This window comes from Sander lucioperca, chromosome 13, assembly GCF_008315115.2.
Source record: "Sander lucioperca isolate FBNREF2018 chromosome 13, SLUC_FBN_1.2, whole genome shotgun sequence".
Lineage (NCBI taxonomy): Eukaryota > Metazoa > Chordata > Actinopteri > Perciformes > Percidae > Sander > Sander lucioperca.
In genome coordinates this window covers 14,090,169-14,222,548 of record NC_050185.1, presented here as the reverse complement: position 1 = coordinate 14,222,548, position 132,380 = coordinate 14,090,169, and the positions used below count along the sequence as shown (strand labels likewise).

Sequence of the window (132,380 nt, the reverse complement as noted above, 5' to 3'; positions counted from 1 at the left end):
CACGTATGATGAAAACGAATAAGCTTCACAATTAAGCTCTGCCAAGGTCTTTCAATTATACTGACACATTTTGAGGTCAGTCAGGTCACATCTGTAGGAGGGGTTTGTTCAAGTATAATCCCTAAAAAAGGTCAAAATCTTACATAATTTGCACATTGAGACTAATATAGCTGACATTCTGTTAGATTTAGGATATGGCTCCAAGAGGCTTTTTTGTAAGTTTGCACATGATATGCATACCAATTCTCATATGTCTAGGTGAAACGCAGTGCAGGGGCTACTTCTTTGACATTTTATAGGGGTTGCTATATTGAGCCAATTTACCATAATAAGGCCTGAGACCCATGTGGATCACTTCAGGCCTGGACTAGCGTCATGTATGAAAGATTTGGTCAGATCGGACAATTTACATTCAAGTTAGAACAACTTTCTGTTTCGTGATATAACATCGAAGTTTGATCCCTTCGACAAAAGATCACAATCTTCAAATGAAGCATCATCAAGGTCTTAAGGCTTTCTTGAACACTTTTGAGGTGGATCTGGTAAACCCATTAGGTAGAGGACATCTAAGTGTAACGACTTTAACTTCCTGTTGCTAGTAGGGGGAGCTATGATAATATCTCAATATTGACATGTAGATGTTCAGGCTATGACCCTTATACAGCCTGGGCAGTTTAGAGCAGAATGGACAATGTAAAGTCTATATACTAACCCCTTCCTGTTTAATGGCGAAACATGGGAAATCAACGCCATGCCCCGCCCACACTGTTTGGCCTGCACTAAAAAGCTTCGTAATTTAGCTTTGCCGATATCTAGATTATAATGACCAATTTTGAAGTCAATCGGATTAAATCTGTAGGAGGAGTTTGTGAAAGTACTATGGATGATATATTTATTAATAATTCAAATGAAAAGTCAAAGTACAACCCCTAATAAATTGTCAAAATCGTCCATATTTTGAAATTTTATTTCAATAGAGCGGGCCTCCCGTTGGGTTTAAGGGGTGGGTCCAAGAGGCTTTTCTGTATGTCTGGATAAGATACATATGCCTACCAAATGTCATGCCTCTATGTGATAGTTAAAGAAGGGGGCTTTCATTTTGAATACTGATAGGGGGCGCATCAAGAGCAACTTTGCCAAACCCAAGTCTGAGACCCATATATGTCAGATCGCAATTTTCACCAATTCTGATATGCGGCCCTAATAATCAACGTGAGAACACTGAGTGGTTGTAATCCCTGTACTCTGATACCACAGGAGGCGCCGTGGTCGCTCTTCGGCTGAATAGACCAACTGTTTTCCTTTGCAGAGTTTCACAAGTGCTCCCTGCAGCCTCAACGCACACTGTTAATAGGCGCTTGCATGGAAGAGTCAACGGAGGTCTCCACTTGTTCCTGTTTAACCAAAACCCGCTAACTCTCAGCCCTACATCTGACGGAGCGATCAGCTCAACATGGCAAGGGCTTTGGGGCTGTTTGCGAGTTGTTTGTTGTTTGTTCTCTCCTCCGGTGTGGAAGGGAAGCGCAGCAGTGAGAGAGTTTACTATGTGGGGATCATCGAGGACTTTTGGGATTACGCACCAAGTGGGAAAAACCTGCTTAACGGGCAAGACGTCGAAAATGATGAGTGAGTTGTGATACAGTCAAGTTATTTGGAAATTATGCTACTGTAAATGGTGAAGGGAAGCCATCACCTGTTTGATTAATCGCGTTAAAATTCAGACATGGCATGGGGTGTTGAGATTACTAATAGCCTAAATCTATAACTGATTATAATAATGCTTTTGTTTTAAGTTTTAGGTCAAACGTTATAGGCTACAGTAGTCTAGATGTGATTTCGTCAGGGTGTGAAAGTGTCTAGACCTCTGGACGCAGTGTTGTGTGATTTACCGGCAGTCTGGCAGATTCACAGGGAAGATGACAGTACTTGAGTGTAACATCACTGTTTTCTTTCCGGACACCGACCAAAAAATATAGTCAGTAAACACAGACAGCTCTCGATGTCTGTGTCATATAATACGTGACATATTGAGAGAATCGTTAGCATCACACCACCAATACTGTGTTAAACGTCGCTGTGCTTTAAGAATAAACAGAAAGAACTCTCAGAAGTTCTTCAGCACATGGAACCCAGTGCTGCAGCACATCAAGGACCATTGTGACCCCCCCCCCCCCCTCTATGTGTGTATTCTGCAGTTAAATTGTAGATATAATGGACAGGTACCTGATCTTTTCATGTAAGACAGCTTAATAACGTTGATGCATTATCACACACTTGCACAATGCTGGAATCACCTGACTTACTCAATCAGCGGTCAACTTCCCCAACAGTCAGTAACCATGGCAAAATACAAGTGCAGCAAAATCATTGTTTGTACTCAACCAAGCTATTTTAGCATAAATTGAACAACAATAATAATAATTTTGAGTTTTTAGTCCATAACTTCTATTAATAAAACTGCTTCCAGTTAGTGTATTAATTTCATACAGTTGTATAGTTGGCTACTGTCATACAGTCTTTATCTTGGCAATAATAAGGCTGCTGCACTGTTGTCATGGTGGTGTCATGGTGTTTGAATATAATAATAATAATAATAATAATAATAACTTTATTTATATAGCACCTTTTTTACAAAGTTTACTTTGTTTACTAGGAATCTTCAACAGGGGGTCCAGGACCCCAAGGGGGTCCTCAGAGTCAAGGCAGGGGGGCCTCCAAATTATTGTTCATTTTTGAAAGTTTTTTCCAAAATTAAAAAGTCTTAGCATGAATCCAACATATTATTAGCAAATATAAATCCCCTCTGCTTATTGGCCTATAGGTAAGGTAGTCACTAAGGTAGCCATCCACAGATACAGTATATCCTAAGGATTCACTGTACCACATATGTTTAACATAAAAACATGATTTATAAAACCTTGCAACAATTAATAGTTTGTTATTAATAGCTTAGTATTCTGTGCAAAAAAGGTTAGTCTTAGGCTGCCCTACATGTTATTGTATATGCAACTTTATTTTATACAATATATGTAGTAGGGGGTCCCTGTTCCGTCTCTCTTTCAGTTAAGGGGTCATTGGTTTAAAAAACGTTGAAGACCCCTGGGCTAGACCACAAGTATCTTTATTCTACTGCTCTGATTTGTTAAACCATTTATATTTTATTACACTTATTCATGCTTTTTATTTTTTCAAAATACCTATGTAACATAATAAGGATATAAAATTGCAAGTCACTGTGCAATCCTGTACTGTATAATACGACAATAACCTGACCGTGACCTTAAGAAATGGCAAATAGATCAGGTCTCTTTCTCTTCTGCCTCCTACACACTCTCGCTTCCTTCTGTTTCACCATTTCTCTGTCTCCACTCCTATCTCAGGCATGCATCTGTGTTCCTGGAAAGAGGACCCCACCGTATTGGCCGTGTTTATAAGAAGGCCATGTTCCGACAGTACACGGATGCTACGTACAGCCGCCTGGCCTCCCGACCCGTCTGGTTGGGCTTCCTGGGGCCCATACTGCGAGCTGAGGTTGATGAAACTATTGTGGTCCATCTGAAGAACTTTGCGACCAGAAACTACTCTATGCATCCTCATGGAGTTTTCTATGAGAAGAATACAGAGGGTATAGTGCTACATAATACATATATGTGTATGTAGAGACACACAGACTGTATATTCACGCACAGAAAGACGTGCAAAATCAATTATGATATCCCTCAGACAGAAAGGAACACTTGTTCATACAAAATCATACCTAGTTGCTGTAATAATAAGTAGACTGCTAATATTTTTTTAACTATAATGAATGCCTACATGGATTTTCTTCCACAATGAATAGCAGTTTGTGCAATAATGTGTTACAAAAACAACGTATCAGGGTTCAAGAATGAAATGAATGAGATATCCAAGGAGTAAGAAAAAATATAATATAGTTTTTTTTAAGAATGCAATGCTGTACGGGAGACATTATCAAGAGATCAGAGGCTCATTGATGGAACATTGACATTGTCTGCATATTCAGTCAAATAGATATAATCTGTGGCTTTGTGTAATACTACTCTGAAAGTATAGCATCTTGGCATGTTGTGCCCCTCTGCTTCAGTGCCAGACTGTCTCACACAACAAGATACTGATAGGCTGAAAAGTTCACTAGCAAATGTGGTACGGGCTAAATGAGTCCAATTTGGCCTGTGTGAGAGGAAAATGGACGCAGCACAATTGTAATAACTGAGTCACTATGTAAAATATGTCTCCTAAAGTATTCTGACCTTTGCAGCTCTTTGTTATGCAACATGCACCCCATCCCCCACATCTGGGGAGATGCATCCTGTCTCTGGAATTTCAAGAGGCGAGATGTACAGGAAGCGAAACTGAAACTAAAACTTAGTTTTCCTTCTTAAAACAGATTATGGCTGATGTCCTGCTTAATTTATTTAAGGGATTTACATCAATCTGTCAATTGGTATGATAGAACATTTCTGTTAAGTAACCAACTAGTTGTTTTTTTCATAAACAGCAGATTATGAACAGTAAGTGAGGGATATGTGGGGAGGAAGACGAAGTAGAGGGGAGTGGTGTCAACACATCAAGACATAAAACTGATAAAGTCAGCTAATTCTTTGTTACACCATGACATGTGACGAGTGTAGAGTGGTACAGAGGTCAGTGTACCCGTGATAACTATCACTAAGACTGAGATCATTTGTGTGTTTATAGATCACTTACACACATGCAGGCTAAAATCTTAACAGAGATAAGACCCATAGAGGAAATAGATATAACCTTGAGTTGGGAAACCTCAATTGAAGAATGTGCTTATTAAACCTATTGATGAATCAATGATTTCATCCATTTTGATTTCTACATCATTCTACTGCACTTATAAGTTCAAGACTATAGCATTGTTTTTTACTGACACAATGTGAAAGGCTCAACTGCTCTCTGAACTTAAGAAGAAACAGAATGATCTCAACATAAACATCTTGTATTTGTCTAACAGGGGCACTCTATCCAGATGGGACATCAAACAAGCTGAAGGGGGATGACTCTGTTCCTCCGGGAGGCAAATACACCTACCGCTGGGAGGTCAGACCAGAATATGCCCCCACGGATGACGATGCCAACTGCCTGACCTGGATCTACCACTCTCATTGGGAAGCCCCCAGGGACATCGCCTCAGGACTTATCGGAGCTCTGCTCACCTGCAAAAAAGGTATAAAGATATGTGACTACAAGCTATTTAATCTTACTGATTTTACATTAGAAGACATTTCTCACAATGTTTATTTATATGGTATGTTGGGTTACATCTCAGTATGCATTATTTGGATGCCAAATCAAATGTTTATGTCCCCTAATCATAGTTACAGTCACCAAGGGCTTCTTCACACCCATGCTTAAAAAGTCAATTACACCAACACTCCCTAGCATAAGCCCTTAATGACTACAATGAAAAACTGCCATGAAAGGAAGCTTCATAGTTAGAACAAATATGGTGGGAAACCACGGGGAGAATTACTCCACACTCCGACCTACTATGCATCCAACGAATGCTGACATGGTGGGAAAACAAAGATTAAATTATCCTTTATCTGTGCTTGACTACAGATATATACATAACATATTTCACCTCCATCCTGCATGTTTCTCTATGTTTCATCTTTCTCTGTGAGTGCAGGAATCTTAAAGGAGACAAACGATCCAGTCCAGGGTCAGACAGAGACAGTGTCTGTTGTAGAGTCAGTTCGAAATGATGTGGACCAGGATGTCTTCCTGATGTTCAACGTGGTGGATGAAAACGAGAGTTGGTACGTGGAGGACAACATTCAGAACTGCATTGATCCAGCTGGAGTCAACCAGGAAGACCCGGACTTTAAGGAGTCAAACCTAATGCATGGTGAGAGAGATTGTTTGGTGCTAAAATGACTGCACACGCATTAAGTTGGTTGAATTTTTGTTTTTTTACAACATCTAAAAATGTTGATCTCCCCTACATCCTGTTGCTCCTACATTCTTTAATTTACTTTGTTATGTGAGTTACTCGTCACTACAAATGACTTATTTCTTAAACAAAGTATATAAAAGAAGGTTTAAAAGCTACGTTTTTTTTCTCTTTGTCCTGTCCTCTAACCCCTGTCTGTGTTTTTCTACGTGTGACAGCTATTAATGGCTACATGTTTGGTAACCTGCCCGGAATTGAGTTATGCCAGCACCGTGCAGTATCCTGGCATTTGTTTGGCATTGGTAACGAGGTGGACATTCATACTGCCTTTTTCCATGGGAATACACTGCTGGACCGTGGCCACCGCACCGACGTCCTCAGCCTGTTCCCAGCCACGTTCGCTACAGCTAAGATGGTCCCGAAAGCATCAGGAAAGTGGTTGCTGACCTGCCAGGTTAATGACCACTTACAGGGTAGGCCACCTGATCTTTACGCCTCTGTGTGACCTCTGACCTCTCTGCTCTGGTTGTTCAGAGTTGCTGACAGGGGGAATGCATTTTTGTGAGGTACACCTCTGTTATTTTGTCAAAGCATGATGTTACAAGTCTTCGAACAGCAGAACAGCAGAGCACACCAGGATTTTTATGTTAAGGCTGTCCAAAGTCCTTTGAACATAGAACTGAATGAGCCATACTTGCTCAAAATATTATGAATATTGCTTACAGTTGTGAAATACCTTTCCTCTGTATCTTATCAGGCTTTCCATGATAGCTTATTTGTATCTCTGTGGTTTTCAAAGAAACATCCACAAATATTTACTGTACAAATCACACCGCTGGTACTTTTACAAGTCCTGTGTCTCTCAGGGTCTGGTGTGCAAAAGAAAGAGATAATGAAGTTGAAAGTGTTAACTGGAACCTGAAATATCTTCTTTTTTTTTTTTATTGGCTGAGATTAAATCTGACCCTTTCGACTTGTCAGGTTGATTTTCAGCCATTGAGATTTCCAGATGCTCTGAAGGTCCAGTTTCACCACAAGCTTTTACATTGTACATGTGAATTGTGGGCCACATAATGTTTGTGTGTGTCTCTATTTATCTTTTTCAGCTGGAATGCAGGCCTTTTATGAAGTGAAGTCATGCGACAGTGAGGCCGGCTCTACAGTGATGACCGGCGTTGTGAGGAATTACTACCTGGCAGCAAAGAAAGTCCTGTGGGGCTATGGTCCCTCAGGAAGGGATCTGATTAAAAATGTATCCCTCACTGAGCCTGACAGGTGGGCATACACCTTATCAAATTAGGAGTGACATACTGTTCCAACCTAATAATGGTAACAGCGATGGTAGGCCAATGTAATTTTAAACTCTACTGACGTTTGTACCAAACACACAGCAAACTGGACCCACCTGGCTTAATGCCAGCTTTCTCCCAGCTATTTAGGTTATTAGGGGTCATGTCCATTTAGCTTGTTTTATTGCTCAGAGTTGTTGAAACTTTTACTAGAGCCCCTGGTCATACTTCGAGCAAAGTTTCATGTTGTGTCGAGCCTTCTTAGTGTTTTAAAAACAGCTATTTTGAGGCTAGCATAACAGTGCCCCTATTACTCCCATTCAAAAGGCCATTTGACCGAAAAAACGAAAATACGGTACATCTTAAAAGTGGCGCTTCTGTCCTAAATATGCTTTTAAATCAAATTTTGACTCGGGTACATTCACAAAAAGACCCCAGGTTGCATTTTGGCGAGAGTTACGCTTTAAGATACCAATCAAATGTATCCAAACAAGGAATACAGAATGATCCCTGTGTTTTATAGTCAGGTGAAAATATATTAGATGGACATTTTTTTTGCATTTAAAAAGTACAACCTCAGTAGTTTTGGAGAAGGAAGTATGCCAGCTAACTGACTCTGTATCACTATTTTATCAAGGGGTAAACTATTCTTGAAGTCTTGCAAAACCTCTGAACAAAGTTGCCTGTCTGTGTGTATGGACCCTGGACAGGGCTGATTATTTCTGAGGTGGTCCGGCCTGTGGTGAGGAAGTTTTGTGGTGTCTAGACTAGACGGTGTGGATAGAGATGCAGTAATTCAGTTGTTATTGTTGCGTCTTTGTTATTGTTCCCTGACCTGACACATTAAACCCCTCTGACTGGCCAGCTTTTTGCTCTGTTCCCTTTTATTGTTAGTAAAAGAATTCTATCCAGGCCACATATTCATTGCAACCCCTTCCCTCACTTACAGTATCTTGCTTTTCCTATTCTTTCTCCCACCCCTTCCTCCCATAGTGCATCAGAGGTTTATTTTGGGAGAGATGGTGGAAGGATCGGAGGTGACTACATGAAAGTGATATACGAAGAGTACACAGATAATACCTTCACCACCACAAAGCCACCAACACCTGATACTCAACACTTAGGAATATTAGGTCAGGACTACCTTTTTTGCAAAGTTCCAGATTTGGCAAAAATGTCCCTCTTTTGTATCTTATTTACTGGTACACTGGTGTCTTGTCTTATACTTATGTTCTCTCAACACCTCTTGTCTGGTTACAATGTTCTCCTGTATTTGTCCAGGTCCAGTCCTGAGGGCAGAGGAGGGAGACACTCTCAGAGTGACATTCATGAATAAAGCTGATAGAAACTACAGCATCCAGCCTCATGGCCTGAACTATGATAAACACTTCCAAGGAAGCAGCTATGAAGATGGTGAGGAAGTAGACAGTTGCATTGCCACAGATAGTAACTGCACAGCCAAGAAAAACTTCAATAGTTATGACATCTTTAAAATTGATTGATTGATTTGAGTGGTAATAATGACAACAGATTTATACAAGGTCAGTGAGATGGTTTGTTTAGCAGTATTATGGCATAAGGCCGGTTACACACTGGATGCGTTGCGCGAGTGTCCGTTTATATTTCGACTCCCATGTTAACAGGTTAGAGCTTACACACTGCCTGCGTGAGACGCGTGCCTGCTAGAAATAGAACCGACGCCTTTTTTTCACGCGAGACGCGAACGTGTTGGAAGCGTTTCCATGCAAAATAGAATAGGAAAATATGTTTATGTAATTTAGACACAAATGCATATTAATAAATTACATCTTGATGTTTGAAAGTCTCTATGTTTTGACATCAATGTAGATATAAATTTCAGAGAAAAGATTTTCAAATATTGCACCTGTCATACAGAACGAAATACTCTGTAACATATTTTGCAGTCAATACTGCCGACGTTGTCTTACTTTAATCAAATCAGTAGGCTATATATTTATGTTTAGATCAGGCTCTTTACAGCTACACAAAGTTGTTATAAACAGACAGCCCACTTACCCATTTTTTAGAGTTTGAATCTGTTGGCGCTATGTCCCGAGATCAGCCCTCCCTGTACCTAGCAGCAGGAGCAGCGCTGCGTCAGACACGCTTCTGGTGTGTAGGACACAGAAAAATCCACGCAGCCGCCACGCTTCTGAGACACAACAGAAACGCCACGCTCGCGCGACGCAAAACACACAAAACTTCTGCCAAAGTGAGTTCTTCAGCATTGTAAAGTGTGGATAATATTTTCTTTTCTGTATGAATTCATGCTAAAAGGTTTAGCATGAAGGGATGAAAATATCTGCACACCTTCAAAAAAAAAAATCTAAGTAATTCATGGACTGTGTTGCAATGAAATTGTGTTTGATGTGTCATAGGCATAGAGTTTGACTGCAAAAGCCTATTTCAAACAAAAAGTTGTGTGTGTGCAAAACTGTAGGTGTTGACAAGCCAGGCTCTCACGTTGGTCCAGGAGAGAAGTTCACCTATACCTGGCAGGTGACAGAAGGTCCATCTTCATCTGATACTGCCTGTATCCCCTATTTATACTACTCCGCCACTGATCCCGCCAAGGACACTAACTCTGGGTTAGTGGGACCTCTGCTCGTGTGCAAGAAGGGAACGCTGGGAGAGAACGGAACCCAGGTGCTGCTTTATTATCCATTCACACACACTTTCTCTCACAGATAAATGCAGGAAATTCTCTCATTTAGGACACTTTAACCAGTAAATGTTTGTTTTACCCTTGCTAAATTACTTTATTAAATCATTGATACATTTTCTTCTGGTCGGTTAATCGAACAATGGTCTCAGCATTATTGGGATTTGATAAGATTAAATTATCGTTGTCAGGAAAATGGGCCATTGCAGGAAAGATGAGAACAAAACACACTGTGCTGAATACAATATAGCAAGTTAATTGTAACAACAAAACAGTTACATATTTGATAGGCAAGCTTTGGCATTTGTATTTAAAACAGTGTAATACATTTTTAGTTTTTATCCTGTTAACTGCAACTGCAAGGTACTGTGTGTGCATTGTTTTACAGAAGGGTCTGGATAAGGAGTTCTTCCTTCTGTTTTCTGTCATGGATGAAAACATGAGCTGGTATTTGGAGGAGAATATTGAGAAGTTCAGCAGCAACGAGACAGATCTAGAGAGCAATTTGATGCACGGTATCAATCATCATTGTGTAGTTCTACCTTACTGAGTGTGTTTAAATATTATTTGATAGATACTGATAGGAGCCCACATACCATCAGTATCATATTTTGAGGGCCATTTGTGGTATTTCTTTAGTATTTTCTTCTTCTCTCTCTGTTTAAATCTTTCCTTTCATTTCAGCTGTAAACGGACGCATGTATGGGAACCTTCAGGGAGTGGAGATGTGTGCCGGGGACAAAGTTATGTGGTACACCTTTGGGCTAGGTACAGAGGTGGACATCCATGGTATTTATTTCGAGGGGAACACCTTCAAGAAGCAGAGCACAACACGTGACACTCTTAGCCTGTTCCCTCACACCACTGCTACTGTCTTCATGGAGCCAAACACTCCTGGTTAGTCATATCACACACACACACACACACACACACACACACACACACACACACACACACACACACACACACACACACTCACTCACTCACTCACTCACTCACTCACTCACTCACTCACTCACTCACTCACTCACTCACTCACTCACTCACTCACTCACTCACTCACTCACACACACACACACACACTCACAAACACACACTGTGCTGCCACTCGAAAACCACATCCCTTTCCTCGCACACATTGTCAGCATTCATCCATCTTCAGATTTTGTTTGAAAGACATGTTTGTTCTTTACAAGCATGCTTAGATAACCTTGTGTGAATGCTTTCCTGTGACATGTACACTGATCCCAACACTTGACAACAGGAAACATCAATAACTATAATACAAACAGGAAATGTCAAAACGATCTACAGTATTGTGGTATTCAAGTCATTCAAATGTAGATCAGAAACAGTCAGATGTATCCTCTATACCACATCCTGTTATGTTAAACTGTATTTACATTATTTCTCTTGAACGTGACAGTAAAGTATGAGGTCAGTGATTTTTTTAAACTGACATTTTAGAAATTTATAAACCATACCTACGTGCATCTAATTAAAAACTTGGGTGGGAGGAACCCCTTGGACATATCTCATGTCAGGATACTGTCTGCACCTAGGGTAAAGCCACAAACATATCAAGTCACGTGTCCAAATCCGTAACCTCTTTTTATTTCCCTTGTCAGGTGTGTATGAGATAAGCTGCAGAGTAACAGACCACTACTCAGCTGGCATGAGGCAGCAGTACAGAGTGAACCTGTGCCCACAACACAAATTGAAGCCCACTAACACAGAACGGCCAACCAAGATTGTGCAGTATTTTATTAGTGCTGAAGAAATAGAGTGGGACTTCTCACCTGAGAGAGACTGGGAGCTGGAGAAACACCACACCACATTAGAGGACAGGTGTGTGAGCAAGATAATTGTAGGATGATGTCTTTCAGTGTTGGAGCCTGTGATTAGTGGCATAACTTATTACTGTTTGTTAATGGAAGCAAATTGATATATGTCTCCCAGTCCAGGTAATATATTTGTTGGGAAAGGAAAAAACAGAATTGGCTCGCGCTATAAGAAAGTGGTGTATAGAGAATACACCAATGACCACTTCAGAGTTCAGAAGAAACGACAGCCCAACCAACAACACTTGGAAATTATAGGTAAGCTTAGTTGCTCTTTATGCCGTTTATTTTTTACCAAGAAGCGACCGAAGAAGACACAGGTTTTCTTTTCTCCTGCAGGTCCAATAATCAAAGCAGAGGTAGGAGAGCAGATTGTGATCACATTCAAGAACAAAGCCAGCCGGCCATACTCAATTAGCGCACATGGAGTGAGGGCCAGCGGCGCACACATTCCTGTCAAACCTGGTGAGAATCAAATTTGAAAAAAAAATCCTAAATTGTATGCTGTTGCATTCTAACAAAAGGATCGAGCTACGAAATACTGGCCTTTTCTCCGAAGTAGTGGGATTGATATGCGTTTGTTTTCTGTTCTCTTGCCTCAAGGCCACATTATGGAGATGACGTGGGATGTTCTTGAAAGCTCTGGTCCAGGGGTCTCAGATCCTAACTGCATCTCTTACGCCTACTATTCCAATGTTGACTTCATTAAGGTGCATATTCCCTGTATACATAACAGTCACATGGACGCACATGAATCACAGTGTTTAGGATGAGTTGATGTGTAGATGTTTGTGACATGCTTGTGTTCATTTCTTTATGTTCAGGATCTGTACAGTGGTCTTCTGGGGCCTCTGGTGATATGCAGGCCCGGGACCCTGCAGCACGGCGAGGGGCCCGACAGACAGAGGAGTGACGTGGAAAAGGAGTTTGCTCTGCTCTTTATGGTGCATGATGAAAACCAGTCCTGGTACTTGGACGACAACATCAGAATATACCTTGGCGTCGACCCGCATTCCTTCATTCCAGATGAAGGCTTTAAGGAGAGTAACTTAATGCACGGTAAGAGATAAGAAGAGAGTGGAGCGTGAGGCACAGAGAGTAAAACTATCTCATTCATGAAAAAATGTAAGTCTTCTGAGATTTATTGATCCTCGAGAGAAAAGTGGTGTCATCCCATCAGGAAAAGCATTGGGATGGGATTGAACATAAAAATGGAAGATAGTAATGTATGCAGAATACAGTGTAGAACTGACAATAAAACCATTGATACTTTTATACTCTAACTTCATTGTCCACAAGGGGAAATATAGAACACACACAGACTCAAATGTAGGATAAGTAAAATGTAACAAAATACATGAAACATATAATGATAAAAAAGACAGTGCTAACAATAAACGCAAGCTCACATAAAATTATGCTGTTCCTCCTCATTGCACAGAAAGGGATATAATAGATAAAAGGTTAACTAAATTACCCGTCAATCCAAAATTACAATTGGCCTTTGATACGTGATTTTTTACGTTGTCATCAGAAGAAGTCCCACTGGTGTCTGCGTGCCTCTATCTGATTCTATGTATGATTGTTTTAGTGTGTGGTCATTTCTATGTGTGAATTTGTCTATTGAAGGGATCAATGGTAAACTGTACGGTAACCTCCATGGACTGGTGATGATGCAAGGCCAGAAAGTTGACTGGTATCTACTGGGCATGGGCAATGAAGTGGACATGCACACTGTTCATTTCCATGCTGAAACTTTTACCTACAAGGTAAGTCTCACCATCACAACCAAGGCTTATTATTATCATTCATAATTAAAACAGTACCAGGCAAATTATTTATGTACAAATAATACAGACCTTACAAATTCCCCATTCTTACATATTCACACAGTGTACTGTAGAACTGGTCTGTTTGAATTGAATCAAATAACGAAATTCAAATTGGGTGTTGTCCTTGGCATGAAAACTTCAACAATGCCTGCACAGAACGTTTCGCTGCTCAGTTTATGTACTTTGTGCTTATTTTCCCCTCTGTTGTATTGTGTGTGCTCTGTGTGTGTATCAGACGGACCTTGTGCACCGTGCAGATGTCTTTGATCTTTTCCCCGGGACTTTCCAGACTGTGGAGATGGTTGCCGGGAACCCAGGGACTTGGTTGCTCCACTGTCATGTGAATGACCACATTCATGCTGGCATGGAGACCACTTTCACCATCCAAGGTGTGTATGCATATGTTGTGTTCGTGCATGTCAATGATATGTGTGTCTGTCTCACACATGCATGTGCGTTAACATAATTTCAGTATGTACATATGAATATGAACATCTATTTGTCTGACATCCCACTTTTTTATATTTTTCAATTCCAGAAAAATCCTCAGATGGTAAGACCTGTTTGTTTGACCAAATGATTCAGTACGGCATTGATATTGGAATATTTTTGTCACTTTTTAGCACCTTATAAAATATATATATATATATATATAAATAAATTATATATATATATATATATATATATATATATATATATATATATATATATTATTTATATATTATATATATTATATATATATTAGTATATATACTAAGTTTTAGTCAGTGTTACATCTCTATAGCTTTGTACTGCAATTTAAGCGTAGATTTATTTTAAAGGTCAGCACTGCGTTACCCTTACCAAAATAATGTACCACTGTCGATTGATCAATGATTGTAGGCTTGGTGTTCACGGTGATAGATTACTAGTAACACTGTGTAGGTTGTAATAGATTATTAGTATAGAACTCAAGCATGTTTCAAGAGTGTGCAAATAGATTTTCAGGTCATATGGAAATAAAAAGAAATTAATTAATGGATGTATTAGTGCTTTAAGGTTAGTATAGGTGATGAGCCAATATTTTGGTGTAATCCTGTAACACTAAAAGCATAAAAAAAAGATTAGGTTTTGATTCCGGTTGTGCATTTAACAGATAATGTAGTAAAATTGAAGTGTAACAAGATGTCATGGTTGTAAAATGTTTTATCATTTACTTATAATGTCCCTCCCCTCCTGTCTTTAACTCTTCTTTTTCTCTCACTTTGTTGTCTTTCCAGCTGCAGCACCAGGAACTGAAGGCTCCATAAAGACGCTGCTGCTCTCGCTGGCACTTGGTCTTATGGCTGTAGGTGGACTGCACTAATGAAGGGACTGGGGTGTGTGTAACCATAACTGTTGTTATTAATGCACTTGAAAAAATCCAGGGACAGAATCACTGTTTCATGTATTTTTGACGTTATGTAGTAAAAACCAAGAAATGATCAGACACAATATATCAAGGGCTGTACGTATAAAGAGTTTTTTTTTTATTTATTAGGACTAAAAGAAGAATTGTATATATGTGGATTATTTCTATTTTCAGTCATGTGTTTAAAGTTTTGCAAATCATTGCTGTACCAAACATTTGATTCCATGTATTAATGTGCAATAAATACATTTATTCAACTGTGCTGTTGTACTATTTTTCTTTCATGTGCTAGCATCACTTACAACCACAAGGTGGCGTTTACATCTCAGACAACTAAATCCTGTCTTGAAAATCTGTGACATCCTATATGATTTAAAATATCAGAATATCACGAAATGTTTTTGATCTGGTGCAGGAAGTAAACACTGATCTAGTGGTGAGTTGTTTTTGATGTGTGTGTTTTGCAATGAGTCTGTCAATAAGAGGGTAGACACCATCATAGATATATATAAAGGCTAGATGTCTCGTCCGCGCTGCTGGCCAATGGAGGTCGACGTCCGCACCTGGCGGCCATCTTGCCACAGTCAGCTCGCTCACTCGTAACATTGTGTTTTAATGGTGCATGTACTTTTTAAATAACCATAACTTGCTCAATTTTCTACCGATTTTCAAACGGTTTGGTTTGATATAAACGTCAGAGATGTAGTTATGACACTGCATACTTATGAATAATTATAACCATGGATTTCCATATGAAAATAACATTAAACAGAAAATATAGGTGCAATGAATATACACAAGCACAAGGTATTTATGTTAAATCAATATATAGGCTACTAAAACTCATATATATATATATATATATATATATATATATATATATATATATATATATATATATACACTTTTATAATATGTATATTACTAATATAATAAAATAATTTGAATTATTACATGTTTATTTTAAACAAGTTTAAACTATTATAAAAGTGACATTTATTTGCAATAAAAAATAGGTACAAGATTTCATATATATCTATGGACACCATCGCTAACAGTCCATCAGATAGGCTAATGTTGATACTCAAACAGACGGATTGATTTGTTAATCTAAGATTGATAGCTCATGCCCCATCATCATGAATGGTTTAACAAACTGCAGATTGAGTGCGAATTTAAATTTCAAACCATTAATCTAAGATATTGATCACTGTAACAGCACAAATTACCAGTGTTTTGGATCACTGTTTGTCACTCACTGACTGATTTGCATATTGATTGCAGTTTCAGCATAGTGCACTGCAAGTGGGCAACCTAGAAAACAGGTTATGACTAATGATATAACCCCCCACTTTCAAACATATTTACTTCATAATCAGAAAGAGCTCCTATTGCGTTATGTAGCCCTACAGCCATTGTTAGCAGGCACATTTTCAGTCATGCAAATTTGTCATCACGTCAATGCAGCAACAGGGATTCAATCTGTGCAAAATGTTGAGAAATGACTGCAGCATGTTTAAATAATAATGTGTCACATCACTAACCATAAATGACCTAATTCAATCGTTTATGGACGCATTGTGGTAAATCAGCCAACGGCTTCCTTCAGGGTTTGTGTACAGACTTTAACCTCCTATCCCGGTAAACACCGGATTCAACACAGTAAACATGAGTAAACACTTTACGCAACAACTGAAACAGGGGAGTCGCCTCTCCAGTCTGACTCCTGCACTCTATCAATACCAGCTATCCAGACACCTGTTGATAGCTGCTACGCATCCTTATCTGCAGAAATCCATTATGTTTTTCAACCAGACTTTGTTTGGCTTGATTAATCCTTTCAGACCTCCCATTACACAATGACTTTGATAAAATCAAAGCATTGCCAATCTTACGTAATACAGAATTGCAGCTGTATCATTAAAACACCTTTTAAGGAAAATAGCACCTATATTCAATCCAATCCAACTTTATTTGTTAAGCACTTTAAAACAACCAAAGTTGACCAAAGTGCTGTACAGAAGAATAAATAAGACATCATAAATAAAAATAAAAAACATAACATTTTGACATGAATAAAATTAATAGCTGCGCAATGAAAAGCAATCAATCTAAATAATTAAAAGAAGTAAATTAAGTCAACATCTTACTAGGTTTCAAAGGCCACAGAGAAGAGATGGGTTTTAAGACGGGATTTAAAAACAGACAAGGAAGAGGACTGTTTCACGTGCAGTGGCAGATCATTCCATAATTTAAGAGCCGACACAGCAAAGGCACAGTCCCCTCTGAGCTTCTGCTTAGTTTTAGGCACACTCAGGAGCAGCTGATCTTCTGACCTGAGAGAGCGAGTGGGTATATAAGGGCTTAGAAGCTCCGAGAGGTAGGGCGGGGCAAGACCATTCAGGGCTTTAAAAGCAAATAAAAGAATTTTAAAATGGATCCTAAATTGAATAGGCAACCAGTGGAGTGAGGCTAAGATGGGGGAAATGTGCTCGTGTTTACGTGTGCCAGTTAAAAGACGTGCAGCAGCATTCTGTACCATCTGGAGACGGGCGATGGAGGACCCACTTACCCCCACATAAAGTGCATTACAGTAATCCAGCCGAGTGGTAACAAAGGCGTGGATTACCGTCTCAAAGTGCTGTCTTGACAGTATTGGCTTTATTTTGGCCAGCTACCTCAAGTGGAAGAAGTTTGACTTGACAACAGCCTTGATCTGACTGTTAAACTTTAGCTCTGGGTCCACTCTAACCCCTAGATTTTTGACGCTGGGTTTAATATACTGGGCCAAGGAACCCAGATCTACAGGGGGGGTCCCAGTGGTGCCACTAAAAACCATCACTTCCGTCTTTTCATCATTAAAATTTAAAAAGTTCAGAGCCATTCAGGCCTTTATGTCGTCGAGACACTTAAGTAGCAAACTGACAGAGCATGCATCTTTCTTTTTAAGAGGCACATAAATCTGACTGTCATCTGCATAACAGTGGAATGAGATGCCGTGCTTCCTAAGTATCGAACCAAGTGGAAGCAAATAAAGAGATAAAAGGAGAGGCCCAAGAACTGAGCCCTGTGGGACCCCACACGAGAGAGGAGCAGTGGAGGATACACAATCACCAAGGCTGACACAGAAAGTTCGATCAGCCAAGTATGACCTGAACCACTCCAGTGCTATGCCCCTGATGCCCACCCACTGCTTCAAACGTGAGATCAATATTTCATGATCCACAGTGTCAAATACAGCAGTTAAATCTAAAAGCACAAGGATAACACAGTCACCACAGTTAGTAGCTAAAAAGATATCATTAAAAACTCTTAAAAATGCTGATTCTGTGCTGTGCAGGGTTTTAAAACCTGATTAGAAAACCTCTAGAATATTTTGTTCTTCCAGAAAGGCCATTAATTGACTGTACACAATCTTCTCCAGGATTTTTGAAAGGAAAGGCAATTTGGAGATAGGCCTGAAATTCCCAAGGACTGCAGGATCTAGTGCAGGTTTTTTAATCAAAGGTTGTACTACTGTGTGTTTACAATTTTCAGGGACAACATCTGAGGACAGACCGGTATTAATGACTGTAATAACAGTTGGTCCTACAGTGGGGAAAACCTCCTTAAATAGTCGAGGAGGGACCGCATCATTTGGAGAACCTGAGGGCTTCAAATGACCAACAATCTCCTGTAAAAAGGAAAGAGTCACAGGCTCAAACTGGTCAAAAACAGCAGAGCAGGGGACAGAGATTGAGGGGTCATAAACTGAAGGTGAGATTTGATCCCTAATTGATGTGACCTTATCAATAAAAAAGTGAAGGAAGTTTTCACACACAGCAGTGAACACCTCCATACAGGCAGTCTGCGGGGCATTTAGAAGTGAGTCAATAGTGTTAAACAAAACACGAGGCTTGTGACAGTTTGACAGGATAATATCTGAGAAATGTTTTCTTTTAGCATCTTTCACAGTTTTCTGATAATGACGCCAGCAGTCCCTTAACATTTGAAAAGACACCTGCAGTTTGTCCTTCTTCCACTTGCGCTCAGCTCTACGGCACTCACATCTGACAGCATGAGTCGTGTCATTTAGCCAGGGCTCAGATTTAGTTTTAGGCTGCCTGGATTTTAATGGAGCCACAGTATCTAAAACAGTTTGGCAGGTGGAGTGAAACCATGAGCTAAGCTCCTCTGTAGTGCACAGTGTAGCAGCACGAGGTTTAACTGTATTACAGGCAAGAGCAGCCTCAAATAATACAGGCATATGGTCCGAAAACACTGCGTCACATATCTCTAGATTAAAAACGGGCAGACCATATGATAAGACAAGATCAAGTGTATGTCTGTGTTCTTGTGTTGGTCCAGACACAGATTGCACAAGATTAAAAGAATCAATGAGGTTTAAAAAACCCTTTGCCATTGGCTTGTCAGGACAACACACATGCACATTAAAATCCGCAACAATAAGAACACGGTCATATTTAGGCATGATTTCAGCCAGAAAATCTGAAAAATCATTTAAAAAGTCCTTATTGTATTTGGGAGGCTGATAGACCACAGCACACAACAACACTACAACACTGTGTAAGAGCGACCAAGCTCAAATAAGCTCAGTTCAAAGCTGGTGAAAGAGGATGACAGGTCTAGAAACTGGCTCCCCTATTATTATTATTATAGAAATATAAAAGCCTCTAGACAAGGTTGTTAAGTGCTGGTTGGCCGAGGTGCAGACATCAGACAGGCAATGGTCGATAGGGGACACCATGTGAAGACCGCCTGAGTAGGCTATATAAACGTGGCTTTTCACAGATAACTGCTCATTTGCTTGAAGCTGGATGGTGCTGCTTACAGCCTGGACAGGTAAGGAAGTTTGTCATTTGCCTGGACATGTTATATCTGGAATTTACCTTTTAACCTCATTGCATTGTAGATAAATGTAACTCAATTACTTTACAACAACATATGTACAGAAACAAGCCAACCCTGATTATATGGTCTCTTTCTTATGTTTTTGATGAGATCTACAGCTAACTCTGCAACTATATCTTACTGGTAGAGCAGATTGTGGGTGCATGTACAGTACACTATGTAGTATTGTATGTATTGTACGTGCTGTGAGTGTGAGGAGGGGAAAAGAGAGGGGGGGTGGGGGGTTGGCTGTGGGACCTGATTTTTGTTTGCCTGGCAGCTCCTTTATGTTTGGATGCTCCACAGTAATTGCAGATGAAAGTTGCCATTGGACGGGCCTGAGAGGACATTTTTTGGGGTTGTGTGTAAAGAGAGAGGGGGCCATGGGCAGTGAGACAGCCCCATTTTTCTGTCCAGTTTGGACCATTTTTTCCAAACAGCAAAATCAGTGATGCCACGATGGATTCTTCTTCTTCTTCTTCTTCTTCTTCTTCTTCGTGCACTGTCAAGCCTGATAAGTTCACAGTACTCAAAATATTTGATGTAACTGATTACTCGAAAATATTTAAGTAATGCTTTAAAAATGTTTTGAGTATATTATATATATATATATATATGTTCATTTAACTTTGAACTTTATCTTTAGTTTTACATTTTTTTATGTTTCTTTACTTAAAAGGTTACATTTGTTGACTTGTCTTTTGTTACTTTTTTAAAAATATCTTAACTTAAAAGTAATATTTGTTTTTAATAGTTTTCAGTGCTGCAAACTAAATACAATTTATTCCATTACACCTATTATTAGAATTTTACAGACTACACCTTAACTGAATAATTGTAATTTTGTACAAATTATAGTCTGGTGAAAACTTACTGAAAATAAAACGTTTTTCAAAACTCAATTTAAAATACACAAGATGCCACATTTCCCCTTAATAATACAAAAAAATAAATAAATACACCTTCAATGTTACAATTCAAGTTTCTTTTTTTTTATTAAGGAATAACAGTTTGCCTTTTCAAATCACTTAACAATCATTACTAAAGTAATGCAAATGTTTTTGCAAATGTATATATTCTCCAGGAACAATCAAAATACAATTTCCAATAGCATACTAGTGAAACTGTATCTTCAAAAAACACACATTAGAAACTGCTCTCTGACAGCAAAATCCTTCCAGCTGGACTTTACCTTTACTACCTGCATTGTATTTCAACATTTAAGAAAATGACCATGCACAAAATATTCAGCTTACGAAAACAAGGTGCTTGGAAAAGTGCAAGTAAAATAAATTTGGATTTTTCAATATCACTCCCTTGTTAACCAATAATTAACGGTTGATCAACAACAGAAAATCAAAATGCAATTCTTAGGCAAGGTAGATAAGGCAGAGGAATATAAAAAACTTTACATTTAATATGAAAATGTGAATCAAGGAATGCACTTAATCCAGTATTTGATTTACATCATCTCAAACATTATCACTTGAATTGACAGAGGCACATACGAGGATTAACTGTGAATGCACGTCTGCATTCAAAGCTCTTGCTTTGTTCACTCTTTGAACAACTCATTTCTCAGATTCAGAAGGCACAGTTTGAGTGGTTTGTTATCATCAAGACATCACTATTTTCTGAATAAAGGTTAATGTGTGGATGACTCTTTTGGGATATTCTAAATTCAATGCGTAAATCAGACCAAACAACACTACGAACCCATCAGCCAACTGGGGGAGATCCTTCACAACAATGTCATCTTCAATGACAACTGAAATGCTCTCAGGGTTGAAGTGGATTGCAGAAGTTCTGGCAGTGACCATGGTAAGGAGAGCCACTGGGGTGTCAGGAATACCTGGTTCATCTCCCTGCTGCAAATGACAAACAATTCATAATATGAGAATAATTTCAAATGTGAGGTTTAAAATCTTGCAATATGATCGGTGCTGCCTTCACACTTTCTTAAGATCAGTACAAGCCATCATGATGCTTTTGCAGTTGCAAGTGGAAATCAAGGGGGCCCTGCATAACTAGTGCATGGCTACATACATACATACATACATACAAGTAAGGAAATTTGTGTTTGGTAGATTATTTCTCTGTGGTAACAATGCTTTTTGGCAATAAATCTTATATCGTTGGAAAGCCTGTTTAGTTCCCTTTCAAATGGTGCCCCATTTGTAAGGAACATGTATTTGTGGGAGGAGCAGCAGCGCTGAGTATGTGGGTTGCGCCCATGAAAAAAATTGCCAAATCTTCTCTGCCAATGCCAAACAGCTTATTCTGCCATTGACTCGTTTGGTGGATTGGATGATTCAGCCTACGGCAGTTGGATCGTAGGGTTAAAGTGTGGAGAAGACGCGGAGAACGCCATGCTGATTGCTGCACCGATAGAGTAACACCTTTTGGTGGAGGTAGTGTGATGGTATGGGGCGGCATCTCCCTCACTGGAAAAACGAGGCTTGTCATCATTGGAGGCAATCTCAATGCAGAGAGATATAGAGATGAGATTCTGCAACCAGTGACAATCCCATATCTCCACAGTCTGGGACCAAACTATCCTCCAAGATTACAATGCTCGCCCCCACAGGGCGGGATTTATCAGAGACTACCTCCAGAATGTGGGAGAAGAGAGGATGGAATGGCCTGCCAGCAGTCCTGACCTCAACCCCATTGAACACTTGTGGGATCAGCTTGGGCGTGCTGTTCATGCCAGAGTGACCAACACAACCACGTTGGCTGACTTGCGACAAATGCTGGTTGAAATACTTGAAATAACATGTATTTATCATCATGCACTATTATTATTTTTATTATTATTATTATTACACATGCATTATTTATAACATCACCTGTTCCAGTTCCTGTTTATTAATGTATTTTTCAATGATGGTTTTTGAATAAATATTTTGATATTTTGCGTCAATTTTTTATTTCAGTTTATTTTTGGTATCTACTTAGGAAATTCAATTGCTAAAACAAAATACTATGTGATGGCTATGGACATTTCTGTTAACTGTTTGGTCATTTCTGTTGCCTGTATTGTTGATTTCTGTAGGTTTCCTGTGTTGGTATGTTTATTCTGTAGTTTTCTGTTCCTGTCTTGTAAATATGTCCTGTGTTGTGTGTTGTGGTCTTTATATATTTTGTTGTGTTCCCTGTTGTGAGTTTCTCTGTTTATGTTCTGTTTCCTGTCTTATTTTGATAGTCTGTTTTCTGTCTTGTCTTGTCCAGTTTACTTCCTGTGTTTGCCCTCCTTTGTTGATTGTCCTGCCCCGCCCTGATGTGTTTCACCTGTTGTCTCACCTGTTCCTGATTTACTCATCACCTCATGTATTTAGCCTCTGTGTTCCCATTGTCTCTTGTTAGATCGTCTTGTGTTCTTCCCTGTGACCTGTGTTTTGCTTCCTCGTGTCTTGTGTCAGCTTGTGTTCCTGCCTGTGTTTTTGCCCGTCAGTTTATGCATTACCTTGTGTGTTTTCCAGTCTTTGTACTGCCGCTTTTTGTTTAATTAAATCCCTGAGTTACATTCATCTCCTGCCTGCCTGCCTCAACCTGCATTTGGGTCCTCTACCTTCCGCTAGTGATGGGCAAATGAAGCCTTGTGAAGCCTCTGAAGCTTCTTCCTGATTGTATTGCAAAATGATCCAAAGCATCAAAGCATCAAAAACAACACAGTGACATCTGGTGGTCAGTCAGCAGAAATGACAGCGGCTATGAACTCGACACAGCCAAACCAAGCTACAACATGAACATAGGAGATACAGAATGGACACATGCATATGGCATGACATGACTGAACTTGAATTAAATGACATGAACAGGACATGACTGAATTAAAAATATAAAGCCTATGTTTGAATATAACATAATAATATACATTACTGTGATCAGGATTTGAATGTAAGTATGTTTAATCAGGCTAAATATGGATTCAATAAACTGCAGCAACAATTCCATCTTCTACCGCTACGTAGAATTATGTACAGGTGTATGTAAGTAGGCTAATTTCCATTAAAAGGCTAATCAAATAAATTGCAAGCCACACTCATAAACCCCGCGATGTTCCAGTGAATTCTAACGGGCCGTTGGTAAGCACGCAGTGACATGAATCCATGAATCCAGCCAACTCTTCCGGAGTTTCAGTGACGTTCGAAGCTTCGGACGTCATCAGTCACGTGGTTATTTCAGTTCGATACAAGCTCCAACACTACTTCGAACCAGTGTGCTTTGCGGGAGTGATACAAGCTTCGGTGCCTCGATGTCAAACGTCCCATCACTACCTTCCTCCATCATTACAGAACGATCTAACCCACCAGCACCCACAGAGGCCGAAGACGGGGAGAAGGACGTAATGGCTCCCGTCGCAATGCCTCGCTCTTCACCCATGAGTCCTCGCTCCCTTCTGTTCCCGAGCAGACGTGCAACCCTTCTGTTCCCGAGCTGATGTGCAACCCTTCTGTTCCCGAGCTAGCAACCCCACTGAATCCCCGCTAGCTAGCAATCTCCCTGAGCCCTGGTTAGCTAGCAACCCCCCTGAATCCAGGCTAGCTAGCAGCCTTCCTGACCCCGGGCTGACGTGCAGCTCTCCTGATCTAGCAGCCTCTCAAATTCCTTGCTGGCTAGCAACCTCCCTGATTCCCAGTGAGCTAGCTGCCCCCCTGAGTCTCTGCTAGCTAGCAGCCCCCCTGAATCCAGGCTAGCTCGCATCCTTCCTGAGCCCAGGCTAGCCAGCAGCCTCCCTGATCCCCCGCTGGCTAGCAGCCTCACAGATTCCCCGCTAGCTAGCAGCCCCCCTGAATCCCGGCTAGCTAGCCGCCCCCCTGAGTCCCTGCTAGCTAGCAACCTCCCTGAGTCCCAGCTAGCTAGCAGCCCCCCTGAGTCCCGGCTAGCTAGCAACCCCCCTGAATTCAAGCTAGTTAGTAGCCTTCCTGAGCCCAGGCTAGCTAGCAGCCTCCCTGATTCCCCACTAGCTAGCAGCCCCCCTGAATCTAGGCTAGCTAGCAGCCTCTTAGAGCCCCCGCTAGCGAGCAGACCCCCTGATTCCCTGCTAGCTGGCAGTACCCCTGTATCCAGCCTAGCTAGCAGCCCCCCTGATTCCCAGCTAGCTGGTAGCCTCCCTAGCGTCCCCAAGCTCTCTAGCGTCCCCGAGCTCCCCGAGCTCTCTAGTGTCCCTAGTGTCCCCGAGCTCTCTAGTGTCCCCGAGCTCTCTAGTGTCCCTAGGGTCCCCGAGCTCCCTAGTGTCTCCGAGCTCCCCAGTGTTCCAGCACTGCCCAGTGTCCCCGAGCTTCCTAGTGTCCCCGAGCTTCCTAGTGTCCCTGCGTTTCTAAGCTTTCCCGAGTTTTCTAGTGTTCCCAGGTTGTCCTGTGTCCCAGATCCCCGGCTGGCTAGCGGCCCCCCAGATCCCCAGCTGGCTAGCGGCCCTCCTTATCCCCGGCTGGCTAGCGGCCCTCCTTATCCCCGGCTGGCTAGCAGCTCTCCTGATCTCCAGCTGGCTAGCAGCTCTCCTGATCCCTGGCTGGCTAGCTGCCCCCCTGAATCCCAGCTGGTGTCTAGCCCCCCTGAACTGGCTGTAACCGCCCCTGAGACTTTGCCGGTTTCCGGCGCCTCTGAGGCTGCCTGGGAGACTCCCCCAGTGACTTTGCTGGTCTCTGGCGCCCCTGAGACCGCCCCTGAGACTTTGCTGGTCTCCAGCGCCCCTGAGACCACCCTTGAGACCGCCCCAAAGACTTTGCCTTTGTCCTGCCCCCCAGAGACTTTGCCTGTGTCGGTCAGGCCGACTCCTGCCCCTCGTGTCCTGTCGGCGGTCAGGCCGACTCCTGTCACTCGTGTCCAGTCAGCGGTCAGACCGACTCCTGCCCCTCGTGCCCTGTCAGCGGTCAGACCCTGCCCCTCGTGTCCTATCGGCATCCCAGTCAACCTCTGCCCCAGTTGCCTGGCCACCTGACTCCAGCCCAGCTGACCCGTCGCCTGGTCCCAGCCCAGCTGACCCGTCGCCTGGCCCCAGCCCAGCTAACCTGTCGCCTGGTCCCAGTCCAGCTGCCCCTTCACCTGCGCAGCCTCCCAAGGGGCTCCACCTTGGCCGACCTGCTCGGCCCCCGGAGGGGCGCTGCCCTCGACGTACAGTACGGCCACCTGAGGGATTCTGCCTTCGTCGCCGGTGGCCAGAGGGATTCTGCCTTCATCGCCGGTGGCCAGAAGGTTTCTGCCTTCGTCGCCGGCCACCAGAGGGCTTCTGCCTTCGTCGCCGCTGGCCAGAAGGTTTCTGCCTTCGTCGCCGGCCGCCTGAAGGCTTCTGCCTTCATTGCTGCTCTCAGTCCCCTGTTGCCGAGGCCTCTCAGTACCCTGTTACCGAGGCCTCTCAGTCCCCTGTTGCCAAGGCCTCTCTTTTCCTGTCCCGAGTGGCCCCTCTCTGTTCCTGTCCAAAGTGGCCCCTCTCTGTTCCTGTCCCGAGTGGCCCCTCTCTGTTCCTGTCCCGAGTGCCCCCTCTGCTTCCCCGAGGCCTCACCGGCCCTCTGTTTCCCCCAGGCCTCACCGGCCCTATGTTTCCCCCAAGCCTCTCCGGCCCTCTGTTCCCGGTGCCCCAGTGACTCTCTGTTCCCTGTGCCCCAGTGCTCTCTGTTCCCTGTGCCCCAGTGACTTTCTGCCTCCCCTGGACTCTCGCCCTCCCTGGGTAGTTTTCTGTTTGTTTTTTGGTACGTCTGGAATCCGCCCCTTGAGGAGGGGGCTCTGTGATGGCTATGGACATTTCTGTTAACTGTTTGGTCATTTCTGTTGCTTGTATTGTTGATTTCTGTAGGTTTCCTGTGTTGGTATGTTTATTCTGTAGTTTTCTGTTCCTGTCTTGTAAATATGTCCTGTGTTGTGTATTGTGGTCTTTATATATTTTGTTGTGTTCCCTGTTGTGACTTTCTGTTTATGTTCTGTTTCCTGTCTTATTTTGATAGTCTGTTTTCTGTCTTGTCTTGTCCAGTTTACTTCCTGTGTTTTCCTTCCTTTGTTGATTGTCTTGCCCCGCCCTGATGTGTTTCACCTGTTGTCTCACCTGTTCCTGATTTACTCATTACCTCATGTATTTAGCCTCTGTGTTCCCTTTGTCTCTTGTTAGATTGTCTTGTGTTCTTCCCTGTGGCCTTTTGGTTTTTTCAGTTTATGCATTACCTTGTGAGTTTTCCAGTCTTTGTACTGCCGCTTTTTGTTTAATTAAATCCCTGAGTTACATTCATCTCCTGCCTGCCTGCCTCAACCTTCCACCACATCATGAAAATCATACTTTGCTGTAGATTACTTTGTTGGATTCAAAAACTTAAAATTGCAGACTTTAGTTTGTGATCATGTTGTAATCCTACAATAAAATAAAATTGAAAATTGAAATAAAATAGATTAAAATGACTGTGTACCCTTTACAATAATGCCACAACAATGTCTAACAGTAAAAGGGGTGGTTCAAAATTTTGGACAGTACTAACTGGAGCAAAGTAAAATTCCACCACTGCTGAGAAACTAGTCCCTCAAAATGTAATGCGATCATTGAGATGCAAGGGTAGTTTTATTTCTAACATTCTATCAACAGACATTTACATCAATAGTCTGGCGTTATAATTTATTTGCCTCGGGTGTACTGTGGAGTGGGTAAGACTGATTTTAATGGCAGGCTAGCAGTTACTGTTGACTTGCGCTAGCCTAGCACCAGCGAACTCTGCAACTGGAAGGACTGGATGAAAAGTGTTAAACTGTCTCCACTGATAAATACCACACTGGATAACTTGGAAATTAGGTCCTATGTCCAAAATTCTGAAACACCCCTTTAAACTAAAACAGATTCTTTAGAATAGAAAAAAATCTGATAATCCCATGCTTTACATGACCATAGTTTATTAGAGGAAATAATATATATATTGTCCTCTGCTGCCACCCTCAGGAATGTTAGAGCAACAGTAGGCAAACTGCTTTAGCTCAGTCAACAAGAACAAATAAATGCTTTTTAAGTGATATGACTATACTCCACATATTTTATTGTACAGCTGTCAGGATTTGTGACTTGAACCCAGAAGCAGACAGTTCGAAGTTTTTACACAGTTTATTAATGAATCTGAAAATGTAGCAGAATGGACTGGTGGGGAAATTGTCTCAGGCGATAGAGCAGGTAGTGGATAGAGGCAGAGAAAACGAGGCATGCAGGACTGGTGATGGCGGGTGGAGAGTGGCGTCAGCAGGCAGGTTGAGAGACCGTAGAACAGAGTGGTTTTCCTTCAAAGCACAAAAACGAGCATTCAGGTTTGCAGGCAAAAAACAGCAGGTTACAAAAAGGTTCAGAGACAGATACTAGCTGGACGTTCACCTTCGTGACTAGACTTACCTATCCGGCACCGAACAGAGGGCAGCCACACCTGCACTGATTAGCCACGGCAAACAGGTGTGTAATTAGAGATTGCCTGGAGCTGCGCGCCATCCCGGCAGCGGCCGGTCACACCCTGCACTGTGAGAGAGGAGAAAAAGAGCGAGCAGAGGAGAGGGAGAGGAAAAGAGAGAGAAGACTCCAGAAAACCCCCGCTTGTCACTTCCCCACTAGTGTAGTCGTGACAACACTACAGCCATATGTATAAATAATAAATAAATAGTAAAATAACACCCAAGTGCATATTGGGGATTTTCTTTCGGCTTCTCAAACAAACAGCAAAGGAGATCAGTGCCTCAGGAACGTTAGAGAAACAGTAGGCAAACTGGTTAAGCCCAGTCAACAAGAACAAATGAATGCTTTATAAATGCTATAACTATACTCTAGTTCACATATGCAAACATATAATATGTAGAAATAATAATAAATAAAAACTAAAATAACACCCAATGTGAATACTATTTTCTTTAGGCTACTCAAACAAACAGCAAAGGAGATCCATGCTTAATTAGTGTTGCCTGACCTTTTTTACTGATTGGGTGATTAAAGTTCAAATCTATTGGCTGTGAAAACCGGGAGTTGGTTATCAAAACGCCACCAGGTGTCTAATAAGCATCTGGTGGCGTTTATTAAACGCCTGGTGACGCCAAGAACGGCGTTCAAAACGCCGTGAGAATTGTGACGAATTATGACCCTTTTGGCTTTTCACAGCTCTCCGGCTGTATAGACCAACTCAACTGTTTTCCTTTGCAGAGTTTCACAAGTGCTCCCTGCAGCCCCAACGCACACTGTTAATAGGCGCTTGCATGGAAGAGTCAACGGAGGTCTCCACTTGTTCCTGTTTAACCAAAACCCGCTAACTCTCAGCCCTACATCTGACGGAGCGATCAGCTCAACATGGCAAGGGCTTTGGGGCTGTTTGCGAGTTGTTTGTTGTTTGTTCTCTCCTCCGGTGTGGAAGGGAAGCGCAGCAGTGAGAGAGTTTACTATGTGGGGATCATCGAGGTCTTTTGGGATTACGCACCAAGTGGAAAAAACCTTCTTAACTGGCAAGACGTCGAAAATGACGAGTGAGTTGTGATACAGTCAAGTTATTTGTAAATTATGTTACTTGTAGCCAATTTAGACATGTGCTGCGTGTGTGTGTGTGTGTGTGTGTGTGTGTGCGTGCGTGTGGTCACCTGCGCACCTGTGTGTATTGTGACCCCCCCATATGTATTCTGCAGTTAAAATGTATATGGATAGTCAAACCATAAATAATGGACAGGTACCTGATCTTTTCATGTAAAACAGCTTAATAACGTTGATGCATTATCACACACTTGCACAATGCTGGAATCACCTGACTTACTCTATCAGCGGTCAATTTACCCAACAGTCAGTAACCATGGCAAAATACAAGTGCAGCAAAAGCATTGTTTGTACTCAACCAAGCTATATTAGCATACATTGGACAATAATTCTTATTCTCGCCAGATGTCATTGTCAATTTTTTTCATTCTATTTTACTGAATATTGAGTCCATAGTCAGATAACTTCTACTAATAAAACTGCTTCCAGTTAGTGGCTCTCAAACACTGCCCAATGGGGGGGAAAAAAAGTAATAGCCATTGTAAAAAACAATATGTGGTGTGTTTAAGTATAACCGTAATGCAGTTTGAATGCCATTTCAATATAACCTAGCGATGATTGTCTCAAATCTCATCAATACTGAAATAAGCACGCATACAATAGTTGAAAATAGGCTTGTGTTGCACCCACATTAGCACTAAATAGCTCTGACCAGGTGTTCAATGGAACCCCCATCATCACACTGTCAGCAAGGTTGTCAGTACGACCCATTTGTGAATCAAGTAAACATAATACTTTTCATCCTCCCTGTTGCTTTAGTTATGGCCTGGATATACAGAAGTAAAACTGTGTTTGCCACATCTCCAGTGACACGTTATTAGCCCAGAGAAACATGTAATCATAATAATGGCAAGGCTAATTGTTAAAACGCAGCAACCAGATGCAATTTGTTCTGTGGCATCACCCTCTTTGCTTCTTTTTATTCTGGTTATACTTCTACTTTTTGTATTAATTTCATACAGTTGTATAGTTGGCTACTGTCATACAGTCTTTATCTTGGCAGTAATAAGGCTGCTGCACTGTTGTCATGGTGTTTGAAAAAGAAAAAAGTAATAATAATAATAATAATAATAATAATAATAATAATAATAATCCATCCATCTTCATCCGCTTATCCGGTATCGGGTCGCGGGTGTAGCAGCTCCAGCAGGGGATATAGGGAATAATAATAATAATAATAATAATAATAATAATAATAATAATAATAATAATAATAACTTTATTTATATAGCACCTTTTAAAAACAGAGTTTACAAAGTGATTTAACAGACAATATATTGGATGTTCTCCCACTTGTATTTATAGGCTAGACCAGGGATCTTCAACAGGGGGTCCACGACCCCTAGGGGGTCCTCAGAGTCAAGGTAGGGGGGCCTCCAAAGTATTAATTTTTGAAAGTTTTTTCTAAAATTAAAAGGTCTTAGCATGAATCCAACATGTTATTAGCAAATATAAATCTGCTTACTGGCCTATAGGTAAGGTAGTCACTAAGGTAGCCATCCACAGATACAGTATATCCTAAGGATCACTGTACCACATATGTTTAACATAAAAACATGATTTATAAAACCATGCAACAATTATTAGGCTATTTTAATAGCTTAGTATTCTATGCAAAAAAGGTATAGGCTTAGGCTGCCCTACACGTTATTGTATATGCAACTTCATTTTATACAATATATGTAGTAGGGGGTCCCTGTTCCGTCTCTCTTTCAGTTAAGGGGTCATTGGTTTAAAAAAACATTGAAGACCCCTGGGCTAGACTGCCCTACAAAGGCAAAAGACCTTAACTCGCCTCGTTTCGAGTGTGAAACTGAGAAAAATGACTTTAAAGTTATCTTAATGTCCTGACAATTGAGTTATAGGTATAATATTGTAATTTTCACATTTTGTAGTGTATACCTGTATTAATCTATTGACAAAAAAATTTTGAACTCAAATTTGACCTTTGACCCTTTTTAGGAAGTTACTGTATTCTACCTTAGCATTGCCCACAAAATGACAATCGGTCAAACCAAGGCAAAAGACCTTAACTTCTATTTTATAGCACAATGTTATGATAACAATAACTTTTACTTTAAATGTAAGCAATATTAATCCTATTAGACTCACTATGATAAAAATGGCTTCACATTTATCATCATCATATACATTTTTTCTGTATTTCATACTCATACTAGTACCACACAGGCAGTCGCATGATTGATTCACACACTCTCTCTGACAGACGTCAGAATTAAGCATGAGAGTGTTTTGATGTTTTAATGCATATAAAGCATGTTCTTCTGTTTGGATATGAGGCACTAATTTAGACTCATTGCAAGAATGATGACGTGAACATAAAGATGCCGTCATTCACGTGCATATTAAGTAGCCACGTTGGTTTGTTTTGTTCTTATAATACATCCATAGATGCTCTGTAGAGAGGATGGTTAGTTTAGCCAGCAGTTAAGTTCACAAGAATTTGTCCAAATTTCAAAATTCGCTATTTAGAGTAGAGCTGTGTTTGTGTAAACAGCACGGTGGACGAGAGTGGACTGTGCCCAGACAGAGATTGAAATATATCGCTTCCTACATGTGTATGCCTGTAGACAGGTGAGTGGGTATTAATACGCATTTACTTTTAGGTTTTATTGTAGCCTATACAGTAATGAGCGTAGCGGTATCTTTCCCAGTTTTGTGTGTGTGTGTGTGTGTGTGTGTGTGTGTGTGTGTGTGTGTGTGTGTGTGTGTGTGTGTGTGTGTGTGTGTGTGTGTGTGTGTGTGTGTGTGTGTGTGTGTGTGTGTGTGTTTCTGCCTTGGCTTCTCTACGGCTTTTGAAGTTATGGCAAAGACAACACACAATTTTCTCCCCAAAACAATAAAATTGACCCAAGATATTTGTCTACATGATAAAGCAGATCTTTAATGTTCCAAAAATGACAATAACTCATTTTCGACCAAAATTGAGTTACGGTCTTTTCGCTTTGCACGGCAGTATAGACCACAAGTATCTTTATTCTACTGCTCTGATTTGTTAAACCATTTACACTTATTCATGCTTCTTCTTTTTTCAAAATACCTATGTAACATAATAAGGATATAAAATTGCAAGTCACTGTGCAATCCTGTACTGTATAATACGACAATAACCTGACCGTGACCTTAAGAAATGGCAAATAGATCAGGTCTCTTTCTCTTCTGCCTCCTACACACTCTCTCTTCCTTCTGTTTCACCACTTCTCTGTCTCCACTCCTATCTCAGGCATGCATCTGTGTTCCTGGGAAGAGGACCCCACCGTATTGGCCGTGTTTATAAGAAGGCCATGTTCCGACAGTACACGGATGCTACGTACAGCCGCCTGGCCTCCCGACCCGTCTGGTTGGGCTTCCTGGGGCCCATACTGCGAGCTGAGGTTGATGAAACTATTGTGGTCCATCTGAAGAACTTTGCGACCAGAAACTACTCTATGCATCCTCATGGAGTTTTCTATGAGAAGAATACAGAGGGTATAGTGCTACATAATACATATATGTGTATGTAGAGACACACAGACTGTATATTCACGCACAGAAAAACGTGCAAAATCAATTATATCCCTCAGACGGAAAGGAACACTTGTTCATACAAAATGATACCTAGTTGCTGTAATAATAAGTAGACTGCTAATATTTTAAAATAGAATGAATGCTGAATGATTACCTACATGGATTTTCTTCCACAATGAACAGCAGTTTGTGCAATAATGTGTTACAAAAACAACGTATCAGGGTTCAAGAATGAAATGAATGAGATATCCAAGGAGTAAGCCTGCATGATCACAAAGGTGCTGTTTTTTTCAGGCCATGGGTTATTTCTCCTCCAAAAAATATATAGTTTTTTTAAGAATACAATGCTGTACGGGAGATATTATCAAGAGATTTGCCTCATTGGACAGTTTGAGCATTACTTCAGATCAGCCGGGCAATTTGACTGCACAGGCTCATTGATGGAACATTGACATTGCATATTCTGTCAAATAGATGTAATCTGTGGCTTTGTGTAATACTACTCTGAAAGTATAACATCTTGGCATGTTTTGTCCCTCTGCTTCAGTGCCCCCCATCCTACACATCTGGGGAGATGCATCCTGTCTCTGGAATTTCAAGAGGCGAGATGTACAGGAAGCAAAACTGAAACTAAAACTTAGTTTTCCTTCTTAAAACAGATTATGACTGATGTCCTGCTTAATTTATTTAAGGGATTTACATCAATCTGTCAATTAGTAAGATAGAATATTTCTGTTAAGTAACCAACTAGTTTTTTTTTTCATAAACGGCAGATTATGAACAGTAAGTGAGGGATATGTGGGGAGGAAGACGAAGTAGAGGGGAGTGGTGTCAACACATCAAGACATAAAACTGATAAAGTCAGCTAATTCTTTGTGTGATGAGTGCAGTAGCGGAGTGGCAATCGGGAGAGTCGGGACTTTTCCCAGTGGGCCTGTAGTGTTTCGAGGCCGCAAGGGCCGGTCTGATAATAGTTATACATTGCAAGTTCTTAGAAACACCATCCGGCGGCCTGGTGTGCGGCTGCTGGTCAAACTATGCAGCCTCTGCTCAACCCGTACGGCGGGCCGCAGCAGCCTCTTATGTCAATACAAACACAGGCTAATCAGAAAGCACTAACGAAGTGCAGGTCACAACCATGTCTACGATTTTCAGAAATATAGGGGGATCAGTGAGCGGCCCCTCCCCAAATGGCATAGCCCTGGTCGGCCTATGACGTAAAGCCATCAAACACCTCTTTTTTTTCCTTGTCACGTTTGGAACTGATTAGGTGTAATTTACACCTAATCAGTTTAAAACTTGCACCCTCCACTCGCCTTGTCTGGAACCTGTAAGGTAGGTCAGTGTCTTTCCTTTTCTCAATTTGGCCGGCTGTGGCATAAGTTAGCTTGGCAGTCAGTTTCAATGCACTACTTCCGTTGGGCTAGTGTGGATCGTGTTGCTGTGCTGTGGGTTGTTCATTCATTCACCGGACCATCCGAACCCCACCTTGAGTTGGGAAACCTCCATTGAAGAATGTGCTTATTAAACCTATTGATGAATCATTGATTTCATGCAATTCTACTGCACTTATAAGTTCAAGACCATAGCATTGTTTTTTACTGACACAATGTGAAAGGCTCAACTGCTCTCTGAACTTAAGAAGAAACAGAATGATCTCAACATAAACATCTTGTATTTGTCTAACAGGGGCACTCTATCCAGATGGGACATCAAACAAGCTGAAGGGGGATGACTCTGTTCCTCCGGGAGGCAAATACACCTACCGCTGGGAGGTCAGACCAGAATATGCCCCCACGGATGACGATGCCAACTGCCTGACCTGGATCTACCACTCTCATTGGGAAGCCCCCAGGGACATCGCCTCAGGACTTATCGGGGCTCTGCTCACCTGCAAAAAAGGTATAAAGATATGTGACTACAAGCTATTTAATCTTACTGATTTTACATTAGAAGACATTTCTCACAATGTGTATTTATATGGTATGTTGGGTTACATCTCAGTATGCATTATTTGGATGCCAAATCAAATGTTTATGTCCCCTAATCATAGTTACAGTCACCAAGGGCTTCTTCACACCCATGCTCAAAAAGTCAATTACACCAACACTCTAGCATAAGCCCTTAATGACTACAATGAAACGTCCACGGGGAGAATTACTCCACACTCCGACCTACCATGCATCCAACAAATGCTGACATGGTGGGAAAACAAAGATTAAATCATCTTTTATCTGTTGGGAATTGGTAAGGGTACAGATTCAATTATTGGCAATTTATCAAAGATGTTTTATCAATATTAATAAAGTTATGAATATATGTATTCATAACTTTACCAAATTGACAAACAATCAAAATGGGGTACCACCCTGGATAGAGTTTAGATTCTCGGCCCAAGCCCGAGCCCGACCGGACCTCGGGTCGGGCATAATCAGAAATATTATAAAAAAATATATATATATATATATATATATATATATATATATATATATATATATATATATATATATATATATATATATATATATATATAAAAGTAACAAATGTGTACAAAAGTTAGGCTGCAGTTACAAAATGCAGCACGTGTCATGCGCGGAGTCTCCTCCTCTCGCACGCATCACCGGGAGCTTGAAGATGTAAAGAAAAAAAGAAACGGGAGAATTAACTTTGAGCAAGTGTGGAGGAAAGTCGGAGGTATGGCAGTTTAAACAAGTCGTGGGCAGTGACAACAATATGTTGTTCATCATTGTTTCTTTTTTTTTTTATGTTTCTTCATTCAGATCCACTTGCGATCCGTTCCATTCTAAACAAGCAGCGCAGTTTACATACTTTGTCCTTGTTGTATTATTCTAAACAGATTTCTGTAGTTCAAACAACTCTGAATTGTAGTTGAGAACGTCAGTTATAACGGCCCACGTATTAAAAAATTGTCGGGTTTAAATCGGGCTCGGGCTCATAATTACAGTTAATGTGTCGGGCCGGGCCGGTCTCGGACGCAACATGCTTGGGCAGGTTCGGGCTTGATTTTTTGGGCCGATCTAAGCTCTACCCTGGACTCAGGGACCAATAACTGAACTGTGGAAGCAGTCTCATAGGTGGGGTTCTCTTTGACAATACAGATCTTAATTAATTTGATTAATTTATTTCGTGTGTGTGTGTGTGTGTGTGTGTGTGTGTGTGTGTGTGTGTGTGTGTGTGTGTGTCACGTGGTTAAGATGGCGGATGAAGCACCGCCGGATGTGAGGCTTCTTTGTAGTTCAGTACAAAGACATCAAAAATGGCCAGCTGTTTAAAAATGGCGCGTTATGTGTGTTCGTTAGTGTGTAAAAGAGGAGAGAAAGCACATTTAGAGAAGGAAAAACGACACTTTGGATCTTGATTTCCGATATTGATCAAGCCTCTCGTCCACTCAGGACTTCACCCTAACTTGTCGTTATGGTAGAGCCCTGAGAAGTTGTCTGAACGAGGGGATGTTTATTATCCAGCTTTTGGTGGGATGCGTGCTCAGAGTATTTATAGCTGTCACCCGGTACAGTCCCCTGGTGCGTTCAGGTTCCTCCAGCTAATGGGAAGAATCGGAGTTCTTGAAGGTGTGAACTACACATCTGTGGTTTTTAAGACTTTTGGACATTTTGGAGTCAGGGCTCTTAGACTTTCCACCATTTCGAACCCTCTTTCACGTGGAGGTGTGAAATTTAGGATGCTACAGTCGCATGGAGGCCTCATCCTTTGTTTGAGAAGGGCTTCAGGCCTGTGGCCTCTCTACTGTGGCTTCCTTTGTTCCCGAGGCCACATGCTCCAAGGCTTTGTCCACAGGATAGTGTTCAACCACACTGCTAGGTCCCAACACTGTGCTTGAATGAATATATATATATGTATGTATGTGTGTGTGTGTGTGTGTGTGTATATATATATATATATATATATATATATATATATATATATATATATATATATATATATATATATATATATATATATATATATATATATATATATATAATTATATATATATATATAATTATATATAATTTTATTTATTTATCCATCCATCCTCCATGTTTCTCCTATGTCTCATCTTTCTCTGTGAGCGCAGGAATCTTAAAGGAGACAAACGATCCAGTCCAGGGTCAGACAGAGACAGTGTCTGTTGTAGAGTCAGTTCGAAATGATGTGGACCAGGATGTCTTCCTGATGTTCAACGTGGTGGATGAAAACGAGAGTTGGTACGTGGAGGACAACATTCAGAACTGCATTGATCCAGCTGGAGTCAACCAGGAAGACCCGGACTTTAAGGAGTCAAACCTAATGCATGGTGAGAGAGATTGTTTGGTGCTAAAATGACTGCACACGCATTAAGTTGGTTGACTTTTTGTTTTTTTACCACATCTAAAAATGTTGATCTCTATTTTCTTTCTAAGTTCTTTAATTTACTTTATGTGAGTTACTTGTCACTACAAATGACTTATTTCTAAGTATATAAAAGAAGGTTTAAAAGCTACGTTTTTTTTCTCTTTGGCCTGTCCTCTAACCCCTGTCTGTGTTTTTCTATGTGTGACAGCTATTAATGGCTACATGTTTGGTAACCTGCCCGGAATTGAGTTATGCCAGCACCGTGCAGTATCCTGGCATTTGTTTGGCATTGGTAACGAGGTGGACATTCATACTGCCTTTTTCCATGGGAATACACTGCTGGACCGTGGCCACCGCACCGACGTCCTCAGCCTGTTCCCAGCCACGTTCGCTACAGCTAAGATGGTCCCGAAAGCATCAGGAAAGTGGTTGCTGACCTGCCAGGTTAATGACCACTTACAGGGTAGGCCACCTGATCTTTACACCTCTGTGTGACCTCTGACCTCTCTGCTCTGGTTGTTCAGAGTTGCTGACAGGGGGAATGCATTTTTGTGAGGTACACCTCTGTTATTTTGTCAAAGCATGATGTTACAAGTCTTCGAACAGCAGAACAGCAGAGCACACCAGGATTTTTATGTTAAGGCTGTCCAAAGTCCTTTGAACATAGAACTGAATGAGCCATACTTGCTCAAAATATTATGAATATTGCTTACAGTTGTGAAATACCTTTCCTCTGTATCTTATCAGGCTTTCCATGATAGCTTATTTGTATCTCTGTGGTTTTCAAAGAAACATCCACAAATATTTACTGTACAAATCACACCGCTGGTACTTTAAGTCCTGTGTCTCTCAGGGTCTGGTGTGCAAAAGAAAGAGATAATGAAGTTGAAAGTGTTAACTGGAACCTGAAATATCTTCTCTTTTTTTTTTATTGGCTGAGATTAAAGCTGACCCTTTCGACTTGTCAGGTTGATTTTCAGCCATTGAGATTTCCAGATGCTCTGAAGGTCCAGTTTCACCACAAGCTTTTACATTGTACATGTGAATTGTGGGCCACATAATGTTTGTGTGTGTCTCTATTTATCTTTTTCAGCTGGAATGCAGGCCTTTTATGAAGTGAAGTCTTGCGGCAGTGAGGCCGGCTCTACAGTGATGACCGGCGTTGTGAGGAATTACTACCTGGCAGCAAAGAAAGTCCTGTGGGGCTATGGTCCCTCAGGAAGGGATCTGATTAATAATGTATCCCTCACTGAGCCTGACAGGTGGGCATACACCTTATCAAATTAGGAGTGACATACTGTTGCATCCAACCTAATAATGGCAACAGCGATGGTAGCCCAATGTAATTTAAAACTCTACTGACGTTTGTACCAAACACACAGCAAACTGGACCCACCAGTTATTAGGGGTCATGTCCATTTAGCTTGTTTTATTGCTCAGAGTTGTTGAAACCTTGACTGCTTTTGTCCAAATGTAGCCAAAGAGGACGTCATTTGTACTTAATATAGTTGTTACCAAACCTGTACAGTTATATAGACTCCTGTTGTCATGTTTCAAATGTTCCTAGGATCCTTAGATTAGCATTTTTTAACAAACTGAAAACTGAAAAAAAATGTCTTATTTTTTGTGAGGACAGAGGCTAACATGACTATATGACACAACTAGAACCAATCTATATAATAAAATCTTAAGATATCAATCAAATGTATCCAAACAAGGAATACAGAATGATCCCTGTGTTTTATAGTCAGGCGAAAATATATTAGATGGACATTTTTTTTTGCATTTAAAAAGTACAACCTCAGTAGTTTTGGAGAAGGAAGTATGCCAGCTAACTGACTCTGTATCACTATTTTATCAAGGGGTAAACTATTCTTGAAGTCTTGAAACCTCTGAACAAAGTTGCCTGTCTGTGTGTATGGACCCTGGACAGGGCTGATTATTTCTGAGGTGGTCCGGCCTGTGGTGAGGAAGTTTTGTGGTGTCTAGACTAGACGGTGTGGATAGAGATGCAGTGATTCAGTTGCTATTGTTGCGTCTTTGTTATTGTTCCCTGACCTGACACATTAAACCCCTCTGACTGGCCAGCTTTTTGCTCTGTTCCCTTTTATTGTTAGTAAAAAAATCCACACTGCTGCTCACTTACAGTATCTTGCTTTTCCTATTCTTTCTCCCACCCCTTCCTCTCATAGTGCATCAGAGGTTTATTTTGGGAGAGATGGTGGAAGGATCGGAGGTGACTACATGAAAGTGATATACGAAGAGTACACAGATAATACCTTCACCACCACAAAGCCACCAACACCTGATACTCAACACTTAGGAATATTAGGTCAGGACTACCTTTTTTGCAAAGTTCCAGATTTGGCAAAAATGTCCCTCTTTTGTATCTTATTTACTGGTACACTGGTGTCTTGTCTTATACTTATGTTCTCTCAACACCTCTTGTCTGGTTACAATGTTCTCCTGTATTTGTCCAGGTCCAGTCCTGAGGGCAGAGGAGGGAGACACTCTCAGAGTGACATTCATGAATAAAGCTGATAGAAACTACAGCATCCAGCCTCATGGCCTGAACTATGATAAACACTTCCAAGGAAGCAGCTATGAAGATGGTGAGGAAGTAGACAGTTGCATTGCCACAGATAGTAGCTGCACAGCCAAGAAAAACTTCAATAGTTATGACATCTTTAAAATTGATTGATTTGAGTGGTAATAAGGGGAGATAATTTATTAAACTGTGTTATATAAACAGGAGCTATAGCTGATGGTTAACAGTTCAGATTGACAGAGGCATACATTTGCATGAATATTGCTTCAAGACTGAAAACAACATCCCTCTCTGAGCCTCTGGGGTTGGCTAGACTAATGAATTAGATAATTTGAAAAAAAGATCCAAAGCACAAATGCTAATTGGTCACTGAAAAACATTTTAGATAGATGGGTATAGGTATTTATCGTCCCGTGGGGGAAATTGGTTTTCACAGTCTGTTACATACACATGGCAATATGCACGGAAAAATATATCAACAGATAACATAAAGACAAGTTTGTGAACACAGAAACAAGCACATTTACAATAATGACAACAGATTTATACAAGGTCAGTGAGATGGTTTGTTTAGCAGTATTATGGCATAAGGGACAAAACTTCTGCCAAAGTGAGTCCTTCAGCGTTGTAAAGTGTGGATAATATTTTCTTTTCTGTATGAATTCATGCTAAAAGGTTTAGCATGAAGGGGTGAAAATATCTGCACACCTTCAAAAAAAATACTTAATCACTCAGCAGCTAAAAAAAAAATCTAATTCATGGACTGTGTTGCAATGCAATTGTGTTTGATGTGTCATAGGCATAGAGTTTGACTGCAAAAGCCTATTTCAAACAAAAAGTTTTATGTGTGCAAAACTGTAGGCGTTGACAAGCCAGGCTCTCACGTTGGTCCAGGAGAGAAGTTCACCTATACCTGGCAGGTGACAGAAGGTCCATCTTCATCTGATACTGCCTGTATCCCCTATTTATACTACTCCGCCACTGATCCCGCCAAGGACACTAACTCTGGGTTAGTGGGACCTCTGCTCGTGTGCAAGAAGGGAACGCTGGGAGAGAACGGAACCCAGGTGCTGCTTTATTATCCATTCACACACACTTTCTCTCACAGATAAATGCAGGAAATTCTCTCATTTAGGACACTTTAACCAGTAAATGTTTGTTTTACCCTTGCTAAATTACTTTATTAAATCATTGATACATTTTCTTCTGGTCGGTTAATCGAACAATGGTCTCAGCATTATTGGGAATTGATAAGATTAAATTATCGTTGTCAGGAAAATGGGCCATTGCAGGAAAGATGAGAACAAAACACACTGTGCTGAATACAATATAGCAAGTTAATTGTAACAACAAAACAGTTACATATTTGATAGGCAAGCTTTGGCATTTGCATTTAAAACAGTGTAATACATTTTTTACAACAGTTTTTATCCTGTTAACTGCAACTGCAAGGTACTGTGTGTGCATTGTTTTACAGAAGGGTCTGGATAAGGAGTTCTTCCTTCTGTTTTCTGTCATGGATGAAAACATGAGCTGGTATTTGGAGGAGAATATTGAGAAGTTCAGCAGCAACGAGACAGATCTAGAGAGCAATTTGATGCACGGTATCAATCATCATTGTGTAGTTCTACCTTACTGAGTGTGTTTAAATATTATTTGATAGATACTGATAGGAGCCCACATACCATCAGTATCATATTTTGAGGGCCATTTGTGGTATTTCTTTAGTATTTTCTTCTTCTCTCTCTGTAAATCTTTCCTTTCATTTCAGCTGTAAACGGACGCATGTATGGGAACCTTCAGGGAGTGGAGATGTGTGCCGGGGACAAAGTTATGTGGTACACCTTTGGGCTAGGTACAGAGGTGGACATCCATGGTATTTATTTCGAGGGGAACACCTTCAAGACGCAGAGCACAACACGTGACACTCTTAGCCTGTTCCCTCACACCACTGCTACTGTCTTCATGGAGCCAAACACTCCTGGTTAGTCATATCACACACACACACACACACACACACACACACACACACACACACACACACACACACACACACACACACACACACACACACAGCGCTGCCACTTGAAAACCACATCCCTTTCCTCGCACACATTGTCAGCATTCATCCATCTTCAGATTTTGTTTGAAAGACATGTTTGTTCTTTACAAGCATGCTTAGATAACCTTGTGTGAATGCTTTCCTGTGACATGTACACTGATCCCAACACTTGACAACAGGAAACATCAATAACTATAATACAAACAGGAAATGTCAAAACGATCTACAGTATTGTGGGATTCAAGTCATTCAAATGTAGATCAGAAACAGTCAGATGTATCCTCTATACCACATCCTGTTATGTTAAACTGTATTTACATTATTTCTCTTGAACGTGACAGTAAAGTATGAGGTCAGTGATTTTTTTTAAACTGACATTTTAGAAATTTATAAACCATACCTACGTGCATCTAATTAAAAACTTGGGTGGGAGGAACCCCTTGGACATATCTCATGTCAGGATACTGTCTGCACCTAGGGTAAAGCCACAAACATATCAAGTCACGTGTCCAAATCCGTAACCTCTTTTTATTTCCCTTGTCAGGTGTGTATGAGATAAGCTGCAGAGTAACAGACCACTACTCAGCTGGCATGAGGCAGCAGTACAGAGTGAACCTGTGCCCACAACACAAATTGAAGCCCACTAACACAGAACGGCCAACCAAGATTGTGCAGTATTTTATTAGTGCTGAAGAAATAGAGTGGGACTTCTCACCTGAGAGAGACTGGGAGCTGGAGAAACACCACACCACATTAGAGGACAGGTGTGTGAGCAAGATAATTGTAGGATGATGTCTTTCAGTGTTGGAGCCTGTGATTAGTGGCATAACTTATTACTGTTTGTTAATGGAAGCAAATTGATATATGTCTCCCAGTCCAGGTAATATATTTGTTGGGAAAGGAAAAAACAGAATTGGCTCGCGCTATAAGAAAGTGGTGTATAGAGAATACACCAATGACCACTTCAGAGTTCAGAAGAAACGACAGCCCAACCAACAACACTTGGAAATTATAGGTAAGCTTAGCTGCTCTTTATGCCGTTTATTTTTTACCAAGAAGCGACCGAAGAAGACACAGGTTTTCTTTTCTCCTGCAGGTCCAATAATCAAAGCAGAGGTAGGAGAGCAGATTGTGATCACATTCAAGAACAAAGCCAGCCGGCCATACTCAATTAGCGCACATGGAGTGAGGGCCAGCGGCGCACACATTCCTGTCAAACCTGGTGAGAATCAAATTTGAAAAAAAAATCCTAAATTGTATGCTGTTGCATTCTAACAAAAGGATCGAGCTACGAAATACTGGCCTTTTCTCCGAAGTAGTGGGATTGATATGCGTTTGTTTTCTGTTCTCTTGCCTCAAGGCCACATTATGGAGATGACGTGGGATGTTCTTGAAAGCTCTGGTCCAGGGGTCTCAGATCCTAACTGCATCTCTTACGCCTACTATTCCAATGTTGACTTCATTAAGGTGCATATTCCCTGTATACATAACAGTCACATGGACGCACATGAATCACAGTGTTTAGGATGAGTTGATGTGTAGATGTTTGTGACATGCTTGTGTTCATTTCTTTATGTTCAGGATCTGTACAGTGGTCTTCTGGGGCCTCTGGTGATATGCAGGCCCGGGACCCTGCAGCACGGCGAGGGGCCCGACAGACAGAGGAGTGACGTGGAAAAGGAGTTTGCTCTGCTCTTTATGGTGCATGATGAAAACCAGTCCTGGTACTTGGACGACAACATCAGAACGTATCTTGGCGTCGACCCGCATTCCTTCATTCCAGATGAAGGCTTTAAGGAGAGTAACTTAATGCACGGTAAGAGATAAGAAGAGAGTGGAGCGTGAGGCATAGAGAGTAAAACTATCTTATTCATGAAAAAATGTAAGTCTTCTGAGATTTATTGATCCTCGAGAGAAAAGTGGTGTCATCCCATCAGGAAAAGCATTGGGATGGGATTGAACATAAAAATGGAAGATAGTAATGTATGCAGAATACAGTGTAGAACTGACAATAAAACCATTGATACTTTTATACTTTAATTTCATTGTCCACAAGGGGAAATATAGAACACACACAGACTCAAATGTAGGATAAGTCAAATATAACAAAATGCATGAAACATATGATAAAAAAACAGTGCTAACAATAAAAAGGTGATTAAATCCACCATGCAAACTCACATAAAATTATACTGTTCCTCCTCATTTCACAGAAATGGAAATAATAAATAAAAGGTTAACTAAAATACCCGTAAATCCAAAATTACAATTGGCCTTTGATACGTGACTTAAAGACCCTGTACCTTTTTTTTTTTTTTTTTTTTTTTTATTTTTTTTTTTACGTTGTCATCAGAAGAAGTCCCACTGGTGTCTGCGTGCTTCTATCTGATTCTATGTATGATTGTTTTAGTGTGTGGTCATTTCTATGTGTGAATTTGTCTATTGAAGGGATCAATGGTAAACTGTACGGTAACCTCCATGGACTGGTGATGATGCAAGGCCAGAAAGTTGACTGGTATCTACTGGGCATGGGCAGCGAAGTGGACATGCACACTGTTCATTTCCATGCTGAAACTTTTACCTACAAGGTAAGTCTCACCATCACAACCAAGGCTTATTATTATCATTCATAATTAAAACAGTACCAGGCAAATTATTTATGTACAAATAATACAGACCTTACAAATTCCCCATTCTTACATATTCACACAGTGTACTGTAGAACTGGTCTGTTTGAATTGAATCAAATAACGAAATTCAAATCGGGTGTTGTCCTTGGCATGAAAACTTCAACAATGCCTGCACAGAACGTTTCGCTGCTCAGTTTATGTACTTTGTGCTTATTTTCCCCTCTGTTGTATTGTGTGTGCTCTGTGTGTGTATCAGACGGACCTTGTGCACCGTGCAGATGTCTTTGATCTTTTCCCCGGGACTTTCCAGACTGTGGAGATGGTTGCCGGGAACCCAGGGACTTGGTTGCTCCACTGTCATGTGAATGACCACATTCATGCTGGCATGGAGACCACTTTCACCATCCAAGGTGTGTATGCATATGTTGTGTTCGTGCATGTCAATGATATGTGTGTCTGTCTCACACATGCATGTGCGTTAACATAATTTCAGTATGTACATATGAATATGAACATCTATTTGTCTGACATCCCACTTTTATTTATGTTCTGTTCCTAATATATATATATGTTGTCTGTATAATATATATTGTTTGTATATCTGGAGTTTGTAACAATAATAATTTCCACCTGGGATTATTAAAGTAAAAAGAAAAATAACAAGATGTCCATGGTTGTAAAATATTTTATCATTTACTTATAATGTCCCTCCCCTCCTGTCTTTAACTCTTCTTTTTCTCTCACTTTGTTGTCTTTCCAGCTGCAGCACCAGGAACTCCATAAAGACGCTGCTGCTCTCGCTGGCACTTGGTCTTATGGCTGTAGGTGGACTGCACTAATGAAGGGACTGGGGTGTGTGTAACCATAACTGTGGTTATTAATGCACTTGAAAAAATTCAGGGACAGAATCAGTGTTTCATGTATTTTCGACATTATGTAGTAAAAACCAAGAAATGATCAGACACAATATATCAAGGGCTGTACAATCACGTATAAAGAGTTTTTTTTTTTATTTATTAGGACTAAAAGAAGAATTGTATATATGTGGATTATTTCTATTTTCAGTCATGTGTTTAAAGTTTTGCAAATCATTGCTTTACCAAACATTTGATTCCATTTATGAAAGTGCAATAAATACATTTATTCAACTGTGCTGTTGTACTATTTTTCTTTCATGTGCTAGCATCACTTACAACCACAAGGTGGCGTTTACATCTCAGACAACTAAATCCTGTCTTGAAAATCTGTGACATCCTATATGATTTAAAATATCAGAATATCACGAAATGTTTTTGATCTGGCGCAGGAAGTAAACACTGATCTAGTGGTGAGTTGTTTTTGATGTGTGTGTTTTGCAATGAGTCTGTCAATAAGAGGGTAGACACCATTGCTAACAGTCCATCAGATAGGCTAATGTTGATACTCAAACAGACGGATTGATTGGTTAATCTAAGATTGATAGCTCATGCCCCATCATCATGAATGGTTTAACAAACTGCAGATTAAATGCAAATTAAAATTTCAAACCTTTAATCTAAGATATTGATCACTGTAACAGCACAAATTACCAGTGTTTTTAGGGTCACTGTTTGTCAATCAGTGACTGATTTGCATATTTATGGAAGTTTCAGCATAGTGCACTGTAAGTGGGCAACCTGGAAAACAAGTTATGACTAATGATATAACCCCCCACTTTCAAACATATTTACTTCATCATCAGAAAGAGCTCCTATTGCGTTATGTAGCCCTACAGCCATCGTTAGCAGGCACATTATTGGTCATGCAAATTTGTCATCACGTCAATGCAGCAACAAGGATTCAATCTGTGCAAGATGTTGAGAAATGACTGCAGCATGTTTAAATAATAATGTGTCACATCACTAACCATAAATGACCTAATTCAATCGTTTATGGACGCATTGTGGTAAATCAGCCAACGGCTTCCTTCAGGGTTTGTGTACAGACTTTAACCTCCTATCCCGGTAAACACCGGATTCAACACAGTAAACATGAGTAAACACTTTACGCAACAACTGAAACAGGGGAGTCGCCTCTCCAGTCTGACTCCTGCACTCTATCAATACCAGCTATTGATCCAGACACCTGTTGATAGCTGCTATGCATCCTTATCTGCAGAAATCCATTATGTTTTTCAACCAGACTTTGTTTGACTTGATTAATCCTTTCGGACCTCCCATTGCACAATGCTTTTGATGAAATCAAAGCATTGTCATTCTTACATAGCTAATACAGAATTGCAGCTGTATCATTAAAGCACTTTTAAGGAAAATAGTACCTATGTCTAGAAACTGGCTCCGCTATTATTATTATTATTATTATTATTATTATAGAAATATAAAAGCCTCTAGACAAGGTTGTTGAGTGCTGGTTGGCCGAGGTGCAGACATCAGACAGGCAATGGTCGATAGGGGACACCATGTGAAGACCGCCTGAGTAGGCTATATAAACGTGGCTTTTCACAGATAACTGCTCATTTGCTTGAAGCTGGATGGTGCTGCTTACAGCCTGGACAGGTAAGGAAGTTTGTCATTTGCCTGGACATGTTATATCTGGAATTTACCTTTTAACCTATTGCATTGTAGAGAACTGTAATTCAATTACTTTACAACAGATGTACAGAAAACAAGCCAACTCTGATTGGTCTCTTTCTTATCTGTTTTTGATGAGATCTACAGCCAACTCTGCAACTATATCTTACTGGTAGAGTAGATTGTGTGAGTGCATGTACAGTACACTATGTAGTATTGTATGTATTGTACGTGCTGTGTGTGTGTGTGTGTGCGTGTGTGTGTGTGTGTGTGTGTGTGTGTGTGTGTGTGGAGGGGGAAAAGAGAGAGAGGGGGGGGTTGGCTGTGGGACCTGATTCGTTTATTGTTTGCCTGGCAGCTCCTTTATGTTTGGATGCTCCACAGTAATTGCAGATGAAAGTTGCGGTTGGACGGGCCTGAGAGGACATTTTTTGGGGTTGTGTGTAAAGAGAGAGGGGCCATGGGGTGTGGGAGCAGTGAGACAGCCCCATTTTTTCTGTCCAGTTTGAACCAGTTTTTCCACCAAACAGTAAAATCTCTGTAATGTCACGATGGATGCTTCTTCTTATTATTATTATTATCATTATTAGTGCCTATAATGTGATGTAAGGTCTTTGCCCCTACAGTAGAGTGATGCAAGGATCTGTGTACTAGAAGAAAGAGAGTTAGTAATTTGCTGTTCATTGTTACTACTAGTTAGTTCTTAAGAGCAACTGCCATTACCTCTCATCTGTGTTAAATGAAAAGGGAGACTTTCAATTAAATAAAAAGTTATGAAACAAAAGTGCGTGTGTTCAGATATCACAGGTCCATTTTCTCTTTATGTCCTACACTGCAACCATTTATCTGCAGTTAGGTTTAGAGATAAGTGCTTTTAGCTTGTGATCTTAAAAAACTGACCCTTCCTTTCCTAAGTAACTACAGTGATAGGCTAACTATAAAACCTCCCCCTTCCTCTTGTGGCTCTCTCTTCACAGATAAGTGATCAGTGATCCTTCAACCTGAGCGTCAGTCAGGGAGGCTCTGTGCGCTTTTCTTTCCTCTTCATTGGTCTCTCTTTTGTTCTCTCTCTCTCTACCCTCTACATTTCTCTCCTCTGGTTCTTTGCCCCTCTCTGCCTGTAATTTCTCTCCCTCAACCATGCCTCCGACCCTGGCCACAGCGTTCGCTAGGCGCTGGTGGATGGCAGTGACTTCCATCATTGAAAATCTGCTGTTCTCTGCCGTGCTTTTGGGATGGGGATCGCTCCTCATCATGCTCAAGTCAGAAGGCTTCTACTCTTACCTTTGCAACGAGGAGGGTGAGTCACCACTGTACTTTCTGTCACTGTCTCATTACTTATCTGTCATTTGTTTCATTATACTTTCCACAACTTTTATGAGGTTATAGAGCAGAACTCTTTCTCCTTGAAATGCAGTACAATATATAATAATAATACTGTTAAAATAAGGATTAGTGATAAAAGGTGCACTGACAGTCAGTCTGTGGACACTAGAGGTCGGGCAAAGGGGGGTGCAAGGTTTTAATCAAGACATGTAACTTAACACTGCTGCCTTTTTGCCTCTTCCTTTCTTTAGGAAGAAAAAGTGTTTTCTCTGAGGGGGGCATGGACTGTTTTTAAGGGACTCAGGAGATTAAACATGATCAGTTAAATTAAAGTGAGAGCATGGTTGCAGGCTGACAAAGTGGTCCAAAGTTAAAGAGTAAGAGACTCCAGTGTCTCATAAACTCCAGTATAGCATTGCCCCTTCGAGAGCTTTAACTCTAAGCAACTCCAAATTGAAGACACAGCAGAAGACTGATTGAGAGGGATCTGATTAACCAATGACGGACTGAATCAGCTGTCCTTTTCCCTCACCCCTTCATCTTCTCTTTTTCTCCCCTACCCTCACCTTGAGCAAAGTCAGTCAGGTGCTTTGTGTTTTTAAGTACAAAGGTGGAATTGATTCACACAATGGGCCCTGTCAGGTTATTATAGAAGAGAGTAAGCACAAGGGAATGTGAGAAAGGAATCAGGCCACACTTATCCTTTGGACCTTATGTGCACTGTGTCTTCCCCCATGTCCTGGCTGTGGGGAACCCTGCTAATCCCACAGAAACTTAAATATTGGTTGGATTCTGTTTTTCTCTCTCACTAGTAGCCACAATATCTCCTAGGGAGTTTACACAATTGAGTTATCTGACCTGTGATTTGAAGAAGGATGTTTTTCCAATTTCTAGTGGTTGGCACTGTCTTTCTATCAATCTTCATTTGCAAGTGATGCAACTTTGTCTTGTTTTATCTTTAGGCTTATTTAGCATCACTAGTAGCCTAATTTAATTAATCAAGGCTAATTCCAGTCACGTTTATAGGATCGTAAAAATGTTTGTGTGTCGGCACAGACGCAGACTCGCCACTGAGGTAACAATTGACCATCCACGACTATAGGTTACTTCCTGGAGTGCTGCCAAAGCTGTCTTATCTTGTTCTAATAATATAAGAGGGAGAGGACAGCAGAACCAGCTCAGCTCTTTTCAGGCATGTGACATGTCATAGAGGGACAGATTTTATGGCTGGTAATATGGAAGTTGAAAGTCCACTGATAAAAGGACAGGGAGAGAGAAGCCGACTGATAGAAAAGTGATGAACGGTAGAAATCAGACCACTGGTGGGGTTGACAGTAAAAAAAGATGACGATGATGCAGCGTAGATTAGGCTTTTGTGCACATGCAGCAGTGATATTTGAGGAATGGTTAAAGCTTGATTTTATGTGGTTAAGTCAGCGGGTCATCATGAAGGGGAAACCAAGGCCTTCACAAGCTGTTAATTTTGCAGCATCCTGCCCAATCAAATCTTCTTGGAACTCATGCAACTAAGCTTTCCTGAAGTACACTTTGGCACTTTGCTATGAAGAACATCATGGTGTCACAAAGGGATTCCATGCACATACTTGCCTCACGTGACTACAAAGACAACGAGTGGCTGATACCATAGAGGTGTAAGGGCGTGTAATCCAGAAAACATCCGCCCACATGAATAATAAATTCCCAAACTGCTGCTTCCCTTCCTCCCTTACATGGACTTCTCAGGACTTTTGTACCTTTTCACATTATCTATGTGAAGGTTCTGATAATAATGTGAAGTTTATTGCCAGTTCCATCTTATCACTTTTTAGCTTTGGCATTCCAACTCACTAATAAAATCCGAATAGCATCTCAGTTGAGGCAAGTAGGTACATTTTTATCTTTCTGTGGGTCTAAACTGTGCATGTTTTGCTTCTGCCCCCAATATGATGTTATACATAGGTTTCTAGTTATACTTATGCCAGGTTCTGTGGCAAAAGCCATGGCTCCCTATACATTCAACCATGTACAGGATAGCACAGCTGAACTCAACCTTACACAGTCATATGATTATTCACACCACTCAACTTTATGGACAATGTGTTTGTGTATCAGTAAGACTAAATAAGACTTGCCTGACTGCCATGTCTTGGCCTCTTTCAGAGTCTGTCAGACTCCAAAAAGTATCTAACATCCCATCTTCTACCTACTTTCATCATGTTCTTCAGGCAACAGTTCCAGCTACAATCTGTCCCAACTCCTGGCAACGCCAAAACCCGATGACTATGCAGACTACTATGAAAATGAGGGTGGCATGGTTGGTCTGGGAGACGGAGTGGAGATGAAGCCCCTGATTCCTATGGATGGGTCCCTGAGGATGAACGGCTGGCTGATTTGTAAAGAACAGGATGAGATGCTGAACCTGGCGTTTACAGTGGGCTCCTTCCTGCTCTCGGCCATCACCCTGCCACTGGGGATCGTCATGGATAAATATGGGCCTCGCAAGCTACGACTGCTGGGAAGGTAAGCAAAGGAGAGAAAAAATCATCCAGACTAACTATGTGATGTTATTTATTTTCAATTCTGTGAACAAAATTCTATTCACATTCAATTGTTTTGGAAATATGTACAGGTAAAATCCCTTAAGAACCCAGACAAAAATGGCAGAGATAAGCTGCAACTTAAATAGTCATCATCATTTATTTTCAGCACGTGTTTTGGATTGTCCTGTCTACTCATTGCTTATGGAGCCTACAATCCAAATGGTAAGCCCGAAGAGTGCTTATGTTTCCTTTTTTGCATTGTATTTGAAGACAATAATCATTAGTCGTTGTTGTAGTGGTTGTTGTCTTGAGCTAACCTCTGTGTCATTTGCAGAACTCTCTGTCCTTATCTTCATTGCCCTGACTTTCAATGGCTTTGGGGGCATGTGCATGACCTTCACCTCTCTCACAGTAAGTGTGTGCATGGTTGTGTGTGCTTTGTAATCCTCCTGCTGCAGAGGTTTTGCACCTGCCGCATAATATTTGTCTATATGTATATTATTTTCTGTCTTTACAGGTCTTTGTCTCGCTGTTACTGCTCTGTTATAATAGTTTGCTGGCTTCTCGCCTGCTTACTCTCTCCCTCCCATCTTGTTTGGCATTCTGGTTGTTGTTTTTTTGGCTTCTTACACTGCACTCAGTGTTCCTAGCAGAAGGAAGGTGGGGGTTTATTAAGGTGGGGGAGAGAGAAAGGGAGTGACTCGATGGCTCATTATCACTTTCCACTGCATCTATAATTGTGCTTTAGCAAGAACATCATAGCAACTGTTTGAGCGTGTGAGCTGCTCATTTCCCTGTCTTTCTTGTTTAAACACAAACACATGCACTCACTGTAATGTACATGCACAGAAAGACACTCATCACAAATTAATATTTGCAAACTAATGTACTCAAGCACAACTATGTAGGAAGACAGTGTCACTGAGGCTGCAAAGTAGAGCCACAGCTCAAATTTGTAAAAAGGAAGAATAACAATCAGAAACATAATCATCAGAATCTCCCATTCTGGGTGGTCAGGTAATTTATCAGATTTCTTGCAGCCTCTTTTGGAGCCACAAAATGCTTTATACAACTTTTGTTTTACATATGCAGTAGTACTCCCCAAGATCTGTAAACAGACTTTCGATGTGTAAAATCAGCAACTTTGCCCTTTAAAATTGAGCCACAGAGCCAAAGATATACACGGACAGAGCAACAACTGATGCTCTTTAGGATTCACAGTCTCAACCTCTCATCATTCCTTTGCATTCTTACTGCTGTTCTTGATTCCCCCCCCCCCCCCCGTCATCAGTTCAGCTTTACGGCGACTCACACAGGAGTCCAGGGCTGTACCATGGTGATGCTGTTCACCAGAGAGGGGCTCTATTCCAGTAAATCTCCCAGTAAATGCCCCTTTTCTATACCACCACAGGCTGTTACTGTGATGTACATCTCCTTCGTGGTATTTGTTGCATCTACCTAAATTTCTCATTAGTTGCTCCTGGCCTGAATGTCAGTGATATAGTAAAACTGTAATTTATAGCTTTGTTTGCTCTTTGGTAATAGAGGCCCCCAGAGTTGCATAAAACCAAAATTTCCACTTACACTACCTTTCACTCCATCTCCTTCACATCCTGATATACTATACTTGAAAGCCTCATTGTTGGGTTAATCATTAGACTCTACGCTGCTCCTTGACTCCTTGAACATGACTGCACCTCAGACCTACAGGCATTCATTCTCAGCTGAGAGGTCTAACATTCAGCGGCCACCACTGGCTCCTTGCCAAATGCAGTTGTCAGGTCACCTTTCCCATTTAGGTTTGTCCAGCAGCTGCAAATGTATCTCTAATGTTTAAAAAATCTATTAGAACAGTTGTCTAAGTTGTCCTGGTGATATTGCTGGGAGATACTGGGTGCTTCAATATGCATACTTTCTCAATTAAGTACAAAGACAAACACATGCCTCTTCCTCAGCTTCCCCAGTCTTATGTAATTGGATGTGCTTGTTGTTGTTCAGTCTCTTGAAAACAGAGTAGCTTGTGAATGCCTTTGTATTTGGATGTTTTGCCACCCACTGTCTCCTGTTTTCCCTCCCAGCTCTCTTTTCTCTGTCCTTAAACAGGAGTAAAGCATGTAAAAGGCCAGAGAAAATGTCACCTCACCTCAGTCACCTCGTCTCTGCAGCCCTGCGTTTGTGTTGTGTGTTGGACAGCTGTGTGTCTGTTATGTGATGCTGTTTTATATTGCTTTTATCGGTGTTCAACACACTTTTTTGTGTCTTATTTTCTCTGATGTCTGCCTGCAAATTGGTTCCCAGTGTCCACTCTGACCCCGGTGTCAGTAGGCACCATCCTTATGGTGTCCCCAATCTGTCTTAGAGCAGCTACACTGTAACCTTTGTAGTTATATACACAATGGAATATATCATTACATATGTATAAATCATATTTCAAATTGCTTGCAAGTTTGTGCAATAGCTTGATTCTAGATTACAATAAGGACTTATAATGTCTCTTTTCTACTCTCTTTCTCTTTCCCTCTAGCTCCCTAACATGTTTGGAGACCTCCGTTCCACCTTCATCGCCCTGATGATTGGCTCCTATGCCTCCTCTGCTGTCACCTTCCCTGGTGTCAAGGTAACAAACACTGAATCACCCTGCCACACACCTGCACCGACACTGATGTAAACTGTTTTTTTCACCTCTCCCCCTATAAATCTTTTGTTTTTTGTCATTTCATACTGCTTTCCAAGAACTGTTTGCGAAATTCTTATATTTTACATAAACTGACATAACTCTTAAACGCACTGTGCAACCACATTTAGCTTCTACCAGTGCATTCTGATTTCAGGTGTTTCCTCTGTTTTTTTGTATTTATTCGTCATGTTCTGATGTGCACAGGTGATCTATGACCTTAACATATCTTTCATCACTATCCTGGTGGTGTGGGCTGCCTGTGCTGGACTGGTCTTCTTAAACTGCTTCTTCAACTGGCCACTGGAGCCGTTCCCAGGACCAGACGACATGGACTACAGGTGAGCACACACACACACACACACACACACACACACACACACACACACACACACACACACACACACACACACACACACACACACACACAATGTAACACAGATACAATTCACGGTAAAAATCCCACATTTACAAATATATGCTCACTTATACTGTATGTAGGTGCAGTATGGTGTTATTCCAAATGTCACAGTATGCACTGCATTGCACTACACAGTGATATGTGTTTTAGAAACAAAACTGGACTAATAAAGTAATAGAAGTCTCTATTATGTTTCAAAGTATATGGAGTACTCAACATCAATGTCACTGTTTGACGAATAATTATGTAATAGCCTATGTGTAAAAATGTGCGGTGTAATCCGCCAGGTTAAAGTCTATCTGCTGATGATCACACTTGCACTCATCACCGTAGTAAATCCTGTTGTTAATTAGAATGCCTTGCTTGTTCAGCGAAAAACTTTTCCATTAGACTGATTCAAGACAAATAGGATATGGATGTTTCCTGTGTGTCACCATTTTCTGTTTATGATATTTTAACACTTTTCTCTTTCACTATGACCCCCTCCCTTGTCACTTAACTTCCATCTGTCCTTCCTCACCCGCTGTCCTCTACTCCCATTCTTTTTTTCTCCCTTTCATCCCTCTCTCCTCTTCTACTTTCTCAGTGTAAAGATCAAGTTCAGCTGGCTGGGCTTTGACCATAAAATCACAGGAAAGCAGTTCTACCAACAAGTGACCACAGTAGGCCGTCGTCTCAGTGTGGGCAACAACCTCAAGCAGATGGAGCTGGCCACTAATGACGGAAACAAGTTCTGCCTGTCCACAATGGACCTGGAAATGGAATGCAAGCCAAACGACGAGTGTAAGAGTCCAGAATTCAGCCAACTCCTTGCCCCCCCCCCCCCCCCCCATTGTTATGCTTCTCACTCTAATGCGTGTTGTTTACCTCTGTTTTGTCCCCTGCAGCCCAGTCATTCTTCAAAACCATCATCAGCCCGATCTTCATGCTCAGTCTGTTGACCATGTCTATCACTCAGCTCCGTCTCTTGTTCTACATGGGAGCCATGAACAGCGTCCTGGAGTCACTCAGTGATGGAGACCTCAACACAGGTCTGTGGTTCTGCATTTTTTCTAGTAACTTTCTGTCTCTCTGTGTGTAGACAAACATGAGCACTTGTTGATTTTGTTTTCTTTACTATGAATCAAGTTTCTGTGTCTTATACTGTATAACTGTGATTCATGGCTTCAAAGCCGCTGGATTTATGTGGTTTTTATTTAAATTTCAGTGGAGAGAATGGAAGTCGGTAAGAGCTTATAGTTGTATCAGTAGATTACTGAAGCATTAGGCTGTTAACTCTCAAGATGACTACAATTAGAATTTAACCTCTAGTTTTGTGTGGGTTTACCATCGCAATACTGTACTAAATCCACTACCACTACTCTCTGGCTTTTGTCATAGCTAGTGCTATTATTTCATTTGACCTTGCCTGTTGTCCATGTCCATAACCTGGACAATGTCCATGTCCTTCAGCTGTCATTCAGCTTTAATCTGAAACCACCAGGTACCATTTTCTTGTACTCATTAACTAACTTTGCACTTCAGCACCAGCAAAGAGCTTACGTCATATGATATGAGCAGTTTCACATGACTCACTACTCATTTATCATTAGTCCCCTGACCATAAAGCCCCTCATAATGGCATCAAATTGACTTTTGAACAGTTGCTTTCTCCGTATCCACTGTTGTTTCGATATGGCTCTATGATGGTACAGTTAATTATTAATCCTAATAATGAACTGTACCGTCAGAGTCATTAACCAGGTAGAAACCCTTCATCTCTGTCTTATTTTTATCCTTTAACCTCCCCTTTCTTATTTTTTTCTCAATGTCTAATATTCATTGGAATCTCTCTTTTTTTACAACCTTTTTGTCCTCAACGCCTCACTCAGTGAGTCTGTACTCCTCCATCTTCGGCATGCTGCAGCTGCTTTGCCTGATGACTACTCCTGTGATTGGTCAGATCATGGACTGGAAGCTGAAGGACTGTGATGACGGAGAGGAGGAAAAGGAGCCCTGCAGCAAGTGAGTCAACGTGTTCTTTTTAGACTGCCTTAACTCCTTCCCATTTATAGGTTCAGACATTACTGTAATGTTTATTTGCCAGTGTGACGAATAGAACCAAGAAATTAACCTTTATTGTGAAATAGAGTTTAGAGTGCAATATCAGTGCCTGTGTAATCTGATCTCTCTTTCTTTTTTCTGATTTTGACTGCTAGGGGGGAGATAAAGAAAAAGCGCAGAGATAAAAAGACCCAGAAGGTGACCAATGCCTTGCGAGCGTTCGTCCTCACAAACCTCCTTTTAGTGGGATTTGGGATCACCTGTCTAGTGCCCAATCTCCCCGTGCAGGTGGGTGGTCCACTTCAGTTGTCAGAGATACACACAGGCCTTCAAAGTGCTTCAGAGAGACAACAGACTTGCTAGCATGTCATTTTATAACCTTATTTAAACATTTGTAATGTTAGCTTAGCATAGACTGGGTAAAGATTACAAACATATACAAAAATAAATGTTAGTTAGTGAGCCTTACAGGGTCTGGTAGGTCGATTTACCTTTGAACAGAGCCAGGTTAGCTGTTTCCCCCTGTTTTCAGTCTTTATGCTAAGCTAAGGCTAACTGTTAAATGTTAAATTATGCTTTAGGACCCTCATAAACCAACTGACTGAATGACCAAAATGATTATGACTATTGATCTCTTTTACTTTCATTTTTCCTCAGATTGTGTCATTTGTCTTACACACTGTGGTGAGAGGATTCATTCACTCTGCTGTTGGCGGCCTATATGCTGCTGTGTAAGTCACAGTGTGTCTCTCTAACCTCTCAGACACAGACACACACACACACACACACACACACACACACACACACACACACACACACACACACACACACACACACACACACACACACACCATCACCATCATCATAACCTTTGTCTTCTGTATGTGGATGATCAAACTGAAAACTAAATTTACCGTGTCCGTCTCTGCAGGTATCCCTCCTCCCAGTTTGGCAGTCTAACAGGCATGCAGTCTCTGGTCAGTGCTGTGTTTGCTCTGCTGCAGCAACCCCTGTTTCTGGCTATGATGGGACCCCTACAGGGAGACCCATTCTGGGTATGAATGCACACACACACACACACACACACACACACACACACACACACACATACACACACACACACACACACACACACACACACACACACACACACACACACACACACACACTGAACAACTTTCACAAATTAAACCTTCAGGCATGGCTAATTCTGGTGTTGTCCCCCAGGTTAATATTGGACTCTTAGCTCTCAGTATGCTGGGCTTCTTGTTGCCTCTCTATCTAATCTGCTACAGACGGACGCTCTACAGACAGCAACAGCAGAGGGAGGACAACGCTAAGATCTATTTCAAAATCAATTGCTCCGACATTCCTGAGGCCTATGTCTAAAGAAACGTAAATGAAGAGAAATGGATAGCAGAGGATGAAGAAAGATTTTTTTTTACTGTGAAACATTGCAATCCAGTAATACGTGCGTGCATACATAGGCATGCAAAAGAACAACTGAAATCTTAACTATTTAGAATATCACATTTAAACTCTGTAATTGGTACACACACAAACTGCCACATCCATTTTCCAAAATCCCACCAAGATAAACAGCTGATGCTGCCGTTGTCACAGAAAGGAATCAGTTTGACAGTCGCTGAGGCGGAAAGTGAAACATGGAGGGAAAAAGAAAAAACAAGAGGAAAAGACTGTGAAAGGAAAGAGGCACAAGCCCTCTGCATTCCCCCAAATCCTCTGACTTCTCTTTATATTCCCTCCTCTCTGGGCTGCACATTGCAAAGTGCAGGGTCCATTCCACATAAGACTGCTTTAAAATTCCCCATATGAGAAGAGAAATTAACAGAAGAGTGTGTTTAGCTCATGAATATCCCCCTGGGACACTGGCAAGACTGCTAAACACTTTCACAAACAACCTCACCATTATTAGTGAGTGATTCCAATTTTATCAGACATTTTTGTTTAATATATTGACTTCAAATCATCCTGATTGCAAATGACATACCATGGTGCTACCTATCTATTCATCAGCTGGATTTTTTTTGATAGATGGTGTAAGGTAAGTGTGGACTAAATAAGCGACAGGGAGGAGAGAAGAGCCTTATTGTTGATGTTTCTCGGGCGAGTAGAAAAAGAGATTCATTAGGATTAATTATGGGACTTGATTTTTTTGTTTTTTTTTAACATCTTATATTATGAAACTACTGTAGCTTAGAATATACTGAAGTATTGGATAATGTCAGTGTTTTAATGGGCTGTATTCTGTAAGAGGGACATCAAACAGGTGTGTTTTGCTAAAAGCAAAATGTTCATATATGTTTAGAGTATTTTTTTTATTTCCTGCTTTCTTTAGTTTTCTTTTTATATTTTTTTTTAAGTTTACCAGCGGTGCCTTTTCAATATACCTTTATGTAAAAGAGATTTGTTCATTGGGCAGCATGTTCTATTGAGCTTTTTACACATACTGTATCAGTGAAAGTTGTCCCCTTTGCATTACATGGTATACTATTTATACATCATGTTCTCCATTAAAGAGATATTTTGCTGATTTAAATCTAGCTCTGTGTCATGACAGTGTGGGCAGTGTGTTTAGATGAACAGTGTTTGGCTTCCCTTGGGGTGCCAGTGCACGTAGCTCCCCCCGGAGCAGAGCAGCAGAGGTCTTCAGAGATCCGCCGGATGACACGACACACGTCATGGAGGTCTGCCCAGAACTCTACTGCTCCGCTTTTCTGTGCACTGGAATCTACGGAGGGAAGCCAAACACCGTTCATCTAAACAAAATGTCCACACAAAGATGACACAGAGCTGGTTTTAAAATGGCAAAGTATCCCTTTTAAGTGTATTCATAAAATCATGATGATTCAGGTGCCTTATCTTAAAGTCGGTATTAAAAGTGTGTCTTCCTACTTTTTAGCACTTTATATCCTGTTAACCCCTTTTAAATTTCACACAGATCAGCTTATTTCAGCACTTCTCTCCTGGTGCCTCTCTAGAGAAATAGTCCCACTTTCATGTTGAGCTCCTCCTACCCTCATTTGTGTATTTATTTCATTTTACACTCCCTTTCCATAATACATTTCATCATGTATTTAAATTGTGCTGTGCTGACAATGACTCATGTCTGATCGTATACTTTGTTGTTCGCATAAAGCTCTTCTTCTACCGTTGAAGATAACGTAGAGATGACTGTTGTGCAGGTGTTCCTATGGAAGAATTTGTGGGGGTTAATAAAGATGAGTTGATCTCTTGCTCATGTTTTTTCATTGCTCACTAGGCTACATTATATGTCTCTGTATCTGTGTAATTCTTACCTGGTCACAGAAACTGTGGCTATTTATTACTCACATTCTCTTCACCCAGTTCTCTAGTACATGGTTTGCTTGCTTTTTTCATTGGCAGGAAAATTATTATGGATGTATGACTTTTTTCTGTTTCTGAAACGGACCCTTTTCAAAATTCTAAATACATAAATTCAGAAAAGCAAAAAACAAATATGAAACTAATTTCCAGCTGACGGAGTTTTTAGGTTGTAATGCAACCAACCAGCAGAGGTCAGTATTGGCAGCATGTCTTTGAGGGCCATTACACTGAATGAAGGTACATTTTTGTCAGCTGATTGAATTGAAGTCTGTTGTCTGAACAAAATTATAGTCAAGTTTTACTGATTTTTTTATACTCAAAAACCAGCATTTAAAACTGACAAGAACAGAAACTCATATCTCAAACATTTAGTAAACCTAACCTGCCAAAATATAGCCACTGAGACTGATTTCTGCTTTCAACACACACAGTTCTGTATAACATTTTTCATATAAAGCATATTTCGTATTTATCCAGAAAGTATGCACATGCAAAATGCTAATTTGCTTTAACAACAGTGTTTAAGAACAGGTGTCTCCTGACTCCATGTCCCTCATGAAGCTTGGTTAGAGGTGAAATTACTGTAATCTTATAAAATTATGAACAGTTTTTCCACCAGATGTTCTCGTCACACTCTCATTTTTCTCAGTTTGATTTTTTTCCACGTCTGTCAGCACTCCGCTCTGCCATCTTATACTACACTCCAAGAGATGGTTATCACTTGACACCCCAGCCCCTCTTGTCACCTGAGAATAGATGTGAGAACGTAACCCACATCAGGGACAGTGGCTCCTGGAGCTCTGCTGAGGCAACTCTTTGTTGGCTGGCCGACCCCTGTGGTTTGTTCAGATACACAGTTCAAAGAGGCAACATGAGACCACTGCCTTACAGTATAAGGTCACTATAAAGCAGGTAGTGGGCCGTTCACAGCACATTCTGTTGAAATATTTTAATTCCAAATTACGAGCTGAAAGTGCATTTTCTTGGTTGTGCTAAATCCCATCGTACCAATCAATGAGGCAAATAGGGGAAAATGAGAAACTTCCTGATAAAACATATACAATCACATTAGATAGATAGATAGATAGATAGATAGATAGACCCTTCATTTCATTGTACTACTGTGTACATCTAAAGGTAGAAGGGGTCCTGAGAGAAGACAGAGGAATGATAAGCGGATGTTGGCCGACGGATACAGATGTGCTATAAATATAGCAGCAGTGCGCTGTTACATAATTTTAGACTCACACATCTGGATTAGGGACCTGTGATGCCTTGTCATCGCATCACGCGCCAACACAATCTTATAGACCCGTGGGTGGTGGAGCAAAGCGTTGTCAGGGGACCACCAGGGAGAGAATAACAGGTCAGCCTGCAATTCCTGTGTGGATGTAGGAGGATGACTGCACAAGTGCCTTCACGATTTCATCTGCTAACGCTTGTTATCGTTATGATCTGATCTGACATTTGTTGTAGTGTACAAATCCATGTCAGTCATCAGTGGCAGATATAGTGGACAGGAGTGGGTTTGGGATTTCTGGAGTCAGATAATCACATTAGATGCAGGGACTTTGTTTAAAGGGCTTAGAGAGCTGACGCACTGTGCGTCTGTGCCAGCAGTGATGGTCCCCGCCATGCCCATATACTCTGATGTTAATAACCACCTTCTACGTCACCGTGACTGCGATGACGCAGAGGGTGTAGCACACTCTAAAGAAAAACGGTTCAGAGAAGCTCAGAGTAAGTAGGCTTTTTGTATTTATCTGTGGTTGTTGGTCCGATGTTTTGTCGGCTTTATAGGCTATATTGTTTAATTATTGTGACTCTTAATGAACTTTCTTATAATATATCAAAATCTGTATAAGCATATGTAGCGTATTTTGTAACCTAGTGTTTTGTGTTCTGGTGCTGCTGTTTTGGCCATTCCTGTAGAATATTTTTTTCGTCAGTGCGGTGCTTTTCTGGTTAAAGCCTAGAATAGGCTATAAAGCTACCCTATTCCTAAATTGAATTACATTTCAGACAGCTGTCTACAGTTTGAATTACTAATAGCCTAAACGTTTGAACTATTTTATTTAAATCTTTCTCCAAAGTCTGGTGTAAAAGAGGGTCAGGGTGAGCTGAATAAGGCAGTTTTATAAACATAATAATGCATTGTACAATGATAAATCATATGCCTACTATTTATTTAGCCTACACAATTGGATGGCTCAATTAATCGTTCTCAGTCATAGGCTATGTCTAGGCTGTATAGACCAATCACAACAACCCCAAACCCCCCACTGGTGAACCATCCTTTTCTGTGTGTACTGTAGTCTGCTCTGCACAGGCTTCGGTGCTCTGCGCGCAACAGCAACGCCGCGCCGCGGCCCCAACCAGGAAGTGAATTTGAAGAAAATAAGCGACTGTGGAGATAGAATGACATAGAGGGGGAGAGGTGGGAGAGAAGCAAGCGGAGAAAGAAGTGACTAACGGAGGGAGGGATCGACCCTGTTTCTGGACCTGTATTAAGCTGCCCCCCTCCTGGATATACTGCACCGCCAAAAATGCTCATAAAGGAATTGTAAGTAGCTGTGTGTGCATATGAGAGAGCGGAGAATGTGCGCGCGTTTATCCATCTTGTTTTGCAGCGCTGACATTGTTGCCTGTCGCCCGAGAGTGGAATTACAATAGTGCGGCCAGGGTGATCTCAACATACCCTATCTGCTCGACTCCGTTTCCGTCATCAGTGTGCATGCATAAGACACTCCATCATCTTAAAGCATTCACCGAATGAACCGATAATAAACCGGCGGCTGTAGTCGCATCAGCAGCCGGCGCAGGCATTGCTGTGCCCTTCACAATTTGCATCACGAGCCCTTCACATTTTGTATCACGAGTCCTTCACATTTTGAATCAAGTAAAATCGGGAGGCTGAGAGAATGTCCTTTGCTCTGGTGCTAAAATGACGGATGGAGTGGCGGTGCTGAGGGAGAAATGGCTAAGCCGCGCTGTGCCGTGCCAGCGTCCATCCCTGTAAGCAGCTGTGGCCATGTTATTGATGCGCGGTGAAGGTGAAACGGCTGATGGAGCATTTCGGCATTTACCTCTGGAGGAAATGGAAATGGCGAGGTGTAGAGAGACCCCGGCTGGGGGAGAAGGGGTGGGAGTGGGCAGGTATAGGGGAAGTAGTTGTAAAGCTATGGCAAAATGGCAAATGGCGAGGTTTTGACGCACCAGTCAGACATTTCTGAGAATTTGACAGCCTGGGCCGAAGGGACGAAGTGGGATTGTGCGTGCAAACGGAAAGATTTGGGGATGTTTAACACATTACGTTTGCACAATGCTTCCGCAGGCCTCAGTGTTCTGTAAGGATAACTGAATGAGGCCTACTCAGAATCAGCTGGTGTTAAGGGTAAGGCCGATAGATTGCAGATGAATTGGGATGGTATTGGCCTTCAAATAAAAAAAAAATCAGATATTAGTCATAGTTGTCTGCTTCAGAAAGTATGGTGGTTCCTTCATGTTCATGCTTTTAACTGGTGTCAGCCTGTACACCAGACTCATTTTGCCTTAAGGACTGAGTGGCCCACCTGTAAAAAAAAAAAAGTCATCAGCCTGGTTTTTAGTGTTACATTTTAGTGTAATATTTTCAGATTATTTTGCACCCTCTTTTCTCTCTTCTCTCTATTCATATTTAAAATCTACAGTATGCATGTATTTTTATGTGTTTTCATTGTTTTATAGCAATTATATGGCAAGGTCAAAGCTACATTTTCAGCTATTGTCAGCTTCAGCCTAAAAGTAACACTTTAATCCTGGAAAATCTATATTAATCAGAGTCTGGCTTTTATGGGCATACATTAATCAACACTCATTGTCTTGATTTTTCACCAAATGTATTCAATCAATGAATGGCCCTGCATTAAAAAAGCTCAGGATGAGAGTGATGGCATGGCTAAAGATCTGAAGTGATTAGGGAGAGTCTGGGTCTCAGCAGTCTGCCTGTAAATTAATTAAATCGGTCACGATTAAATGCTGAATGCACTTATACACTGTCAACACAAGGGCACACAAAGAGGCTTGGGAGGCTATACACACACAGAGATGCCATCACAGGGGTCAAGGGACAGTGAATTGATCCATGTACTGCTGTAGAACAGACAGTTTTGTTTTTTTGACTCTGTACTGCTCACCTGAACCACTGACCTAAATCACAAAAGACGAGCAATGCAGTAGAGAAGATGAGTGTTTGTTTTCTGATGCAACAGAGAGACACCTGATCTTCCTGTCAAGACCTTTAGACCATGGAGAATTGTACTAAGGTGACTTTAGTCCTTGTTTAGCCTAAAACATGTATTAAGTATTTAAATGTAGCTCTTTTTAACATTTAACTTATATTAAGCCACACAAAAGACTTATTTTGCGGAGATCTGTACTTACATCCATAAGTTCAATCCTATTATTGTCATTTGACATTACAGACTGTCTCTGCCTTCCTTGCAGCATCTGGCCTCCCATACAATGTCAGGCTGGGACTCAGACCCAGATTACATCCAGTTGCGAGTGGGATGCAGGATTATCTGAATTTCGGCATACATCACCCAGTTACAAAACAATCAACAAAGCTTCATACTGTACATGGGCATTATTTGGTGCAAAATGCACATGACAGAAAAAGGAGGTAGTACAGTGTATTTAAACTGCTGCTTTCATCGACAAAAATGAAATTTTCTTCACATGCTAATCTGTAAAGTGTACTGGGGCTTCATCACCAAAGAATAAAACCAAAGAATTTCTGAAGTTCCCATAAACTTGCAGTTCTCTGTCACAATCAATAACTTAACCATAAATATAGATTTGTTAAATTGTGGTTATATATAATATTCATAGCCTATCTGTGTTTTCTCCTCATATTTAACCTCTGATGGAAAGTACCGCTCAGTCTCAGCTCAGGATTCACAGATCAGTTTTTTGTTAGATTTTATTATCCTATTGTTAATAAATTATGTGTGTTAATAAAGAATAGAAAAGCCTTGTCATTTATTTTGCAAAAAACATTGAAGGAAGTCTACTTGTTGCTCTGTGAGAGGTAAAAGTCATCTAAAAAGCAGTAACTTTTGAAGTGCTTATCTGGGAGTTGAAGAAAGTCAGGACCATAACTGTTTAATTGCCACATAATGTTCTTAAAGCTCAAATACTTCCTCATTACAAATCCCCATTGGCTTACTCCAGCTCAGCTGAATAGTCCTCTGAGACAGCATCATGGAAAAGTTTGTCAAAAAATAAGTGTCCAGATCTGTATCGAGCTGAAGAGTTCATTACTGTAAAGATGTCAGTCCATGTTGTCAGTGTGTCAGTCACATGATTTCTTCAGGCCAATCCATGATTCATGTCATATTATAATGCCAAAAATGAATTCAGGACCACAATTTATAAGGAGTTTTTTGCCCACACAGCAAAGTACATTGAAACTAAAGGAACTCTTCATACAGTATCAAAGGAATTTAAATTGTTTAGGTGTAATGGGATACTCAGTATAAAAGGACAGTGTTGAAAACTCAAACAACAATCACATCACAGGATTGTTCACAGAGAAAACAGACATTTTGAGTTTGAGCTGGTTAAAACAAGTTTCAATTTTAAGGCAAAAGAAACTGTATCTTTATGTCGTGTTTTCTCCACTATATTTGGTTAGAATGCAATTACGGTGTCTGAGATTGTTACTTTATGATGTTTGAGTAACTTCCCTTATTTTTCTTTTTCTTCCAGTCGAGTGATTCTTCCTATCTCTGTGGAAGAGGTAAGTTTCATTTGTGTGTGTGTGTGTGTGTGTGTGTGTGTGTGTGTGTGTGTGTGTGTGTGTGTGTGTGTGTGTGTGTGTGTGTGTGTGTGTGTTAGCTAAAATTGCTCAGCTTTTGTTATCTGGTTCACTGTATTCACAAATGTGAAGCATACAAGTGCCTGCCATCATTAACACATAAGACCTTTTATATTTCCAAGAATGATATATCACATATTCACTCTATGCATTGCAACAATGCAGCAGGGATCACTTTGTGAGAAAAAAACTCTTTATCATATTAAAGAGGGTTCCAATCAGATAGAGCTTTGAACCAACACAGTCAGCACAGTCTTTCGCTGTCCTCTTCCTCTTTTCTCTCTGTGTCTCTGTGTCCCTCTGTCCCCTGCTATCCTCATTTCCATTGCAGTTTGCTCTTTTATTCAGCCCTGCATCGTAAATGAGTCACCTGAAACTACTTCCATGACTTCTTCTGCACCCGGCCCTCGCTGTCGCTCTCATATTTACATGTATGCATTATTTGCACTTACATGAGAGTAATCTTTTGGTAGCGACATTTAACTTGTGTTGTTTATTAATGATGAATACATATTGACTACTGTAGCCAACAAGCACTTCATCTGCTCATACACACATTAAACAGCTTGAGCGGAGAAACAAAAGTGTGAAAAGCAGCATTAAGTGCTCAGAGACATGGTAACAGGTTTGCAGCCCAGACCGCAACTGGCCCTAAGTCAATGTGCACTCGAGCAGCCAAATCTGAGAAATATCTTGTGGCTGCTCAGATCTGTGCTTATACTGATATATTTTTATTTTCATTCTGACTCAAAACAACAAGGCAGTGGATAGAACACTACATCCCCCTGGTTTCTTCCCCTTGCATTTCCTCTGGCTCATGGAGGCTTTTTCTATCTACACATGTTGCTTCTCATTAACTGTGAGTGTTTGTAGCCTTTATCTTAATCATATCTCTACATAATGAGGCAGGTTATCTCTAGAGCCTGAGGCCCTGAAATTGTTTTGGCGTTCAGCATGCTATGTCACAGTTAGACTCTGAAAATCTACTAAAAGTGAAGTATTTGACTAAAATGTGAGCCACAAAGCCTGAATACAGTTGAGTAACATCCCCTGTCTCTTGAGTGTGCCCCATCTGCCCTTGAATCACATCCCTCCAGAGCTTCATCTTCTCTCTGTCTCCCTGTCTACATCCTAACTGTCTAAAGCTGCAGTCTTCATGTTATTTACCAAACCACACTTGGGGTGTAGACTACGGATTAATCTCTATGAACAAAGGTTTTGGGGAACACATGTTGAATGTGGCTGTTCATTAGAGAATTTACTAAATTGAAGTTCCTGTCTGTTAACTTCTTCCCAGGATTTTAACCTAAAGCTTTATCAATGTTTAATGTTTATGAAAGAAGGACGTTGTGAACATGGACTCACCTCACAAGGCATGGTTGAATTATATTTGTCCAACACTTGTTACCCAGGAGGCTTTGCTGTTCCTGCATCCCATTTATTTAGTTGGCAGTTGCGGTGCTGACATGAGGGAACAGTCTCTCTGTTTCTCTCCAATTCAATCCAAAGACTATCGTGGTCACAATTATTACTTCTTTGATTCATCTAAGTGTTCAAATGATGTGAATTTTATCTAAACCAGATTGGCACAGTTTATCTGGGTCTCTGTCTTTATGTCTTTCATTGCTGTTGCTGTGGAGGAGTAACCTTTTAAATAGACTTGCATGCTCGAGTATGGTCTGGCTACACCACTTATCTATTCTGGGATAGGGGAAAAATGCTCTGGTTTGTTTGTATTTCTTTAAACCGATCACAACCGTCCTGGGTGGCAACGGTGCCCTTGCAAAATAGATAGCAGAAGGGGAGGGACATCCGACAAGATTAGATACAAGTTATAGATATTAACTTTTACTCACGTAAACGTGAAAATGTAGTGAAAACTGAAAATAAAATCAAACAATTAGCTTAGAGGTACTCTACAGTGGACACTATATTTAGGGCAGCAATTTCAGCAATAACAGTTTTACAGTTCTTCTCAGTTTAACACACAATGAAACAAATCCCATGAAGAAACACTTCACTTGGAATTCAATAAAATGTCCCTCTGTTGTGGCCTTTAATGTTTGTGGTCCTTTTGAGTTCAACTTTCTGTGTTGGTATATGTAGAAGTGTCACTGAGTTACACCAGCAATGGACAGTCATTGAATTAAATTAAATAATAATAATAATAAATAATTTATAATAAATAAATATATGTGGGTATTGATCAAAGTGTAGCCTTCCAGTCCCCCTGCAAATATATCTAGGTTTTCGCCTCAATTCACTGTCCCTGTTAATTTCTAAGTTATGCTATAATTATATATGAGTTATCTAGAATTACTACTATCAAGTCTAGTCAGTTGTCGGCATGCCTAAGACCTGCTCCTAGAGCTTTCAAATTTCCTCCAGACAGTCAAATTATTTGATAAAGGAGAAAACCTAATGTTCCTTATGGAGGAGGCTTAGAGTAAAATATTGCAGCAACGATGGAGTTTGATAAAAAAAAAAACGTTTCAGCAATCCAAAATTTTCATGTAAGGTTTTGTATTTGAGACAGAGAGAACTTTAATCTGGAATGGTTAATTGAGTTAAACATTCAAACAATCCACTGCAGAAGATGAAGATAAACCAATTTCATCACAGACAGCAGCTTCAACTGTCCACAAATCATTACATTCACAAGACTGTTTTTAAAATGGTTTTCGTAATAGTTTATTGGTACTTTTACTACATTTGTGCATTTACTGTGCTTCTCAAAAGCAACAGAACAGATAAATAGGTACATTTTTCTATTTTTATTTTCCCTTTTACCTTTTCTTATTTATCTGCTTTTATATGTGTTCATCTTATACATTAACTGTGCTCTGATTCAGGGTTTTTTCATTGCTCAGTTACTGTTTTAATATTTCAGGAGGGGGCAGGAGAGCATTCAGTCATCATATGACTCCGTAGTGAGACGTTCTGTCAAACTTAGTTGTGATTTGTGCACTATAACGAAAATCTAACTAAAACTGTTGTTGACAGGCTCATCACACTGCTTGTATTTTTTCAACATGACTAATGAGATTTTAACTAATACAAATGTTTCAGTGTCAAATCCACTCTGGTTCCTAGATCCAAGGTTTTCTCTGGGGACGTTGTTGCTTTGTTACATGTGTGTTAAAAAGTAACCTATAATATTCTCATGGTTTGATTTAACTTTGAATAGAATTAAAGAATTACTGTAATCTCTTTCCTGTGAAAATGAAATTTCTGACTACATTGACTTGTCTTCTTCGTGATGTTGTACGTGTGTCTGCGCTCTGGTCCAGCTTTGTGCAAAGGTTATATGGTGGATTAGAGGTGATTAAGAAATGAAAGGAGCCATTGTCCGGTGTTCAAACACTCACATGCTCATGAAGATGGGGAATGAGAGGAAAAGAGGGATGAAAGAAGGAGAAAGTGTACAGTTTGTGAAAGAGGAAACAAGCCGGGCGCAACAACAAAAAATTGAGGGGTCAAAAAAGACAAATAAGAGAGTATGGGAGAGATTAGAGACAAGGAAAGGAGAATGTAGAGATCAGGAAAAGGATCAGAAGAAGTAATCCACTACTGAAGATTGAAATAGATGAGCTGATGAAATACACATGAAAAAAAAAATATCTGTATGTGTCTAAAAGCTCACTCATCTACAGAATAATATACTGTATGTTGATGGAAAAAGCTCCTTATTTCTTCCTTTAAACACACTTTCCTCCTCAGTCTAACCTGTCATTTCTCTGTTTTTAGTACCAGGTCGGCCAGCTGTACTCTGTGGCTGAGGCCAGTAAGAATGAGACGGGTGGAGGAGAAGGAGTGGAGGTGCTAAAAAATGAGCCCTACGAGAAAGAAGGAGAGAAGGGACAGTACACACACAAAATCTACCATTTGCAGAGGTAAGCGGTTGTCAAATTTGACAAATTTTAAAGTTCTCTTAGAAAGCCTCCTTTATTCATCTCATCCTCGAGGCCACATCGCTTGGCTCCTTTCCATTCATACTCTGCTTTAGTATGTTATCCCATCTCCTCCCTGGTTCACTCCAAAGCTGAAAACTTTAAGAAATAGTTCATCATTTTAGGGAAATATGTTAAATTGCTCACATACCATGAATAAGATAAAAAGGTTCATAATACAGAGCCATGGCCAGCTCCATATAAACTAAGCCATGCTAGTGGCTCTGTTAGACTGTACTTAGTGGTGCTTTTAGTGTGTAACTTAATCTTTCTTGACTGAAATATAGTTAAATAAGTAAAAAAAAAAAAAAATTGAAATACCTTAGACTTGGTTTGTTCTCGCTTCACTCCTGCAGTAAAGTGCCGTCATTCGTCAGAATGTTGGCTCCAGCTTCAGCTCTCAACATCCATGAGAAAGCCTGGAACGCATACCCATACTGTCGCACAGGTATCACCCGCACATACACACACACATACACACACACACACACACACACACACACACACACACAAACACACACACCCAAACACACACACATACACACCTTGTACTAGCACTAACAAATGCACACAGCATCATCTTTCAAAGCTCTGTGGAAAAACAATTACGATTAGTGACATATTAGAAGCTCTGTACATTTTCATACTATAGCTACAGTGGTACACCAAAAATATCAATTGTTGTCCAGATTTTTTACCTTTAAGTAAAATAAATGAATAAAAAAGGTAGCACATACAGAAGTGAGAGATTCAGCCCATAATAAAATTAAACGAAAACATGTCACAGTCACAGGAAATATTTGGCTATGTTTGAAATCTAAACAGGCACTCTATCGATCTGTATAAAGGTCCAATACAGGTCCCAGGAAGAAGTTCCATCTTCCAAACTACCTTTTACAGTAATCTATTGAGCATGGATTTATAGGATGCAATCTCTACCATTGCATCTACCCAATCTGTCAAATCTGGAGCATTTCCCAATGCCTCAAAATAATTCTGGAGGCTGCAACAACTGAAAACTCCCATTTTGATATGTTTGGTGTTTGAAATCTATCCTGCAATAAACATAAACTTTAATGCACTGTAATGTGTAAATACAAATGACTCAAATGACTTAGAGGTCATATAGATGCTGATCTGTCAAAGGGATTGTCTGTCTCTCTGTGTCCCTGTGTCTCTGTCACCCTGAAGGAGTAGTTGAATTATTAACTGCATGTCCAGTGAGAAACGCCATGCAATCGCTCAAGCCTTTCAGGCTGAGATCACACACACACACACACACACACACACACACACACACACACACACACACATACACAAGCAGCTGCCAGACAGCCATCTTTCATACAAACACACGGGACACAATCAAAGGCACAACCTGAACCTACACACATGATACTTACTGACCTCTGTACATTGTTCAGTACTGTAAATGCTCAACTGCAATATTTTCCTTTCTTTCTCTCTGTTTGCCCCCTGCACTTTCTTTCATCTGGCTCTGCAGTTATCACTGTAAGTATTTTTTTCTTTTCTTTTACGCTTACAGATTTCATGAATGTAGACACAAAGTAAACGTTGATGCCCATAGAGGGAGTAAATTACCTGAAAGTTGAGAAAGAAATGTGATCTATTTCAGTGACACAAAAGCAGGATAGTCAGACACCGTTACTGTGTGTGTGTGTGTGTGTGTGTGTGTGTGTGTGTGTGTGTGCACGCGTGCGTGCGTGCGTGCGTGCGTGCGTGCGTGCGTGCGTGCGTGCGTGCGTGCGTGTGTGAGCAGGAGACTAACCTGTGTAATCTGTAGATTTATTTACTGTTCCCTCGTCACTCAGGATTATTTCTCTTTTCTCTGCAGAATGAGTATATGAAAGATAACTTCCTGATCAAGATTGAGACATGGCACAAACCTGACACGGGACACCTCGAAAATGTAATTAATAAAGACTGTAATGAGCTGAGGAGGTGCATGCATGTGTTTGAGAAGCATTTTTTCTGTTGTCACGTGGCAAAGAAGTGCTCATTTTATACCACTAATGCTTGATTAATACTGTATCTCACACCTTGTATAGGTGTTTTTTGTTTATTATCTATTCCCTCTACTGCTAGCTGTTTAGGGACACATTTCCGACTGCTACTTGTCCTCTAATTAAAAATTGCTCTATGAATGCAAGCCCCTAGTTATAGGCTCCCATAATTACTTGGCTCCTATATAAATGAGTATGATCACGAAAAAAACTGAGCAAACGAAACTGCAAAAATGGGCTCCACTAATTTCCAGAGAAATGTATCATCCATGTATATTTGTACTTGTATCTTATGGGCTTTAGAAAACATTTTAACCATGAGTATTGTGTTCTCCTTTCTGTTGTATGTGGGCTGCCTGCAGAGTTTGTGCCTGTATCCAGCTGTGCTCTGTGCTTCTGTTTCAGGTACATGGTTTGGATGCAGAAACCTGGAAGAAGGTGGATGTAGTCTATATTGATATCGCGGACAGAAGCCAAGTGGAGCCAAAGGTTAAACAATTCGAATAAGATCCACATTGAGACGATTGCAGCGACTAGATCTCTTACTTTTTGTGTCACCTCGTCCATGTTGTTCATTCTGGTTTTTCTTGCCTCTCCCCAGGACTACAAGCCAGAGGAGGACCCTTGCAGGTACAAGTCAGTGAAGACAGGACGAGGCCCTCTAGGACCAGACTGGAAGGTACAGCGTCCTGTTGTCAATTTCAATGAGACACATTTGAAACCACTGAAATACATAACTCCAACCACATCACTGTAAATTATCGATTTATTCATCAGTCGAACCGATATTTGTTTCTCAGCAACTATGTTTAGTCTGTGCTGAAATACTTACTAAACATTTGATCAAAATGTAACCTAGGCCATCGCTACTTTTGAACTCACTGAGAGTTTGTGGATATTCCAGTATTTTTTTCTATAATATTTAAATTGGACTATTTTATGCCAACAAAAGAAATAACTAGATAAATAAATAAATGTTTCTGTGTTTTCCTACCAGTGTAGTTGCTAGTAGTGTGGAGAAAGCTTTGAAAGGCAATTCAAGCTGTCATGTAGGGAAACTGAATTTACGGACAACAAAATTGAACACTTCAATCTGGATCTCTAAAATGAGAAGAAGCCAAATAGAATGTTTGTTGTTTTGTCAAATGTATTGGTTGGGGTTCAAGACCTTAGTACTCTTTCTAAAATCTTGTGTGCGACCCTGAATGCAACAGATAAAAACTACATATAAATGAAAAGTATTGAGCCTATATATATTTTATAGCCCAGCAATCTTTTTTAACCATTTAAAAATCCCTATATGTGTATTTGTGCACTTGCAGAAAGAACTTCCTAAGAAGACAGACTGCCCACACATGTGTGCCTACAAACTGGTCACTGTCAAATTCAAGTGGTGGGGCCTGCAAAATAAAGTGGAGAACTTTATTCAAAAGGTTTGTTTACAAATCGGACTGGTGTTCATACCAGTTAACATGATCTTGCAGGACAGTCCTGTGTGTGTGTGTGTGTGTGTGTGTGTGTGTGTGTGTGTGTGTGTGTGTGTGTGTGTGTGTGTGTGTGTGTGTGTGTGTGGGTTAGGACTGTTGTGCCATAGAGTCTCATACCCCGTGCATGCATACAGTACATACAGTGTCTCACATCTTGTTAGCTTGAGGCTATAGTGGAAAAGTACCACCGACTATGATGCCGTAAATATGGGCTGCACCAGCATCTAGTGGATGAACAGGGTAAAGCAGGATGGAATTTAACATATCTGATAATCAAACAGCTTGATTTTATCATTTGGACTTAAAAATCCAGCTTCCTTTCTTAAAACCACAATATGACTTTCTCTTTATCCTCATATGTTGTTTCACAGCAAGAGAAGCGTTTGTTCACTAATTTCCACCGTCAGCTGTTCTGCTGGATTGACAAGTGGATCGACTTGAACATGGAAGACATTCGTCGCATGGAGGAGGAGACTCGCAAGCAGCTGGATGAGGTTAGCAAAAAATGTATTCCTAAAACAACAATAAGTAAGTCAACCATAGTCTAGGAGAGGGCTCTGAGGACATGCTCATGTTTGAAATATGTAAATTATCATTCAGCTACAACATTTCTGTGCATGATTTGTGTGTATTGTGTGTGTCAGATGAGAGTGAAGGACCCAGTGAAAGGGATGGTGGCTCTAGAGGACTGAGGTTGTGATGAACCGTGAATACTGCTGCTCATCAGGTGAGATGAATTTGAATATTTATTTATTTTATATTTTTATTATTGATTTATTTTATTACTGATCAACTATTTCTTCACATCAAAGGCAGTGAAAGGGCCTCTTGTTTATGCTCTCACCTCTTTCTATCTCTTTCAGACCAGACTACCCAGACACCAGCGGATTCACATTCTTATTCTATTCCAACTGACACAACATCTGACCGGCCGGTCCAATTTACCCCCCCCCACCCCCCCCCCCTTCCCCGATACAATCTGGCTTTCAGGGACCTGGACCCAGTAATCTCCCAGTTTTCAGATGATCTCCTACACCTAATCCCACCTCCCTTGAGTCCCATCCATCTCTTATTTGTTTTTCCATCCAGTGTCTTATTACCTGCTCTGAGGCCTCCAGGCCTCCACACTAGATCTTGTCAGTCAGTCCTCTCTTTCGCTCTCTCAGCCTCTAAACCATTCTAAACTACAGAGAATAGTGTTATCTCTGCAGTTTAGGATTTATTTCTATTTAAGATATCCCAATGGTGTATATATACAGTATACCATATATCGGGGAGCTGAATAATTGTATTGAAATATATATATATATATATATATATATATAAATATAAATATATATGAACAGGGTTTTTAAAAGGATTTTGTCTGTAAGTATGTCTGTGGATGTTTATTTTTTCAAGTCCAAACTGTAGCCTATCTGCTCAGTTTTGATCCTGTCTTTTTTTGATTTGTCATAATACCTCCTTCCCTCCATTTATGTCATGCTTTATGCAGTGTTTCTTTTTGCTATTCAAACCAATTTGCGAGTCTACAAACCGCAGCTGCAAGGTGGGGATTGTGCTGAGAGTGTTATGTTGTCTCTGCTATACTCCCGACCGACTAGATAGGATTTCTTTCCAGTATCTCCCTTAATGTCATGAGGCATTCATTGGCTTTTCTGCTGCTTTGTATGTCTGTGTGTATATCTGTGTGCGTGCATGCGTGCGTGTGTGTGTGTGTGTGTGTGTGTGTGTGTGTGTGTGTGTGTGTGTGTGTGTGTGTTTCTGTAGCATTGTAAGGTCATCAAGGTTTCTGCAAAGGGAAATGCACAGTAGATCAGCCATAAATGAGTCTTTATTTTTTACAGACTTTACAGATGACTGTGATTTTAACATTAGCAGCCATCATGAATACACAGCTCCTCCTGCCCCCTGTAGATAAATAAATGGTTCTTTGAAAGTAAAACGTTATGTGATCTGCATCAGTTCTTGCCCTGTCACCCATTCTGTCACCTCCAGTGGATAAATGGTCTTATCCAGCGATAGCAATAACTACCATGACACGTTGGTCTCTCCTTTTTATCATCGCAAATCTAATCTCACTCTAGTGTTTGTTCCTACCCTAAAAACCCAGAGAGCCCACGCTGAGAGCCAGGGATGGTTAAGATGTTATTTTGTCTTTGGATAAGGCAGATTTCTCTCCTGCTGGAGACTGAAGCCTGTTATTTGTAATAGTTTTTAGGTTTTTCGGTATATGCATGAGTGTACATGAGTGATGTAAAGTGGGTGTCTTTGAAGTGATCTGATGCTGGCTGGGTAAAGACGAACGGAAGTAATGGTGCTAGAGTAGTGATAACAGCAGGCACTAACCTTCCTCTTGTTGACATCTGTTTGGCCGTCTTTGTCCTCAGTTACGTTTTTATTATCCTCTTTTCCATCCTCTGTTTACCTTCCCTACACATCTTATAACGGAGTGGAAACTTTAAAGAGCAAGAAACAGATCATGTCAAAACTATTATACTGATTTAGGTCTGCCATCAGAACATGTAGATAAACTGAAGGGGTTTGATTAATTTCAGGTCCATACGTAGTTTTTTGTGTGTGTTAAAAGCAAGCATTTTGCACTGTTGAGTTCATATTAATTAATGTTAAATTGGATAATTTTCAAATCTCCAATAAATGGAATATAACTTATTTATGTACACAAAATCTATATCATTACAATAGCATAATCATACACACCTGTGTGGAATCTGATTAAATGCTTACCGTAATGAATGATGATAAGTGACTCATTGGCAATTATGAAACAAAAACTGTATCAAGTCCAGCTTTTAATAAAAGCTCTGTAATGGCCTGATATTTTATTGTATTTATTTATTTTAACGTTGTATTGGTCTGACTAGAATAAGAAATAATAATCAGTAATATAATCATCTAACGTATGACATGACAAAGCAGAGCAAATTGTTACAGTTAAATAAATTGCTATTTTCTTCATAAAATTGTTATAGTGCATAATAACCTCTGAGGTGCTCATAGAATTGGGGGGTTTCTTTAGATAGCAGCACTGACAGCAGTCTTCCAGGGCCTCTTGAATTATGTCACATATCACCATTTGTCATCAACTTTTCCAGCTGATTGTCAGCAGGATATATATATATATATGTTCACCTGTATTAATTAGAAGGTCCATTTTACTGTAGCTCATCAATTCAATTTCTTCAGCCCTTAGCATTACAAATCTAGTTTGTTGCACCTTCATGATATTACAGAAATGGAGATTTCTAATGCCTCGTTTTACAGGATAATATTGGAGTAGTGTTATTGTGCAATATTTAGCCTATACATTTATGTGACCTGTCTTAAGCCCAAGCACAATAGCCATACAAATCCATATTTCTTGTATTTTCCATAAGGATACTAAAAGCGTAAGAAGGCCATTCAAATAAAAACTGCTCACATCATTATTGGCAACAATTCAAGCTTAATACTTTAGACTTGCTTCATCTTGTTGTTGTTTTCATGTCCCTGTATATGTATGTCAGACATTTTCTGTTGCCTCCCCTTTAAAGAAAACACTGGCCCTGGGTGTCCAACCCTTTCACCTCTCTCTGTGTCCATTGAGCATCTCACTCACTGTCTGTGATGGGGCTACCAACTGAATCATGGAGATTTGTGGATGTACTGTATGTATTGACTTTGTAAATAGTAAATAAATTAATGTAGATGAACACATATATATAGATCAGACTGTCCTGCCAGACCTATAGCACACCCTCTTGACACTTGATCCTATTATTCCAATTACCAAGTTGCTCTCACAGAGGTATTATTGTGAGGAAATATAGTTATAGTTGATAAGACATTTTGGGGGCAAACTGTCAGCTGTAGCCAAAAAACGCATTCTAACATATTGTTATACATGATTATGCTGCAGATTTAAGGATGCTCCAGCAAAGCACTGCTCTGTGGCTTGTTGAAGGAAAAAAATAAATAAAAATCAAAAACCCTGTTCACTATTTCCTCTCCTTCTGACATTGTTCTTACCTCACAGGGACCATGTCTCATTGGCAGGACAGTGTATAGATATATATTTTTGTTCTGAGTGTTGTTGTACCTCTGTTGTCAGTCTCTGAACTACACTTGCTTCTCTCTCTGAAAAGGAACATATAAGGGCAGCTTGGGTCAGTTCATTGATCCACATTATTAGCTGATAGTGTCAGCATTACAGTAAGTGGAGCCTCGGTGCAAGGTAGATTTTCTCCTCCTATAGTTTGTCATGGGAATTGAGGGGAAATTATTCTGCATTTAGAAGCACTGGGTGCTGGAGGGTTGGAGTTATAGCTATACAGAAAAAAAGACAATTAGATGTACTGGTTTGAAAACAGATACTGACACTAGGTCCCTTTTACAAGCCTAAAGACACCATACAAACTTGTGAGAGAACATGGTTTAACAGAGACAATCTCATAGATATCTGTTGTTCGGTTCCTCAATTTATAATCAGAATATGAAACCAAATGATTCCACAATCCCAAACTGTTTTTAAATCTCTCTTTCTCTCTCTTACTCTCTCTCACTCCTGTTAACTTGTCTCCTGTTTTTCTTTCTTTTATTGTGAATTTGTGCCTTTTTGTCATCTTATCTTCCAATAACACTGCTGTACATTGGAGACGTAAAGAAATTAATAAAAAGAAGCAAAGCAACTGTACATACGTTTTGATATGAATGTTTTTTTTATGTAATGTGCAGTACAAGATTAATGATCTCCTTACTTAATTACCATTGTGGCAGGTAAGAAGAGAATTGATATAGGTTTTTAGCACAGGATCTTTAATTAACAAACCCCATGTGTAAGTTTCCTATAGTCATGGGAAATCTGAAAATTGGACATCTTTTCATTTCCACGAAAGCTTTAAGATAATTTGAAATATTACAAAAAAAAGATATATTGAGGCCAAATGAACATGATGCTTTATAAACCACTAATTAATTATTATATATTAACTAATTATTAGAAGCATTAGTTGCAACTTTATAATAGCCATCCAACCAATGTTTATGGATGGTTTACAAAACAATTATTAACCGTTGACAAAGTATTAACTATAACTATATTAGTTAACTATATTAAAGAGGCTAAGTCGCCAGACGTTTGCAAATTACCTGTGCTGATCTGAGAAAGCGAATATTAACAAACTATTCCTATTCCAAAACGTTGAACACACCATCAATCTGGTAACCTAAGGAAAACGTGAAGTTCCAGAATGATCATTTGGGATCACTATATAAATTGACTTTGATCTTTACAAATGAGATATTGATTCTATATTAAATAAATACACCAATGCTGTGAACAATCTTTTTAGATTTTTGAATAATATCTGTCCAGACCCAATAATTTACATGCTTTAAACTGACATATGTCACTTAGATGGCATTGCCCGGAGTCAAGGATAAATTACAGGTTTTACTGAATTGGATTGAAATAGCACACAGTAAAGCAAAGCACACACATTCCAAACTGTTAAGAAAGTAAAGGATTATTTATGAACATACAAAGAGGGATTTAGTGCAACAAATACCAAGCGTCATGGTGACATTCAATAAACAGACATGTCCATTCATGAATTAGATAATACTTTCTCACCAGGTTGTTAACCAACCTAATAGCTTGATCCGATGTTACGCTTTAAGTCTAGGGCAGGTTGAGTTGGGAGCTTGATGGGCAGCAGCAACAGTCAAACAACGGGACTCACCGTAGGAAAGCAGATCCAGTCTCTCAACATCCCTGTGGTGACTTTCGTTGTCTGTGCGCAAGGGGTCTGTGGCTTTTTTCGGACACCACAAGAAAGACACATAAAGAAAGGTAGGCTACTGTACTGAATTGACGGAGGCTACTGTACTGAATGAATGATAGTGTTTTTTTCAGCAGCTACAATCATTCAGATAGTTTGATATTGTTAATTTTCATGAAGTTACAGTAAAGGACACTGAGGAGGCAAATGTGTTTCTTTGTTTCAGAAAACTGGGGTTCTCAAAGGTCACGAACACAGGTAGAAGTGTCCTAAATGGGGCCAAAGTAGTTACGTAACTTCATTGGTTGAATATGGTTACAATGGCTGGACCCTTTAATTATTTAGAAAATCTTAAAGCACTAGTTTGTGGAATTGGTTTTAGAAAAAAAATCAAGTAGGGATATTTTTTATGGTTGTCAGTGCTTTTTGTTCAATGTCTGTGTGGTATTATGAAAATCTAGTCCCTTAATGTGTGTGTGTGTGTGTGTGTGTGTGTGTGTGTGTGTGTGTGTGTGTGTGTGTGTGTGTGTGTGTGTGTGTGTGTGTGTGTGTGTGTGTGCGTGTGTTTTATAATATTGTGGGGACAAAGACCTATTTACATAAGTTAAATCATTGACCTTATGGGGACCAAAATTATGACAATTTAGCACTAACGTTAGGGCGGGTCAGGTTTGGGCAGAAAGCAGTTATGGTTAAAGCTACACTTATCAATATTTTGGATCAAATGACTACATTTAAAGTGAAAGTAACTATCGGAGTTGTGATTACAAAGCCTCAGATAATCTTACCTGACTGCAGTTTCCTTCCACATTTTTAGCATTTTAGCATGTTTCAGCTCATTATTTTAGGTTTACGGCCCACCACTTAACTGTTTGGTTCCCCAAAAAACAACTGTAAAGTAGAACCTGCCCAGCACCAAACAACAGGAGTACCCTCAGGAGTTGGTGGAAACCAAAACTGAGCTAAAAGGTGAAAGAATATTGGACATTTGTCAGGTGACTAGAAACACAACTCCAAATGAATGTGTATCTTAATGTAGTTCTGTGTCTGCTGCTGCAATTAGCCAACTAGTTTGCTAACATGTTAGCCATAAGGTGATACTATTTCAATCCAACTCTTATTAACACGCTTTAAGTCAACACAATGTTCTCACAAATGACAAAAACAAGTGTCTATTACAGACTAGTCACAGATGGTGAATCAGTGAGCGATTTGAGGGATGATGAGAGGGCCCTTGTTAACAAAGTCACCAAAATGCATTGGTAACCTGGTATCCCCCATCTCCATTTCCTGGTAGCAGAGAGAGTGCAGGGGCAGAGAGCTTGTTTAGTTGAGTATGTTAGTCTAGTCTGCCTGACTCATTGATCCTTTATCTGACTGAGGTTTGTGTAGATTAAAATCTATGGCCCCGACCATGGCTCTGAAATATCAGTAGAAACTGTGTATTGATGAATCTGTGGCGCTGTCCATGGTGCTGAAGTAGCAGATGGATTTGTACAACTTTTACCCAATAAATGATCCCACTGCCAGATGTTCACCTTAACGATGTAAACAAATCTAATCATTTTTTTATATATCACAATATTTTGAGCAAGTTTAACAAAATATATCCCAGTTAAAGTGTTACTGTTTTTACATGTGACCTTCAGGGCATTGGTTCTGTAACGTGGATGAAGCTAACCGTGATTTGACATGATTAAAAAGCCATTTCAGAAATGACTTTCAGGCATTCCTGTCAGCTCTGTTTTATTCGGCAATGGTCTGCGCTCCTAAAACTGGCTGTCATAAAGTCAAGTCTTTCACCTTGTTATGTGTGTTTTCTTTTTGTTTCCACTTTGTTTAGGCATACATGTGTTTGTGTGTTGCCACAGGGGAGAAAATGAGCACTGGAAGATTACAAAGTGGTGAGAGAGACAAGTTCAGGTAAGATCAGAATCCATTACAAATATCTTCTTCTTTGTCCTCTGGTCTTAAAAGAGTATAGGAAGGAACAACAGAGAGAAGATGGTGATGAAAGTCATTGTGGGAGAAAGCACATACTTCAGGCAGAAAAGGGTGTATGTAGAGCCCAAGAGAGTCCAGAAAAAGAAGGTATAACCCTCCTGTTCAGTAACTGAATTGCCTAACTGTCATAAGAAGCTTTGAGGCAGCAGGTTCTAAATCTTTGCAGGGTCTGTGATAAAACTTAAATAACCTCACATTCTTTACTTCTCACTGAACCAGTGAACCCCCTTGCTTATCCACTTCACACTTCTACTTGCTAAAGAATGTGCCCTAAGTCTCTGCATGTGATGCTGTTACATGAAGAGGCAGGGAGAACTGGGGCATCCAAGATTAGCATTTTTTATTTTGTAAGGGGTAATCTCTTCTGGTTGTTTCTTTCCTATTGTCCCCCACAGCTTTCCAAAAAATAAAACACTGTTCACTTTATGGCGTGAGTTATTATTTTAACTCTGCTACCATGTCAGTGACTCAATCAGAAATTATTTTTTATTCAGAGGTTGTAGAGTCGTGATTTATTCATTTCTGCAAACGTGTTTATCAGTTAGGAATATCCAAAATGAGATTCAATGATGTAATCCCAAAAATAATGCAATATAATAAATTCCCAGTGCTTTGGGTTAACCTACATGATAATAATCAACACAATATCCATATAAATTGAATTCTTATATTATTACCATGATTTTATATAAATCATTACAGCCACATAATGATTCTGTCCATAATCTCAGAGTCAATGATCCAACAAGGAAAGAAGTTTTCTGTAAATAGGTGTATGGGGTAAAAAGAAATGCTGAAGGGAATATATGAGGAATTATTGGGGAAAATCATTGTGGTGCTTATAGTTCAAAATCTCTAAATTATTGAACCCAGTGTGTAAAACTGTATCCTACTGTTTCTAATCCTAGTCATTTTTTAGACACATTTTCCGATACTGACAACTTCATTCTGGAAGAAAACTTTTCATCTGAATTTAAAAATATCTCACAGCATTCATGGTTTTGAAATCCTTAAACCACTTAAGGATTGCGCAAAATGCTTTGGAGTTGCTGATTGCTTCATGAATTGATCCGATTCAATTCTATTATGCAATTTGTCCACTATTTACAGTGCTGTAACACTTGTTGATTAGAATAATTTAAGCTTTTGTTCTTAGAAAAAAAACATCCATGTCAGAGCTTACAAAACTGTGTTAACCCCTCGCTTCTCTCTGGGTTTACAAAGATAACCTTTCACCTATATGAGGAGAGAGTGGATTGAGGCCAAAAGAAGCTAATGCTATTGTGCGCTGTTGTCCCCTCACTAATGCATGACTATAATTGCGGGGTTACATGCATTGTTCACTCAGCTGATAGAGAGATCGCTGGTGGTAAACCTCTTAGGGATCTGAAGGGTTACTCTAGTCTTGCAACACTACTCACAATGATGGAGGATCAGCCTCCAGTCCACCTCTTCTACGCCCTGCGACTACACACACTCACAGACAAACACACACATGTTCACATGCCCGTCTCCTGCCTGCGATTAACGTCCAAATCTTAATTCTTGCCCACATTCCTGAGTCAACCCCACTGCTTTGTCAGTCGTTGCTCCATTGCTGCATGACCATACGGGACTCTACCACTGAGAGGACTGCACTGGTACAGGAAAACATCACCCTGGGCTTTCCAGTTTTTCATCCTGGTCAGTTTGGAGGACCTAAATCAGATACTGCCTGAAGAGAGATTTGACTAACTAGGAATCCATTCATGTTAGTTTCAGTGGCCTGAGCAGAGTGAAGGCCTTTCAAATCAAATGGCTGCAACCTAACCAACCAAAGGAGAAATCAAGCTAAAGGAATTTCTTCTACTGGATTTTGTTTGTTTGCCCTTGCAGGACAGCATCTTTATTTTTTATTTGAGTAATCTTAAATAACTTGCAGGTAACAAAGCCAACACCGGAAAGACCTTTTTCAGTCCAAGATCCAAAGATGGACCAGTTTACACTCAGTCCACGTTTGCGCTCAGACAGTATGAGCAGCTCAGCATCTCAGGGCTCCAGGTCCAAGGTGCTCCTCCGCCAGCGTTTGTCTCAGCTGCTGACCTGCATAGAGGACATGAGCTCTGATGACGAAGCCAGTGAAGAAGTGTCCCGCACGCTGGACGAAGCATTTCAGCTCTGCGGGTGCTCCATTCCCACAGACGCATTCAGGTTGACATGCGCATGTGCTTATTAATGTATACACAAGTTTACACTGATACACAGGCAGGAAGTGTTTGCATTTATCTGGATGTCTTTGCAGTTTGACACTTCTTAGTGGTTTCCTATTATAAGATTAAAGAAAATGCAGATGTTGAAAAAGTAAATATGTTATTAATATTCTTCTTTTTTTACTTTATTATTTTTCCAAATGTCCAAGGGCACAAACTGTTGAATGCTGTGTTATATGTTGTTGAAATGAATAAGTACGAATGAAAGTAGACATAGAAATAAAAAAATAAATAAAGTAGAACTTAATATTAGCTAGGATTAAAATGTTGTTTTCCAGTATTATCATTTGTAGTATTACATTTGCACACCACCAACTGAAGACAATAACTTGGGACTAGGTTGTTTACAACAAGGCAAATGTAGCAATGCAATTGATATTTGTCACTGTTTTCTCTTTTTCCATCACTTTGGTCAAAACACTGACAGGCTGCACATGACAACCTGGAACGTGGCCACAGCGGAGCCTCCTGAAGACGTCACCTCGTTGCTGCATCTAGATGTCCAGCCCCCCACAGACCTCTTTGTGATTGGGTGAGAAATAACAATATTGAATCTGGAATTTAAAACCTTGTCAGGAATGGAACTAAAGGATAAAAGTATCTCTGTTTGAGAGTGTGTTTTTTTTTTCATTTGTTTATGCCGGTGTGTGTCAGCCTGCAGGAGGTGAATGCCACCCCTGTGAGGTTTATCTCTGACATGTTAATGGAGGACTCTTGGAGCCACGTCTTCATGAACACACTGGCACCCAGAGGCTTCGTCAAGGTGAGAGAGGACAGAGGGAAGTTACACATTTGGTTGCTGTGTATTTTGTGTGTATGTGGATGCGTGTACCTAAACAGTGTCTCTGAAAACTTACGTAATCATGGGGCAACATTGCTTAAAAATCCTCAAATTATTTTAAAGAAAACATTGCCTTTTATTTCTTCTGTAAAATATTTTTTTTAACTTGAGTTTCAAATGACATAGTGTATATTAGGCACTGTAATTTGTATTATATGAGAATAAATATATTGCATTAAAGTTAAAATTAAATGAAACAAAATGCTACAAGTCTCAAACTGTAAGTACACAAGTCAAAAAGAAAGAGGGTGTGTACCTACAGCATATATGTATGCTCATATAATACAAATTACAGCACCTAATATATGTCATTTGAAACTCAAGTCAAAAAAATATTTTACAGAAGAAATAAAAGGAAAGGTTTTCTTTAAAAAAATTAAAAAATTCAATAAAAAAAAAACTATTATTGAAATCTATCTCCATATCTGTCTAGGTCACATCCATGAGGATGCAGGGATTGCTGCTGCTGGTTTTTGCCAAACAAATTCATCTCCCCTACATCAGAAACATTCAGACCACCTATACTCGTACTGGCATCTTTGGCTACTGGGTAGGTTATCACGATGGGAGCGCTGGTTAGGTTAGCTCTGAACATTATACAGAACAACACTGTTAAACTCTGCACACCAGGAATCCCATTGCCATCAGATGCTGTAGAGTTTAAACACAGTATGAAAGGCCTATTGTGTTTGTTTAGTGAGATGTGCAATAGCTTTGACTGAATGAGCACTACAGTAAAACTGCTGCGCTACACTGGGGCAATTACTTGCAAGACAAATTGTCTATTCCAAGTTAAAGAAAAAACATCACCTGGCTGAGTAAAGACCAAACTTTTTGTATTCATAGTAAAAAGGAAAGTAGTGATAGTGGGGGGGTAAAATTACAATATATTGCATTTTCCTGTAAATTCTGCAGTAAAATGAATCTGTATTTTTACTGCATCATTCCTTAAAGAAAAAAAAGTTAATGTTTGAATCTTTGGAAATCCACTTTATCATTCATTTCACATGCTGTATTCCTGCCCCTCTGTTTATCTGTGTCAGGGTAATAAAGGAGGAGTGACCGTGCGTTTTTCCTTCTATGGCCACATGGTGTGCTTCCTTAATTGCCACCTAGCAGCTCACATGAACTACGCTCTGCAGCGCGTTGATGAGATTGAGTACATCCTGGAGACACAAGAGTTTGACATCGCTGACACCCCACATGTCCGGGATCACAAGTTAGTGCACTGTACATAGGGGCACACACACACGCACACACACTGTAAAATAAATATGCACTTTGGGTTGTCGTATAGAGAATGAAGTGAGGCTCCATCCCTCTCACACAGGTTGGTATTCTGGTTTGGCGACCTGAACTTCCGCATTGCAGACCACGGCTTGCACTTCCTCCGCTCGTCCATCAACAAGGAGCGCCTTCATTTGCTGTGGGACAAAGACCAGGTGATGTGTTGGAAAAAGCATACACATGCATGCATACACACAATATCACACATTCACTAATTTATTTCATGTTCCTGCAGCTCACCATGATGAAGAAGAAGGAACCCTTCCTGCAGGAATTTGAGGAAGGGCCATTAAATTTTAAACCCACCTATAAATTTGTCCGTAACTCTGAAACCTATGATACCAGGTAACTCGTGCTGCAAACAACTATATTACACACAAATACCCAACAGGTTCCTCAGATTTCATCTGTGCTCTTGTTTCTGTTTGATTTGTGCACAGCACTCCGAAGACATGGTTGGGTTTTAAGTAAGACTCACTCTATGTTTTTGTATTGCATGTCCCGCAGTCCCTTATTTCTTAGACACTGCACCTTCTGTCCTTTTTCCTGAAGCTTTTGCCACCACGTCTTTAGTTGAAACGACACATAACCGCAGAGACGTACTAAAGAGGAACCGAAAGCAGTAAACCCTGGTGTATAGATTATAGTGGAACCATCCCTGACACTAGCACCATGTATGTGTCTGTCTCAGAAAGAGCACTGTTGCGCTGCCACTAACCATATACAGACCCAGGCCCCTGCAGCGCAGAAGCACCACCCTCTTCTTCCTCCTCACCTCCCTCACCTGGGGGCTGCTCTCTGTGTGGTTGGGGGCATGGTACAGGGAGATAGACCCGCCAAGGTGGGTGTCTCCATAGATATACTGAGGAATATGAGTGGGCCCCATAGAATAGGCACCTTTAAGGTTTAATACAATCACTTAAAGGAATATTTCACCGCTGGAAAGATGAATATATCTTTAAATTGGGTCACTTATGTAGTAGAAATGTGATTTTTTTTTTGAAATTGGTGCCTTCTAGGCCAAGAAAAGCCAGAAAATGTGTTTTTGGCTCATGTGGGTGAAAGACACCAAATCCCAGAATGCACTTGCTTTGCTTCACTCCGAGGCCACTCCAAGCCATGCCTACCGCTTACAGAGAGGCAGTCAACTGAGTCAAGTCTATTGTGTTTTATTGTCATTTCAACCATATACACGAAACAACTTTTCACTGTGGCTCAAGTGGTGTTACACATTTAAAATATATAAAAACGACATACAAAACAGGCTACATTTAGTGCACACACATTACAGGCTCCGTAAAGTTCAGCTAATGCATTGCATTAGCACTTGGTGTAATCATCGAGTATAAACAGCCGTGAATTTGCGTGGAATGTAGCTAGAATGGTCGGCATTTAACAGTCACAAACTCCACCAGCGGTGAGCAGTAGTTGGATACAAGCATACCATTTCTGCACCAGTCCATGTTAACACAGCCCACCTCCACGAGTTTTATCCGGCGACACAGCAGGGCTAGCAGGCCTGGTAGGTGGATAGTCCGGTACACTGTTGTTCAGCCATGTTTCCACAACAACAAAAACACAGTAGTCTCTGAACTTGCGTTAAGAGTTTTGTTGAAGTTGGATGTAGTCCAGTTTGTTGTCTAATGAGCGGACACTTGCAAGCAGGATGGATGGAACAGGTGGCCCGGCTAGCGTTAGCTTTCCACCTAGCTGGAACACCTACCCTCGTCCCGCTTTCCGCACACCGCTGAGGATGTCCCCTTACCGGCTACCGGCATTGAGCAAAACCGCAGGCTGAGGTGCTGGTCTACGTAGCAGGCGAAGCTCGTGTAGTGTGTTGAGTATTCCGTCTGTAATAAAGTTTCCTGCATATTCTCCGATCTGTACCAATGTATCCCGGTGGTACACATGTGTGGTAGTTTGAATGCACATAATTGTAAAAGTTTTCGGCTGAAAAGACCTTTTATATACTGTCTATGGAAAAGACAGACCCTGTTTAGCGAAACTTCAAGATGGCTGACACTCGGCTTACTTCGGCTCGCTTCGGATAAAGACGACAGTCCAACCCCCTATGGGCGGGTTGAAAACATGCGGAACTAGCTGGCTGTAGTCCACAGACTCTGGGCAAAAAATGCCTCTGATGACGCAAAAATGTTTGCGTCATCTGAGGCATTTTTCCAGACACACAATACAGAGAAGTCTCGTCTCAGGGGGACATGAGGGAGGGAAGCATGGTCATTCAAAAATACTACCGGGTTTCTACTGATACAAAGCTTAATGCTAAATCGGTGAAGTATCCCTTTAATAACTGGAGACACTGATATAAATGACAAGACACAAATGGGGTTTAGTAAACATAATAACCTTGATGAATTTCAGGGATGCTCTGCAAATTCATTATACCTGAGAAAACTCTCTGTACTCAGCATTGCATTGTTCTGTTTGTTCTTGCATTATGTATGTGTTGCTTTTTATAGTGAATGTACATATATGTACATAATACTAATACCATGTGAAATTGTATTGTCCACTTGGGACATCCATTACATCCATCCACAGCATGCTACACTGTAGGTATAGCTCTGCATTATATGTGCGTGTGGTGTGTGTTTTTTCACATGTAGTATTGTTTCCAATATTTTTGTATAAGAATAAGAATTGTCACTTAAGTTGACATAGATAGACACAAACGGAAATGTGACATATCTGGTAAGAATTACAAACAGAGAATTCAACTCAATCTCAAATTTGAAGCTGTGTGATTAACACCTGCCTTTGCTCTGCTCAGTGGCAAGAAAAGGAAACCGGCCTGGACGGATCGGATTCTCTGGCGCATCAAACCCAAAATCCTGACTTCAGAGGATGATGATGAGAAGGCATCGACTTCTACTGATGATGAGCTCGATGAGTATCCACTCCTGGTCACTCAGGACAAGTACACCAGTGACATGAGCTACGGAGTCAGTGACCACAAGCCTGTCATTGCAACCTTCAATCTGGAGGTGAGAACAAGCTCACTGTAAGACCCCAGGACTGTTAATCAATACATTTTTCCTTCTAAAACAACCACTAAATGCAGTTTTTTCCCCGCATTATTAAAGCTCTTTCAATTTCCTCCTGTCTTTTCCTGCAGCTGAGGAAGTGCTTTGACACACCACTGGTGCACGTAGCCCCTCTGGGTGTATGGAGCGCCGACCAGGATGTACTTCTTAACTACACCATCCAAGAGGACTTCATGTCCTCCACATGGGACTGGATCGGCTTGTACAAGGTACTGAAACAGACATAGAGGGGGGGGGGATATATATATATATATATATATATATATATATATATATATAAAATACAGGAAAGATTTGAACTCTTGGGTTTATTCTCCTGTAGGTGGGATTCAAGAGTGCGTTCGATTATGAAACCTTTGTTTGGGTTAGAGAGAAGGAGTTGCCAGAGATAAATGAAGTCATACAGGTAAGTAGTGCAAGTTCTATCATGTTTGGAATTCTTGCTTCATTAATATGCATGTGTGTGTGTGTGTGTGTGTGTGTGTGTTATGTGTGTTTTGGTTGCAGTTATCTGTGGATAAGGATGAGGTCCCTTTGCTGTGTGGACATTATGTTTTGGGTTACTACAGTACAAACATGCAAAGCATCGTTGGCCTCAGTGCTGACTTCCAGGTAAATGTAGCACTATCACATCTGTAGTTATACTTTTTTATGTGTATCTAATTTTCAGCTGTTTACTCAGAACAGGATTCATTTATGCCCTTAGACACTTTAGTCTGTGTTCATTAACATCCACTGTTGTAGGTACTGCCAGAAATAAAAGAAAGGGCTTGATTAACAATAAAATCCTTGATGCCAAATAGTACAAAGCCCAGTTTCTCTGAGTAATTGTTAAAAACAAATACAACTAAAGAATTGAAATTTCATCCTAATTGTGTCATGCATGTGAATAGGGAGGACAAAAATTAGAAACACCTCTCAGTATATTGCACATTTCTGACAATATCCACAAAACCGGAACATTAGAAACATTGTGAAGGTAGAATTTATGGCAGAGATGTTGTATTGAATTCCAGTGGATTGTACAGATGTACCTAATCAAGTGGCCACCGAGTGTAATTTGCGTGGCAGCGGCTTACTTAGTTTTGATCTCATCTTTGTTTCGATCTTGCAGATCCTGGAGTCAAAGCGTGCCGTCATGGAAGGTCTCGTTCCTGAGAACATCAATGGACTCAACGAATAAGAACAAATTCACCACAGCGCCACATCGTATTCCTCTCCCCTGGAAATGTACTGCTGATTCAGTCATTAAAAAATGGCCACCACACTGTCACATGGACTGGAAACTTTAATTTGTTGTTTCCAAATGTGCATTTAAAGAGTTCACCTTAAGTCAGATTCACTCTTGAAGGAACAGTTTCTCTACAAAAAAAGTTTACCGCTGTAATAAATATCCACAGGCCTTTTTTGCCCGTTAGAGCCAAAAAAACTAAGGAATAAGTTAAGTTTTGTTTGTGAAAGTAGTGGTCATATACTGCAGGTCAATGCCGTCCTTGGTCAAATTGTATTTGAAAATACATTTTTATGTTTTGGTTTGGTCTACATTAGTGCCAATGCAGAGGATTCTACAATAATTCCAAGAAAAATCTGCTTCTCATGGGAAACTGTTGTATAGAAGATTCTGTTGATGCAGGCTGTTTCTTTATATGTGCTGTCCTAATGCAGAAGGATGCATTTGGTAATTGAGTTTTTCAAATTCTTGTTATGGATTATTGGACCCAAGTGTTTTAAGGTGAAATGGTAAAGATGGGAGACACATTTAAAATATAAATCCTCTAAGAACATTTAATGTTAGATGTGGATTTTGATGTGGACTTTTACACTGAGGTGTTTGAGTCTTATATTGCTTTATAACAAATATGTGTCATGTACATGAGATCATATAGCTAAGTCTAACATGTAACATGACAGACTCCAAGGCAGTGAACAGAATTATATTATTAATAAATAAATGTTTCTTCTTAATCGTGTTTTAAACTTCTTAACTCTAGTTTCTCACAATAGTGCAATACAGGATGCTTTTTCTATCCCAATGCAAACGTTATGATTATTGACAAAGAATAAAGTGTTAAAATGTCTGTGTGAGTGTGTTTTATATTGAAATTGTGTGTAATTGATTGATTGATAGAGTGAACAATATCACAGTCACAGAATACAATAATAAGCATGTATGTGTATTGGGATGTGTTTCATTGTGGTAATAACATCCAGTACAGTATATGAAATACAGGTTGTTGGTTAGGGAAGTTCTGGAAAAAAAGCCTTTCAAGTTCATCTGTGACCACAGTGAAAGCAAGCAAAACTAATGTTTCTCCTGATGAAAATGTGTTAACCCCCACCCCCAATATGGTCTAATTAAAAACTGAAAATTAGCAAACTGACTGAGAGATAGCCTAGAAATCTAGACGCACCCTAGCGGCAGCAAATTTAATTTGCAGCCAGGGGGTCTAGGCACTATCCGTTGGCTTGCGAGCTGGAAAAACCAAACTCTAGTCAGGCCAATCACATCGTGTATAGAGTCAGTAGACGGGCTTATGGCTGCTGCTGCTGGGAACAGCAGTCTTCTGGAAGACTTGGAGTTAAGCTTTTCTTTGAGAAAAGAACAAAGAACGGCACTGAAATCATTCTTAAAAAAGGAAGATGTGTTCGGAGTTTTGCCAACCGGATACGGCAAGAGTTTAATCTATCAACTAGCTACCTTCTTCGTTGCTCTGCCTGGTTGTAGCGCTATCCTATTGCATGCAGAGAGAATTTGAAAGACAACCGTTTATCCCGCCCCTCGGATTGAGCCCTGTCAATGGAGAGTTCCCAGACCCAACATCTTGATGTGGGTCTGGCTTGTCAGGCTAACTGAGAGAGTTTCTTGGCATATTAGAAGTAATTAATTTGTGATAGTATTCTGTTTTACCCCTAAGGTTAAGGTATAATCTAAGTGGGATCATAATACATTACCAATAATTCAGGAATGTAACCTATAACCTATAACATTTTATTTAACGCCACAGTGCTAGCATACTACGACATCACACATGACATATCGTACATTCAACACAACTGGGATTTGGGGACATGGTTTAAGACTAGGTTCTAATTTATATTTTATTTTATATATTATATTTTATTTAATACATTTATTTAGAAACCATCATTATTATTATCATATTATTATTATTGATAATAATAATTTACTCTTATAATCAAACACTAATAACATAAATGCATTTTGTGGTGGAAGGAAAAAATGTGGAACCTTTTTTTAAAGTGTTTATTTTTGACGTCGAACTTACAAAAATATTATACAAGTGATGATGAGTACGGCAAACCAACAGAGGAAACACTGTCGACGGTTCTACCCATATGGTTCTACCCTACATTACACTCCCATAATACCTTGCGTGAGTCCGTTCACTCGTTTTTGTAGAATCTCTCCTGTGAAGGCTCTTCAATGTTATACACGTGGGGAGTTTGAACACATCGCTACCTCGCTAAAGGTAAGGTTTTAGCACATGTACGTGCCAATTCAATGTCATATAAAACTAGACAGAGTTGTGTGAACAAATTACGGTTATATTACTCTACTGCGATCGCTGCTAAAGGGAATTAGGTGTCCAAAATGTTAGCTAACAGGAGGTTAGCGGAGTTAGCTTAACTTACTGGTTGACACCATAGGCTACGGTTGACTTTGGCTAGCTAAAAGTAAACCGCTAAACAGTTCATTTCAGGTGATAACAATTCGGTCAAAATCTACATTATACATCATGTTGCTTAGTGTCCTGTTTTCTAAATTACCGTTAGTTAACGTTAATGGGTATTCTGCTAACGTTACAATGTTGCCTAAATTGAGAAATGGCAACCCATCAAAATTCAGCGTTATCTACTTTAATGCAAATACAACGCAGCATCCAAGAGCCCCAACACTTAGCTAATACATGATCTATTCACCTTTACTAATGTGTTCTTCTTTCAACAAAAATAACTCTGCCGTTCAGATCTCCCAAACACTAAGAAGAAACAACATTAACAGTTGCCTGTAGGCGTTATTTATTTACATTATGTATAGAACATACGTGATTATAACTTCTTTATAGTAAATATAACGTGTTGTTTTTTAGGTTAAGATCCAACTCCGAGGATGACGAGTGAGGACGTGGAGCGGCTGTTGATCCAGTTTCAGGATGAAGAAGGGGAGGTTCTGGGTTCACCTTTTGATGTGCCTTTAGACATCACCCCAGACAAACTACAGCTCGTCTGCAATGCACTGCTACAGAAGGTAACCAGCTGCCATTATATGCTGTAACATAGATGTAGAATGTAAGTTGTGATGGCTGCACATGAAAGCAGTATTATATGTTTAGCCAGGCCAATATAACTCAAATCTGAAATTTTAAATCCAGTGAATATCTCTTGTTTTTTTGCTGTTATCCACTGTAGGAGGAGCCATTGCCACTGGCATTTTTTGTGCGCGGAGAGGCTGAGGTGGTGTCCAGTCTGAGATTGTGTGTGCAGGCTCTTGGGGTTGAGACAGAGCAAGTTCTGCCAGTGGTGTACCAGCCTCAGGCTGTGTTCAGGGTTCGAGCTGTGGCCCGTTGTACCAGCACACTACAGGGACACACAGAAGCCGTCATCTCGACTGCTTTCAGCCCCACCGGCAAGTGAGTAACTCTTATGCAGAATGAACAGCTGCCTGTTTGTCACGCTTTTTTGTACTCTGATTTGTCTATGAGTCCTTGTAATATAACAACAATTAGAGGGTGTGAAACTATATGTTTCGTACACAAACCCATGGGCAGATTTAGACTAGATTGACATTAAATTGTCATGTTTGTTTCAGATACCTTGCGAGCGGTTCAGGTGATACCACAGTGCGTTTTTGGGACTTGATGACAGAGACGCCCCACCACACTGCCAAAGGTATGAAACCACTTCTACAGGGAAGCATGATCTGCTGTGCATCAAGATACAAATGATTGATTAATGGGTTTAGACACCATTGAGCTGGATTCTGCTTTATTGAAGGACACACACATTGGGTACTGAACATCGCCTGGTCACCCGATGGCAAGAAGCTGGCTTCAGGGTGCAAGAACAGTCAGGTGAACTTCCAACACACATATAGTATTAGGATGTATCCCATGAGTGCAGTGTATTTATTTTGTTGTGGTGCTCTATATGTAGATCTGTCTTTGGGATCCGGTGACGGGTACACAGTTGGGAAAGACTTTGACTGGACACACCAAGTGGATCACTTGGCTCAGCTGGGAACCTCTCCATCTGTGAGCACTAAATTCATCACTTTCTCATTTTTTTTAATTTTTTTTTTATTGCTGCCTATGTTACTGCTGATCCAGGCCAATTCAGATGTAGCTTCTGCACTGATAAATTTTAGCTGTGAAACTTTAGAATTACAACTAAAAGCCTTTTTTCACAGTGAACATTTTTGACATGTCACATTAGAAAAAACACAGGTGTCCAGATATCAAAATGGCTGAATTCCATTTAGCTGCTTCAGTTTTGGGGTCCGTCCTCGCGCATGCTGGCTCACTGTCACACTGTCAGGACATGTGAATAGAAAGGAGCCATCGTTAATGCTATTAGCGACACCTGTGCACACAGTCAAGTCAGTGCAGACCTTCCATCTTTTCCTGTTAGTACAAAATGGTACAGTAATTGAGTACTTGAATGAGTGACTTACTCCCCAAACAATACACTAAAACATTGTTATATAGGGAGCCAAAGTAAACTGGAACTTCTGAGTTCTGTTCCAGAATTAAGAAAATTTCATTAAAATTACTTTGACATTTTCCATGATTTGACTAAAACCGTGTTGGCTCAGTGGGTAGAGCAGGCGCACATATACTGAGAGGGTTTATGCCTCGACGCAGAGGTCCAGGGTCTGAATCCAACCTGTGACGATTTCCTGCATGTCTTCCCCCCTCTCTCTCCCCTTTCTCACCTAGCTGTCCTGTCAAAATTAAAGGTGGAAAAGCCCAAAAAAATAATCTTTAAAAAAAAAGAAAAGAATTCTGTCCTGATTTACTGTTTGTCTGATCTGCCTCTTCCTCTCCCTTTCAGTAACCCAGAGTGTCGGTACTTAGCCAGTAGCTCCAAGGACGGCTCGATACGTATCTGGGACACTGTGTTGGGGCGCTGTGAGAAGATCCTGACTGGACACACTCAGTCAGTCACCTGTGTGAAGTGGGGCGGAGATGGACTTCTTTACACATCCTCCCAGGACAGAACAATAAAAGTCTGGAGAGCCAAAGATGTAAGTGTGTGTGTGTGTGTGTGTGTGTGTGTGTGTGTGTGTGTGTGTGTGTGTGTGTGTGTGTGTGTGTGTGTGTGTGTGTGTGTGTGTGTGTGTGTGTGTCCTACAGCTCATTGTCAGCATTGCCACTGACAATGAGCTGTAGGAGGCTGTGTGTCAAAGCAAGACTCGATGTGTGTTAACTTCTATTTGTGGGTATAGGGTGTCCAGTGCAGGACTCTGCAGGGTCACGCCCACTGGGTGAACACCCTGGCTCTCAGCACAGACTACGTCCTGCGCACTGGAGCTTTTGAACCTGCAACTGCCACTGTCAACCCCCAGGACCTCACTGGATCATGTAACTTTCTTTAAGGAAACAGTGCTAGTGTGAACATTTGCTACTCTTTGAAGAAGAGGCTTTCTGGCTTAGGTGTTTTCGTGTAACAAGCATTTTTCTTTTCCCCCAGTGGAAGAGCTGAAGGCGAAAGCTTTGCAGAGATATGATAAAGTTAGAGTAAGTACAGTTTGTTGTCTGTATTAGTGTGTTAAATTCCCCTTGTATCAGTACCCTTACTCCTGTTACGGTACTGCAGGGTTCAGCTCCAGAGCGCTTGGTGTCTGGATCCGATGATTTCACCTTGTTCATGTGGAACCCTGCAGAAGACAAGAAGCCTCTGGCCAGGATGACTGGCCACAGCGCTCTGGTCAATGAAGTGCTCTTCTCCCCAGACGCCAGGCTCCTTGCCTCTGCTTCATTCGACAAGTCCATTAAAATTTGGGACGGACGCACAGGAAAGTAAGAAAAGCCTCTTATCATGAATGAATCCATGTGTAATACTGCTGTTGTCCAGGCGATTGTGCTGTAGGCAAACAATTTGTGTGTTTGGCACTGAGTAATTATGTCTCTGCCTGCTTGTCCACTTTTCCAAAGGTACTTAACTTCCCTGCGTGGCCATGTGGCATCTGTGTATCAAGTGGCGTGGTCAGCGGACAGCAGGCTGCTGGTCAGTGGCAGCAGTGACAGCACACTTAAAGTTTGGGACATCAAGACTGGGAAGCTGAACATGGACCTGCCTGGCCATGCTGATGAGGTGAGGGAGGGACAAGTGCTGCCTCCTCATAGTTGTATATTGATTGTGTTTTTTATTTTATTTTTTGTCAAATTGCCTTGTTTCTTGTGTGTAAAGGTTTATGCAGTGGACTGGAGTCCTGATGGACAAAGAGTGGCCAGTGGCGGGAAAGACAAATGTCTCAGAATGTGAGTGAAATCCAGAGAAGCAGTCTTTATCTTTGTGTCAGTTATTTAAAGTTAAATACCAATGATTCCTAACCCTTTGGCCCTGTGTTGTAATTCCAGATGGAGACGATAGCCACACCTCTGTTCACTTTCATAACTTTGGCAGAGGATTTCACATCTTCTACTATCAAGACGTCTGACAGCTGGAGTAAAGGTGGCTACACTGTACCTAATCCACCCATTTGGCTTCATTACTCCGTCTGTCAACAATGGCACTGTGTCAAGGAGCTCTAACCCAGTCATGATGCAAATGCTCTCTCCAGGTTTCGAAAACCATGTGGGAATATTAACGCTGTAAAGGTGTTTAGCGGAGTGCAAATGTAAAATGGAGAAGCTACGCTGTAAAATGTGTGTCAGTGTTAGCATCTCAAATTGAAAGGGTTTCCATTCATGTACATGTTGTTTTGTACACATCAGGAGTGCTGACATGTTGTAAAGAACTTAACTCTTAAGTTTAAAGCCTTATTAAAGGGCCACGCCCATCTGCAGAAACCCACAAACATTATGTATTTAAAAAATAAATACATAACTTCAATACAGAATATAATGTAATGAAATGAGATGCATACATAGAGATACAAAAGGGATTTGACTTTACTAGGTGAACTATATATTGCAGGTGACAGGTGGACCACTGAGGCAACAGGTGGGAGTGTTTTAATACCATCCTCTGTGATGTTAATGCCGACCGCTCGCCCTGCACCTTCAGCCTTTAATCTCCTCTGTCCTGCGCTCAGCAAAGCCTCAGTCTGCTGATTTTTCTGACGCTGCGGTGAGGCCAAATGCCACCAGCTCTTTACTCTCTGATCCTCCATCCCACTGAGGAAAAACCAGACTCACCATTACAGTTAGAATAACCTGTTTTACTTTCTGTATTTAACCGGCTTTGTGAATATTTGATATGAATAAATATTTACATCACAACTTTAACCTTGTCAGACAAAACCTCATCACCTGCTTGACGTCACATGTCTCAAACGTTTAAAGACGCTGCTTTATTAAGTAAGTCTTAATAAAGCAGACTTAAGTATTGGTTGCAAACCCTTGAGCAAATGCTTGGGTGGTCTAAAAGTGGTGGAGGAAACCAACATGGGATTAATCTTACCCATAAGTATTTAGAGCTCCATAGCATAGCATGTAGTCCACTTCCAATTCATTTATTAACATATTCCTATTAAGAAAATCAAAACCGTCAGTTGGTAGAGCGGGTGCCCATATATAGAGGTTTACTCCTCGACGCAGCGGGCCCAGGTTCGACTCCGACCTGCGGCCCTTTGCTGCATGTCATTCCCCCCTCTCTCTCCCCTTTCACGTCTTCATCTGTCCTGTCAAAAATAAAGGCCGAAAATGCCCAAAAAATTATCTTAAAAAAAAAAATAAAAGAAAATCAAAACCTATAAAAAAAATAAAAGCAACTCTAACGGTTTATTACTATGCAGATACATGTTTTTCATCTGCACAGAGGCTTTTAGATGTCACATCATTGAATACTTTTTTCATAAGTCATAATTTAGTTTTCTCTGGCCACTTGGCCAATATTTACACATACACCTATGACTATAGTATCTAAATTACAAGCTATTTTTAACACACAGTCACACAGATTGGGTTTATCAATCATTTTATTGAAACCATGTTTTGTCTAAATCATTTTTTTCCAGAGGTTTCCACATCTGATCACGTAAGTCATAAATTTTTTCTGACGTCCTCCCAACATATTCCACAAAATTTCCTCATTCTGCACAACAGGATGTTTTGAAACGTGAATGATCAAATCTGATATGCTGTACGATGAGGTACACGTGCTGTTGGCCTTTTTATGAAAAGCAGCAAAGCGTAAACGCAAAGATTATATACAGTAAAAATGTGCGTTAGTTAATGAAAACAAAACAGTAAAGATTAAACAATATTATGTTGCTCTTGGTTTAAAATGTAATAAAGATTTGCTCCTATCAGGGATACTACATTGGAGATTCTACTGAAGTAGTTTGGCAAAGAGGAGTAAAAGGCTTGTGTGGTGCAACTAGGTCCATCAAAACCAAGCCTTGCTTAAATACCAGTCACTTATGTTATCAAGCCTCTGAAATATCTACCTTTCCCTTGTTGTCGCTCTACATGTAAACACTTTATTAGACAAGAATAAGTGCATTCAAAGATTGCTAATTTCATTAGCATACAAAAGGCTTGTGAAGCAGGTTAGCTTGAGGTAAACAAAGAATATCAAAGTGACATAATATCTGACTAGAGGACAGTCTGTTGGATAAATAAATCAATAAGCACAAGAAAACACTCAAGGCTCAAGCGCACTGAAGTCATATGGCTTACATAGTCGGACATGTCATCTCATCTTGAGTAGAAGTAAATTCACTTACGTTTCAGCACCTGCTTGGAAATAGCAGACTGACTGAGGTTCTGAACAAAGCATTACTGGTCAAATATTTCAAAAGAAAGCCTTCACATGCAGCTGTAGAGAACTCAACCACCTACCGAACCGCTCAGTAAGTCTGATGTTTAAAAATGTAATAACGAGCTCACTAACTTCTATTAACGACTTTCATCTCCTCTTAAGACTGCATGTGAAGATAGTGCTTTTTTTTTCTACAATGTGTGCTTCATGACTACTTGTATCAGGTTGTAACACTACACACTAGCTAAGTTTCCATCCACTTGTCAATCGAATTATCTGAAGTTCGGTAAAAAAAAAAGTCATGCGAATAAAGCTGGTGAAAGTGTGTTTCCACCAAACGGCTTTAAAGCAAATAAAAACCTGTGCGTAATGACGTCACATGCTGTTTTGCGATCAAATTGGTATATCGAATTGATTTTAGACATTTTAAGGTGTTTCCATTCATTTTCGCACTGAATCGCACAACATTCAAGCTAACTTTTGCGAACAAAGTTTTGCTAGACAAAATGGATCATGCCATCTACCAACAAATGATCAATATTGCACAAGTTGTAATAGTGCTTATGTGCCAGCTGATAGCGACATATCAAGCTATAATAAGAAAACAACGACGCTATCAACACATTGCTATGATGATGCAGATGCAGATGCACGTAAATGCCCGACAAAGGAGGCGGCTTGTGGTCGGGAACGACAGCGCTCTAAACTGTTCTGGAAGGTCGTGGTTCAGAGACACTTCACGGAAACCCTTTGGTTGAAGCATTTTCGGATGACCAACACAACATTTGACCTGTTGTGTAATTCTTTTGGCCCGTCCCTTTTCCCAGATGTCACAAGCTATCGCCCTCCGGTTCCAACCGAGAAGCGTATCGCCATTGCGCTCTACAAACCGGCTCCATGCGCAGAGTACAGAGTGGTAGGCGAAACGTTTGGAGTCAGCAAAACCACCGTGCACCAGTGTGTTTACGCCGTGTGCAATGCCATACGAACGAGGATGATGCGAAGGTATATATACCTACCTGGAGTGGATGAGGCGCATGATATCTCGCTGCGTAACTCCAGAGCGCACCTTGTGCCACAGGTGTATGGCGCAATATACGGGACTCACGTCCCGATTAGACCCCCTGCTGAAGGCTACAGGGATTTTGTGAATAGAAAGGGCTGGCCATCAATCTTACTACAGGCTGTGGTAGACGATCGTTGCATCATAAGGGACATTTGTGTCGGCACTCCCGGTAGTGCGTCTCCTCGTTCGTCCACTTCCATCTGTCTTTGTTGACACCTGCCATGTGTGCAAACAGAGCGGAAATTAACTAAAACTTCTTCTTTGTTTTGTGGCGGGTTGCAACCATAAAATGACCTAAAACTTAATCGCAATTCATTATTTATTCGACAAATAACGTTTCCATCAGCGTTTATCACATAAGCCGTATATCGATCAAGATAAAATCCGATGAGACCGAACGTATTTCCTTTGAGTCGATATTCATGAAATTCAATCAAATTTTAATGTTTCCATAAGGCATTTTTCATTCGATATCACTTAATTCGGATAAAAACGTGTGGATGGAAACATAGCTACTGACTCCAGACCAGTTTGTGTAGCCTTGATAAGCCTGCAAGTCCTGTTATCAGTCGGCGAGTAACAGGACAGATGCCACATCAAGATCAATCCAGCCATACTCAGCAGCAGGCCATGAAATGCACAATGAACAGAATCGAAAGTTCATCACCAAGACACAGCGAGGAAATACCGCAAATGTTTTAGTGAGCCGACATTACAAGCACAGTCAGGTAAGCAATTACAACACAGAAGTGTAAAAGTACTGCACAGACATCTTAAAGTACTGCAGCGAACTTGTTTCTGTCCAGTAGCATCTCTGTTCTTCGCTCAGTATATAAGTACTCAGTGAATCAAAAGACACGTTTATGGTTTCAGTACAAAGTGTTCAATCTACAACTCTGTACCATAACAACAGTCACTGAAAGCTAAAACATTAGACATACGTAATATCCCTTTCTTAACCTCAAGTATTTTTTCTTCTCCTCGCTCTACTGTGAACCTTTGGCAATAATAATAATAATAATAATATGCGTGTTTCTTCTCTAAATAAACTTTCTGGTAATAAGACTCAAGAAACATTTGACTTTGCCTTTTCCTGTCGTCCAAAATAAAATGATCCCTCTTAATTCCTAAGTGACCACAAAAGAGAAAGTGGAGAAATGCAAAACTGAGCCCCTCTCCCTCCCTTTCTTTTATCACCGTTTTTAAGGATACGTCCTGCATTTATTTTTATGTAACAGAGTGGAAGCTGGTAATGATGAAGTGCCATCTGCCCAGGGCAATGCAGAGAGCTAGTATGAACTAGAATAGAGGTGTTCAGTTGTGCGTAGCATGAGGCACTGGTCTGTGCTTCCCTCTGGACCTCTGTTGCCGTCTGGCCAGTCTACTGGGTCTTCCACACGTTGTTGAGTAGTTTGACCACCTCCTCATAGATGACAAAGACTATGGCCACGTCCAAGCACACGCGGCCAAGCCTAGGAACTGTTCCTTTGTAGAACCTGGGGACAAGATGAGGTTAGACGGTTTGTCTATAGTAGTGAAACCTAACAGCACACAGCATGCACCAGGAGCAGGATCATGGTTACTCACGCCTGTGGTCCTTCATGCTTCAGGATCTGGAAGGCACAGTCCACAGTGTTTTTGTAGCGGTGGGCGTCCAAACCCTACAGAAAACAGAGTATTAAAAATGACAATCCTGATGACCGTAATAAAATCACCACATGGTGTGTTTCCTACCTGCATCCTGGTCTTTACCACATCCAGAGGTGTATTTCCAAAAACACTGGCTGCTCCCGCCGTCGCTCCAAACATCGCGGTGACAATTGGGTGCATGTCTCGTCCTGGGTCGTCACCTAAGAGGCCAAATCCAAAAGTTGAATTCATGGGGAATGGAGGGAAATGGGAGGAGAATCAATCCATTGGACAGAAAAAGGACTAAGACTGGTCAACAACAGGGACATTGGGCCTCATTCACCAACCGTTCTTACGAAGAAATGTGTTCTTAAACCCCACTTACGCACTTTTTACGAAGATTCTGACATTCACTAATGTTTTCTTATCTTGGATTTGTTCTTAGCTAAGAACGAATTCTACGAACACTCGAGCACTCTTACGCACATTTGAGTGATGACAATTTGCTCCAAATAATTGGTTACTGCATTTTATTTAATTCTACAGTTGTTTACAATGATAGTATTGTACTGTAATTCTGATCATTTGTTGAAGAAAAAAAATCATAGTATGCAAAGAAACACTAACACTGCTTACATAAGCAATTAAACTGACTAAATCCTGCGTTAATTGGTGATTGATCGCGCTATTTATTGGGCCAAAATGGAGTGGTTTTTACTTTGTTACATTGTACAGCAATTATCTATACTTTTTACTCCACTACATTTCTGCAACGTTCCGTTACATTCTCTGATCAGTTTTTCCCCCTGCCAAAACGTCTTCCTGACCGCCACACGTTTGTCTCACCAGTGAAGTTTGGTTGCCATAGATATATATGGGGCACCGCCGATCCTTCATCGTCTTCCAAGCCGGCTCCGGTGCTCCAGAGCCCGGGCGCAGCGCCGCTGACCCTCGGTAATACAGCCTCCGGTAAAAGTGAAAATGAAAATGTTTGTTTTTTATTATTTCCGTTTTTAAATCATAGTTGCCATCTATTTCTCTCCACAGCGTCATTTACTTCTCCGCCAGGCTGCGTAAGACGCGTTCATATCTTATTTATTTGGCTGGACCTCTTCACATCTCCTCCCCATTGTCGCTGCTTCACACACTTTATTTGCTTACATGGTTAAAGAACATAAAACCGTCTTAAAATACATCCATGAATAAAACCAGCCGCATTCTGATTCTAACAACATATTTCCGTTTTATGCTGGTTAGGATAAGAACTTTTTTTAAAAGCCAGCTGGCCTTGTTTGTGGTAGTGGACATCTTCTACTTTTACTAAAGATTCACTGAGATTCAGTACTTCCTCCACCACTGCAATGTACAAGTCATCTGCGACTCCGACAATTATCTCTTGAACGCAGTCTCCCGCTTCCCAGGAGGTGCACAGGAAATGTCATGTCCTTGTATGGGAATTTGCGGGGCGTTTTCTTATGCTAATTAGGAACAACTGGCACGCGCTTTCAATTACGAAGACGTGAGATTCATCAATCCTAAGAACACAGGTGCGAACAATTCAGCTGTTTAAGAACACATCATGAATCCGACGTAGACTTTTCTTAGGGACTTTCTTAAGAACATATTTAAGAGAAAACTTAGGAAGATATTGGTGAATGAGGCCCATTGGATTTTGTTTTGCAGTCAGTAGGCTTTCTTACCTTTGTACCAATTGCGCAGCGCGTTCATCACATAGAATCGGATTGCCTGATTGGTTCCTTGTTTGAGCACAGTCGCCGTCAGACCTTGATACGTCCCCCTCACGCCTAAATGAGTCAAACTGATTAAGTATCTTTATGGAGCACAAACCACACATATGATTATTGGTAGTTACAGACTCGGTTATCAAACAAAATGGAGCAGACCCAAAGTGACAGCACAACAAAAGATGTAACAAATACTCCAAACTGTGTGAGAGCCACTTATTCCATGTTGAGCCCCCCCTGCTCTCTTACCCTGTTCTCTGATAATCTCACTGACTCCGTGAAAGAAGCCTCTGTAGCGAGGTCTGAGCGAACACTGGTCATGGATCAACTTCACCTGGAGGATGAGGGAAGAACCACCTCATCAGTCCATTGTTCATTCGACCATTGTTGATAAAAGCTTCCTACAGTCAAAGAAATGTGTAACAGCATCCAGCTCCACCAACCTTGAGTGTCTCCATGGGGCAGACGACCATGATGGCCTCCGCTATACCTGCTCCTAAACCACACAAGAGGCTCCGCGTGTTGTCTAGCCGACCTGTGGCGTCTCGCATTGGGTTGCTGAGAATTTCAAACGTGCCAAACCTGTGAAAGATGGGAAGGTGAAACATTCGAGAATAACAAGGGTCAAAATAAACAATAGAGTAACATTTGTGTGATGGACTACACCGTAAGCAATTTGTTCAAGACCAAATTAGAAGTTTTCTTACTCCACAAACAACTGACTCAACGGTAGTATCAGAATACCAACTCCAGTAAGTTTGTAAGTAGAAGTAGTATAATTGATTAATTGGTTAGTTGATTGACGTTTGATTTTTTTCAAGCAAAAATAGCAAACATTTGATGGTTCCATGTTCTCAAATGTGAGAATTAGCTGCTTTTACAAGTACAAAACAAGACATTTGATGAGATTAATAAATCGATAATAAAATACTAATTAGTTGCAGCCCTACAAATTTGGCCACCTTTAACATAAGTACAAAGACATGCTGAATCACAGTGAACAGCTTTTACATCAGTTGACTGTTGAATTAATTTCCAGTTTACCACCCTGCCTATCTGTGATGCTATAAAGCAAAACGATGCCAGAGACAAATTGCAGCTCCATCTAATTTATCAAGCTTTTATGTATTTTTTAACATTGAATCTGTGAAGTAAAAACTACTATATATCATGTGTGCATCTTCACCTCACTGCAGACTTGGGTATTGATCCATAGAGCAGGGAGCTGAGACCTCGATACAGCCCTCTGAGCCCGTGATCTTGCACAGTCAACTTCACACAGTCGCCTGCACACACACATTGCATCCAGGAGTGAGTAACCCAGCAGAAGCTTAGCACACAAACCTGCAGTCAGGCAGCAGTCATACATGTCCCAGTGACCTACCGATCCCTCTGTATCGTGGTGGGTTGGCTCTCTCATCTAGCTGCAGCTGGGTCTTGACATACTCTGTGGGGAAGGTGATACAGATCTCTATTCCTCCTGCAATGCCACCTGAGTGAGAAAGGATAGAAACACAGGATTTGTTGACTCACTGTGCAGAATTGTTCTTGAATAGTCTGGGAGCAGGAGGAACTCACTAGCGTTTCTATTTTCGTATTAAAAACGGGATGGATCAATTGCAGAGTGGTGTTTCTACATCTTTCACCTCTTTGTGTTTTAATTAAATGCTAATGTGGTGTGATTAAACAGCAGGGCCTGCATTGAGTTGGAAAGATTAGCTGAGGGCTACTCAATGTAGATCTGCTTCTATTCAATATGCAGCATAAACCGTTTAGCATATTTAGAGATGTTTATATATGAATGCAAAGAAATCAAATTTGAGCATTTAAATAAACACACAACAGACACATGCGACTACTATAGCATCACTACTGGCTGAGTGCGTTTTGACCCAGTTCTGCATAGACAGCCTTAATTGCGACAGACTGAGATTAGACTGAGCTGTGCAGAAAGCAATAGGCGACTATGAGGGGGGAAATCTGCGGGCTGAATGAATATTTGCGTTGCAAAATCAACCTGCAAGGATGGCCTTTCCAGGATGCGTGATTTTCCTCCCCCCGACTGCAGCAGCCGCGAGGTTTCTCCTCGCCCCGTACGGCGGCTGGTGGGCCAGCAAAAAGCCCAGCCCCGCCGCGGCGGCCAGACGCTGAGATGGAGGCTGCTGATGTGGAGTTGAGCTCCGGCATCCTCTCCTCACACTGCAGCTATCGCACGGTCCCTCACACACAGAAAACGGCTTCAATAGGGACGACATTTTGGTCTTTGGGGCAGGTTATAGAAATCTTCCACTGTGGCGATGGTCCCACTCGGACAATATGTCAGACAACAACAACACAGGAAGGTGCACCACTGCCGGCGTGGAGGGTGAGGAGCATTAATATTCAAATAGCGGTCGGGCGATCGGGCGGGCCATTGGCTGCAAAATGTCTTTACTCAATCACATGACTTTGCCTGACTTTTGGCGACCAATAACGTGGAGGTTGCTGTTTTGTTGATGTGCCGAGGCTAATTTCTAGTCTGACTCTGTCAAATGCAATGATAATCCACAACAGTTACCAACCAGTATCATATAATTTTGCTTAAATATAATATTAAAATTATACCTTTCATCATATTTTTTTCCTTCTATGATCTAATAAAGGTTTATATTACTATATAAAGGGTGTCTAACATACACACAAGATAGATAGGGTACTCTATCAATCCCAATAGGACATTATGTTGTAAAGCCAAGTCACAAGTACAAAAAATAAGATACTCAAGGAGGTATGGTATTAAACAAAATACAACAAAACGCCACAAATAATAATATAATAATAAAAACTGAAAATTGACTGACCCACAACTAGGACCATATATGCCAACTATATGTATGTACACAAAGTGTGCAGGGATAATACCCAATAATACACTGCAAAGTGCCAAAATATTAGAATGAAATTAAATATGTGTGTATAGGCTACATTTACAGAAGTCTGTAGTGTGCGTGTGCGTGTGCGTGTGCGTGTGTGTGTGTGTGTGTGTGTGTGTGTATCATGTATGTAATAATAGAAAGCTATTGAGGTATAATACAGAGACTAACACTAATAGTTATACTCTAAGAGCAATGGAATACTGTAATAATAATATGAATTAGAAGAAATCAAATGAATAAGATTAAAAAAGTATTGAACCAGAGTTTGGTACATTGCTACAGCCTCTTAATCCTTGTTCCCTTAAATAGTGCTCTCGCCATGCCAGAGCACAGACACACACTGCCTCCCCCCACCCTTTACAATGAAACTAGGTCAGTGTTTCCACCCACAGCCCCCACCCCCCTGAGAAAAACAGAGAGCCAGTCAGTGGCAAAACTCCAAACTACAATAAATTATTATTCTTCATTTTGGGTAATTGATTTGAAAAACAGATGAATTTAATGCTTCATTAATTTTATTTATTTATGTGTGATCATACAAAGGGACAGACTTTAGCGAAAAAGTCCAGTTCAGGAGCGAGATGCAGGTACGAAGATAATAATTCCTTCAGCTGGTCTTGCTGCTCTTCAGTTTCGTCATTTATTGAGTAGACTCTCACCTGGAAGACATAATGATAAACAAGAGCATTAGTCTCATCTCAGTATATGTCCAGATTTGAGCAGTATCTTTTAGTATCTTTTTCTCACTCTGATCTTGTTGAGTAAGCTCTTTTTTGTCAGTCTGATGTGTAGCAGCCTCTGCACAGTGCTGATTTCCAAGAAAGCCCAGATTCTCAGCTGCTCCAGGCGCTCACACACCTTAACCAGCTCCAACAGCTCCTCATCCAGGGATTCGCTGCAGTTGCTCAGGTCCAGGCTCAGATACTACAGACAGACGAGATAAAGGTTAACTACAACTCATTCATGTCCCACATTTCCACTTCCCCAAACCCCTTCATTGCTATTCTCTAACTATCCCTTCTTTCAGTTTAACACCATCTCTCTACACTTTGCACTCTGTAATGCTGCCAGCTCAGCACCCTGACCTGCAGACTGTGCCTGTACCGAGGCAGCATGCGACAGAGGAGCGGCAGGGTGCTCCAGTTTTGATCGGGGGAGTAGAAAGCTGTCATGGAGTATTCTGTCAAGGGAATCTCAGGCAGCAGTATCCCTGCGAGCCTGTCAGTGTTGATGATTTGGTCCACTGTAAGCTTGACTTTCAGGCCCGGGCAGCTTGATGCCAAAGTTGCCCATGAGTAACCACACACTACCTTGACAGAGAGACAGAAATAAACAAAGGAGGGGAGATTCATTTTCCCCAGTGGTATTTAATTTTTTCTTCTTTTTTTCACACCCAGGACTTCTTATCTCACAGCACCTACACTATTATGTTGCCAAGAGGAACATTTCACTTGTGTGTGTCCTTACACTCAGCTCTCCAAAGCTGACGTCTATCATTTTTCAATAATAGCCTTCAGTGTCAGTATCACACTTTGGCCATCTACATATGCAGTTAGGCAATTTTAATTGGGGATAGTCCACTGGATCAATGGCTGCTATTTCTCACTTGGCAAATAAGCAAGTAATGTGATCTATGTATGTCATGCTTACCTGTTCATGGGGCTCATTCAAAGTACAGTGCAGTGAAAATGTTTGCAAGTAGGTGACATCTCTCCATCCTCGCTGTCTGTGCTGGAATGCCATTAGCAGCTCATCTGACAAGCAGGAGTAACTCAGGCTCAGGTCGGTGAGTCCTTGCAGGTAGCGCAGGATGCGGGGCACATCAGAGTTATGGTGGACTTGCAGTTCACCAGAAAAGAATCCCCTCAAGTCCAAAGAAGAGCACCGGGGGTAGTAGCACATCTGTGAATGTGCCAGGACAGAAAGCACCTCCAGACCCTATGGTTAAAGGATCAGGAATCAGAAACGGATCACATTTTTTTTAAATGCCCTCAGATTATGAGGTCTGACTTATTTCTTTGATTTCCCCTAGCACTTTGGGGAAACCCCTGCCACAGTGATATATCTACTGAAACATTATCTTTGGACTGGTGTTGTAGTCACCTGATTCATGCAGATTCGCATCTCACCCAGACAAACAGAGGTAAGCCTTGAGGCCCCTCTGCGGAGGAAGAGAATCAGGCAGTCTACTAAAGAGTTCCTGAGCTCTAAAGTCCAGGAGGGCTGGTCCAACCCCAGTCTCATGAGGGAGAGGGACTTCAGTGGTGCATTTACTCTGTGGAGACAAAATCATCATCAGGAAATTGTCAGTTACAGTCTGATGGATTGGGATCAATTGGGGTGTTGAATTGTATAAAACCAAAATTATGTTTGGATGGGCCTGAAGGAAACACACTCCTTTACCTAGTAAGCTCAGAAAATAGCCCGCTGATAGCTTGCTCCAGTCGCCGGGCTACTAAGGACCTGCGTGGAGGACACACACACACCTCCAGCTGTTCCAGGTAGACTCCCAGAGAGCGGACATAGGCCACAGCAGAGCAGTATTCAGACTGCCTGTATTTGGACAGCCGACCATTGAAGTGGAAGAAGTGGGAGCGCCAGAGAGAGGGAGAACGCATGACATTGTGCCAGTGGTGGCAAACCAGGTCTGCATTACTGCGATTACGGTCAGTGAGAAACCTGAACACGTGCTGCAAGCACACATCAGGAAGTGACCCCCAACCGCTCACCCTCTCTGAGCTACACCCATGACCTGCAACACTGAGCACTTGTCCCATCTCTTCTTTTCCGTCCTCTTCTCCACCAAAGCCCTCCTTCAGAGTGCTGTCTTCTCTGTTTTGCAATGAGAGAAACTCCTCATCCATTTTTGTTTCTATGATTTTGGCACACAATATTCTATAGTAGAGGCTAATCCCTCTTTAGATTTAGGAAAAAGTCACAAAATTCTGAAATGTGAAAACTGGTACTCGGTAAGATATGGGAGACAGAGAGATTGCCTGATGCTACAAGCAGTGAATGGAACACTGTGGAAGAATATACTACAGAACGTTAGGGTTCTATTGTGACATCACAATAAATCAATTATTAGTTCAGGTCTCCATTCAGTTTTTTTCAAAATACTTAGAACCTTAAGGGGAAGTTCAAGTCACGCTGGTTTGCAAACATAAAACTTAAAAAAAAAAATGAATTAACACATAAAAAACATTTATTTTAATAAAAAAAATCCATTTGACTGGATGGATTGGTTGACCACTTCTTTCTTTCTTTCTTTAGTTTTGCACAAACATACCCGGCTAGGTACAGAGTCAAATAAGAGAGTGGACATGTACAATATTTTTCAAAAAGAATAGGAAGCAAAAGCAGAGGTTACAAAAACAACACGTTAACTTATTAAGATTTATAACCACAGATATTAATGATTTATTATTGGATTGCCAACATTTATAGCTGCATTCTACCTAAATGATAGGAAGAACACCTGCTAAAGGGGGTTTCTAAACCTGGCAACCCTAAATGTGTTCTTTATCATGGCTCATAATGAATCTTCAAACATTTGTAAATGACTTATTAACTATTAATAAATGTATCACATATAAGCCCTTTTATAGAAACACGTTTCTGATGGTAGCTTTGCTAAAAGTCTTAAAAGAAATGTGTCAATTCATAAATAACTGTATATGGGGTTTTGAGGACTTGTGTTTGGACAGTTTTTTAAATGTATTTGAGAGCTACGGTTAATGACACATTGCAGTGTGTGTGTGTGTGTGTGTGTGTGTGTGTGTGTGTCTGTCTGTCTGTCTGTCTGTCTGTCTGTCTGTTTGTGTGCATACGTGCGTTTAATCATGTTCCTCTCTCTCTCTCTCTGTTCTCTGTTTTTTGCAAAGAGAGGCCTACATCAGACAATCAGACTGATTTTGTCCACACAGTTTATTTGTATTAACACAATATTAAAAATATCACAGAAACTAAAGATGAACTCAAAATGAAATAAGGAATCGACATGGCTAAACTTAGGTGTAAACAGAGAGTTGTTTACAAGATTAGGCAGATATTGCACATAACAATTAGTTATTAGTATTTCCTGAGAGCATTAATACAGAAAGTAAACAGCTTTGTTTTAAGTAAAAGCAACATTTTTCACTGATGATGACTCCATTTATTTCTTTGAGTCCCTCTGCTCTTCAAACAGGAAACACTTAGCCTGTGCAGAGATAAAGAAAACAGTCAGAGGCTCTCTGGTAAACAGAGTGACATAATCTGTGGTATGTTTGGTGGAGACTGTGAGCGACTCTATGTCTGTGTGTGTTTACAAGTGTCTGTGCCAACCTCATGCCAGCGCAGTGTGTCAGGGGGCAGCCCCAGATGGCAATGGGGGCAGGTGTGTGTCTGATCAGGCACTTCCTGGTTCCTTTGCCCCCAGCCGGGACCCTCACTGCCCCACAGGGGGCGGCATGTGGAGTGGGAGGACCAAGCTACGCCAAAGTGAGGTCGAGGGTCTGTCTGGTAGCTCACTTTCTGGCCACTAGAGGGCGACGGTGACAAAGGATCCGAGTCTTCCTGCAACACCAACAGCAACACAGCACAAAACAGGATTGTACAACATATTTTACAAGTCAGTTTTCGGAGGTGAATTTGAGTGTTTAACAGCAAAGAGGCAAACTGTAGTGATTTCAAATCCTGGAGCTGCTCAACAGAAACTGAATGGATAAACAATGCAGATTTTACTGTGATGTACTGAACTCATAACAGCATGATAAAACTACATCAAGCAGTTCTACCAACCCACAGACTCAATATAACTTAGTCTCAATGGGCCAACTCCCAAAAAATGTTACTCATGAATTTAAGTATTGATACACACCCTCAGAGTCAGATTTCTCTTCTTGAAGTTATTGACTTCTTTAAATTATTAAGCAGCTTGATAAATAATAGAGGGTTGTTAAGCAAATTATTTGACTTTAGTGTAATGTTAGAATCAAAAGCAATAACATATGGAAAAATGACCTTTGATAGATAAATGTATGAACTTGTGCATAATATATGTCAGCCACATGCGGTGTGCACATGTCTAAAATAAGATTAATTTATTCCATACAAACTTTATATTGTACACTTTGTATATTTGTTTAACATGTTCTTCTCACTGGGCCTTTTTTGAGCATTGTAATGCCAGTTGATACACATCCTACAAAATTATGACAACCCTTTTCTTTTGGTACTATGAATTAATATGAATGAATGTTTTAATATTTTTAACCACACAAACTATATTTCCTCTGATCTCAGTAGTTCACAGAAAAAGCACAAAGATTTATTTCCATAAAGAAGATATGGATTCCCTGTAAGATCAGGCTGCTTTATATGGCAACTTTTCTTTGCACCAATGATTGCACAAAGTTAAAGAGGTTGTCCATTAATTTTGTTTTTGTGAAATTACACAGCTATTCTAAAAAAAAAAAAAAAAAAAAAGCTTTTCCACTTCTCAATGTATCTGATCAGCACTGTCACACAGTGAAATAATGTGTTTAGTAAGAAATGTTAAAACCTGTTCAGGAGTTTCAGGACGATACTCTGAGTCAAGAGACTTCAGGCAATACCAGCAGGGTTCAGATGGGCGATCTGCGAGAACACAAACACAAAGGTACTACACCACGGTTCTGTTCAGTGTGTGTGTGTGTGTGTGTGTGTGTGTGTGTGTGTGTGTGTGTGTGTGTGTGTGTGTGTGTGTGCACACCTGCATGCGTCCTTTCGTGCATACGTGTGTGCGCTTACTCTGTGTTTTGTTGGAGGGATGAGATGACACTGAAGGGGGAGTCAACTCTTCCTCTGTTGGCAGGGGGGACAATGGGTGGCAGTCAGCATCGTCCTGTGTGTTTGTGGCTAGGAGAGTCTCCTGTGGTAAGGTCTCTGCGTCACTGATACATAGATCCTCCCCCCCGACCTTCATCATTCACACCAACCAAGGGACAAACACTTTGAGTAAAGAATTGTGTTGATTTCCCCTGATTACCAATTTATTTGAGTTAAATTTACTCTGAGGGTGAATAATAACAATCATGAGCTGGTGTAGTGTGAATTTTGTCCTGTCAAATCTGACCTGACTGGGCTCTACCTCTCCATCACAAGCTGAACTCTCGGCCTGGTCGTTCTCCTCCGGTTCCTGGAAGTTTTGGGGCTCTCTGTTCTCCTCACTGCAGCTCTGAGTCGGTGTGTCAACCTGGGTAGAAGTCGTCCCACTGAGGTTTGAGAGAGAAGCAGCAGAATTAAAAAACATGCCCTCCTAACCGCCTGACTAGAAGGTTATCAGCCAATCAATCTTCAGCTGATTACACTAGCGCAGCTTCTACTGTTACACTCAAGGCGAGCACCTGTTTAGGCAAAACATTCACTCTCTCCTTTCCTTACCTCTGGGTGCTCTCTGCCTGTTCCTCCCTTTCTTCCTCCATCCCTGTTCATGTGTCTCCCTCCCAGGGTGCCTGATGTGTTATTTCCTCTTAATTCCACCGTTCTTTGACTTTTCCCTCTCTTCCACTGCCCCTGTTTGTCCTCCTGTCTGTCCGCCTCTATGCCGTCTCCCCTCCCTCTCTGTGTGTGAAACGGAAACTCCAGGCTTTTAATATTTGATGTGTCTGAATAGTTCACAAGCAGGTTTCTGTAAAGAGTAATCAGGTGAGCACTCTGATGTCTCTGCTGTGTGTGGAGTCTGCTTTGACATAAGTAAGCCTGCTAATACCAACACTAAATACACATTCTGCAAATTTGAAACCTATAAAATGTCTGACAACTCCATACAGCATAGCACTCATACTCCTAGAATATACCGATATTGATAAAGAGAATTATTTTCAACATCACAGTAAAATATATTTATTTTGATACAAGAAAATGTCTTAATCTTAATTTGCAATTTAAGATATTTACTACAGAGTATTTCACACTTACTTTTACTTAAGTAAAGGATCTGTGCCATCACTGTAGACTGTAGATAGCCTTGTAAAAAAACGGACAAAATAAAAATGTCTCAAATTATCTTTATCATCTGCAGCTCAGTATGTGTCATTCTGTCCATTGTGTTCAAATGACTGCCATCTTGTGCACACAACAGCAACGTGACTGCAACATTGTAAGTGACTTATTCCTCCAGCAGATGGAGGAAGAGCATTTGCTTTGCCGCTCTTAAACTGTTGGCGGACAAACAAACTAAAGCCACATCACTACCCCAAGGCATTTCTGTCTTTCTCTCTTTTTCTCTGTCTTTTGTTCATTTTGTCCATTTCATTTAGTCTCCCTTATAGTCCAGGAGATTCTCTTGCATGAGCACCTCTTTATTTAGCTCTGCATTCCTGCGTGTTAACTTCTTCATTGACACAAGTTTACACTATAGAAACTTCACATTAGCCTGTAAGATATGAATGAATGCCATTTTCAAAAACAATTATCAACTAAAAGTTTTTATTTCAGGGTTTTAAAGAGCTTGTGTGTGTGTGTGTGTGTGTGTGTGTGTGTGTGTGTGTGTGTGTGTGTGTGTGTGTGTGTGTGTGTGTGTGTGTGTGTGTATGTGTTGTGTGTGTGTGTGTGTGTGTGTGTGTGTGTGTGTATGTGTTGTGTGTGTGTGTGTGTGTGTGTGTGTGTGTGTGTGTGTGTGTGTGTGTGTGTGTGTGTGTGTGTGTGTGTGTTGTGTGACACGTATGTGTTTCTGTATGTGTCTTCCTGTAAGTGCACAGCAGGTAAGGGGTAATTTGAATGTTTTTCTTGTATATGTGTGTGTGTTTTTGTGGGAGGAGGGGGACAGGAACATAAGTGGCGATGACTCACCAGTCTTTTGTGACAGTGGTGCAGAGAGAGTGCTTTTCACCCATTTCTCTCCCTTGGGGCTTGCATACAAAACAAGAAATGGAGAGAGGATAAAGAAGAAAAGGAGAGGAAGATTGGGTGTTAGGGAGCATTAAGGAGGAGTCGGAGGGCATGGATAATAAAGGAAAAAAGGAGAAGATGGGGAGAGATGAAAGGAGAGAGCAAAAGCACAAGGGTTGCAGAGATCATAAACAAATGATGCGGCTTCAAGGGACAGAGGCCGTTGCAGCTCTACCTCTGTTGTCCTAATGGCTGATGAAAGTGTGGTTGATGAGGCATATTATGTGGCAAAAAATAATGTTCAACAATGGTAGTTTAACAGACAACACATTTAACAAACATGGGGAGGAGAGAGCCACGATGACATGGATCAGATTATGGGAAAGTTCTTGACTGTTTGAGCAGCTTTCATATCTTAAGAAGATAGTCATTCATGTTTCAGCAACTTACTTGCAAAACAACCTAGTGTCATGTACAGTACAGATGCAAGGCATACAATTTGCTGTGCATGATTCAAAGTGATGTTTTCTGAGGTGTTTCTAGATTTGATAGCATTTTAAGTCATTTTGTGATACTAATATGAAACCTATATTCTGGCCCAGAGGTAACAATTTGTAGGTGTTTGCCATATCTCATGTTTTTCTTGGATACTTTTAAAATTGTAGACCTTGACTCTAACAGCTGCTTTTATATCCTCAGGTCTTGAAAAGCTGACCAAAATTTCAAAATGAGAAACCACAAGTCGCAAGCTGTTAAAGCTTAGTAATGTACAGTACACGTTAAACAATTAAATCAAACCGTGACAGAACCTGAATTTAGAGTGCAAGAATCAAATATCATAGTTTTATTAAGCAAATCAAGAGACATAATGATTTGTGAAAATATGTATTGGACTAAAGTTCACTGGGTCAGAAAAAGCATCCTGGCATGTCTTGAAGGTCTATAACTCTGAAGTAATTTAATCACTTCAAACAGTGCAACAAAGATGGGTCAAGTTGCAGATTAAATACCAATTAGCAGCATTTCTTCTTCAGTTACCAAATAGGCATGACACTTTGACGTGAATTTTTCAAAGCAACATGAGGCAACCAACAGGGCTCTGACAAGGCTAAATTATCTTGTGTTCAAACAGGTGCATCAAAAACATTGCAGAATTAGGTAAAATCACATCAAAATACAGCAACAGAGTTAAATTGATAATAAAAAACCACCAGGAAGTGTATGATGGCCAAGCGCGGCATGTTCATTGTAGTTTGTTTTCTTATTTTTTTAATCTCAGTTTAACCTGAATCATCTCAAAATATCTTTCTTTGAGAAAGTAATGGCCAAAATAGCAGCATAATCATGTTACACAACCCAACACAGAGCAGAGACATACAGAAAGATCAAGGAAACAGAAAAGAATATCAAAACAGGGCATAAAATACACCATTTACTGAACAAAAAAAACATAAACAAGATAGTGCTTGTTGCCATGCAACCTATTATGACCCATTTTGTATCAGTAATGGCGACTTGGTCTTTCATTTGTCTGTTCATTGCACCAACTCTTGCATAACCAGAACTTTTGCTGGTGTTGTTGGTCTTTTTGCACTCTCAGCGTGTAAACGTCTGTATTACTACAGTGTAAACTAGTGTAACTCTACTTTATATGCATAGATATGCATAGTAAATTCTGTTTAGTTAACATCACGCTGGCATAGTTGAGCCCAAGTCCCACTGCTGTAGAAATTCATGATCATCATTTAATCAGATTTTGAAGGTCTTATAGCTGTATTAATTCAATATTCACTCTACTAATGGCTGACATTTTCCCTCATATTTTTGCTTCTGTAAATGCATGGGCTTCTTGGGGCCATTACAGATGAATTGCTTTGCTGTCAGACTCTTTTGTGCCAGGATCTGGATGTATACCACATCTTGTGCCTGTGAAAGAAAATACATTTAAATTATATGCACCCAACAGGCAAAACATAAATGATTATAAGGGTGTAATGTGATCTAAAGCTTGACACAATTATCCCATTGTGCTGGAAAAAATGTAAATCTCATTTGTGTAGTATGTCCTCTGCACTGCCTCTGACTTCTCAAGACCTACTTTTAGCTTTAGGATCTTGTTGTTAGAGGGTTCGATCATCTCCGAAGGTGAGCAGAGGTGTCTCCAAGTCAGAGAATGCAGATGTTTCCTCACTATCTTGTTAGATCTGTAGAAAAAAAACTATCATAGCACAAAGATAATAACTGATGGTACCGGAGCATTTGGATAAAAGCAAGTTATGTTGTGATGTTGCTGATCGAGGCAGTATTCAGCGCAACTCATCATCCAAACACTGCCAACTTTTACCTTGTCAGTTAATCATCCTGCATTGTACTATCCTCTTAAATCCATTGGTCGGTCGTGTCATTCATTACAAACTCAAGGTCAGCAGCCAAACTAAAAAACTTTATTTTATTTTTTTATAACAGGTGGAGACCAAAAACAGAGCTAAAAGGAGAGTGAATGTTACCTTGTGTCGACGATGTTTCATTTACGGGATTGTTTCCGCTGGATGTCCCTCATTTTCGGCCGGATGTCCCTCACCTTCCATTTTATTTGTGTTGGCGTGCTAAACTCCGGTTGATTTATGAGGACTATGGTTAACTGCTCCTCAGATCTCTGCAGGGTAAATCGAGACAGCAAGCTAGACTATCTGTCCAATCTGAGTTTTCTGTTGCACAACTAAAACAACTTTTGAACGTACACCTTCCACCAAAACAAGTTCCTTCCCGAGGCTACTTTGCAGAGGAACCATTGCTCCGTCCGGCGCCCAGGATGATTGTGATTGGTACATAGCATATTTTTCTCCTAATATTGTGTGGACTAGCCAGCCTACGGAGATAGGTCTGGCAATGCAAGACTAGCTGGACACTAACTACTGTTTGCTAACATGTTCTCCATTTCAACTTATAGGGTGATGATATTTCAATGGATTCGGGTGTGTTATGCTAGTAGCAGCTAGCCTCCAGCAGAGATGAGGACCAGACTACAGAGGTATGGTAAGCTCACTTCTTCCTAACTCCACACCCCCGGATATTTTCTTTTAATATCAAACTTAAACTCTTCTGCACCAATTGACGCTGACTTAAATGACATCACTTAAGGCAATTTATTAGACTTTGCACAGCTCTCTCAACTTTTTTTTCACATATCCGGGTGTACTCCCCAAGATCTGTGAACCTACTTTGATGTGTACAATTGTACAAAGAGTTCACAAGAGAAATAAAAGGCAGAAACTAAATGTTACGGATAATTATTATTCATTATTTAACTATTATGCTAAGCTAATTGCCTGCTGACTTTAGCTACAGACATGAGATTGGTATTGATCTTCCCATCAAACTCTCTGCAAATGTCCACAATGTCTAACTTATCCTTTGCCTTGCCTTTATACCAACAATCCAACCACAGCACATTTTATGATTACATTACTGAATTTATATAAATGTTATAAACAAGGTCATTAACTCAGCTGTCAGCAGCTCTCGTAGTCTTGTTGACACTGGTTGCGTCTTTTTCTTAGTCCCAGTAGTACAGCTTGCTGATGGCTAGTGGTTAGCATTGCTGTTTTTAGAGCTCAAACAGCCTAATATTGAAATCACTTTAGCCAAAATAAATAAACATTTTCATTCTTACAGTCAGTCAGTTAATATCCAGCTCAGATATCGGCAGAAGCTCCAAGCTGTAATCATACATCTGGATTCATAATATGGTGTCCAAGAATCACTCAACAAGCCAAGAGACAGCCATGAAAGGTACCATTGCAATCAACTGGTGAGCAAGCTGGCAAGATAACACACGATTAGACCATATTGACAGCCTGCTAATCACTGTCAGTGTTTGTTTTGATGCCAAACAAGTGGCAGCCACTAGCGCTTCAAGGAATTAAAGCAGAAGGACATATTTCCTGTGTGAAGTGAGAGTGAGGAGGAGGTGTGGAAACAAGATATGGCAAAAACCTATCTACCAAACACCTTTCCACTGGCTGATTGGCTGGCTCGAGGCAGGAGCGAACATGACTCAATCTTTATATTGAATGCCAGCAGCTAAATTACTATACAGCTCAAAGAGAGAGTGTGTGTGTGTGTGTGTGTGTGTGTGTGTGTGTGTGTGTGGTCCTGCGCAGTAAAGTGTACAGATGGATGACTCATCCACCAATCATGTGACTCATCAATCACTGCAGTTTACCATTTCCCTCCCGCCTTCAGAATTTCTCCGTTCTTCCGTTATTCCGCCCCTTTTTCATTTCCATTCTTTCTTTTATTCTCATCTTCATTATTTGATTGTCTAGGAATATAATAAACTCCCTCTATAGTTTTTTTCTTAATTTTTCTCCATATTGATGCAACTGTGACATACTGTATATGAGTCAACGGTCACTATAAGCTTCAACTGATTTCCTCTTTCGTATATTTGGATATGTTACTCAAGTATCAAGTGTTCTTGCTATATTTGCTGCTATACAAGTACAACATAGCAATCGCCAAAAAGCCATTAAAAAAACTGAACTTTAATAAAATAATTGCTTTTATTTTTTATCATATAGCAAAACTAGTAATCATCATGCTGTTATTTACACATTGCACGGGCATATTTATTTCACACTGTACATCTTACAATGCTAAAGGTGACATCAACAACAACACTCTCCTTTTACAAGACAGATGGCTTCACTGTGGACACAGTGGCCCTCCTCCTTTGAGATTTCTTTTTTATGTTCACAGTTTATTCAGAGAAAACAACCATCTTGAATTCCCTATACTGTTTTATTTTTTCTCTTTTTTTTGTTCTTTTTTTTGCTTCATTTTTTAAGATGCAAGTAGAAAGACGTGCATTTAACGCTTTAAGCACAATCCCTGACTCCCCGGCCTGAAACTTTTCAATGAATTTCTTCTGTAAATGAACAAAATGTTTGTAGCCTCTTGGTGGAAATCTGTTTTAAAGGCTCCAGAACAGATTTGTGATTTCAAGTATTATTTTTTTTGGAAAGAAAGTAAAAAATAGAGATAATGGGTTATGCAAGAAAATGGCAAAAGAATGTGTGAAAATATGAATTGGAGATTAACAAAAATATGAAGGACTCCTACAAGGTCAAGAAAGTACTGTATGGTGGCGGTGATGGATCTACCATAAATATGTTGACACAATAACCTCTGGATCCCAAAATGATTGAAAACCCTTCGTCCACCAGGTTGGAAGTGTTTAGTGTTTAAGTTTGTGCTTTTGGAGTCCACAGGGTTTCTACATTGGGACCGGTTGTGATGATAATATTATGCAATATGATATTTCCCTTATAGAACCATGCTGCTTGTAAGGCAAAAATCTAAATATTGAGTTTGAAAAACTGAAATGTGTGTATTTGGCAACTTTGCAAATTGCAGCTGTTTAAAGTTGATCCAATCGGGAATAAGAAAGGCAACTACACACATCAAATACAACAAAAATATACTGTCATTGAACATTTGACAATAGCAGTTTTTTTATATTTGTGTAGCTAAGAATTCATTGAACTATTTAGTTTTGTAATATGACATACAGAATATAAAACAAAAGATACTAAGTGATGTTGTAAACATGGTCCTCTTACAATGGGCACATCTTGTGAATGTGTCAGATGTGATTGTGTGTGTGTGTGTGTGTGTGTGTGTGTGTGTGTGTGTGTGTGTGTGTGTGTGTGTGTGTGTGTGTGTGTGTGTGTGTGTGTGTGTGTGTGTGTGTCCTCTAGAAGACTCTGAATAATGCAAGAGCATCAGAGATTGACCTGAATGGAGGCAGACATACATCATGGTATGTTCTGTTTCAAAATGTAAACTGAGCAAGAGGCTGAACATGGTTACAGGGAGCCTAAACTGGGACCCCTTCATCCTCTCCCTGACTGAGAAAATCAACAAGAAATACAGTGATTGAAACAAAAACTATATAAATCTTACTTTTTTACTTCTTGGCCCTTAAATTTCCATCAGGCTCAAAACACATATCTCTTCTGAGTCTTTTTTTCACCTCTCTTTTAGCTTTTCTCCAGCTACTGTATATCTATCCCACCTCTGTCAGTCTCTCTGATCTGACAAATGTCCAAAAAGTCTCTCAGTACATTCTGCGTTTCATGTAGATCCTCTCAATAAAGTTTTCCAGTTCCTCCTCACTGTCCAGCTGAGGCACCAGCCCATCTTCCTCATAATCATCTCCCGGTGTGACTTGTTGATAGAAGTACGGGGGTCGCCTGCCTCTAGTGGACGTGGTTATTGGTTTGGGCGGAGGTAGGGGTTGGTAGGTCCGTGGGTGAGGAAGGATATAGTTAGAGATATAAGGGGTAAGAGGCAGGCGTGGCGCTGGCTGCTTCCTCCAGCCCTGCCCACGGTTCTTACCCCCAGCCCTGTGCCTGCGCCTTGGGGTCTGGAGGTCAAGTTCCTGGGGGCCGAATGGCTGGTCTCTGGAAGGGGAGGGCTTGCCATAATATTGTGGTTTGGGATATGGGAAATAAACAGGGTAGTATGCTCGATATGGCTTCTGGTAGTATGGATAAGAGGGAAAGGCTAAAAACTGTTTCTGGGGTTTATACCAGTAGTCAAGCTGCTTCTGAGGCTTATACCAATAGTCCTGCTTGTATGACTTGACTTTGTCCTTGTGCCATTTCTTGTTGGACTTGTTAAACCTATATGGGGCTTTCTTGGGGTTTTTTGAGGCAGTGTAGTGGTAGATAGGCGGAGCAGCCAGAGGAGGAGGTACCAGAGGCCTGAAGCGCGGGGCGACAGGGTTGCTGTTGGTAGGCAGCTGTTGCAACTCTTTCCTTTTCTTCTTCTTTTCCTCCACGTCACTGATAATCTCAATCACATCATCAGCAGGCAGATGCAGCTTGCTGCTGATCTCAATCAGCCTGTCGATCATTTGCTGGTCCAGGTCGTCTTCATCGGAGATGACCTCCTCGGAACGCTTGTCCTCTGCGGTGTTGCTGGCGGCCCCCATGCTGCTTTTCTGCCGGGGCTTCATGTAGGACTGCTGCTTCCTCCCCATGTACTGCAGCAGCATGTCAGAGGCGATGTCTGCCAGCCTTTGCTCCTCCTCTCTGGCTCGCTCCGCCTCCTCCTGCTGCCGGAGCACCTCCTGTTTCTCTGCGCGTGCTCTTGCCTCTTCTGCCATGTGGGAGAGGCTCTCCTCCTCTTCTTCAACCTCCTCCTCCAGCTCCTCTCCCTCATCATCAAAGTCATCCATGAAGTTACCCCCCTTGGTGGGTCGGTTACGGGACTGGTTCTCTTCCCAGTGCAGCTTCTTTCCGGCTCGTGCTAGCTGAGTGTTGTATGCCTTGTAGCCCTTCAGAGGAGGCAGGATCTCATTATCTTGGAGACCCAAGTCAATGTTTTGGAAGTAGCCTCTTATTTTGCGCTGCAGAGAAGGATCTTCTCCCTGTGAGGCAGAACTTAGTCTGGCCTTGTTTAAGAAACTTTCTAAATAATTTTCCTCCTCCTGCCCCTCATCTTGTTTCCCTTCTTCCTCATTTACACTATCAGCTCCCACATCCTCCATGGACCACCCTTGATCCTGCTCTGACCTTGTGTTTTTATCCTCCTCATCCCTTTCCTTTAAGTCATCACCCTGATTAGCTGTCAAATGGCTTACAATTAGCTGTTCAATAGCCTTATCAGCCACTCGCCCCTCCTCCTCCACCCCCCTCTCTCCCCCTGTCTCCCCTGTTCTCCTTATCTCACCACCCTCCAGGCCTTCAATGGAGGGCAGCTCCTGACTCTGATCCTCTTCCCAGTCTCTGTCTCTGCTCGCCTGGATTTCACTCTCCCCTGGGTGGTCCAGGGCCTCCAGAAGAACAGCGAGCATCTGCGCAGGGTCCATCAAGTTATCTGATTGGTTATCTTGACCCAGGCCCCGGCCCCGGTCTAGCGACACGTTGTCAGGGCTGGAGAGACTCTGGGGTGGGGGTGAGAGAAAGGGGGCGAGGTTGTCCTTTTTAAGGTCTGTCCGGGTGTGCCCCTCCACCCCTCCCTCCCTTCCCTCACCCCACACAGGGTTGGTGCTAGCCAGATGTGGAGTGACAATGAGCAGGACCAATAGGATGAGGTGGGCTGTGGAAGGGGCGTGATGACAGGTCATGACCATGCAGAACTGGCAGGAGGGAGGTTACGCACCTGAAGAAGAAAGGAAGAAGGCAGAGGGAGAAGAACAAAAGACATGAGAAATGATTCACATTTGCTGTAATTTTTTCTCTGGATTCATGAGTATGTGGAATTTCAAATGGCAATATACTGGCACATCTCGATAGATCAAATAATATACAGCTGTTTTGTGAAAAGGCCAGTCTAAAATGTACAGAGGATGACTGTTAAGAAATACTTCACTGACTTTAGTATTATAGCACAAATAGCCTGGTAGAAATTAAAATAGCATATAGATTGACAGTCTCTAATTTAAAAACAATATATATTTCCACCATGAAGCCACCCTACAAAAGCAGCTATACTGTGAGCAGTTTTGAATTGAACAAACGTGTGAGAACAAAGCATGCAGCCAAACGCAGTCTATTGAGCAATGTCAAATCCAACAAAGAAAGTTGCACGCTCCTCTCTCATGTCTGTTTTTTATGGATGTTTGTGATGAAAAATCAAATTCTATTTTATAATATTTATTAACACCAGATCCATTTGTTTGCCATTGAACCCCCTGTGTATGTGGAAACACAGAGATGAAGCTCTGATCTGACCATATAAATCAGTCGTGATTCTTTCGATATCTAATTGCCCATGTATTTCAAGAGGAAGGTACTAATTTGCATACAGAAATTGCGCTTCGAACCTACACCAGAGCCATTTGTTGTCTGTAGTCTTGCGTTAACCCAGTCATTATCTCTCCAACGCGCGGATGAATTGATGCATGCTCTCATATATTTGTCTTCTCGTGAGATTTAACCGAGTTAACTGTTAGAACAGTCAAGAAATTTAGGTATTGAATTTTCAGTCTGAAATTCTGGCATTTAAAAAAAATGTCTCACCTCTTCGTCCAAGCAGGCTCCTCCAGAACGCACGCACTTGCCATTTTAAGCGCAAATCGTCTATTTAATTAGAAAAATACAGAAATACGAATTGATCCGAGGTCTGGCTCTGTCTGAGCTGTGATTTTGGTATTCCATGTGTCAAAGCGATGTGACCAGTATACCGGTATAAAGACGGCACGCACGGGGCATTCATGCGTAAAGCTGGCTACGGTTGAGTTATTTAACCCTACGGTCCCTGAGCGGTCCATCCAAATTGTAAATGAGTTGGTTGTTAAATTTAGGGGATAAAGTCGTTTTTTCAAAAGGAACGGGGGGAGCAGGCAGTAAGTAACGCGGCTTTGTCATTGTGTGGTGTGGATTTTCTCCTCAGTGGCAGTGGTGGAATGCAGACAAGCACAAATTTGGGCAACACAGCACAGAGTGCAGCCCAAATTTTAACTATTTCCATTTTATAAACTGGACCAGCAAGGTGGAAAACGAAACAAATCCACTTAAGGTAACTGGCATGCAGAAGACGTGATTTAGACTCTAATTTAATCTAGAATTAATCAACAGAAAATTGACAGTGACATTTAAATCACAAAAAATGTTGTTTGTTATAATCACGTTTAAAAAATATCGACCGAATTTCTATTCGGATTTCTTTCGCATTTTTGAGCAGCAGCTGCACACAGAAATATTTCTTAGACATAATTTCCTATGCAGTGTAGAGGTTTGATTCTTTAATTATACCCCGAAAATAAATACAAGATAACATATGCTATTGTTTTTTTGCGGTTACAATTATCAATTAGTATTATACATATCAATACATTTATATTGAAAAAAAATTCATTATTTAATAAATGTGTTAATTTCTCAATTTAGTGATAACATATAAGTAAGAATAACTGGAAAATAATTGTAAAAATATTTCTCGATAACTTAAGTTTCAAAATGTATTCAGTTTGACTAAAAAAAAATCGATCATATAGAAACAGTCGCAATGCATATCTTATAATTAGACAACCAACAGTCGCCCAGTTCTAGCAAACAGATGAATTCCTCTGATAAAGTTGAGATTGTAGAATAAATTCTTCCACACTCCTCAAGCCTAAAACACCCCTCACTCCTCCTATGTTTTTACAAATAATAATCGGAATGCAATATCGATTAAATAAATAACTGTATAAAATGTCTTAACCGATCTGATAATGGCTGGTGAATGATACAAAAATGAGATTGTGTTCCACTTACCTGGAGTCCCACTGTGGGGTGGGGAAGTGGTGAAACTCACAACGCGGGTAAAACCAAGATTATTTCATGAATGGTGGATCACCTGAGAGAATTTCTGTCTTTCCCCCCTCTCTCTTTAGCCTGTGACCAACATCAAGAAGAACAAAAGCTGGCGGATCTTTATTTAGTTGTGTAGTGTGTTTGTATGGCAGCAGCCCTGGTGCTAATGTACAATTGAGTGAATGTTTTCACTGTCAGCGCAACTTTATTGTATATAACCCTCAGTGAACCACGTGACCACCCCCACCCCCCCTCCCCCAGCTGCAGGCAGTGCTGACGTCACTTCCATTGATAAGAATGTTGGTGTGGAGATGGCACTGTGAGTCTAGGCTGGCCCTAGCTGATGAATGAACGGAAATGGCATGAATGAAATAGTACTTTTCCTCAATGAAAAGAGAAAATTGTAGAGATAGAGCTGGTACGCAGCCATTTTCTTCCTCACATATTAAAGGTTAGTGTGGTGCTTCTTCCTCCCTTGTTCCTTCCTTCCTGTGATCCGGCTTGTTTCAGATTCAGGAACGGGGGGGGGGGCGAGTGGGAGTGTGTGTGTGTGTGTGTGTGTGGGGATTGCAGGCCATCAATTAGGGTCATTTAATGACGTGCTCCAAAGAATCAATGACTTGCATCTGCAGCTTCAGACAGAAAAGTGGTGTGCACTCCAGGGGCCGTTTTTTCCTGCAGCCTGGTTGTTAGGCTTTTGTCCGAGGTGGCCCTGATCTTCTGTGGCTACATGGCTCACAGGCCACGGGAGCAGCCGTGCCAATTGCTGCTCAATTTCCAGGGATTGCACAATTTTCCACCCGCTGTCTCGCATAATTTCTGGCTGCTCTCCATCTGTCAGCAGCACATTGTGCTCTTAACATATCACCATTCTTTTCACACCACAGAGACACAAGTGAGTAACCTATTGTGTTCAAATCAGTAACACTTTACAGTAAGGGTGCAAAAAGCATTCATAATTGATGCACAATGATTTAATGAATGAATGAATGCAGGATGTATGATGAAGTCACCATTCAGAAATGAAGTTCCTATGAATTTATGTGATTAGTTACATACATTTATATGCCCCCAAAATAGCTTGAATCCAGTTATGTACATAGAGGAGGGAATTTCGGCCCCTTGCATTAGATCAGCCTCTCTAAAAGCAGAACACTACCTATTCTCATAAAAATATGAGTCAGAATGAAACATCTACATCACAGTAGGGGCTGACACAGGGTTTTTTAATTGATATTTTGTTTTTGCTGTTGTTGAAGGGGAGTGTAGCACAGGAGTGCACTCAAGCCAAAAACATCTAGTGAGTGGCAGATGACAGATCAAGGGAGAATAGATGGACTTGATTTGTATGTTTGAGCATATCAACTTATGATTATCAGTTTGATTATACGGCTTCATATTTCTATGAGAATTGGTACTGTTGCATGATCAAATGCTTGGGTCTGAAAGTTAACATTCATTGATTGATGATAAATGAAGCATTATCTAATCACATAAACTCATAGTGACTCAATAATCCCTTAGTGACCAACAGTATTTAATGATGCACCCTGCATTCATTTACATTAAATCATTCTGACCCATGCATTAGTTGCACATTACTTAAGAACCTGATTTGTACCCTTATCATAAAGTGTTAACCATCAATGCATGTACTAAATATGAAAGTGTACAACTTTTTTTAATGATTACTTGTATGCTCTCTGACTCTAATTATGACCATTATCAATACCAAGGCAAGGAGAAAAATTCAGCAGCCTTGCTGAAAAGTAGCAGTGCGGAATAGCCATACAGTAAGTCTGCCTGAAGGGTTTAAACTTCTAGTGCTAGCATAAGAATCAAATCTCACTGAATTAAAAAAACTCTGGGATGTAGAGGGATGCTTTGATCACATGACCCACTCATGTGAATTCGCCTCTGTTCTTTTTTCGACATTCTTTGTGCTCTATTTCCTATAAAATAAAAACCACTTCCACTGTCAACCTGTCATTCCCAAGGTCTGCTGTAATGGAGCATTTTGTACATTATAGTTGAAGGGCAAATAAGTACACAGCCATGTCTGATATTAAGCTTTCTTGTTGTGCTGAAGGTAAAGGAAGACATTCCAATGGCATTCATGTGCTGGATAATGTAGAAACAAGTTGATTCATAATGTTAAAGCCAAGCTCATTTCCCTACACTTCATTTGTCAGTGCCACTAAATTCAGCTGTCAGTCCTCATATGGGTTTGTTTCTCACTGCATCAAGGCTTTTATTTCCAGGTGTGTGTGTCTGTGTGTGTGCACGCACGGTTATGGATGTTTTCTCTGTCTGTGTGTGCTGTGTTAATACTTGCACTGTACGTTCAGTTAACCACAGACAGGGATTTATATTATCAGCGATGTTCTAAGGTTAATTGGACATTAGCTGCAGACGTCAGAGTCACATGAGGCCAACTTTATTAAGCCATTATTGTGTGGCCTGATTCAAAATGTCACGCTCTGCTGTTAGATTTTAGATACTTCTTATCTAATCAGAGAAATATAATGTGGGGATGAACAGAAATATGTTTGATGTCTCATTTTACAGGGTTTAAGCTTATCAAAAATAAACATACAAAGCTCATAGTGACGCTGCAGCAATTATACAGTCCTGTGTTTGTCAGCAGTGGAAAGCAAGGAAACATGCTCACTCTCTACCCGAGAACTAAAATGGCGCTTTGTTTCTGTTTTGAGGTTTCGACTTGTTCTTGTGTGTGCAAATATTAGTTTTGTGTTCACAGACGAGATATGCACACATCTAATGAAGTTGTAATTTGTTACGATGGCTTGAGGCACCACATAACCTCTGTTTGATTAGATTTGTGCAAGGGACTGTTTGCTGCAGAATGCGGAGTGTGTGTGCGTGTGTGTGTGTGTGTGTGTGTGTGTGTGTGTGTGTGTGTGTGTGTGTGTGTGTGTGTGTGTGTGTGTGTGTGTGTGTGTGTGCTTGATGGCAGCAGCAGGCTTGGAGTGGTAAGCACGGAGCCGGAGGGCAGATGCTGATATAACAGTCTGGCATTATCAACTGCCACTCAGCATTAGTTGGCCCCTTACCCTCACTCCATGTCCGCACCCCCGCACTGACTCACTCTCTGCCGCCTGCTTGGCCACTCACATAGATTAACACTGGTACACTGTGCTTGCATTTAATGGAATACACACTGGAGAACACACACCTCACAGTAATAGTTCCATTTCTCTCTCCGTTATGCACTCTGTCTCTCTTTCTATCTCACACACACAGAGACAAACACACTCTCTAACTGTAATGTACATTACAGACAAATGAACCTTTGGAGGAGGTTGGGGCATGCTGTCACTGATGGTTTCCCCCTGCAAACTGCTGAGACAAGAGGCGATGACTATATGTGGACGGCCTTTAGTTCCATTAAATTAACTTTCTTTTTCACTGTTGGTATTGGACTGAGGAGGGCTGCAGGGTCATCAGGCGGAGCTGAGAAATCATCATGTTTAAAACAAGGGGAGATAGAGAATGATGAATTCCTTGGTTTTTGCTGACATTTTGGCCACAATTATGGTAATGCAGGCTGGGGATCTTTCGGCAAGTGTGCTAAAGCAGCTACCTCGCACAGAAAAGGGTCTCTACCTGGAAGTGATAAAATAGAGCTCATGATTAACAGAAGCTTTTCCACCCACGCCACTTTGTCAGGGGAGGGAAGGACAAGTAATTGCACCGTAAGGTTCCTACAACACAATGCATAGCTGGGACTTGATGATGTGTGCAGGACCTTGGCGCCCACACTATAATCTACAGTTTCATCTGGAGATTTTTTTTTCATACATGCTTTTCAAAAGTTAGAATTTGCTGCAGGCTATGTTTGTTACACACATTTCTGATATGCATTTTGTGTGTGTGTGTGTGTGTGTGTGAGGATACAAGACTATTTGTTTTATGGTGTAAAAAATGAAAGCATGATTTACAGTGTAACTTAATATGTTTCTGATAACATAAGGATAATCTTTTATCCATCAATCCTATTTGTTAGTGATCCGGTACAGACGCAGGAAGTAGAAGTTGTCCATTTTTGGCCCAGTTTTAAATGCCATTTTCAATACCAGAGTTCAATATCTTTTTTTTTCTCTCTCTCTCTCTCTCTCTCTCTCTCTCTCTCTCTCTCTCTCTCTCTCTCTCTCTCTCTCTCAGGTCGCTCTCTGTGAGTCGATCAATCGTAATGTATGCTGGGAAAGACAGAGCTTGACAGTTAAAACTGGACTAAATGTAAATAGGAAGCAGAACATTTTTAGGGAGTTGCATTTTCACTTTGTGATATAAAAATAGAACAGAAACCGAACAGAAATCTGAATAAATCAATACAATTCAAAGATGTTTGTGGCTTGCAGGAAAAGTAAATGTCTCGAAAGTGATACAGACTCAAATATAAAAAAATGTTCTGCTGCCTCCATCCTCTCAGTTCCCTTAAATCCTTTACCAGCGCTGCAAAGAATAATGTCTTTCTATTCACATTGTACAGCACTGTGAATAAACACCATCCCTTCATGAGTAATGGGTTAACACCTCCACCTTGATGAATGTGGTGTTAAAAGTAATATTTGAATCTATGAGCCAATATAGAGGATGTAAAAAAATAAGCTCGGAACAGCTGCTGAATGCTAAATGTCTATTGCATAAATTAAGCCTAAGAAGAGTTATGGTGGGAGTCGATGGACCCTTTTCGGAAGTGGATTCTAAGTGAATAATGTGTGCGCATTGTGACGATTGTTGTCCTACTCTCTCGTTGTCTGCTACTCAGAAATTATTTACCCCCATGAATATTAGCTGTAAAATGCGCATTGCAACCTTTGAGAAACTGGTGGCGTCAGTGACGGATGGTGTTGAAGGCCAGAAGCAGGCAATGAATTTGAGGTTGATGAGGCGACTCATATCAGAGCGTGCGACATCAGCGCTCACCATCAATCTCTTCCCTTCTCCCCTGTAGACATCTGGCACATGCATCAGCAAACACACTATTGAAAGCGAATTGAACCCAACCCTGACAAAAACACACACACACACACACACACACACACACACACACACACACACACACGGTTTCAGAGACAATGCTGCACATTCAAGGCCTCAAGACAAGACGCTCGGCCTGCAGCCAGCTGCCTTTAATGTCCTACAGGAGAACCTAGACTGTATTAGAATAATAGCTTACATCCACATCATTTGCAATTACTGCAACAGCGAGCAAAGATGGGAAACCACGCTTTTACAGAGCTTCAATATAATATGAGCCAAATTTCAAAACACATTTAACAGTTCGCATTGATGTGATGCTCCATGTTCACCTTTGAAAAACACTGCATTTGATTGTTCTAGCATAATTCTGTTGCAATAGCAGCTTTTATTTTGGACTACATAGCAGCTATGCAGAGGTCTTTTATCTTGACTTTGTTTTTTAATATATATGTAAATTCTATGGCTAGAGATGGTTAGGAAAATGTAATTAATATGGAAGAGAATCCACTAGTTCGGTTGACACAATAAAGTTGCCTTGAGCTATCCGGCCCTGTTTATGTGTCCTCCTTCAAACACATGATTTGAATTCCAGTTGTATGGCGGCAGAGGGAGTTAAATGGCTAGTAGTAGAGAATAGATATCGGAATCACGCAGTCAGAATGTTAAAACTAAAATGAAAATTGTAAGCTTGTTGTTTTGGAACATTATTTACAAGTGGTCAATTTATTTATATGTTTTTGGGGTGTCCTTTATTCATTTCATTTTTTCTGTATGACTTGCAGCATGTCTGCATCTGCTTGTGTTTTCTGTTCATGCAGCACATTTCTTTATGAGTTGTGAAATTGGTGCATGTGTTTCTTAATATGCTTGTGTTTTACTAATGCTGCCTTTTTTAAGTATTGTATGTTGTCAAAGAGGTGACAATGTTTTTCTTTATTTGCTTGTGTTTTATCTGTTTGCATTCTTCTTGGTGCAGTGCGTTGACCTCTCAGTGCCACTCTAACTCACTACACCAGGCTTCTGCAATGTTACTGAAAACAAAATAGGTAGGTGATTTGGTTGCCCTGTATATCTTCAATAATCATTTGTCAGCTTAAATTAGCCTTTTTATGAGCAAAGATTTAATAGGCTTCTCCTAAAACATTTTCCCACTTCTCATTTTTATGAGCTATTTGGTTTCAGCAGCCCCAGGGTCAACAAGTTCGAGATAAAGAAAAAGCCAAATAAACAAACCATTGTCTTGTTTTATGAATTTCTAGCTGGCATAACTTAGCTTCTGATGATCTTTCTATGAACTCTAAGCTTGTCTGTGTATGTGTATGTGTGTGTGTGTGTGTGTGTGTGTGTGTGTGTGTGTGTGTGTGTGTGTGTGTGTGTGTGTGTGTGTGTGTGTGTGTGTGTGTGTGTGTTGCAGGCCTCCTCACTGTATGCACTGCACACTGTAGGCCTAATGCAAACAGGCACAGGTTACACATAGGCTATACCCTAAGGCAGACAAACAGAAGGAAAGATGAGTCCTCTAAAACTCCTTGTTGAAATGAGAACTGTTATCGGTTATCAGCGCACCACCCGACTGGAAGCGAAGTAATTTGAAAGCTGTTTGAAATGCGGTAATTTGCCGGTGTGACTCATCGCCAACACCTACAGCGACAAAACCTCTGATCCTCCAAAGGAAGAGCAGAGTAGCACAACTCAGCGTGTGTGTGTGTGTGTGTGTGTGTGTGTGTGTGTGTGTGTGTGTGTGTGTGTGTGTGTGTGTGTGTGTGTGTGTGTGTGTGTGTGTGTGTGTGTGTAAAATAGACCAACAATCTGGCTTTGAGGTTTATAGATAGAAAGCTATAGGAGGATATGTAGCTTCAATCATTTAATTATGGATCATACATTTAAATATTGTAATGCTTCACTGCGAAATAAATCATTTACTAACCATTAATTTAACTAACTAAGCATTTTGAATTGATTAAATACACAGGAATTACAGTGTCTGTAACTGTAAAGTGGAACACATCCTTTTTTTATTGTTCAGCTAGTCAACAATTGACAACAATTTCTATTGATAGATGTCTTGATAGATGTCCTGTGCAGATTTATTGACATTCCATAAAATGGCAAAACAGGTTTGCTGTGGGTTAAAAGGGTTATCAGAAGGCCGGGATACAAAACGAACAGCCTACATTTTGATATCAGACAGAAAGCCGGGGTCCAGTTAATACAATTTTGACGACAACCTGATGGTATCGCAGCAAAATAGGGCACGCTCACTTGAGGTGTCAGGGTGAGGGAAATTATCATGATTAATGCAGGGTTGCGATTAGGTAGAAATGTAATCTGTCTCTTACTTGTTAATCATTATCTCTCCCTGATTAATTTTGGCTCAAGATTTAAAATAAGATATCAAGCTTCATTGTGTTTGGCAAAGACCTTAAACAAGACTTTCCATCATGGATTCATTTTAAAAACAATCCATCAAATGTTAAGCTGTAATTCTATGAGGCAGATATATGAAGAACTGGAGTTAGCAACTCATACTAAATTGTACATTAATAATCAAAATAATTACATAATTTGGATACACAGGGTTACCAAAGTGCTTAACTGGATTACAATAAGACACAGTAAAACTATAAATTGTACATTATTATTAATCTAGTACGCCACACATGTTCAGCCTTTCTGCCAAAACATACAACTTCTATGTTCATACTGCATGGATCAATCGATCAGGCACTTCATTGGTGTTCATTGTCATATCCAATAAAGTTGTTTCAAAGAAGACAACCGCGTCCTCAAAAATAGTCTGTGTTCTGCAAGGGGGTAAGCTTCTCCTCGGAACGCGTAGTTCCTATGGCGCCATTTTGATGCTAACAAGCCATCACCTCCCGTTAGCATTCCATTGACTGCCATTCATTTTGGCGCCACTTTGACAGCGAATAACTTTACATCTGAAGCATTTAAAGACTCTATTTGTCCATTGTTTATTTCTAAAGAAACACGACAAAGTATAAAAGGCTCCATTACCTTGTACCTCACGTTTTGGCTCCGTAGCAGACGTTTTTGTAAAAATAGGCTAACGATTGTGTCATAACCACACAACTTACTGTCGCACAGTAGAGAAATTACCATACAGTACAGGAGAAGCTCGCAGGCAGTTTCAACTCTGTTTAATTAATAATGTTAACTAGCATTTTAGTTAGCAATAATTAGCCTGTACCTATGTTATCTCCTTACATATATCTACGCTCTCCGTCTCTGCAAGATTCGGAATGATTGAGATGTCTCTTGGCACAGCTACCAGAAGACTTACAACTTTCAGACACGTTGCTCACGTCACATCTACGTCTTCGAGCTCAGTTGGAGGCTGCGCAATAACGCTCAGCCATCACTGGAAAAGTGCTTCTAATATCCCTCACTGGTCTCCGTCCAGAGCAACGGGATCTGTTGGTTCATTTTATATATGTCAATGGTGTTCTGCAGCAAAGTTATATCACAGCACAGTCTCAGGCCTAGTCCACACCTACACAGGGGTTTTTGAAAACAGGGTTTCTCCCTCTTTCGTTCTTAAAATAAAATCCTGTCTATACATGCAAAAAAACGCAAAAACACAAATGAAGCACTGTCAAGGGCATGCCAAGTCAACAGGTAGTGATATAATCCCAGTCACACAAAGAAGAAGAGGAAGATTTTGCCTGGAGAAAAAAAAGGGACCAGAATCAAAAACCAACCAGGTCTCATCAAAAACCGGCAACAGGGTCTTTGTCGTGGCAGTGATTATGTTGCAGTGACCTCCATAGCGCATTCTGATGACTCCGTTCCACAATACAATGAAAGAGTAACTATGTAGGCCTACGTGTAAACATGTGAAAAGTCCTGCTAGCAAGCCTGTTACCAGCACTATTTTGGTCACATCCAGCATTGCAAAAAATG

The 132,380-nt window shown here is 40.7% G+C and overlaps 10 protein-coding genes across 15 annotated transcripts; 6 read left to right on the top strand and 4 right to left on the bottom strand.

Annotated features, from left to right (window-relative positions):
- Positions 1-1,267: 1,267 nt before the first annotated feature.
- LOC116064885 (ferroxidase HEPHL1-like) lies at positions 1,268-15,241 on the top strand. Of its 2 annotated transcripts, XM_031320242.2 has the most exons (20): positions 1,268-1,626; positions 3,381-3,625; positions 5,003-5,215; positions 5,681-5,899; positions 6,163-6,417; positions 7,051-7,219; positions 8,227-8,366; positions 8,515-8,646; positions 9,695-9,900; positions 10,305-10,431; positions 10,601-10,813; positions 11,545-11,764; positions 11,876-12,015; positions 12,097-12,222; positions 12,361-12,467; positions 12,582-12,816; positions 13,387-13,526; positions 13,825-13,978; positions 14,128-14,142; positions 14,849-15,241. In XM_031320242.2, exons 1-20 carry the CDS (start codon positions 1,454-1,456, stop codon positions 14,932-14,934), a joined length of 3,315 nt encoding a protein of 1,104 aa, XP_031176102.2. In that variant the 5' UTR covers positions 1,268-1,453; the 3' UTR covers positions 14,935-15,241. The 2 variants fall into 2 exon arrangements, with proteins under 2 accessions (XP_031176102.2, XP_035864776.1); XM_036008883.1 differs by lacking the exon at positions 14,128-14,142 and having other exon boundaries at positions 1,454-1,626.
- A 13,755-nt stretch (positions 15,242-28,996) lies between these two features.
- LOC116064881 (ferroxidase HEPHL1-like) lies at positions 28,997-45,669 on the top strand. Its single transcript, XM_031320237.2, has 19 exons — positions 28,997-29,334; positions 32,640-32,884; positions 34,613-34,825; positions 37,020-37,238; positions 37,485-37,739; positions 38,370-38,538; positions 39,469-39,608; positions 39,757-39,888; positions 40,686-40,891; positions 41,302-41,428; positions 41,596-41,808; positions 42,431-42,650; positions 42,762-42,901; positions 42,983-43,108; positions 43,247-43,353; positions 43,468-43,702; positions 44,335-44,474; positions 44,773-44,926; positions 45,277-45,669. Exons 1-19 carry the CDS (start codon positions 29,162-29,164, stop codon positions 45,297-45,299), a joined length of 3,237 nt encoding a protein of 1,078 aa, XP_031176097.1. The 5' UTR covers positions 28,997-29,161; the 3' UTR covers positions 45,300-45,669.
- A 1,239-nt stretch (positions 45,670-46,908) lies between these two features.
- Positions 46,909-58,796, top strand: slc43a2b (solute carrier family 43 member 2b). 2 transcript variants are annotated; one of them, XM_031320249.2, is made up of 15 exons: positions 46,909-47,050; positions 48,043-48,365; positions 50,617-50,911; positions 51,098-51,153; positions 51,266-51,342; positions 53,456-53,548; positions 53,813-53,946; positions 54,613-54,809; positions 54,914-55,057; positions 55,234-55,251; positions 55,898-56,030; positions 56,225-56,357; positions 56,727-56,800; positions 57,001-57,124; positions 57,297-58,796. In XM_031320249.2, the coding sequence occupies exons 2-15, from the start codon at positions 48,206-48,208 to the stop codon at positions 57,456-57,458; spliced, it is 1,800 nt and encodes a 599-aa protein (XP_031176109.1). In that variant the 5' UTR covers positions 46,909-47,050; positions 48,043-48,205; the 3' UTR covers positions 57,459-58,796. The 2 variants fall into 2 exon arrangements, with proteins under 2 accessions (XP_031176109.1, XP_035846677.1); XM_035990784.1 differs by lacking the exon at positions 55,234-55,251.
- A 2,951-nt stretch (positions 58,797-61,747) lies between these two features.
- pitpnab (phosphatidylinositol transfer protein, alpha b) lies at positions 61,748-77,452 on the top strand. Of its 2 annotated transcripts, XR_004899217.1 has the most exons (13): positions 61,748-62,001; positions 65,190-65,220; positions 69,046-69,191; positions 69,605-69,696; positions 70,753-70,760; positions 71,104-71,178; positions 71,678-71,761; positions 71,874-71,951; positions 72,595-72,705; positions 73,131-73,253; positions 73,404-73,486; positions 73,623-75,906; positions 75,988-77,452. XR_004899217.1 is itself a non-coding variant. In XM_031320279.2 (12 exons), the coding sequence occupies exons 1-11, from the start codon at positions 61,985-61,987 to the stop codon at positions 73,449-73,451; spliced, it is 813 nt and encodes a 270-aa protein (XP_031176139.1). In that variant the 5' UTR covers positions 61,748-61,984; the 3' UTR covers positions 73,452-73,486; positions 73,623-77,452. The 2 variants fall into 2 exon arrangements, 1 of the variants encoding a protein (XP_031176139.1); XM_031320279.2 differs by having other exon boundaries at positions 73,623-77,452.
- Positions 77,453-78,372: 920 nt separating this feature from the next.
- inpp5kb (inositol polyphosphate-5-phosphatase Kb) lies at positions 78,373-89,524 on the top strand. Of its 2 annotated transcripts, XM_035990972.1 has the most exons (13): positions 78,373-78,610; positions 80,411-80,462; positions 83,220-83,324; positions 83,447-83,555; positions 84,067-84,183; positions 84,677-84,852; positions 84,964-85,075; positions 85,156-85,265; positions 87,709-87,922; positions 88,054-88,191; positions 88,305-88,388; positions 88,490-88,594; positions 89,097-89,402. In XM_035990972.1, the coding sequence occupies exons 1-13, from the start codon at positions 78,466-78,468 to the stop codon at positions 89,163-89,165; spliced, it is 1,536 nt and encodes a 511-aa protein (XP_035846865.1). In that variant the 5' UTR covers positions 78,373-78,465; the 3' UTR covers positions 89,166-89,402. The 2 variants fall into 2 exon arrangements, with proteins under 2 accessions (XP_035846865.1, XP_031176342.1); XM_031320482.2 differs by lacking the exons at positions 78,373-78,610; positions 80,411-80,462 and adding an exon at positions 81,885-82,733 and having other exon boundaries at positions 89,097-89,524.
- A 1,829-nt stretch (positions 89,525-91,353) lies between these two features.
- On the top strand, positions 91,354-96,453 carry nle1 (notchless homolog 1 (Drosophila)). Its single transcript, XM_031320349.2, has 13 exons — positions 91,354-91,473; positions 92,095-92,252; positions 92,414-92,634; positions 92,814-92,893; positions 92,999-93,075; positions 93,158-93,255; positions 94,055-94,247; positions 94,449-94,584; positions 94,694-94,740; positions 94,820-95,022; positions 95,158-95,317; positions 95,414-95,484; positions 95,584-96,453. The coding sequence occupies exons 2-13, from the start codon at positions 92,115-92,117 to the stop codon at positions 95,594-95,596; spliced, it is 1,437 nt and encodes a 478-aa protein (XP_031176209.1). The 5' UTR covers positions 91,354-91,473; positions 92,095-92,114; the 3' UTR covers positions 95,597-96,453.
- Positions 96,454-97,127: 674 nt separating this feature from the next.
- slc25a1a (solute carrier family 25 member 1a) lies at positions 97,128-104,746 on the bottom strand. Its single transcript, XM_031320410.2, has 10 exons — positions 104,388-104,746; positions 103,755-103,862; positions 103,557-103,656; positions 102,814-102,952; positions 102,620-102,704; positions 102,326-102,430; positions 100,731-100,846; positions 100,584-100,657; positions 99,505-100,492; positions 97,128-98,174 (listed from the first exon to the last, which is right to left on the bottom strand). The coding sequence occupies exons 1-9, from the start codon at positions 104,623-104,625 to the stop codon at positions 100,378-100,380; spliced, it is 1,080 nt and encodes a 359-aa protein (XP_031176270.1). The 5' UTR covers positions 104,626-104,746; the 3' UTR covers positions 97,128-98,174; positions 99,505-100,377.
- A 1,036-nt stretch (positions 104,747-105,782) lies between these two features.
- LOC116064703 (F-box only protein 39) lies at positions 105,783-108,321 on the bottom strand. The gene is made up of 6 exons (XM_031319887.2): positions 107,689-108,321; positions 107,389-107,560; positions 106,936-107,223; positions 106,371-106,595; positions 106,033-106,209; positions 105,783-105,944 (listed from the first exon to the last, which is right to left on the bottom strand). The coding sequence occupies exons 1-6, from the start codon at positions 108,147-108,149 to the stop codon at positions 105,819-105,821; spliced, it is 1,449 nt and encodes a 482-aa protein (XP_031175747.1). The 5' UTR covers positions 108,150-108,321; the 3' UTR covers positions 105,783-105,818.
- Positions 108,322-109,122: 801 nt separating this feature from the next.
- Positions 109,123-112,106, bottom strand: LOC116064935. 2 transcript variants are annotated; one of them, XM_036009058.1, is made up of 6 exons: positions 111,691-112,106; positions 111,383-111,521; positions 111,058-111,226; positions 110,831-110,904; positions 109,612-109,842; positions 109,123-109,486 (listed from the first exon to the last, which is right to left on the bottom strand). In XM_036009058.1, exons 1-6 carry the CDS (start codon positions 111,729-111,731, stop codon positions 109,442-109,444), a joined length of 699 nt encoding a protein of 232 aa, XP_035864951.1. In that variant the 5' UTR covers positions 111,732-112,106; the 3' UTR covers positions 109,123-109,441. The 2 variants fall into 2 exon arrangements, with proteins under 2 accessions (XP_035864951.1, XP_031176192.1); XM_031320332.2 differs by having other exon boundaries at positions 111,398-111,521; positions 111,691-112,105.
- A 5,579-nt stretch (positions 112,107-117,685) lies between these two features.
- Positions 117,686-123,654, bottom strand: si:dkey-175g6.2 (stress response protein NST1). The gene is made up of 2 exons (XM_031320361.2): positions 123,411-123,654; positions 117,686-121,311 (listed from the first exon to the last, which is right to left on the bottom strand). The coding sequence occupies exon 2, from the start codon at positions 121,280-121,282 to the stop codon at positions 119,261-119,263; it is 2,022 nt and encodes a 673-aa protein (XP_031176221.1). The 5' UTR covers positions 121,283-121,311; positions 123,411-123,654; the 3' UTR covers positions 117,686-119,260.
- Positions 123,655-132,380: the final 8,726 nt, after the last annotated feature.

What these genes read in the sequence shown, in the direction of transcription:
- LOC116064885 (XM_031320242.2), top strand. Translation starts at nt 1,454, where the DNA reads ATGGCAAGGGCTTTGGGGCTGTTTGCGAGTTGTTTGTTGTTTGTTCTC. An exon ending in CAAGACGTCGAAAATGATGA is followed by an intron (nt 1,627 to 3,380) that starts GTGAGTTGTGAT and finishes CTCCTATCTCAG; the next exon opens with GCATGCATCTGTGTTCCTGG. An exon ending in TCAACACTTAGGAATATTAG is followed by an intron (nt 8,367 to 8,514) that starts GTCAGGACTACC and finishes GTATTTGTCCAG; the next exon opens with GTCCAGTCCTGAGGGCAGAG.
- LOC116064881 (XM_031320237.2), top strand. Translation starts at nt 29,162, where the DNA reads ATGGCAAGGGCTTTGGGGCTGTTTGCGAGTTGTTTGTTGTTTGTTCTC. An exon ending in CAAGACGTCGAAAATGACGA is followed by an intron (nt 29,335 to 32,639) that starts GTGAGTTGTGAT and finishes CTCCTATCTCAG; the next exon opens with GCATGCATCTGTGTTCCTGG. An exon ending in AGAGAGCAATTTGATGCACG is followed by an intron (nt 41,429 to 41,595) that starts GTATCAATCATC and finishes CTTTCATTTCAG; the next exon opens with CTGTAAACGGACGCATGTAT.
- slc43a2b (XM_031320249.2), top strand. Translation starts at nt 48,206, where the DNA reads ATGCCTCCGACCCTGGCCACAGCGTTCGCTAGGCGCTGGTGGATGGCA. An exon ending in TTACCTTTGCAACGAGGAGG is followed by an intron (nt 48,366 to 50,616) that starts GTGAGTCACCAC and finishes CATGTTCTTCAG; the next exon opens with GCAACAGTTCCAGCTACAAT. An exon ending in GAAAAGGAGCCCTGCAGCAA is followed by an intron (nt 56,031 to 56,224) that starts GTGAGTCAACGT and finishes TTTGACTGCTAG; the next exon opens with GGGGGAGATAAAGAAAAAGC.
- pitpnab (XM_031320279.2), top strand. An exon ending in ACACGGGACACCTCGAAAAT is followed by an intron (nt 71,179 to 71,677) that starts GTAATTAATAAA and finishes CTTCTGTTTCAG; the next exon opens with GTACATGGTTTGGATGCAGA. An exon ending in GAAGCCAAGTGGAGCCAAAG is followed by an intron (nt 71,762 to 71,873) that starts GTTAAACAATTC and finishes GCCTCTCCCCAG; the next exon opens with GACTACAAGCCAGAGGAGGA.
- inpp5kb (XM_031320482.2), top strand. Translation starts at nt 82,513, where the DNA reads ATGGACCAGTTTACACTCAGTCCACGTTTGCGCTCAGACAGTATGAGC. An exon ending in ACAGACCTCTTTGTGATTGG is followed by an intron (nt 83,325 to 83,446) that starts GTGAGAAATAAC and finishes GGTGTGTGTCAG; the next exon opens with CCTGCAGGAGGTGAATGCCA. An exon ending in TCTGAAACCTATGATACCAG is followed by an intron (nt 85,266 to 87,708) that starts GTAACTCGTGCT and finishes TGCTCTGCTCAG; the next exon opens with TGGCAAGAAAAGGAAACCGG.
- nle1 (XM_031320349.2), top strand. Translation starts at nt 92,115, where the DNA reads ATGACGAGTGAGGACGTGGAGCGGCTGTTGATCCAGTTTCAGGATGAA. An exon ending in GCCCCACCACACTGCCAAAG is followed by an intron (nt 92,894 to 92,998) that starts GTATGAAACCAC and finishes GCTTTATTGAAG; the next exon opens with GACACACACATTGGGTACTG. An exon ending in AGCTGGGAACCTCTCCATCT is followed by an intron (nt 93,256 to 94,054) that starts GTGAGCACTAAA and finishes TCTCCCTTTCAG; the next exon opens with TAACCCAGAGTGTCGGTACT.
- slc25a1a (XM_031320410.2), bottom strand. Translation starts at nt 104,625, where the DNA reads ATGTCGTCCCTATTGAAGCCGTTTTCTGTGTGTGAGGGACCGTGCGAT. An exon ending in TGGAAAGGCCATCCTTGCAG is followed by an intron (nt 103,863 to 104,387) that starts GTTGATTTTGCA and finishes TTTCTCACTCAG; the next exon opens with GTGGCATTGCAGGAGGAATA. An exon ending in TGAGATTATCAGAGAACAGG is followed by an intron (nt 102,431 to 102,619) that starts GTAAGAGAGCAG and finishes TGACTCATTTAG; the next exon opens with GCGTGAGGGGGACGTATCAA.
- LOC116064703 (XM_031319887.2), bottom strand. Translation starts at nt 108,149, where the DNA reads ATGGATGAGGAGTTTCTCTCATTGCAAAACAGAGAAGACAGCACTCTG. An exon ending in TGAATGAGCCCCATGAACAG is followed by an intron (nt 106,596 to 106,935) that starts GTAAGCATGACA and finishes CTCTCTGTCAAG; the next exon opens with GTAGTGTGTGGTTACTCATG. An exon ending in GGTACAGGCACAGTCTGCAG is followed by an intron (nt 106,210 to 106,370) that starts GTCAGGGTGCTG and finishes GTCTGTCTGTAG; the next exon opens with TATCTGAGCCTGGACCTGAG.
- LOC116064935 (XM_036009058.1), bottom strand. Translation starts at nt 111,731, where the DNA reads ATGGAGGAAGAAAGGGAGGAACAGGCAGAGAGCACCCAGAG. An exon ending in TCCCTCCAACAAAACACAGA is followed by an intron (nt 110,905 to 111,057) that starts GTAAGCGCACAC and finishes GTGTTCTCGCAG; the next exon opens with ATCGCCCATCTGAACCCTGC. An exon ending in GTCCTGAAACTCCTGAACAG is followed by an intron (nt 109,843 to 110,830) that starts GTTTTAACATTT and finishes TTGGTGTTGCAG; the next exon opens with GAAGACTCGGATCCTTTGTC.
- si:dkey-175g6.2 (XM_031320361.2), bottom strand. Translation starts at nt 121,282, where the DNA reads ATGGTCATGACCTGTCATCACGCCCCTTCCACAGCCCACCTCATCCTA.